At 48.0% G+C, this 144,179-nt stretch overlaps 2 protein-coding genes across 3 annotated transcripts; one reads left to right on the forward strand and one right to left on the reverse strand.

The window, feature by feature from the left end:
* Nucleotides 1-9,327: 9,327 nt before the first annotated feature.
* Nucleotides 9,328-71,755, forward strand: LOC149366850 (cell-death-related nuclease 7-like). Its single transcript, XM_089569518.1, has 5 exons — nt 9,328-9,443; nt 17,469-17,572; nt 32,890-33,084; nt 39,187-39,422; nt 71,729-71,755. Exons 1-5 carry the CDS (start codon nt 9,328-9,330, stop codon nt 71,753-71,755), a joined length of 678 nt encoding a protein of 225 aa, XP_089425644.1.
* A 33,364-nt stretch (nt 71,756-105,119) lies between these two features.
* Nucleotides 105,120-140,404, reverse strand: LOC149366851 (uncharacterized). Of its 2 annotated transcripts, XM_089552723.1 has the most exons (12): nt 140,234-140,404; nt 134,270-134,398; nt 132,573-132,899; nt 131,125-131,448; nt 125,344-125,429; nt 124,034-124,054; nt 118,418-118,601; nt 114,743-115,036; nt 113,444-113,544; nt 111,109-111,322; nt 106,978-107,166; nt 105,120-105,332 (listed from the first exon to the last, which is right to left on the reverse strand). In XM_089552723.1, exons 1-12 carry the CDS (start codon nt 140,283-140,285, stop codon nt 105,229-105,231), a joined length of 2,025 nt encoding a protein of 674 aa, XP_089408849.1. In that variant the 5' UTR covers nt 140,286-140,404; the 3' UTR covers nt 105,120-105,228. The 2 variants fall into 2 exon arrangements, with proteins under 2 accessions (XP_089408849.1, XP_089408853.1); XM_089552727.1 differs by lacking the exon at nt 131,125-131,448.
* Nucleotides 140,405-144,179: the final 3,775 nt, after the last annotated feature.

Genomic DNA, 144,179 nt, shown 5'->3' on the forward strand with positions numbered 1-144,179 from the left:
ATAGTTTGGCGCACAGACGTAGGTGTCATCGTCATCTTCATTGCCTTTGCAGTGCCTGCAATGTTTCGCCACGTGGCCAGAGATAGCGACACGGGAGACATTATACTCATGCTCTCTGAGTCTTTCGTTTAAACATCGGCCGGTTTGGCCGATGTATCGCTTACCACAAGACAGTGGCAGCGAATATATCACCCCTTCCTGGCAAGGCACGAACTGTTTTGCGTGCTTTATCGGGCACTTGCGCGATTCTTTAATCTCTGAATTGACATTCTTAATCAGGCTGGACAGTCGTTTGGGCGCCGAAAAGACGACATCAACGCCTGCATGTTTTCCGATTCTTTTAAGATTGTGCGACACTTTGTGAAGATATCACTGAAAGCGCAGGCTTAATTCACGCTGAACTCCAATCCACGTTCACATATATTAGAGGAGCCACACATTCATCTCTGGATCGGAAGCCCACCACGTCCAGTTACTAAGAAACACACAGTAATGCGATAGTATTAAAGCTTCATGATAGGAAAGGCATGGCGGGGTTAGTCCTAAGCTCACTGATTGGTCGAGCCAGTCACGACGTCGCAGGGTCACGTGACATGGCCTAGCGCTCACTGGTAGACGGGTGTGTGGCGTCATGAGACCGCGTGACATGCTCGAGTTTGCAAGTGCACTGGTTAGGTGACGTGAGTGAGCAGAATGTCCGGCCATATCTTGACTGGCAGCAGCGCCTGATTGTGTGCAGGCCTGTCTAGACAGCCCTGCATTCAGGTTGGATGAAGCCTGAATGAGCGCCGCGTGTGTCTACCGTAGTGGAAAATGCTCTCAAGCGGAGAGGGCCGCAAGAGAAGCGTGTCGCTGAAGGTGGAGTATTGGCGGATGCGCAGGCTCAGCGCAGGGCAGGAACAGTAATGACGGAGGAGGAACCGGCGACTTTTAAATATGCAAACACACCTCTTCATATTTGCAGCGTTCCATTTATTTTTTTCTCCCTCGTCTCTTCCTCCTTTTCAACCGGTGCGACATTCCACCAAGCTTGGCCTTGTATGAGGCTCGCGCATGGTTTAAAGCCTTTCTAATTCCCAATTCCCTTTCAGATGCTTATGTTTTACAGGGTGCAAAATAAACAGCAGCTTTTAAGGCTCTATCTTGCAGTCCACCTCCTCGCGCTCCTTTCAATGATATGCAACAGCACCACTTGGGCCAAACGTCCTCAAGAACCTGATTTTAAGGATTAGTTAATAAAAGGAAATAGCAGAAAATATTTACTTGTTTCGCATATAGATTGCAGTCGCTGCGGGGAACCAATTGCAACGGCAAGAGTTTTCAACGTAAGTAGAAGTACAAAGTTTTTTCTGAGCTCACTCGTTTAGGCTTCAGTTTGTCAGCTCACAAATGACATTTTCTTGGTTTGGTGGCTTTCACGCCTGCTGTTGGGTTCCGCAACACGGAACGTGGAAGCGTGTGACCCGTGACAACAAAAGTATTGCGGAAACTGAACGCCGATACCAGCCAAGCCAAACGCCTACCGATACTTTCGCGATGAGCCACTACACCGTAAGCAGGCAACGAAGGCATTAGGCTTGATGGAAGCTGAGTCCGCCATCTGATGCGACACCCTAAGCGTAACTGTGCGACACCCTAAGTGTTAGTACGCTTAGATGAGCGCGCCTTAGCCCTGCAATGCCTTGGCATAGAAACCTCTAGAAGAGAACACTGAACTACATGTGTTTATTCATTAATGGTCCCCTTTTCATCAGCAGCAGCAGCAGCCTGACTACGCCCACTGCAGGCAAAGGCCTCTACCACATCTGGCGAATTAACCGTGTCCTGTGCAATATGAGTTCTTGCCTACAGTGTAGAGAGGCAGTGTGGATCATTCTCCGAGGCCACTTTGTGATAGCCAAAGTACAGTCGCGTGTCACTCTGACGACAATTTCTGGTGAATGGGCATCTTTTTAGCACAAAGCATTCACTTCCAGCTGTGATGCCAGAGAAGAAAACTTTAAAATCGTGGTGCCCGTTGAATTTTCAGAATTCAGAGAATTTCTCAACCTGAGCTGACGCCTTCCACAAGGGTTTATGACAGTTGCTGGCTACCGGGTACCTTAAGGGAAGCGGGCGGAGTAGGTGAGAACAAACGCGCGTTAATGATATCCTAGTTGAAATCAAGAGGAAGAAGTGGGCTTGGGCAGGGCATGTAATGCGAAGGCAAGGTAACCACTGGTCCTTAAGGGTAACGGAGTGGATTCCAAGAGGAGGCAAGCGTAGCAGGGGGTGGCAGAAAGTTAGGTGGGCGGATGAGATTAAGAAATTTGCGGGGATATGGGGGCCGCGGCTGGCGCAGCACAGGGTTAATGGGAGAGACATGGGAGAGGCCTTTGCCCTGCAGTGGGCGTAGTCAGGCTGATGATGATGATGATTAAGCCCTCAGGTAAAGCATCCCAAATTAATTTTACGCTAGCATATAAAATGGTGACGTAGTCACCTGTTAAAGTTCGGGCTTCCATTCCCAAAGCCCGTGAAGTGCGAACAACTCAGTGATGGCGTCAGAGAAAGCGAGATTTCAACTTCCGGCTACCTTCGTTCGCACCCTGTTCGGCGTCGTCAGATGCCGCTAAACAACGCCCCATTGGTTTTACCTTCGGTACCTTTGGTTTCTTTGGTTCAAAGCTAGCGTGTCTGCGTTAGAAATTGACTGCCGCTGTAGATGACGTCGTCGTGCAACCCCCGCCAAGCCCTGTGCTCCGCGGAGAAACCTGAATGCAGTCGCGGCTTTATTCGTTTTTTGCTTCACCATCTGAAATAATAGCACGAAAAGGCTTCACATGCATTACCTGCAAGTTTCACTCATTTGGCCCTTTGAGCCTCGTCGTATTCTAAAAGTTTAGTTGTCTTTTATTTTTAGTTTGCTAAACTGCCCATAATTAAAAAGCAGCTAGTAACCTTGACAAGAGCTTGTAACAGCTGAAAGTGGTGATATATATCAGAGAATAGAGCATGAGAGGTGCCATAGAGAAAGGGGGGGGATGAGTTTTATTAGGGCTCGCAGTTTTGGGCTGTGTTTCGACTTTGATGCCACATGACGCTTCACTCTGTTTTGAGGGATATTTACATCGGACGCAGATGCTGCAAAACAGTGACACCGGTAATGCTCTAAATCTTGCGGCAATGCTAGTTTAAGGTAAATGGGCATCCCTGAAAACGGAGACGATACTCCTGGACTGCGTGTTCACCCTGTAGGGACAAACGAGACAAGCAGCAGCTGGAAACCCTCATTTGCCGCAGGTCTCGTGCAGTTTGGTGAAGGCGGCAGCACTAAGGCTGACGCATGCTCAGCTGGTACCAAGCCAGCGATCAGCTGTTACAACACGGGAATTTGTTTTTATGTACTAAGGGACTGTTTCCTCAGAGAAGGTGGCTTAGTTCGATCCTGACTGTAAGGAGCGCTCACAATACAAGGGCTGCTGACAGTGAGCGTCGGGTCCTTTCGGAAACTCTTCGTCTGCACATACCAACCGAGTGTCGTTGGTCATGTCTGGCTCTTGCAGGGTGGTCTACCTGTTCCGGTACAAGAACCGCCCGGAGTGCAGGGTAGTCTGCGAGCGCCTCGCGAATCCCGCGAAGTTTAACGAGCTGCCCGACTGGTACATGCAGAAATTCGATTGCATGTGACACATCTCTTCGTGTGATACATGGCGCACGGGACATTTCATGTGACACAGCTTTGCATACCTGCTTTTAAGAAGGAAGAGGATTTTTAAACGAACGCTTTTTAGTTAAGCATGTATTTTTGTGCGCCGAGTGCCAATATGCCATTTTAATTCTATGTCAATCAAGTAAATCTTCACTTGTGTGGTATTTTGTCAGCTTTTGTCGGCAGCTTATAAAAAATTTCGTCGCAAGGAACTTGCAAAAAATGCATGCAGTAAGGTTTTCCTGATATCGTCACGTGGTCATGCAAATGGGGTAGCATTATCCCTGCTATCATAAAGCTGCAGCGAAATGCAGCTTTATCAGAGTTAGAGGGAAATGAAGTTCCCACTTTATAAATGGGTGAAAAAGTTTGTATCATGTTTCCTAAATAGCAGCTTGTTTAGATATCTCTTTCATGCCATGCACGTAATCTATTTCCCCGTTGTTATGACGTAAGCAGTCTTAGGTGGTTACGGTATATATTCTGTTCCGTTTTTTTCTATAAATCTTAGTTGCGAGTCAGCGCTTGTAGTGTCTCCCCTCTTGTTCTGTGTTCTCTGTACAAGTTTGTGCTGTTGTTCCACCATGAATTCACACCAACTAGCCCAAATGTCTGCTCTGCTGCAGCTTCAAAACCGTGTAATTCAAGTTCTGTGGTGAACCATGAGAAATGCTATACAGAAATCGTGAGTGGCACTTCCAGTTACCCAGTACGAGCATTTACGCAGCTGGCACAGTTTTGCGCCAGGAGCACTTGAGGGCAGTCTTGTGCAGTGGTCATTAAGTTACCTAAGGATATATGCGATATAGACGAGCCGTAATAGAATCTGCTTGAAACACGCTTCTAGTTTCCAAAATGTTTGCATTCACATTCGGGCTCTTCTCGCTACAGAGCATTTGTATGGATGAAGTGGCTTAGTTATTCCTCTATTTGCGCATCCTTAGGACATCGGTGTTGTGACGTCATTGTTCTGACGCCATAGCTCCTGTCAAGCCATAGCTCCTGTCAACAGTTAGACTGCTTTTGCTGATGGTGAGGGCCTCACTTCGGTGTCGCAAAGATAACGAGAAGGTGCAGGATAAACTGGGGAGAGAAGTAAGGGAAGATTCCCAAAATTCTCGCACTGGTCAGCACCCAAAGGTTAATGATATTTCATAGTGGCTTGCTCTCTTCTTTTGGTGTGGTGAAACAAATCTTTATTTGTTCGCTCATTGTAGAATGCGTCGAAACAGTATGCTGACACGAGAATTTCAAGAACACATCATTCAAAGTCTCCGTGGACATATATATCATCTGTTCCCACAGACGTTGGGATAAAACGTCACTCGAAAGTTCGCGGTCACCCACGTGGTCTGCCTTTCGTTTGCATCCGCATGCACTGACATCACAGGTTGTGTCTAAAGGTGGCAGAAAAGTATGCAGAAAATGAGCAATAAAGCGAACTGGCCAAATGGTAATAATTTCCTGCACGCAAGCATGTGTAGCGAGCGACGGTTCAGATGTCAAACTGTAGTATGATCAATCGGATGCATTGAAAAGGAAAAAAAAAATTGGAGGGGGCCCTTAAGTTCCATCTCAATAGTATGACGTGATAGCATTATGGGTTAATTCCCGTATATGTAGAAAGTCATTCCCTTCTTTACATTCATAGATCCCCCTTGAAAGAGTTGTGCAGCGGTTAGGCGATTTGTCATTGCCCTGAGATGGCAGGTGCTCCCAGCAGTGCGCCTTGTGCGGGGTTGGTTGCTCTTTTCGATGAAACCAATCATTAATTTAACGGAACCTGCCAAGGTGGGCAGTTCGCTCACTATCCGGTGAACAGGTTCTGATGACGCCGCAAATTCAAGCAACCTCTGTGGCCCATCTGCCTCCTAGTTTGCTCTCTCAGGACCACACATGCCGGAGCTAGACCCGTAATTTTTCGCTCACAACGCGGACGGCGACAAAGCCGACACAGGATTTCTTGGAGAACGGGGCCTTTCACGCTATCGCGTTGAAATATGCAGATTGTGTGCTGCAACATTGTGCTTGTATTTTCATTAATGACTAAGAGGGTTTGCACCAGGTTCACTAAAGACGTCGCTGTTCAGAAGGACATTATAAGAACAATAATAAATAACTGCGCCGAGAGGACGGGATAGGTGAGCAGAAGCACACCGGACGAGCGCAAGATCTCTCTCTTGTCCCGTCCTTTTTGCGCATTCATTTATTATTGTTCTTATAATGTCGCACCAACTAGCCCCTCACCGCGCTCTTCTATATTTCATATTCACACGCTCTTGCGAAAGCTCCGTTAGGTATGGAGTGGTTTATTAGAAGAGATAATACTCTACAATTCCTAGAAAATGACTCTGCAGGTGTCCACTTGTCCATTTATCCTTTATCGCACATGCTTTACCGAGCCTTCATTTCTTAGCGGCTCCAGTAACAACAGCAGTGTGTCACATGTTTCCTTCATTTGATAGTTGTACCACAACGGTTCAACTTTTTTCCTGCACATAGCAGCAGAAGACGTGCTGATATTCGCAATTTTAGCTAAAGATTGGCCAAAAGCAGTGTATCAAGCATTTGTTTCAAAGTAACTGGGTCTTCGTTTCGGTCACGTGGATGCAACGACTGGCACGGGTGATGTCGTAGAGAGGAGGGAGATAGGCGCGGCACTGAAGAGAAATCTTTTTTCGACGAATTTGTGGGAAATAAAAAGAGAGCAACTCTGTGAGATGTTGCAGCAAGTGCACTCAGAGGTCATCGAAGGTCAAAATCTCGGTTGCTCTAGATCACGTTCAGTTTCCGGAGGACGACAAACTATCGAAATAAAGATCCTGAAACGGGGAAAGCAATGGCAAAGAGCGCAAAACTATCACTCAGTTGCAGAGCTACCTAGGCTAGGGAAGTAGCGATCAGTCACAAACAACATCTTGCCCACGCAGTTGCTTTCTCCAGACTATCGCAAACGACTGAACCCCTCAAGGACGCATGGACCGAGCGATGGCGGAATGTAGAAATCGGATGCCCATGACTACGTGCAAAAAAGACAATTAATCCACTGGAGAGAATCTAGCTGCGCGATTTTTAAAGATATAATCAACAATTAATAAAATCTAGTTGAAGTTTTTTTGTAATAACCTAAGCAAATTGACTAATGTAGGAAACAGCTTGTGTTGCCATATCTAAACAGCGGTTTCTATCCCGAAATAAAGAATTAAAACAAGCAGGTGCAGTTTACCGCAATGCAATAGCTGCCAAGACGATGTCTGGTTTCACTGGGCGGATCACTGCAAACGAATAGCACTCAGTGGAGAGAATCAAACTTTCAAGGTCCGAGCGCATCTTAAACATAGTAGCTGAAAGTTCGAAATCGTTTAACATACTGAGAAAGTACCTAGCCGTGTCCCCTCCATTCATCCGCAAACTCGCTTATGAAACATTCATTCGTACTAAACTAGAATATGCGTCACCCATTTGGAATCCGCACCAGTCACACCTAATTGAAGCATTAGAATCAGTACAGTCGCGCAGTCCGATTTATTGCTTCATGTTATGATCGCTGGAGCAGTTTTTCTGGCATAAAATCATCGCTTGACATACCGCCACTGTCTTTTCGCCGTACAATTTCCCGCTCTGCCTTTTCTGCAAGTTATCCTACAGTTTTCCTCAATTGCACTGCCCACTTCTGCTCCCTCCCAATAGAACATCTCGTCGTCTTTTTGACAGCCTGAGCCTACAGCATTTACATGGTTCCACCAATGCCTTTCAAAAATCCTTCCTGCCATCCGCCATTGAACAGTGGAATGAGCTGCCTGAGGCAGTTGTAACTGGGCGCGATCCAAATAAATTCAGAACCCTGCTTTTATCTGACCTTTTAAATCGAAAGCTTTACTACTTGCACTTTCAAGCCTTTACCGTGACGCGGCGGTGCCACCATTGACCTTTCGCATGACCTCTGTGTGACGTCACGCCGAAGAGCTGGGGACCATCTCGCGCCGTCCGTGTGCGACGGCGGTGCACATGAAGATTGGATTGGATTAGACTGGATTAGATTGGATTAGATTGGATCAGAGTGGATTGGATTAGATTACAATAGATTAGATTAGATTAGATTACATTACATTACATTGGATTGTATTAGATTGGATTACATTGGATTACATTAGATTAGACTAGATTGGACTGGATTAGATTAGATTTGATTGGATTTGATTAGATTGGATTGCAGTGCATCAGATTAGATTGGATTACATTGGATTGGATTGCATTGGATTTGATTTGATTGGATTAGATTGGATTGGATTGCATTGCATTGGATTGGATTGGATTGTATAACCGGTGCATCACCACAAGTCTAACCTCAAGCACCACCACCAGCTACACTACCAGCTGAACCATGGTGTAGGTACGGATATTGCTTTCGCAATTACCGGGCGTAACCAAGCTAAGCCACAGGGAATTTTTTCCTTAGCGCACTTACAGTGAAATGCCCGACACTTTTGAGTACCGCCTCTGCACGTGTTACATTGTTGAACCCTTGTCTGCAAATCAGTGTTCCCGTTTTCCTCCTCTTGATATAGTGTGATGGCCACAGTGTACCTGTGATTGTTTCTTCTTTCATTTTGTAATGCTCTTTTAACAGCTATTTTGCCTTCTTCACTGTTATATTCCAAATGTTCCTATTGTTTGTGATTTCGTTTTTTTTGCTCCCCCTTATATAATGCCCCACCTAGAGGTCCTTAAGGGAAAATAAATGATGATGATAATGAAAGCAAAACGGCGCTAATTTTTCATACTTCTTTGTTTATGTGTGCCTTCGAACTGTTTATGGAAGAATTCATCCATTTTTCTGCCATCACAGAGCTGCTAAAATGTTGTGCTTTTTGTGCGCATCAATTTCTCCCGGTGTTTTTAAATGTTGGTTCATTGTCTTCACTGTAATTGCTTCCGCGCATAGCTGTTGTGTAGAATCACCTTCACACATCAACCACTACAACTGTTTATTACGAGTATACTTCAACATCGCATTAGATAACATTGTATAAGTAAGAACATCTATTTATTTTTTTCTACAACCAATTTTTCCGCTGTATCGCTTCAGTGTATGTACCCTGTTACATTCTATTAACCAGCGCATCAAGAACCCATTAGATAATGTAGTGTAACTATAGAAGCCATCATTTCTGTGGCACCAATTACTTTCCTGCACTGTATATTGTTTTTTTTTAATTTATGCAAACAGTGCCCTCTATAATGCGTCTTGCCCTGAAGGTGCACGAAATAAATAAATAAATAAATAACAACGTGCACACGTCGACTCCATCTGACCTCGCCTTTTTTGTGACCATTTACGAGAAGGTAGAGGTCACAAAGTTTTTGACCCCAAGCACTGGTTTCTTTTACGCTGGCTGGGGAGAGGTTAATTAAAATTCATCTGTCAGTCTTTTTGCTCTTACCTTGTGATAAGGTCTTGACCACACATCAGCGAGTGTCAGTGGACAGCTTACGTCGGAGCTGTCTACGAGTGGTGTTGACTCAGCCATACGCCAACATGTCAAACATCAAAGCAATGAAAAGCGTATATATTGTCACGGAACCTATGAGAGAAAGGCGCATATTCCACTTGTGCCAGCTCTGCGGCTGATACAATGGCAAACACTGACTGCTTCAGAGCCTTTCTCATTGTTATGACATGCTTGAGTACCGCTACCATACCGATCCATGCGATTTCATGCAAAAATGAAGCGGGACAAGATGTGGACTGGTGAGTATATTAACCGCTCATTTGGTTCGAACATTACTTGTAATGTGTGCGTCCTCACTAGAGTTTTGGCTATCATGAGGAACAAGACATATAAGTTCTGCTTTTAGCGCTAAAGGGAGACAGCTGGGAGAGTTAGTGGTTTGTAATTCTATGACTCATATTTCCAGCGCACATAAAACACATGAGACAGAGGGAGAGTAGATATCACGGCCACTGCTTTAAGCGCCCGAAGTGCTTGCTTTTGAAACGCTTTGATAAATCGCAGAGGACGCGCCTCATGGCTCGTTTCCGGTTCTGTTCGAGTACCGTACAGTTTCAGGTTGATGCTGTTCCCAGGATTATCACTTCCCTTACAAACAGCACCCAATCCACTTTACTTGGACAATGTGTTGGAGTTCTGAAATTGCAGCTTCTACCTATTTGAATTCCGTAAATCCAGATTTCACTCCCGGAAAAGGTATTATTCTGAGTGCAGAGACCACTCAGAGAAAGAGCTACCTTCTCGCATGCAAGAGTTTCATGGCTAAAATCACGATGAGGCAGCAGATTATCACCGGATACCAAAAATCAAGGTGTTGATAGAATTCAGTACGCAGAGCTGCGGTACGGCATCATGCTGTAGCACAGAACCGATAGCGCACCCCACTCACCAGAACCGCCTTTGATCAATACTTGGCCACAACCTCTTATGTCGTCATCATCATCAGCTTAACTGTTTCCTTAGTGAGGCATGGGGCTTTACCATAGCCCTCAACTTAAGCCTGTCCTGTGCGAGCTGCGGCCATCATGTCTCCCGAAACTTCCTGATATTATTCGCCCGCCTTACTTTCTGTCGCGCGCTGCTATGGGTGACTTCCCTTGCTATGCGCTTCATTATCCTAACGGTCCATCAGTTATCTTGACATCACAACACATGCCATCCAGAGGCACATTTTTTCTTTAGTTAAACTAGGTCATCATTACATTTCGTTTGTTCCCTAACCCATACTGCTCTCTTGCTCTTCCTTAAAGTTGCACTTATCAGTCCACTTCACACATCTCACTGTCTGTGCTCAAATCACATCGCGCTTTTACGTTAACTTCCAAGATTCTGTCGCGTAAGTTAGAACGGTTGGATACTTTTGCCTTGGGGGTTACTGGTCTGGTGCTATTGATGGTAAGGTGCTTCACAATTGCAGGTCGACCGATTCTTCTTATTCGCGTTGTTATTTCATTCACGTAGTCAGGGTCCGCGATTACTACCAGTCCTAAGAAAATATGGCTCATGACAACTTTCACTGCGATGCCCTCCACTACGGCGTCTCTCATAGCCTTAGTCGCTTTGGGACGTTAAAGCCCATAACCCGAACCAAACTTTCACTGCTTCGCTGCCTACCACAAACTTTTGTGAACATCTGAGAAGGAGTGTTAGTTTAGATTTCTTCACATCAGTTTTAAGGCAACTGTTCTCCATAACCTGGCTAGATCCTCCATGGATAATCTATTTCGTTACAGGAGGCATATCGTATTCTTCCATCTAACTGCCCTCGTCATTAGCGTCGTGAAGTCTGGCAGAATTCCTCGGTAGCTTTATTAATCGTATCCATGTCAGGAAAATTTTTTTCCCTCCTTCTCTCCCATTGAGTTTCTGCTCGACCGGTTTCACGGTACTTCAGTTCTTTTTTCAAAGCATCCTGAGTTCTCGACATATTGCACTTACCACGGTTACTTTAAGGTTAATGATTAGCATGACCTTTTCGGCACTTTTAACAAGAAGCTGAGGTGCAGTCGTGATTTGGCGTATTTTAATCAGGCCATCTCCTGAGAGAACTTTCCAAGATCCTATGTAGCTACCGTAGCCCTACTCCTATTGCCGGCATGGCGGACTGGTTTCTTACGCGGTTTTATATATGTTTCTGCTCTGACTAGATATGTTAATTAGGCTAATCAGTTAATTAACTAATTAAATAAACTCAGTTCCACTGACTTGGAGCATCACTATACCATCCCTTTAATTCGTTGCATGGTTACTAGCCAAAGTACAATTGGCCCCGTTTGAAATTCGCGCACTGTGACGTCACGACCGTTTCGACCAATTGAAAAGCGTGACATTTCTGTCGACAACTCCTGCTTAGAACGACGAGGCATTAAAGGGTTCCGCCTTAATATTTTTTTCATCCAGTGGAGATTGTGTGGCACCGGGATCCGAAGTGAGGCCACGAGAGGCAAGCGCTGTACCTCTGTGTCATTGCTGCCTCAATTAATACTTCTTACATTAATACACTAGTTACTCCTCGACGCAGGATGTAAGATTCTAAGATTCCAAGAGGAGTTCTAAGATTAACTGAGGCCGGTGTGTACGCCGTTATAAACTGCAGCGCACAAAGCTAAGAAAAAAAAGGTTGACTGCCACTGCTTTTCGAGGAACTACATGAATTGTAGAGCGGTTTATTGGCACGTTGAAAGCGCCGGCGACGAAAACCCTAGCGCAAGTAGTCTAAGAACCAGCGAGGCGGGAGACCGGCACACAAGCGGCAGTTGTTGTTGTTGTCCTCTAAATAATGGCGCCTACCCACTGCGGGGGATTGCCCAAGACACAGGCGGCAACTGATAGGTGCACAAAATGTTAAACAAGAAAATAATGATGGGGAAAAAATAAAATAATAATGATAAAAATAGCAATTAGGAAATAAATGAAGGAAACTCAGATGTGTAATTGAAATAAGCTAAAGAAATACTGTGAGATCGGTGACTGAAATAGAGAACGGGGCTAAATATTCCATGTTTCGGAAAGCTTTCGATCCAGAGTAATACGAATGATAAGAAAGAGCAGAGCTTGAGACGGCAGCCGTTTAGTGTCTGTAAGGAAGTTTTGCATGGCGGAGGGCACATTCCAGTTGCTGTGCCCAAGGAAGGAAGCCCCAAGAGACGGATCAACCTCAGCTGACAGACTTAGACCTAGCTGTCGCAACAGATGCTCTAGCAGGCGGCTCCGTAAAGAGGAGAAATGGCGGCAGGTCAACAAGAAATGATCTATCGTTTCGGGTTCTCCGCAGAACGGGCACAATGGGGAGACCGCCAGACGAGATCTATAAAGGTAGAAGTTTAAGTGAGGCACGCGACAACGTAGACGCGTGAAGGAAACCTCAAGCTTGCGTGATCGCCATCCTTTACTGCACCACGGGTAAAGGAGATGCCGGAATTCCGGATCCATCTGTGCCAAAGCTTCAAGATCACTCGGGTACCTGCGCCGGAACTTGCGAAACGCCCCTAATAACGTGAGAAAAGTCGCTTACTTAACAATCGTGCGTCCTCAACTAGAATTTGCCTCACCTATGTGGTCCCCTTATCAAAATTACCTGATCAACATGCTTGAATCCGTACAAAATAGAGCCGCTCGTTTCATCACACAAAAGTACCACCCCCAGTCCAGTATCACTAAGATTAAACTTGATATCTCTCTCGAACCATTACATATTCGTCGCTCCATCGCTCTTTTATGCTTACTTCATAAATATCGTCATAGCACCAGGCCATCTCCCTTGCCCCTCGAAGAGCCTTCACGCATTTCACGCCGCCTACATAATCAGTATAGCATTAAACGCATTTACGGAAGAACCTTAGCATTCAATTCATCTGCACTTCCACGTGCCATTATTCTTTGGAATGATCTTCCCAACTGTATCGCATCTATCGGCAACCACCAATCATTTCAAGACCAACTGCACAAACATTTTCCTTAACGACATAGTGTCTTGTTTCAGGTTGTTCTGTGTCCTTGGTTCCCTTTTCTTCTCGTTGGTATTTTACAAAGTTTTGGTTTCTTGTGCAATTTCAGCCATTTGTATGTTTTTTTTTTATGGCTACTGCTTTTTCTTTTGATGTGTATTGGGCACATGCGATGCATTCTTGCTACTAATTTAATTTTTGTTGCTCGCGGTGATGTATGTCTTTTAGTACGTTTTACCCTGTATATTTATAATTGTGTTTAATTTTTGCATTGTATCACGCGTTGTTTTTAATTTATTCTTACTACTTGCTTAATCCATTGTTTTTGCCCCCCTTACTCAATGCCCTTCTGGGCCCTGTAAGGTATTTTGAATAAATAAATAAATAAATAAAGGAGTTCAGAGCTGATGCTGCGAATTCTTTCAAGAGCATATACCTGCGAAACCTGGCCGCCGTAATATATGCGCTGGGTGAAAGCACAGATACGACTGGGCCTTGAAGAGAAGCCTTCGCCAAGGTATCAGCAACCTCATTCAAATGGATTCCTCTGTGCCCAGGCACCCAGACCAACCGTAATGAACACACGTGGGGTGGAACCAAGCATTTGAGTAACCGAAGTGCCTGAGATGTTGAAGGCGCGGTGAGAGAGGAACACAACGATAATGAATCCGTCATAATTATGACAGAAGACAAAGAGCTGCTTAATTTGCGCAACGCCAAGACTACTGCTAGAAATTCGGTCAAATAAATAGGTGTGTAATTAGGAAAGCGGAGTGAGAATGACCAGTCAAGAGAGATGGAGAAAATGACAACACCGGCCTTTTCTTCACACTGTGAGGCGTGTGTCGCTATAAGCACATGAGATTTAAAGCACAGCAGGTAATCCTGCAATAAACCGCTGAGCAAATGAAAAGGCATTAACTTTGCATGATTTGGAAAGATGTCATCGAAGACAATCTGAATAGATGAAGAGCTGGCGCAAACCACAAGGGTGTCCGAAATGCGGACGTTTAAGGGGTCAAGGAGGGATTGCACAAAACATATCTGAGGGCTACGGAAACGAGACAAGGTTTCGTTGAAAAATGGCCGAGGCTGACGAAGGAAGATCAAATTGGAGGCATGAGGCGAAAAATCGCACATTTTTACAAACGTTTTCACCGTTAAGAGCCGAATTCTAGAAGCCAATGATGAAATACGCACTTCCAGGTACAAAACGGAATTCGCCACAAATTTTGGAAGGCCCAAACAAAGGCGCAACGCCTCCCGCTCCAAGAGAATCAAGGGGCGAAGTTCATACGCTGGCGCACCAGAGAATAAAACACAGCCGAACTCTAAGACTGGATGGACGTACATCTTATAAATCATAAGAAGTGAGGGCCTTCTCATGCCAGAACGAACACTGCTCAGCCTGCGCAGCATACCGACTGCTCGGACTCCTTTCGCAGTGATCTGCTCGATATGGGGCCCCCCAGGAAAGAGAAGGATCATAAATTACTCCGAGGTATTTGACACTTTGCACTTGAGGAATTACATGGTTCCGGTAAACAATAGATATATTAACTGGGCGAGAGAGCGGAAAAACCAATAAAGCACATTTATTGACATTGAGTGACAGATTAATGTCTCCTAACCATTTGTCTAGGACATTCAGGTAGGACTGTAAGGACTGGTACAGAGAGGAAATGTCGTTCTCTGAAGCAAAAAAGGTGATGTCATCAGCATACACATAGGTGGACACGTGAGGACTGCAGGGAATACTGCTGAGTAAGATGTTGAAAAGTACAGGGGAGAGGACCGCCCCTTGGGGCATTCCTCTCGCTTGCCGAAATTTGCTTGATGAAACACAGTTCTGGAAGCAGTAAAATTCCCTGTCAGCAAGAAGTTCAGCAACCCAAGCCACAAAGTATCTCGGAAGTCCTACAGCCTGTAGTCTTTACAAGAGCGTCCTGTGCTCAACGCTATCATAAGCTTTAGACACATCTAAAGTAACAAGCGCTGCGTATTGGTTTCGGCGACGAGCTAACTGTATGCGGCTCTCCAGATCGGTATGGGCACACCATATAGAGCATCCTGGCCTGAAACCTATCAGGCAAGGGTTCAACAACCCAGTCTCTGAAATAACGGACATTATTCGACCATGCAATAACATCTCAATTAACTTTACGGGATTCGAAGTTAAAGAAATGGGCCTTATATTGTCTAACACATAACCATCTCCCTGCTTTTTAAACAACGGGATAATCTTTGCTAGACGCCCCTCATTTGGAATCCATGGCCCCTTAAGAGAGTAATTTATAAGTGCCAGTAAGTCGGTGGGAGATTCCTCGAACAAAATTTGAATCATAGAAGAAGTCACACCATCAGGGCCAGGGGTCGCGGGTGGAAGGCGGGATACAGTGTTCGAGAGCTCAGTGAGGGTGACCTCCTCGAAATCGTCCAAAGTGGCAAGATATCTCTGAGGAGAAAGAAGAAGAGCCGTAAACCGGCGCTCAAGGCCTCTGCCTATCTCTTCCAGGGACTGAGCAAGTTCAGCCGGTGACTGAACTAGGGAGATAGCGTTCATGGTGGACGAGATTAGTTTCGTGTATTTTAGGTAATTGAATAAAGCGCGCCTATTACCAGATTTTGAAAAGAATTCGTAGTGTTGAGTATCGTACAACTCTTTTGCACGAGATACGGTGCGCCTAAACGTAGTTGCAATGAACTTATAATCGATCCAGTTTTTGGGACATTGATTGTGGAGGATTTTAAGCATACCTCCTGTCCTTTCTTAATAAATGTTTTCACCACCACCACCTTCCAAGCAGCCTTTCGGCGCCTATAATCTCGAGCGCACTCTGCGTTCCACCAAAGGCACGGCGATGTTCCCTTATGTGCCTGAACCAAGAACTCCGATTTTTTTACGAGCTCCATCCAAAATTGAACAAATGCGGATGGCATTATCTCCACTGTTGGAATGAGATAATTCCCGAAGGTCTGCCTTGAGGACATTTTTAAAACTGCCGTAATTTATTAATGTGCGCCGTGTGCTGTTAGGAGAGGTCAACTGGCACATAACTTGGAAACTGATCGGAAGGTGATCACTATTGGAGGCACAGTCAACTGGCGCCCAAGAGGACACAGTTATTCCGGGGGAAGAAAATGTGAAGTCTAACGCTGAGCGAGACTCCAGCCCGAGCATCCGACGGGCGGCGCTAGCGCTTCGTCGTCGTTGGTGGTGGTGCTGAATCATCTTCATTCCAGAATAATAGAGGAGATATCATAGGGTTGGTGAGGTTAGGGGGAGAAAGAACGCAATTGAGACGCCCGAAGAGCGCGAAGAATGGCTAGCCCAGTGGAGACGCCAAACTGCGGACCGCAAGAAGCGCCTAGCCGCTGTGTCCGAGCCTGTGATGTTCAATAACAGCAGCCAAACGGAGGAAAAGTGAAGGCCCATTGTGTTGTTGAGTTGAGTTGTTGAATTCTACTGGTGGGATTAGCCTGAAGGCCTATCGGCTGACCGTCTTTCGCTTCGTATATCCTGGCATAGCATTGAGCTAAGACACCGCCAGTTTTTTTATAAAACTTGTGTTACCTGCATGTAAGGATATTTAATATGCGATAGCATAGATGCCATGTGGATAAAAAAGGATATCAGCCGTCTGCCGGCGCAGGTGTACCGTATCGAAGTTTGAAATAAAACAATAGAATAAGCCACGAACAGAATTCAAATTCGCAGCGCCGCGAATAGATCCACTTTTTTCGTTGCTGCATTAGACCACTACGCAATCGCCGCATCCGTTTTTTCTCGATTTCTCGTTTCGACAGATTACAACAAAAGGGCACAAACAGATTAGGTTACTCCATCGCTTCACCCTAACATTTGGCGTGTTAAAGTTTCCAACTCTAGCGCTGTGTTCTGTATGTCGTCGTTTCTGTCAACTTCCATTTTGTTGTTATTAGCCTTTGAAAAGATGGCACATGCCCACACTGGGGGATCGCTCAATAATCGGGAGGAATAGGTTGCTATTCACCTGTACATACTAAAGGCAAAAAAACAGCACACGGGAGAGCAACAACTTCCATCCGTGCCTTTGCTCTGTGCTTGGGATATCGTCGTCCATCAACTTTCATCTGCTTCCAAACGCAATGTGCAAGAAGGGTCCAATGAAGAGCCACATGACATGCATAGAGCGCAACGGAAAGGCCCAAGATCTAAACCACCGTATCAGAGTCTCCTGAAACAAGGAACGCTCAAGCCTCAAAGTGCATGCTTTCACATGTTGTTGCATCAGCTACATTGTAATTTTTCCTCTTTCGTTCTTTCTTTCGTTTCAGGTTTGTCATCTACAAGGTTCCGTACATAAAGGACCAACAATGCTCCGGATATGAGATGCTGTACTATGACAGTGATTCAAATGACAATACCTGGACACTGTTGGGTACAAGAATCGACAAAGCACACGTGAATAACCCGGTTTTCAATACGACGGCCCCTATATATGCTCGTACTCGTGATCAGGTCAGCATCTACAATGCACCGTATTTTGTACAGACGAAGAATAACTGTTATTTAATGAACCAAAAGAAATTATTCATGCAATCTGAGGCGTGAAACACTGGAAATTATAAAGACCAGGGATGTGCTCTATGCACAATTAGAGTATTTGAATAATAGGGTCGAATACAAGGAAAACTAATACTCGACCGTACAGAACACGAAAAAAGTTTGTCTAAATACAGCAATATAAAGCACTAAACAGTACAGCACCTCAGCAATTTCAGCATTCGAGAGTGGTGAAGGAATCCTGGACCGGTAACTACCAATCTGAGTGATGTCAAACATTTCAGACAGATCCCGTGAGCACTTTTCATAGGCATCGTAAGTCACTCAATCCGCTTAGAAGTAAAACACAGGTCACATGAATGAACATCTTAGGTTTATTTAGGCTCGCATTTACCGCCTTCCGGTCTGCAGGATATTTTCGTAATTAGGACCCTTCATTTTATACGCCAAACGCAATTGTTGACGATATTTTCTCACCAAAGACCGCCCAGAAAATCAAATTAGCCAATTCAGGCGCCGCTCGCATTTTCGGAGAAAAAAAATTGGATGGGACCCTTAAGGTCCACCTTAAGGGTATGGCGCCATAGCGTAGTAAGTTAATCCCCATATATGCAGGACGACATTCTCTACATTACACCCGTAGATCCCTGGGAGTCCTCATACCCCTCCTAGCACAGTGGTGCATCGGTTAAGCGATGCGCCACTGCACTACGATGGCAGGTGCTCCCAGTGGTGTACCTGGTGCGCCCCAGGTTGCTTTTCCCGAGTGAAAAATCATTAATCTAACTGCCACCTGCCACGGTAGGAAGTTGTCAACCTCGACTTTCATACAGCGCCTGTCTCCTATCCTGTGGCGTCGTTTTTCGCTGTTCCATCAGAAACTATTTATGCAGCTTGTGTTACTTTCTAGTGTGGCAACAGTGTGTGTTTTCAGAAGACTGCTGCTACACCGTCATAATTTACACAGCCAAAAGGTAATGCCTATGTATATTTCAGCAAGCCAAATGTTTAATTTATGTGCATTGAGAGGTGCTTTGTTTTCCTGGCAAATAACGTAGGAAGAGAAGTACTTTGAAAGAATGAGTTATGGTTCGAAGCCAGCCTACTGTATCCAGTACCTTGGAACTGGGGTCTTTTTTTAAACTGTGAAATGCTTACAGCTTTCATTCTCGCGAAACTCGGGCGTATATCGTCCTAAAATACTTCAAAAGGTTCAAACGCAAATATATCATCATCATCAGGATGACTGCGCGACTGCAGGGCAAAGGCCTCTCCCATGTCTCTCCACTTAACCCGTACTCTTGCCAGCCACGGCCACCGTACCCCCCGCAAACTTCTTAAATTCATCCGCCCGCCTAACTTTCTGCCGCCCCCTGCTACGCTTGCCTTCTCTTGGAATCCACTTCGTTACCCTTAAGGACCAGCGGATATCCTGCCTTCTCATTACATGCCCAGCCCAACCTCAATTCTTCCTCTTGATGACGCTTGATTTAGCTCGCTGCTTTGTCCTTAGCCTAAGCTGAACACTAAAAACCAGGTGGCTTTTATCGTCTGTTTACACAGTATGGGACAATGTGGTGTCTTAATTCCCAAAGAGACCATCAAAAGCGTAAATTTTTTTATTTCAATATTGTTACGCGAAAGCCAGCCGAGGAATGAGGCGCGATGAGCGATGGAGGATAGATGATTTAATGACCGCTGGCCCAGCGCGAGCACTCCGTGCGGGACAACTGCCAGCTTCGTCGTCTTCGTCACAACATGCTTAGATACTCGATATGCTTTTGAATATTTTAAATGGCGTGTAAACGTAGCAGGCCACTTTCGGCAGCGTAAATTAGGTGACAACAAGATTCGACGCTCGCTTTTTGATTGTGTAGGAGTCCAATATGGTGTCTCTTAGTGTAGCAAGCTCTTCATATGCGAAAAAAAACCGAAAGAAGCAGTGAAAGCAAACAAACCGGAAGTTTTCATTTCGCTTTAAACCGTCGTGGAGCCTATCGCTTCTCTTCAAGCTGCCGACACCGAAGAATCACAACAAAAAATTCAGGGGGCACTTTGACTATCTAAAGTGGGTAGAGGCGGAAGCGTTTTCCGCACCACCTTCGCTGTTTCTGTGGCACTGGTGGCGTCACATATAATTGAGTACTAATTACTAAGTGATGACAAGTCATTAATTAATGGTTAATTACTGATTAATGTCTGAATACTAATTAACTGCTAATTAATGATGCTTAAGCATCGCCTTTAGGAGTGGAACGCGACAGCGCGTTGTAGCGCTGCCAGGGAGTCCACGGAACGCCACCACCCGTTCGGCGCGATGCCTTGCCCTTTGAACGCAACGCTTTTTGAGGAAAGGAAATGGCGCAGTAATTCTCTGTCATCTCGGTGGACACCTGAACCGCACCGTAGAGGAAGGGAGGAAGTGGGAGTGAAAGAAGATAGATAAAGAGGAGCCGTAATGAAGAAAATGAAAATTGTATTTGAGGAAAGGAAATTACGCAGTAACTGTCTCGCAAAATTCAGGGGGGCACTTTTTTGACCTCAAGTGTGGTCACTGATGTGTGGTTAAGATGTTAAGCTTCGCCCCTAAGAGTGGAACGCGACAGCGTCTTGCAACGCTGCCAAGGAGTCCATAGAACGCCATCGCCCATTCGGTTCTACGCCTCGCTCGTCGGTAAATTGCTCTTTGAGGAAAGGAAATGTATCTGTTTCTGATTTGTCGGTGGACACCTAAACCTCGCCGGAAGGGAATGGAGGAGGATGAGAGTGAGTGAAGACACCGTATTCACTAGACGCGCCTTTGTTCATTCCAAACCATCGAGCTGGCATGGCGGAGTGGATAGCATGCTCGTCTCTCACGCCGAAGACCGGGGTTCGATTCCTGAGCTCGACCAATTTCTTAATCGGTTTTATTTATTTATATGGCCTGACTAGTAAAGCTAATTAGGCTAATTGGGTAATTAAGCAATTAACTAAGCTCAGACCCACTTACTTGGAGCATCACTATACGATCCCTTCAATTGGTTGCATGGTTACTAGCCAAAGTACAATTGGCCCCGTTTGAAATTCGCGCACTGTGACGTCACGACCGTTTCCACCAATTGAAAAGCGTGACATTTTCTGTCGACGACTGCTGCTTACAACGATGAGACATTAAAGGCTTCCGCCTTAAGAAAGAAAAACCGCCGGCACACCATGCTGAAAATGTTAAAAGAAAAGCCGAGCAGAACGCGGGGCTTGGGGGAGAAGCCGGGGCTGACTTTCCAATACTGCCAGGGAAAAAGCGATTACATCAAACTTCGGGGAGCTCTTTTTATTGTGTTAGCCAACCCTGCTATGTCTGTGACGTATACACGGAACAAAGACGCCATCGAAATTCGTGGCTGGGGCTGACTCTGGCAAGATAAGAATCCCATGGAAGTTTCCGCTACGTATGTGCAAGGCGCAGACCTGATATGTACTGCTCAATCTAGGTGCCGCATGTATTAAATGTTTTCTCCTTTTTGAGTGGAGTATTTTCGGTTCGCGTGCACCGACTACAGCCTTTTACTCTTTGAGTTTTGTGCTTGTGTCCAGAATTCATGACAAATCCTGTTACCCAAATTAATGGCCATTAGAAAAGCAACGCAGCGACTTATTAGAGATACTTAAACTTTCTGTCACACTGGCAGAAGGTAAAAAATTCAGGGGGCACTTTGACTGTCTAAAGTGGGTAGAGGCGGAAGCGTTTTCCGCACCACCTTCGCTGTTTCTGTGGCACTGGTGGCGTCACATGTAATTGAGTACTAACTACTAAGTGATGACAAATCACTAATTAATGGTTATTACTGATTAATGCCTGAATACTAATTAACTGCTAATTAATGACGCTTAAGCTTCGCCTTTAGGAGTGGAACGCGACAGCGCGTTGTAGCGCTGCCAGGGAGACCACGGAACGCCACCACCCGTTCGGCGCGATGCCTTGCCCTTTGAACGCAACGCTTTTTGAGGAAAGGAAATGGCGCAGTAATTCTCTGTCATCTCGGTGGACACCTGAACCGCACCGTAGAGGAAGAGAGGAAGTGGGAGTGAAAGAAGATAGATAAAGAGGAGCCGTAATGAAGAAAATGAAAATTGTATTTGAGGAAAGGAAATTACGCAGTAACTGTGTCACAAAATTCAGGGGGGGGCACTTTTTTTACCTAAAGTGTGGTCACTGATGTGTGATTAAGATGTTAAGCTTCGTCCCCTAAGAGTGGAACGCGACAGCGTCTTGAAACGCTGCCAAGGAGTCCATAGAACGCCATCGCCCATTCGGTTCTGCGCCTCGCTCGTCGGTAAATTGGTTTTTGAGGAAGGGAAATGTATCTGTCTCTCATTTGTCGGGGCACACCTAAACCTCGCCGGAAGGGAATGGAGGAGGATGAGAGTGAGTGAAGACACCGTATTCACTAGACGCGCCTTTGTTCATTCCAAATCGTCGAGCTGGCATGGCGGAGTCGATAGCGTGCTCGTCTCTCACGCCGAAGACCGGGGTTCGATTCCTGAGCTCGACCAATTTCTTAATCGGTTTTATTTATTTATATGGCCTGACTAGTAAAGCTAATTAGGATAATTGGGTAATTAAGCAATTAACTAAGCTCAGTCCCACTTACTTGGAGCATCACTATACGATCCCTTCAATTGGTTGCATGGTTACTAGCCAAAGTACAATTGGCCCCGTTTGAAATTCGCGCACTGTGACGTCACTAACGTTTCCACCAATTGAAAAGCGTGACATTTTCTGTCGACAACTGCTGCTTACAACGATGGGACATTAAAGGCTTCCGCCTTAAAAATAACATTTACTATAGTGGGCCACCAAGCTGCAGACGAACCAAGACAGGCGGAAAATGAATGGCTTCGCTTTCCGATTCTTCACATCTCTCGGCCGCCGCCGCAGCTCTTAGCCAATAAGTTCTAGCTGGTCTCCTGCCGAGCAGCGCAAGAGTCAAGAGAGAGACTTTAACGAATAAAGGAGAGGTCTGCCTGGTCATGAGCCTAGCATGCTAGTCCAGGCCGAGCTGCGCGTTACATATTGTTGTCTTCGTCATCAACAATCTGTTCTATCTGCGCACCCAACTGCTATTTGTCATACTGAAGCCGTGGCCGTGGTATTGAAAAGGTTGAGGCATTAGGCAGAAAGGTCGCTTTCGCCAAGAACAACGAAGAGACTGGGAGTGCTACGCTCCGTCAAACAGCTAAAGCAACGACAGACGCTGAGAACTTTGCGCAGCTCGCACAGCATAAGCGCTTCAACGCGACATCAGGCAAAACAGAAGACGCGGCAGAGGAAAACAAGCCATGGAAATCTGCAGTCAGCGGTGGCCGCACAAACATCCGTTGTCGACAGAGGCGCTGTGAATCCTTCCAACACGTGCGCAAGTCACGCTGGCAGATGAAGCTCCGAGGTGGTCTACATCCCCCGATCACCGCCCACACGCTCCCCCCTCTTCGACGAGCAGCAGAGGGAACCGGGAGACACCAAGGCACATCATTACGCCACTCCCCGGTTACCTCGTCCCCGCTCCACATCCGGTCGGAGAGAAACAAACTGACAGTGACGTTTGAACTCTTTAGGTGTTTATTCTTCGATTGGAGGGGCACTTCAGCTCCGCCATAAGGGCATGACGGGATTGGTTTGGTTTGGTTTATGGGGTTTAACGTCCCAAAGCGACTGAGGCAATGAGAGACGCCGTAGTGGAGGGCTCCGGAAACTGGGAAAAATGCGAGTAAAAGGCAATAGAGTCAAAATTGGAATATAAATATAATTGCAAATATTCAAAACTTACTATATTGGCAAGTGAAAGAAGAATGTTATCGAATTTCTTTCGTACTAATCGAATTGAGCGCCCTTAGATTATTTTCTACAGCATTTTTATTTATTTTTGTTCAGTTTTGTCATATTGCAAACCAAGTTCCCCCATAGAGGAGGGGTTCCAACTACTGTACAAAGGAGTAGAGAGTTCACATATGAATTTACATGATATCAATAACACCACTTGAAAAAAAAACGCAAACGTTCGAGTTCAATCCGAATGACTATTTACACTTCAAGAAAAAGTCAGAGAAAATGCCCTTATTACTGCAGCTAGGCGTCAACCACACATTCTACTAATGCCAACTGGACCAGCAGCTTGCGAGAAACGAGTCTAGCTAGATGGAGATGAATGTGTGCCAATGAGGAGAGCTAGAGCAGAGTTTCATCAGACGGTATAGTGTGGAGGGACATAAGCCGACGGTGAAAATAAAAGGCGATGTTCGAGTATGGAGGGACATAAGTCGACGGTAAAAAGAAAAGGCAGCGTTTGAGAAAAGTGGAAAGGTTGGGGTCATGTGGATATGCAGAAATGGGCGGAGAAGGAGTGAGAAAGAATGAGTCGGTGTGAGGACCTCTTTGAGGTTGCCACATTATGACAATAGGGCTGGGAGCAGCCGCTGAGAGAATTAACCATTGCTGACTGCTTGTCTGTCGCTCGGAATATCGTTGGAAGAGCACAGTATGAAAGATTCTTTGCAGATCGCAACACGTTCAAGCCAATTCGTTTATGGAGGCGTGTACCCCGAAGATTACGGCAAGTGTTTTCACCGTCGGCGCTAGGCAAAGCGTTGACCCCAGGACACATTAGCGTCTCAAGCACTGCCTCCAAATGAGTTCTTTTTTTTTTTGGATAATTTTGGGGAATCCAAGCTGCACAGAACTATATCACCAACTTGTTCTAACTGATCCTGAAGGTTATTTATCAAGCATTCAAAGGTTAGAACTCGCACGTCTCTAAGTTAAGCAAGGAGGCGGTGTCATTTTAAAAATCAGACTATGTTACGCCTTCAAGTGATACCTAAGGTATTGCTTACATTCAGATCCTAACGTGTGCTGTGCATTAGTTTAAGGGAAACGAGGATCGCTGACAAAAGCATCTATAATTAATCTATATTGCCCTTAGTGCCTCAATCTCGCTTTCAGAAAGCTTTTATCTCTGCTGGTCAATCAAATGCATATTACGCTACAATGCCTTGCGAGAGCTCGATGGTTATTTTCCCCTATCTTAATATTCCAGAGCAGCTTTTTCAGTATGATTCACCTCAGAACAATGTGTAGTGGTCGGTCCATCGACACCCATTACTTTGGCCACGTTTCATCTTGGTTGACAGAGAAAACCAGCTTGGGAAAGCTTTCCCGCCGGGGTGCCTGCTCCCTCTGTCCTTGCTTATTGTTAAAAGTCTAAAAACAACCCCCGGTGTTGCCATGAATGCCTCAAATCCTCACATAGCGCTGTTTTTGTCATAGGGCCTATTTACCCGAGGCTTTGCACTGTTGTGCAATATGTTTCTTGTGCCCCGTCCTTTGCGCTGCTCCACCACGATGCAATATGTTAAAGCAGGTTCGATCACACTTCATAACTCTTTTCGAGCGCGGCTGTCGACAACTTTATTTTTCCTGACTAATCTCAGATTCTGCACTTCTGTTTTATTTGCCTAGGCTGTCAGTTACGCTGTTTACAACGACCAGCAGCCAGATGGAAATAAAAAAGGCGGTGGACATGCAAAAGGTAAGTAGGGTTTAAGATTCGAATTACCTGAAAAATTCTTTGCATGTTGAATCCTTCCTGCCCAAATATTTTTAATGAGCGAAATGCATTGCGATGGTGGCGCGCGTTAGTGGTTCACCGAATAAGGCACAAAGCAATATTAAATAAAACAGTACTGGAACTTTCAGGCCCCTAAAAGAACGCCGCTGCTTAAAAAAAAAAATATCTGCTTCAAAGATTGGCGACTTACGTACAGCTCAGGTATCGTAACAGTTAGCACATACATAGCCTGAGAGTATACGCCAAACTGCGCTTTATTATAACGATATAGAGGCTTTTTTTAGCAACACACCTAAAAAAGGGTTCTTGGAACGCGTGACACTTTTGAAGCGAAAACGTTTTGCGGGGAACTCAGTGAGAATGACCTCCTGTAAATAAGCCGTCAGCACTAGAGTTACTGTATACGCTACCAAAGGTAGCACATATGCTACCTTTCAGTTGAGTTGAGTTTAGTTGAGTGTTGTATGCTACAGGTGAAATTAATATGTTACCTTTGGTAGCATATACAGTAACTCTAGTCAGCACAGGCACTCTGCGCCTCCTGTGTGAGCCTCGCACTACCATCATCGTCTATACCTGCGGCGACCACGTGTCTCGCTCTAACCATTTCGTCTTCGGCTTTGGCGTACTCTCAATCGCGGTCACGTGAACGCTCCTTCGACAGCCTCGATTGCCGATGATGAACCGTCGCAGCCACCGCCTCCTGTTAAGCACAGACGGGCGCACGTCGAAGAGGTACGAATTACCACCGAAACTTCCTCACTTGCGGCTCTTGATCAGCGTGAGTGAACACCGCTGTGGTTTTCAAAACAAACATAGTTAAAAGTGAATAAGAGGTTTATTTATTTCTTTAAAAAAAAAAAAGGTCGATGAAACTGCGTTTGAACCCACTGAATTCGAATACGCTACACTTTGGAAAATTTCCTTCGTGCCACATATTCAGCCATGAATTCTGAAATTACGTGGTCTAAGTAATATTCGCTAGTTTGAAGTGACTGTTTTTTTTCATTCACATACCCTAAAGGCCCTTTTCGGGCATTACATGGGGGGAGGGAGGGGAGTGGGAGGGTGTACAGTTACAAATAAAGAATACTCCACACGTAGTTGTTCAAGCAACACAAATCGAAAACCACAGGCAAAATCGAAAAAAAGTGCAGAAAATTCAAAGTTGAGCGGACGCTGGAATGTAGCCTTCTTAATCAGAATTTATTTGTAAAAAACACTTTAGTTTTTGCACAAAGGCGTCATGATTTAAGGTGAAGACAATGTCATCTGCTAACTTGTTCCAATGATGGACGGCAAGAAGCAATGGTGAATGACTGAATAGGTGGGTACATGCACACATGATTTCGACTTTGAGAGCATCATCTAAGCGCGGAAATATACGGTGGGCGGGTCTAATAAAGTATGAAGCGAAAGAAGAGCGACTGCGTTACAATCTGTGCAAGTGTGATAATAGTGCTAGTATTCTTCTCTTTTCAAGTGATGATAGCTTTAGCGAGGCTTTGATTACCGTTAATAAGGGAGTAATTACTCATTGGCATCCACCCAAGCGCAGCCATGCGGCAGCCATACGACCAGGACGTATTTTTCTTTAACTACGAAGTTTCTGAGTAAGCTGTACAGCTTTCCTTTGTAGCCGTATGGCTGCGCTTGGGTCGAAGCAGATGAGTAATTACTCCCTTATTACAAATTTACTCCACCTTGGGGGATTCCCCTAAACATTTGACCAACACACTTCCCACTTCGAGTAATTGATCAATTCGCCCTCGCCCTACCATAAGCTTGCCTTCCCGGTTAGCTCAGTTGGTAGAGCGACTGCTCGGGGGTAGCGGTGGTCCCGGGCTCGAACCCCGGACCAGGACGAATTTTTCTTTAACTACGAAGTTTCTGAGTAAGCTGTATAGCTTTCCTTTGTAGCCGTATGGCTGCGCTTGGGTGGATGCCATTGAGTAATTACTCCCTTATTACAAATTTACTCCACCTTCGGGGATTCCCCTAACCATTTGACCAACACTGTTCCCACTTCGAGTAATTGATCAATTCGCCCTCGCCCTACCATAAGCTTGCCGTCCCGGTTAGTTCAGTTGGTAGAGCGACTGCTCCGGTGTAGCGGTGGTCCCGGGTTCGAACCCCGGACCAGCACGAATTTTTCTTTAACTACAAAGTTTCTGAGAAAGCTTTATAGCTTTCCTTTGTAGCCGTATGGCTGCGCTTGGGTGGATACCAATGAGTAATTACTCCCTTATTACAAGTTTACTCCACTTTGGGGGACTCCCCTAAACATTTGACTGACACTGTTCCCACTTCGAGTTATTGATCAATTCGCTCTCGCCCTACCATAAGCTTGCCGTCGCGGTTAGCTCAGTTGGTAGACCGACTGCTCCGGTGTAGCGGTGGTCACGGGTTCGAAACCCGGACCAGGACGAATTTTTCTTTAACTACGAGGTTTCTGAGAAAGCTGTACAGCTTTCCTTTGTTGCCGTATGGCTGCACTTGGGTGGATGCCAATGAGTAATTACTCGCTTATTACAAATCTACTCCACCTTGGGGGATTCCCCTAAACATTTGACCGACACTGTTCCCACTTCGAGTTATTGATCAATTCGCTCTCGCCCTACCATAAGCTTGCCGTCCCGGTTAGCTCAGTTGGTAGAGCGACTGCTCCGGTGTAGCGGTGGTCCCGGGTTCGAATTCCGGACCAGGACGAGTATTGCTCCAGCGCTCTGAACATGTGCTAACCACTCCACGACGTCGCACTAAGGTCGCCAGACACAGCGTTCTGGGCACGCGCAGTACAACTGCTGAGCTGCGCTAGCGCACTTCAGTTAAAACGAGAACGAGACGCGTCGCTCAGTGGATCAACGTCACCGATTCTTCGATGATCGACTGCACACCAAACAACATGAATGAAAAGCACTTTTCTTACCGTAGTGAAGAATTCGCTCTCCGTGTGGCGAGCTCTCCATGCTGGACGCACCCACCATCTCCGCTTCGTTTTTGCACGCTTGGCTTTCAGGAGAAGCAGCTTCTTTTTAAGCAGCAGCAGCTTTAGTCGGCGCGAAAGGTGTACAGACATAGCCGCGAATTTTAAGGACTGCGGGATCAAAGAAACGCTGCAGGAAGACCGAAAAGCTGCGTCTCAACTCGCCCACTCGCCTGCAGAGAGATGATGTTGCCAGTGGGTAGTCGCGTACTTGATACAACTTAGTTTAAGCAGTTTTAGCTCTACAGAATGCAAAAATAAGTATACTTAGAACAAAATACAATAAAACCAAATGTTTTAACTACGTATAATTGCTTTTTTTTTTTGTTTAATAACTCTTTGCTCATAAAACACCTCAGCACCAGTCTGGCAACTTGGAGTATGGGCGGAGCTTGAACGCACCGACCCGTCGTTGCCGGCGGCGCTCCCGTGTGTCCCCGATTCCGGTGCTGCGAGCGTTCGTCAGCGACGCGTCGCGCGACGCGTCGCGCCACAGTTCGCACATGTGTTCCCCGCTTTAGGCCGTCGGCGTTCGTTGTGTTCATTGGCGTTAGCGTTGACAACGTTTTACACTCCGTTCATTTTAAGGAACGGAAGTGCGCATACTGGCTTTCTGGTGGAGTGGGCGCCTGAATCGCGCTTATCGGTACGTGGGCTGATGTGAGAGAGATGCGGGCTATATGCGTTAGCGCTGAAAACGGTGAGCGAATTCTCGCGATCAACCATTAACTGCCACCTGCCAGGGTGGCAAGGTGGGCAGCCCGCAGCGGCCGCGAGCGGTTTTTATTGCGAAAGCAATACTACTCTAGGTTTTGAGCCTTCAGCGTGGCGCGGCGGTAGTTACGGCTGACCTTTCGCGGAGTGACGTCATAGGAGGTGCGAAAAAAAGGGCCCCCAGCTCGATCCGTCGGCGGAGGGCGGCGGTAGTCACGGCGGTGAGCCTCGCGCTTCTCTCACCAGTGGCGCTACAGTCGAGATGACGTCATACCAGCTGCGAAAAAAGGGCCCCCAGCTCGATCCGTTGGCGGAGGGCGGCGGTAGTCACGGCGGTGAGCCTCGCGCTCCTCTCACCAGTGGCGCTACAGTCGAGGGGACGTCATACCAGCTGCGAAAAAAAGGGCCCCCAGCTCGATCCGTCGGCGGAGCGCGGGGGTAGTCACGGTGGATCTTTCTCACCGCGTACAAAAATAGTTTGCCATTTGCTTTCGCAACCTACCGGGCTTGACCAAGCTAAGCCTCTGCCAATTTTTGGAGTTCACGCTACAAAAAACCAGGAGACTGCGCTTATGCGCTACCATATCCCAGCGCTCTCAACCGTGTTTTGAACGCACGAAGCGTGCGCGCTGACCGTGCCCGAGTGAGCGGCCGCCCCTCAGTTCGACGGGCTGCTAAATGATAAAAATTAAATAAAACGAGGCTACGAGAAGGCGACTTCTCTGCCTTTCCTTCCTTTCTTGTTTTGCCTGTGCGATGGCTCAATAGAAGCTCAGTCTGAATTGGCTGTCGATGGCCTGCTTATCCCTCATCGCAGATCACGCCACGCGCTTTGTGTGTTCAGGAAGAATGTGCTGGCGGACTTTCAGGACTATGCTGAGAGCGGCGTTAGCCGCTCACGTCGAGACGGTGAGCACGCACGTTCGGTCACTAAGGACACGCTTGGCAGCGCTACAAAAGGGCAGCGCAAGAGCGCAATCACGCTGTTTCATTTGTCATATTTCGCGGGCATCTTTAAATGTTGGAAAAAAAGTACCACGTAGAATATGTGTTGCTACAAAAAATTGGATCGCTTGTTTAGTAACCCCTTCAGCAACTTAACGAAACTCAAGTGACCCTAAAGTGAATATTAAAAAGAATTACATTAATAGTCTACGTTAATTGGATAATTGAGCGGAATTTTAAAAAAAATACTGTGAGGAGCGCCACACGGCGGGGAACAATATGCGTTTAGTTTCACCCAGCTCCAGTGAGCAATTTTCGTTTAATGCTTGGTTCAAGTGTGAACCACTCTTAATACATGAACTCTGTACAAGCATTGTTTCTGTAGGGCACCATAGCGGCGTTTACTTTAAATCGACAAGGCGAGGTTGAGTCGAGTTAACGCGTTGCAAACTGTTTATTGAGTTCATGTAAACGCGTGCCCAGTCGGGTCGGGAGTCGGCTGGTAAGGTCCAGTCAGCTCCGCAGCAAGGGGTAGTTGGACTCAACTCGACCCTGCCTAGTATGCTTGTAAACGCTGTCGAGTCGAAGAGTCGGGTTAGCGGGAGGGCAGATGACAAATGCGGCCCTGTTTTACGCTTCCAAACCGGGGATGACGCGCAGGACTCAATGAGGCTGCCACTGCTTGCTCGCACTGCGCTGCTTGCCGCTTGGTGTCACTTGAGTTGAAACGGTCCCGACTCGATAAAGTCGAGTTCATGTAAACATGCAGTCATCGAGTTTGGTTCACCCCAACCCGTGACTCGACCCGACACTATCGGGTTAATTTAAACAGGACTTATGCTATAATTGCAGCCGATCACGACTCATGTTTAACTGCAACACACTCCTGCTGTGCATTGCACATCCTTGTCGTCATCACCTAATACTTATATCGACCTAATATACACGCTTTCGAACTGTGCATTAGACATCGTGGTCTTCGTCAACTAATACTACTATCGATCTAATATCTTAGCCAAACGTGCCAACGACCTGTCACAGCAAAGTATTAAGCCAACCAGGCTAAACGAATGCTTTCGCACGCTATCAATCAGATGATAGAGGGATGCGGAGAATATCACCAACCCCTAAATATAGCCCTCATTGATTACGAGAAAGCATTTGACTCAGTGGAAACCTCGGCTGTCATGCAGGCATTGAGGAATCCGGGTGTAGAAGAGTGTTATGTGAAAATATTGGAAGATATTTATAACGATTGCAGAGCTACCATAGTCCTCCATAAAGTCAGCAATAAAAGTCCAATAAGGAAAGGTGTCCGGCAGGGAGACACGATCTCGCAAATTTATGCTATTCACCGCCTCTTTACAGGAAGAATTCCGGGACCCGAAGTGGGAAAGTTGGGGATAAGAGTTAATGGAGAATATCTAAGTAATTTGCGATTCGCTGATGACATTGCCTTGCTAAGTCACTCAGGACATGAACTGCAAAGCATGATCAATCAGTTAGACAGGCAGAGGAATATGTCTACTTAGGGCAGGTAGTGACCGATGATCCGAATCATAAGAGGGAAATAACTAGAAGAATAAGAATGGGGTGGAGAGCATATGGCACGTTCTCTCAGATCATGAATGGCAGTTTGCCCATATCCCTGAAGAGTAAAGTCTACAACAGCTGTATCTTACCTGTACTCATCTATGGGGCTGGAACGTGGAGGCAAACAAAGAGGGTTCAGCTTAAGTTAAGGACAACGCAGTGAGCCATGGAAAGAAAAATGATAGGTGTAACGTTAAGAGATCGGAAGTGGGCGGAGTGGTTGAGGGAACAAACGCGCGTTACTGACATCCTAGTCAAAATCAAAAGGAAGAAATGGGCGTGGGCAGGGCATGTAATGCGAAGGCAAGATAACCGGTGGTCCTTAAGGGTAATGGAGTGGATTCCCAGAGAAGGCAAGCCAATAGCAGGAGGCGGCAGAAAGTTAGGTGGGCGGATGAGATTAAGGAGTTTGCGGGGATATGGTGGCCGCAGCTGGCAAAGGAAAGGGTTAATTGGAGAGACATGAGAGAGGCCTTCGCCCTGCAGTGGGAGTAGTCAAGCTGATGATTATGATAATGACGATGACTCACTTTAACTGGGTTAACACCCTACCACTTTTTTTTGCTAGTCATGACTGGAACTGATGATTAGCGCTTGATATAACGTTGACATTTAGTTTAAGTGACTAAAAGAAACTGATTTTCTTCTAACATCATTAAAATTTTCAATTTTCAGGTGTGCTGATGGCAAACATGAACGATCGGACCGCGGTGTGGTTTCAACACACTGTTCCGAAATACCTGATGAACGTGATGGAGGCATACATGTACCCCATTTCAAAACAGGAATATTACATGAAAGGCCAGATCTTTTTGTGCCTGTCGCTTAGCACAAAAGCTGTTGACACTATCGGTACGTCGCCCCTCAGCGCTCAGTACTCCAGGAAACAGATTGTTTAATACTACCAACAGAATATATGAAGAAGCATAGTTCCAATGCTTTTGTGGTTAGTTATTGGGTTCGCAGGTGTCTTTGTCTTGATAAGATGCCTTGTTTTAAAAATGTACGGTGGTCTCATGGAAGATCTTCACTAATATTAGCATATTTTCTTAAAGCGAATGAATGTGTCATACGACGTGAGATTCTCAAACCTTGTCGTGTTTTCAGCGTCGTAAATCTTTCAAGTACACTTTTGCTTGTTAAAGCGCTGCTATTGGAACAAGGCAGCTTACGCAGAAAATTCAAGAAACAAGCTTACCTTGTGCGAAGCTCTCTATATTAAACGTGCTGCCGTCAGAACTACCAGTAAGTGTTATTTATTTTTGTAGGCGGCAATGAAAAGGCGGCCCAGCTTTTTCTTTTGTGCATCTCTCTAGTCGATAGTCTAGTGATGTTTTAACACTGCAGCGCACCACTTACGAGTTGAAGATGTCCATGTGTACCAGAGTGAAAGAGGACGAGGGGATCCACCTACAGAGCAGTTTGCTGAACTTTTGAACCAGAGTACCATCGAGAAGAGCGAACAATTGCTCATGAATCCTCTAGAAACTATAAAGGGTGAGAAGATTCTTACCATAGCCAAGGGCCCAAACAAGGACTATGGTAAGTACAACTGCCTCAACAAGCTCATGTTCAAGAACGCTTGCAGTTCAGAGGTAGCTTCCACCAGTGTATTCTAAGTGGCTCTCGTTTTGTGCGACACGGAACAACGCAGAAATTAATCACAGAACGGTTTCGAATTTGTAACGCGAATGATTCAAGGTTAATTGGCTTGTGATTGCGAAGTGCTGGAGACACTCTAGAATGGATTATTCGAGTCTGGATTCTAATATAACATCGCAGCAGTTCTTGGTGGTTAGTGGATTCGCATGGTATTCTCAAGATGCAGAGAGGATTGGGAGATGTTGGGTGGGAAGCGCTGGACTCGTATGTATGTGCTTCCTTTTTGAATATTTGTGATGGCTGCTAGAAGGAGCAGTACTACTTGTGGGTTTTGGGCTCGCATGTAGGAGATGCATATTCAGCGATGGGTGCCGAGGGGTGCATTCCCACTGATGGGACTATCGACGGCGCCCAGCCGGGCCATGATATTTCAGCGAAAATCACAGTAACTCATCTTCATTGTTTTCATACGATGAGAGGTGTTTTTCATCGTTTTCCTCGCAGCGATCTTGAAGTAATGGGTACATATGGCCGCGAAGACTTTGAAGAGACATATGTGCGTACGAAAGAGAAAGACGATCTAGACTCTTACGCTGGGTTCTAAGGCGACACGCAGCTCTTTTCAAAGGGTTACAGCAACAACAACAACGACGACTCGCAGCTAGTACACGTCCTGTGTCCGTCCCCGTCGATTGTGTAAGCTTGTACTCGTAACAACTTGATGAAGGTGTCGTTTACGACCTAACCAACGAAGGCCCTTCAGATCGAACCTCGCCTGAGTCGACGCCTTCATGCTCTGCCACCTTCCGTGCCGGATACATCCTTGGACAGAGACAACGCTCCCAGGTCTGCATCGAGCATCTTCTGGCCTCATTACCGTGTGCCTCGCCCGTGCGCGGGCGCAGCCGGTCAGGACGTGGACGAGTGGCTCACCCAGTCCCTACGGATCAGTCGATATAATAAGTGGGAAACGAACGCCAAGGTCCCCCTCATGGTGTTCTTGCATATAGATATTGCCCTTACATGGTACAAGAACCATGAAGATGTCTTCATGTCATGTGTGCGCTTTATGGAAGAACTTCCGATGTGCTTCGATGATCAAGCAGGGCTTTTTGCTCGGCTAGTCAGTGCAAACAAAAGAATGTGACACAAACAAGCTCTTACTGACAACTTATTCTTTATATTGAAGGAAACACAGCTATATTGTTACGGGAATGGGTTTATTTCCAAGTATTTGCAAGATGAGCGGAAAAAAATGGGTGAAAGCAGGGAACGGCCAGCGTCAGGCTAACCACAGCCTGAGTCCTCGCGCTTCAACTTTGTTCTCTTCTACCCTGTGCGCAGAGCCGCGCCACGCAACGTAATCGGCGTAACACTTGTCCCCGGGCGGACGAAGCTCGTCCGCGAGCGTGTCGAGAATGTCCAGGAGTGCAGCGTTTCAATCCAGCCACATGAGCGAGCTTCGTCATTCGTGAGCAGTGATTTGTCGAGATCACATTTGCGACAACTTAGGTGACGTCACACACCGACGGATGATGACAGAGGGTCCGACGCATCGGCACAAGAACTTCTGCTACAAGCTTCGGCATCGTAATGGCGTCCAAACCCATACGAGATCTCCCGGTTCGTGGGTAACCGTAACATGGGCTGCGTCGTATCCTTGACACGGCGTTGAGTTGCGATGGTGCGCAGAGGAGCAAGGCGACGGGCCTCCTCAGCAAGGCACAGTTGTTCCGAGACGGAAGGATCATCCTGTACGAAGAACCGAAGAACGACGTACAGGAAAGTTTGCGGTAAGCGTGTGTAGAGAACGAAGGGGAATATCCGGTTACTTCAAGTTTAGCGGTGTTGTAAGAGTACGTCAAATGCGGTAAAACGGCGTCCTAGTTCTTATGATCGGGCGCTACATAGATCGGCATCATGTTAACTGATGGTGAAAATAGCGCGGAAAAACGAACGGACGACGAAAGACACAACACAAGCGCTGACTCGCAACTGATTTTTAATGGAAGAAAAGGTCCTTTAAATGCTTTCCTAATCAGAAAAACATCAAAAGTGAAAGAACACAACCAAAAATCCTGATCATACATGACGGTGACAAGACGCGCACACCATCTCCGTGGCGCATGCGCGTGAAACAGATGTCTCTACCGGATAAATAGGAGAGCTCTTTATCATTGAGAGCGATTGAAGGATCGCTGATGCACCCGCCACTGTTATCGTGAATATGAAATGCCTCTATAATTTCACGTGTTAATCGATCTTTATGCCTGGCGAGGATGACGGTGTTAGAGAAAAGAGGAGTGCATGTGCCTTCCTTCCAATGACGGGCAAGATTGCATGAAAAATCACTGGACCGGGAATTGTAATGTTGAGGAGGTGAAGACTGCAGGTCAAATTTACGCATTAACATTCATGAGTTATAGGAAAGAAATAAACGAGGCGGCATTTTCACGAAAGGAAAATCTAATTGAAGTATTGAAATGAAACCGGGAAAAAAACAGACAAGAGAGAGAACAAGAGGAAAAAGGAAAGGAAAACAAAACACTCGCGAGAAGACAGTCAAAAAGGAAAGTCACACTTAAATTTCTTTGTGTCCCAGTGATGAGCCTGGTGCGTTGAGCGAGGAGGCGTGGCTGGGCGTCGGGGCAGACTTTAGGCACGTGTGTCGGGTTCCCTTCGTTGACACCCGGTTGGCGGCGTTCTCCACGGCGGCCTCAAGGCTGCCGAAGAAAATAGCGTCTGTGTGCTCCGGGCACGGCCCCCAGGTCAGGTAGCCCGGGTGCGCCACGGAGATGTTAGAGGCGGCCCGTGTCGAGAAGCTGTCGGCTGGGCGGGAAGAGAGGCGCCTGGATGTGACGGCCGAGGCTCCCGACGACGGCTGTCCGGGTCTGGTCACCCGGACGTCTGCAGCTGAGGCCCAAGCCTGGTAACTCGGGGCGCCAGCAGAACAGGTCCACCTCCGCCGCCGAGCGCCGTCTTCCTCTTCTCTCCCGCACGTTCTCTCTGCCACGTATTCCTTTCCTTTTCTTCTTCGTCCGCCTCCCGTGCGTCTTCTGTAGCCGCAGTGTGGCGCTGGCTCCTTACATATCGTCATACCCGCAGATGGCACATGCAGGGCTATCAGCCATACCGATCAAGAAAGAGTAATGGTTGGTGAAAGCTACACACCAAGCCAGAGGCGACACAGTAAAGTTTCTTCACGTCGTGGTAGGCCGGATGGAAGCCGGAGCCTCAGATCTGGGTGCAAGGATTTTGAGCATGAATTGGAAAGTTGGCCGGAATTCCACGCGGCAATCTTGATGTCCCGCGGAAGTCCTCGAAGCCTGCTGCGTATGATCTCGAAAGGGGGGGGGGGGGCAGTTCGCGCTACCTCATCCGCGTGGTGATTCCCTACTATGCCGCTGTGCCCCGGTAGCCATTCGTAGATAATGTCATGTCCTGCAGTGATGGCAGAGTGATGTAGTTGTCGAATTTCCACGACTAGTTGTTCATGGGCTCCACGGCGATGAGCAGCTTGTAAGCCTTGGAGGGCAGCTTTGGAATCGGTGAAAATAGACCACTCCTGAGGGCGTTGTTGACTGATGTGTTCACCGGTGACATGAATAGCGGTGAGTTCTGCACCCGTCGAAGAAGTCTGGAGCTATCCTAACTCTAATTTCCGTAGTCCTTGCAGGGATGACCACGGAGCCCGAAGAACTGTTAGGGTTCACTGAGCCGTCGGTGTAGACGTGCACCAGGTTTCCATGGGGCTCATGGAAATATTCCAGAATGACTTGTTTTAGCTCTATCGGTCTTCTTCCTGATGCCAGGTATTGAAAGAAGCACACGGGTATTGTGCAGGCTCCAAAGTGGCGAGGACGGTCTAGAAGCGGGTGTAAACTGGGGCGGCAGAATGGCGCGATGTTCATCAATGGTGTCGTAAGCGATGTGCGCGGCCTGGCAATAGGAATACTGGCAAGGTGGTGAGAGCCTCAGATCTGATATGTGTCCGGGATATGTGTCGGAAATGTGCCCTCAGTGCGTCAACTGTTAGGTAGGTAGGGATTGGATGCTCCTGGGCGATGAGTACAGGTGCGGCCGTAGGGGCAGATTTCGGCAATCCTAGGAAAGTCCGGAGAGCTTCAGCTTGAGCGCTTTGCGGACTTCGTATGTTTGTTTTTCGAATGTTTCCAAGTACAGGGAGGCTGTAGCGAATAAATTCCATGAATAAGGCGTTGTAGAGCTGCATCATCGACCGCACTGACGCTCCCCACGACTTTCCCCTAAGAAAGGCGAGAACTTGAGAAATCACTGTCAGTCTCTTTTTCATATATGAGATATGAGGGGTCCACGATAGATTTCAGTCGATGATTACTCCCAGAAACCAATGGATCTTTACTTAAGGAATTGCTGTGCTGTTTATGCATACGGTATAAGCCGCGGTGGCTGAGTTCCTACGGTGCTCGGCTTCTGACCCGAAAGACGGGGGTTCGATCCCACCCGCGGTGGTTGCATTGCGATGGAGCGAGGTGCTAGATGCCGGTGTACTATGCGATGTCAGTGCACGTTCAGGAACCCCAGGTAGTCAACGTTCCTCATAGCTTCAATCGCTTTTGGGACGTTATACCTTAAAAACCAAACCAAAAACAAAAATAATGGTTATCCGGGGATGTTATTCGGTTTCATTTGAGAACTTTTAATACACGGGTTAAAAATTGAAATCCAGTTTTCTTCGCAATAATGTTTCTTTTGCTGCAAAACAGGCACTGCCATAGACGGAAAGAGCCACAGAGTCTATTTTTACTGAGAACAGACGTTGGATCGAGTGGTCCTCTGAACCCCTTTAACAGAGGGCGATCCGTTCGCACCATATCGATGCCGCAATGGGCGCAATAAGACAGTAACTTTGAGCTTTAGGTCTTCGCTACCCAAAAATTACTTTCATTATGCATTGAAGTATCGCCTCTATTTTTAAGCATCATGAAATAGATCACTTGAAATTTATTATAAATTTATGAACGTAAAATTTAGAAATCGATAAAAACATAATTCTTGGTGCAGGTGAGATTGTTTCTGTTAGGTACTTTCAACTAGCTTCTGTTCTGCAGATACCAAAATATGCTTAGCTGAAAAAAATGAGACCAAGACCGGCTCTTGCAGTTCCTCCCAAAAATCGTTGACACTTCAGAAAAGGGACTAAACATTTGTATTCCCGTTTCTGCACTGCAAACTTCAGAACCCTATCACTCGTATTCTACTGTATGATAATATTACTCTTATCGCATTTCTTCCTGTCATGCAAAAGCAATGGCATGCATTTTTGCAGGCTACTTGCAGCTAAATTTCTTTAAAGCCACAGGCACGAAGTTACATAATTTATTATATTAATGCAGATGCACTATCTTTACATGAAATTAAATGGCATATTTAGCATCAGCACTCACAAGCAAGCAATATATTTTTTTAAGACCACCTTTCCATCTTAAATACTGCTCAAATACAAATCTCCTGGGTTCCGCCTCGCACCTCCTCGTTCATATCATTTCCAGTCCGCGCGGCTGGGAAAGCGGAAATATGCGCTGCCCAGGTATGCAGAAAGCTTTGTTAGACCCCGATGGCAGGTATTATGAAAGTATGGACAACTTTGGATCATATTTCACAACCCTGTAGAATATTTCAGAACACAGTGAAATTTGTAAGGGTCGCTAACTACGTCTGGAGCGCAGAAATACAGTCGAGAAATGTTAAACATTTCCTAACAATGTTTCTACCAAGAAAAGACATTATTTCAAAAGTACATACACCGTAACGGACATTAAGCGTTCAAAGTTTTCAAAAAATGCGTGAGGTATGAAATATTAGGTACATTATACGCGGGACCTAACATTGGCTTGCTCCTTTTAATGCCCTCAGGCTAACTCACAAGTATGCACGTCAGAACTGCAGCCCGAAAGCAACATTCAAATGGCCTTATCCGTATAATCTCCTAACTTCAGCAACGAAAGAACTCAAGGAAACGTGCGTAGGCATGAGCCGCTTTCAAGCCCTTTTCTTTCGCAGATATCTACTCGGAAGTGCTTGTCGACTATTTTGAGGACAACATCATTGCGCAATCTTGGCGATATGGCCGAGTCACGCGCCTACCCCCGTTACCGTTTGTCACGGATATCACTTCTATTAACCTATTTGTCAAACCAACTGGGGAGAGTTTGACGTTTAATTGCACCAAAGACCACAGCAAGTGGTGCGTTGCTGAGAAGAAGCCATATTTCTGCTTCTCGTCACTGAACCAAGTGGTAAGTAAACTTCTGTAAAAGCGCACACTCTATGTTTGCACGGTCTGAAATAAAATAGCCATTTATCGAAACAAAGCGGCTCGAGCTTGACAACGACACGACCGAGAAGGTCACCTCCCTTAAGGCGGACGAAGGAGTGAAAATAACTGTACTTTTCTAGTGAGAGAATCTAATCCAAACAGCAGCCTCATACCACTAGCATACACGCGGTACGCTCAGGAATGTTCGCTGTGCTACCCATGCCAGACATAACGCGAGTATGGTGCGCCGCTAGGCTAAAGAACAATCTGAATCAGGTTTTCTTTTCCAGTAATCAATCCCTGCATGGAGTCTTGGGCTAAGAGCCAGGTCCACGAACCGTTTACATGGCAGCTGACGGAACTGGTTGCAGCAAAAAAGAAAAGAAGAAAAGAAAGAAAATAAAATAGAGCAAACATTTCGTACGAAAAACAATACACAAACCACATATGTGCATAAAAAAACATTCGCAAAACATATTGCAAATAAAATGTACAGAAGCAAACATCCAACAATCTTTAATGCAGCAGTTTCAAATGAATATATGTAGACCATAGCAAGGTTACTGTAATTTTACAAAACAGTTTCGCCGTTGTTTTGAGTTATAACCGGCAGTGTTTTTATATTTATTCAAAGTGGCGGGGACGTTGTGGACTGAAGACTGTAACTTGTAGTTTGTGCGAAAGCATGGTACTGCCCATATATTGGTGTTCCGTGTCTGTACATTGTTTCCGCGGTGTTCCAGTGATGTAAGAGATTTTAAAAGGCTACAAATTTCAGGGGAGAAAAAATACAGTGTGTGCAATAGACGTAACTCGTACAGATGATCTGCTCTAATGAAAACATACGACACAAAGGCATCCTGTGTTGTAGACATGTGTTCAAGATTGTCGATGTAACGGACCATTTTGTTCTGTAAGACAAGAGTACTAAGTTACTCTTGGGAGTAGTGGCCCGGACAGAGTTACGGTATGTTAAATGAGAAATGAAAAGAGCGAAATGTACTAGCATTTTTGCATTAAACGGTAGGAAGGACCGGCATCGAGAGAAAACGCCGGTTACTGATGAAAATTTTTAATGCTATTATTGAACATGACTGTCCCAATTTAAGTGACAAGAGAAGTATACACAAATACCTTATGTTCATTTACAATTTGTGTCTGGTCGCATCCTAAGCCCAGAAAACCAGTCCTCTGCGCGAATTTATTTCTGACTCGGAGTAGGATCGCTTTTGTGTTGGCAGGATTTTTATGCGGTTTATTTTTAGCCAAGATGACAACATCCGCAGCAGTACTTCATTGCATTTCACTAATAACTGTCTATATTTGAGGCAGACGCCAGTAGTGTGCTGTCATCTGCATATATAACGAAGTGAATTGAAGAATCAATGTCATTAATATATGTATTCGAGAGGACCTGATATGCTACTCTGAGGTACTCCACAATTTATTGAAGTTGAATGTGATGTTTAGTTATGTACAGACACGCACTGTTGTTTATTAGCAATGTAGAATTTTAGCAATACCAATGGTATTCCACGAATACCATAGGATTGCAGCTTACTTATGAGGATGTTATGACCAAGACGATCAAATGCTTGCTAGGAAAATTCCCACAGTGTACATATTGTTTTAATGCTTTGTAAGACTTTTTTTTTAAGTTCTAATAGGAGCGCTTTCAGACGGCCTATTTTTTCGGAAACCAAATTGGCGATCTGTTATAAGATTTGACTTGTCAAAGAAGTTTGTTATGCGACGTACAATAATTTTCTGAAATCCTTTAGAAAACAACGAAAGTACCGATATAGGTCTGTAGTTTATTGCCAAGTTTCGGCCCCCGCTTTTATAGATTACAGAAATTCTTGCATATTTCATGCGGTGGGGAAAAACTCGTTTGTAAACGTAAGTTCAAAATAGGGCTAGTATTGACGAGATTATTTGCAGATTATCGATGTGTAACGATTTGATGTTTTTTTAGGAACATAAATGTCATATATTTCACATCGTCTGCTAGCTTCAAAAATATACTACGAAGAGCACTTGCTTGTGGGACTTTAGATTCTTTATCAGCCGTAGTTACGGCAGCAAAGTGATGATTAAATTGATTTGCCAGCACTTTACCTGAGTGCTCAAGACAATTTACAGGGATCAGTGTCACCGCGCTATTGCTATCTCGACCAGGATGTTATTGAGAGCTTTCAAAGCTATATCAGGAAGCTGTTTTGTAATGTTGTCGAAAAGCAGTTCATAGTAAGGAACCTTGGCTCTTCTTAACTTTGCGTTGAAGTGCTTCCTTGCATTTTTAAACTGTAGCAGTTATTCCCCGCAGCAAATGCGCAGGAAAATGTGGTAAAGGCGATTTTTAGCCTTTATCATTCTGATATGGCCATAATTCACCTAAGGCTGTCTTATTTTTTTTTTCGTACGTTTACATCCCATTTCCTGTGCTGAAAGTCTGAAGCCTACTGAAGCGATTAAAGTAGCCGAAATCTACATTCTGGCCTTGAAAGCAGGCACACTCGAGAGTTCTGAAGTGGCAGTTGGCTGCAGGGCTTTTGTATCGTAAGAAAGGTTAATTAGAAATTAAGAAGCAGTACACGAAGCATACGGTCGAGCCGATCTGTATTCTACCTCCTCCTCTTTTCTCGTGTGCGAGAGTGCGTGCAGCGCACCTATCACACTTTGTCTCCATCACATTTCCGCCACACTTTAAAAAAAATTCTAGCAAATGTCGTAATCAGTAGCCTAATAGAGAACATAGTGTTTAAACCTTGGGGGCCGCTTCTTTTGGCGTGTACTTCTGCGAGGCGGCGCAGGAAATGAAGCCGCAGTTGCCGCTGTTGATGTACACGGGGGTTGAGGAGTGGCTGCCTGTTCTGGAGTGGGCGAAGCTAGGTGCGATGAAGGGCCCGGGTGGCTAACATCAGCGGTTGACATCAGCTGGGTTGAAGGCGCATCCCAAGATGAACCCTGGACCCCGGTTCCAGAATTTGGACTGGTCGGCGGCACTCTGGTGCAGCCGCTAAGCCTGTTTCACATGCAAGCGAATATGGTAGCGAATCCTGCCGCCGCGACGGAAAAACCTGTTTTGAGTCGTCGCTGCGACGAGCGGCGAGGTTTCAACAAGTTGGAAATTTTCGCAGCGACGCGCCGCTCAATCGCTCAGTCGCTTGCATGTGAACCGGCCTATAGGCGGCAAAATATCAGCGAAAAGAGCCGCTAGAGCTGGGGAGGGCAGTTGTTGCTGAAGCACTTCTGGACAAATCGCAGAAAACTTGGACGAGTGCTACACTCGCCCACTATCCAGCAGATATGATGCAGGTCCACGCTGCTCCACAACCTTCCGAGGCTCCAAAAACCGAGCTGACAGTTTGCCTTGTACAGTGGGCTTGCGTACACGCACGTACTGCCCGATCTGGAAATCACGACGCTTGGCGCCACTCCGCTGGTCCGCATAAACTTGTACTGCGCTTGCTTCTCCTCAAGCCTCTGCTGCAAAAGTTCAAGCGCTTGCGTCGGATCCACTGGGAAGCACTGATCCGGCAGGCCTACGACGTTCAGTCTTGTGCGGGGCAACCGCCCATGTAGCAGGACGGCTGGTACAATTCCTGTCGTGACATGTGGCATGCGGCGTACAGCGGTAGACACCGAGGCAGTCCACAATAGCTGTACGTAGGTCGCATCGCTCGCACACAGCCAGCTGAATATCAGACTTCAGCTCTCGATTGAATCGTTCAACAAGCCCATTGGCTTGGGGGGGGGGGGGGGGGGGGGATAGACCGACGAGTAGCAATGGCGTATCCCCCGTTAGCGGAGGAAAATTTGCATGGCCACCGATGAGAATTGTGGTCCGTGATCAGACACAATCTCTTGAGGGTAACCCTCACGAGCAAAAAAGCCTAGCAGAAATTGCTGAATTGTTTCAGATGTGATGGTATCAGCGAAGAAAACCTTTGGCCACTTACTATAATAATCCACGAGAATGATCGCGAAACGCCAGCCACTAGGAGCTTGGTTGAAAGGCCCCACTATATCAATGTCAACCTTATCTCAAGGTTTCTCTAGGAAGGCGACAGGTTGCAGAGGAGAGGAGCTGCTACCGGACGAGCCGACTTGTCACAAGACTGGCACACGGCGCATGTCCGTGCCAGTTCTTCCACATTCTCGTCCATTCGCGGCCACCAGTAGAGATTCGCAGCCGGCTCTTCGTGCTGCTGATTCCGGGGTGTGACTCGTGCGCTATGCCCGTGAGGCGTCGTCGCAAACTTTCGAGAATGACGAGTCTGTCAGCTCGGTACAAGACGCCCTGCATGACGGACAACTCCGAGTGGAGCAGAAAGTATGGGCTGAGGTCCTCCGGGAGGGATTTCTTGTCCGGCCATGTCGCAGATGTAAAGTTAATGGCTTGAGCAACGACCGCATCGCTGATAGTTGCCTCTTGTAGCTCTTCTAAAGTCATAGCTGCGGATAGCACGCAGACGAAATGGTCATCACTTGCGTCGAACTCACTTTGCTCACTGCATGATGTGGTCGGTAATGGAAGGCGAAACAGAGCATCCGCAAAAGAGTTGTCCTTGCCTTTACGGTACTCTACAGTATAATTATAGCACAACAGGCGAGCCGACCAACGTGAAATTCGCAGCGGCCGGTGTCCCGTTCCTTTCGCCGACAGCAAAGTGACAAGTGCACTGTGGTCGGTGTGTAGAACAAAAGGCCGGCCCCACAAATACACGTGCCAGCGTGCCTGAACATGCATGCGCCGCCTTCACCTTTTTTTATTATATAAAGACATGTTTGAATTCGGAAACCGTACTCTGGGCCAAAGTTTTGTTGCGACCCATCGCATTTATCCGGGCGATATGCCAGCCCCATAAACCCAAACATTTAACGTGTCCCACTTTCTGAGTGCGACGTCATACAGAAAGTTGTGAACAATATGCTGGCGAATAGCATTGTTGAGCCTTCCACGAGAGCATGGGCGTTCCCTGGGCGTTCCCTGTGTCATGGCGGTTCTGTGTTGATTGCTTCCTGAAACAAGTAACATGAAAGGATGTCTACCAACTACCCACCTGTTTTCCTGGTCTCCTTCTGGCTTCCAGCCCGAAATGTGGGCCTGTATGCGGAACTGCTGCCTCGTTATATGGGTACTTACCCCGTGTTGAAGCAACTGAGCAACGTCAGCTGTGAAATCACGCCCCTACACCCCAAGTCTCCTTCCGCAGCAACATCCGCAGATGTCGTCCGGTCGCCCGTCTTAAGCGCTACCATTCGAGCTTTACAATTTAGTACTCACAGGGATTGTGCTTCTCCCAAACAGAAGTTGGGGGGGGGGGGATGCGTTACGGCACACAGTCACGTGACGGCGAGGATTTTCTGCTTTTCGGGGTATTTATGTAATTTAATCATGTCGGTCTCCTCCTCTTCGAGCGCATTTCAAGGGCAAATCACACGGCTCCTTGCAAGACTGAGCATGAATCTCTTACTATCTAGCACCAAACAAAAACTCATTCACATAGGAAAGAAATGGTCGGTAAAAAAATATGATTTCCATTGTCTGAGCGGAAAGAATAATTCGTGTGCAGCTAACGACGCTTGTCAGTGAACAGTTAATTGTACCAGGACATTATCTCTGGCTTGAGCAGGCGGAATGAATTGGGTATCTGGCTGGGGTCGCGGTAACCGAGTTGTTTTAACAATCAACGTGTATGAATGTACAACGTGCCAAAACGATGTAACGTATCAAGCCGGTGAACGTTTGGGTTTCAGATCTTGATTTTTTCGGACGGCGCAGTACCCTTTAACACGCAATGAACTATAACTATCCGGGACCTTGACTTGCTGCCACATACCCGCATTCCATGACAGAAAAGAAAAAGTAGGCACAACAGGAAAAAAAAGTAATTTCTATAATCAAAGTGAATTGTAAAGGTGTGTGACGAGGGAAAAGGCAAGAAACTGAAAAAGAAGAAGTAATAAGAAATTAAGTGGAATAAAAAAGCAATAAAACTCGATCGGATGTGCTCTTAAAAAAAAATCGCTGAAAATAAGGAAGCTATCAATGATAACATCTTAGCCTATTTTGTTACGCAGTCTTTTTGATCTGCTGTAACTGCCAATATCTCAGCCATTCAAAAATGCTTAACCTCAAGAAGAGTAAAATTGCATATTAAGGAAGACTCACTTTCATTCTATTTCAGACGTCTCAGTTAAAGCGAGGAGGAGGAGCGACGTGCCTCAAAAACGAACTGCTCGCCAATCTCTTCCGGAGAACGCTGGTGACAGATCCAGCACCTGGTAACAAGAGAGAGAGAGAAATTCAAGGAAAAGAATTGTGCAAGATGAGTGGAAACTCGCTTGCCCCACAAAAAAGCAACAAAAAAGAAAGGAAGGAAAGGAACGGAAACAAGGGTCTCAAACGCAACCTGCTCATGAATGAAGAAGTAGAGCCGTTCTTGGGAAGTTAGGAAATAGGACATTTTAAATAAAATGCTCCACATCATTGGTATCAGTGAAAGATTCATTTGGTCACACGTGTATCGGCGAAAAAGTTCCGACAAAAAAGGTGGCAGCAAAAAATTTTATACGCAAGCTGCCTACAATTATTTGTCTTTGCATACGCGCGTGGTTAAAAGAGTGAGCGCAAGCTGCCTTCCTGGCACAGCTGAGCTGCATTTGTTAAAACATGGTGAAACCGCGGACTCCGGTGGTGTAATGAAGCGGATGTGAGGATTCCTATGGCGTCAGTCAAATTTCAACAGCAGCACACTATCAGTAACCAGCTCTCATACAAGGGAATGCAACCATACTGTCATATAACCCAAAACTAGACGTTAACAGGAATTTGGGAGAGCTCCTAGCAAACGCCGCAGAGCCTTTAAGCCCATGGGGCTTCATTGGGAGAAAACGCGCTTTTGGTATGACTACTCGTATAGATAACTAACGTGGTTCTTCTACCGTAGTCATGTGTTAGGTGACATCCCGCACTCGTCCAATTGAAACGGCTTCTACATTCCTCGGGTAACGCTTGCACGAAAACCATTCAAAACTTGAACAATGGGTGTCAGTTGATACGACGAAACTTTATAGAGCTTTCGGGTGATAAACACACGATGCTAGGTGACAACCCGCACTCGTCCAATTTATTTATTCATAGTACCTTACAGGGCCCAGAACAGCATTGATTAAGGAGGGCGAAGAACTACAAAATGTGCTAAAGAAACTAGTTAATACAACAGGAGACACAAAATATTAAGTAAAAAGAAACTAATGTACAAAGTAAAACTTAAAGGTGAAAATATACATAGGATACAAGGTACTTCTCAGCAGCATGAATGCCGGGCATACGGCCAAAACAGAAAGCAATGGCAACGAAGGAACAAAAGTACACTGCGACAAAGAAAATCAAAGATACGAGAAAAAGCGATACCATGTGAGATATCTACGTAGCTGATCCTGGAATGGTTGATGGTTGCCGATGCATGCGATGCTGTCAGGAACATCATTCCAAAGAGCGATGGCACGTGGAAGTGCAGATGAATTAAAAGCGAAGGTTCTTCCGTGAATGCGTTTGATGCTGTTCTGGTTATGTAGGCGGCGTGAAATGTGTGTAGGCGTTTCAAGAGGTAATGGAGATGGCCTTGTGCTGTAAAGATATTTATGAAATAAGCGCACCAGGGCAATGGAACGGCGAACGTCTAAAGGCTCGAGGCCGATATCAAATTTTATCGCTGTTATGCTGCAGTGAGGGCTGTATTTGCGTGTAATGAATCGAGCGGCTCTGTTCTGGATGGATTCTAACATGATGATTAAGTATTTTTGATATGGAGACCATGTAGGTGATGCGAATTCTAGTTGCGGCCATACGATTTTGAGATATGCCAGTTTTTTTACGCTGTTAGGGGAGGTTAGCAAATTCCGACGCAGGTACCCTAGTGACCTGCTGGCTTTGGCACAGATGGCTTGAATGTGTGTGGCCCACGAAACATTATGCTTCAGATGAATGCCTAAATACTTGTACGATAATGTCCGAGACACTGTAGTGCTATCTATGATGTGCGGAAAGCTAGAGTTGAAAGAGATAATCTTGCATTTTGTCCAGTTAAGCATCATTTGCCATTTAGTACACCAGTCCGAGATGAGGTTCAGGTCGCATTGAAGAGTGAGGTGTTCATCCATGGAATTGATAGGACGGTAAATGATGCAGTAATCCGCAAAAAGTCGCAGAGAAGATATGCCAGCGGGTAAATCGTTAATGTATATTAGAAACAGTAAAGGACCAAGAACACTGCCTTGAGGCACACCAGATGTTACGTCACAGAGCGAGGAGGTGAAATTGTTAACTGTTGTGAACTCGTGACGAAAAGAAAATACGTTGCGAAGCCATGTCAGTGTTAAGAATCTAGGCAAAGAGCAGATAATTTCGAGAACAAGCGGTAATGTGCAACACGGTCAAAAGCTTTAGCAAAGTCCAGAAAGATGCAATAAGTTGGTAGGTTAGCGTCCATGTTAAAGTGCAGGTCAGTCGTGAATTCTAGTAGTTGCGTATCACAAGAAAATCCTTTTCGGAAGCCATGCTGTTTAGTAAAAAAGAAAGAATTAAGTTCCAGGTGGTCGTAAATGTGAGAGGCGATAATGTTCTCAAGTAACTTGCAGCATATGCATGTTGGTGAAATGGGGCTATAGTTTTCTGGCGAATTTCTATCTCCGTTCTTGAATTCCAGCGGCATCTATATGCCTGTCACAGAAGTGGCGGCAGCCTGTAAATTACTTTTGTTTGTATATAACTGATGCGTCCGCGTTTCTTTGTATGTGTCTCGGGAAGAGCAAGAATGCATGCACGCTTTTTTCAATTATGTAGACAACCCCTCGCGTTGCGAAAGCGGAGGCGGCTCAAACTCGTCCCCGATACTGCCGAAGTCTAGAGCTGACCATTAGCGGGAAAGAAGTGGCGGCCTACGTGACTGGCTTTTTGGTTGTGTTTTACTTTTTTGCCTTTCCAAGGTCACCGAATCGAGAGTCGAAGCCTGGGGCTTCTTTTTAGTTGTGCGTTAATTTTTTCCTCCTCCAAGATGGCGGCCATGCAGAGTCAAAGTGTAGGTGCCTACGTGCTCTCGTTGCGCTTTTTGGTGTTTTGTTTTTTCGACGCCGCCGCTGTGGCGCCGCGAGTGCTCGCTCGCTAGCGCCCGAGGGCTTTAAAAGGGGGCCGTATGGAAACTTCAGTCCGCTCGTCGGTGGAAACGCTGCCGCCGCGAACTCCCGGGTCTCCGAGCCGCCGCACCGCATCCTCGAAACCGCAAGCTGCCCTGGACGGACGTCGCCTTCGGGGGCCGCACTGACTGCGTGTTTGGGATGGACTGCAGCCGCGCTTCCCGGTTGACTGTATGTTTGTTCACCTTCTGACTTTCAATCGACTGTATCTTATTGGCCTCTCACTTGTGTTCTGACCTGTGTAGAAATATTCAATGTATAACTTAATTCAGTGTGTTTACTGTTATGTGCTTTCCGCAATTGTTTTGTAGAATGTAAATTACGTGTCTGTGAAAGCTGCCGCATTGTTCAATCGAAGCTATAAACTTTGTTTTGTTGTTGTTACCTCTTAACACGCCTCGGTCTCAGTCACTACGTTTGCTTGCCGGCTACGCCGGGCATCAAACGGCCACCCCCTCATTGTCCGGACTCGGTGATGATGTCGACTAGTCGCCGAACCCGTGACAATGCCTCGGGTAACGCTTGGACGAAAACCATTCAAAACTTGAACAATGGGTGTCAGTCGATACAACGAAACTTTATATAAGCTTTCGGGTGATATGCACGCGATTTTTGAAGAGTCTAAAGATTCAATCGCGCTGCTCCAGAGGAGTCAAAATAATACAGTGACAGTGCTTTCTGTTGCTTAATTCTCTCTTTACAAAAACAAACACAGAATTTTCGGAAAATGACATTTTCTGAAAACAATTATGACATCAAACACTGCAGGATTATAAAGCCAATGCGTCCATGTCCAATGCGTCCACTCCATGAACTTCATGGAAGTGTAGTGCAGTGGGGCCGTACGGGGACCGAGGGACCTGAGTGCCGCAAATCTCTTTGTCAAATGAAGTTTTCTCTCTCTCTGCACACACACGCTCACGCAGCGGCCTAGCCGAGTGGTCTAACGCTAAACAGCACGGATAATGAGGTTCTGTGATCGAATCTTCGCTAGCACCACGTATTTGTTTCACAAAATAAAATGCAGCCATTAGTAATTTGAAATACATCACGTATGACAAACGAACTGTAGGCAGCTATCCCGATTTCTTGGTAACGAGCATGCATCCGAAGAACTGATGGGCGAATGCGCCATAATAGAGGCCGTTCAGGATATGGCGTTGATCTTTTGTAAGAACATCAAATTCAGCCCCACTGCATCTGTAGTCGTGCACCTGCCAGGGCCACGACAGCTACCAGGCGGTTTACAGCTGCAGCTGAGGTTTCCACTGAGTCCAGTGCTTTCTAGTAATCAATGAAGGTAATATATATAGGGGTCGGTTAAGGACATCCTAGTAGACATCAGGAGGAAGAAATGGGCTTGGGCACGGCATGTAATGCGAAGGCAACATAACCGCTGGTCCTTTTAAGGGTAACGGAATGGATTCCACGAGAAGGCAAGCGTAGCAGGGGGCGGCAGAAAGTTAGGTGGGCGGATGAGATTAAGAAGTTTGCGGCAGTACGGCGGCCGCGACTGGCGAAGGACAAGGTTAATTGGAGAGTCATGGGAGAGTCCTTCGCCCTGCAGTGGGCGTAGTCAGGCTGATGATAATGATGATTACACCTACGTAATCGAGAGAGGGTGTGGTTGATGGTCCTTTGCGATCACAAAAATGAACAAGGGAGGGGAAAACCTCAGGTTGCTTGAGCCAACGTTTCGACAAGGGGACTTGTCTTCGTCTGGGCAAAGCGTTCATCATTGGCAGGGATTTATTAGGGCCTTCGCTCCGAGGAGAAAAGCCCCGGGGGTGGGGAAGTGGTGTGAGAGGGGATGCGTGTCAGGAAGGGGAGGGAGGTGAACCTTGATTCGTTAAGCTGCAATAGTGGAAAAACTTATATCCGGGGGGTGTGTAATGAAGAAAGGCTTTGAAGGGGCTGCGACGGGGGGAGGCGCTGTAGGACCTGAAAAACTCAGATAAGAGGATTAGTCAGCGTGGTACAGGGAAATGAGAAGAAGGCAAACAACATAGGCTGGCACTGGAAGGCGGGGCATTTCCAAGGAAGGACAAGGCAGGGGGGGGGGGGGGGGGGGGAATGGCTCGAGTTCAGAGAAAGTCAAAAAGGTGGGGCGGAGGGGGTAACAGGAATGTCATGGTTTCCGAGAACTGATAGTAGGGGATTAGGAGAAAAAAAGGGGGGGGGGTGAGTCACAGGGAGACGGTGAGAAGGCCGGAAATGTGGTGGAAGATATGACGTGGGAAGGGTGCAAAGAGCGATAGTATACTCGGAAGTACTTGTATTTGGCCGTGTTGGTTCATAACTTTTCAGGAGGACACAGGGGCGCAACAAAAGACCCGGACATAGAAGCAGACAGGGACAAGCCCTTGTCCCTGTCTACCTCCACGCCCGTGCCCCCCATCCCGCCCCTGTGTCCTCCTGAAAAGATAATATACTTATGCGAGGTTCTAGGAAATGGTCTGAGCACGTGCAAGACATTTGTTAATTTAAAATTATGCTAACCCTGGAATGTACCTGAGAGATTCCAGGTTTCCTCTAGACATGTTAATCCCTGTTGGTTGCAGTGTTTTAAATTTGTGGATTAGGAATGCTTCTCTGTATTTTCTGTCCCTAGTCGATTTGAAGCCTGACTGAAGAATGAACAATTTGAGTTCGTCGAATTTGTGATGGCGTTGATTAAAATGGGTCGACACTGCCTTCTGTTCATTCCGTGTTGTGTCAGCCCGGTGCCCGTTTAATCTGGCACTCACTGTTTGCCCGGTTTCCCCGATATATTGTTTCTGACAGAAGGAGCACTGGAGCATGTAGATAATATTGGACGATGTGCAGTCAAAACTAGTCTTTATATCTAAACTGGAATCGTTTGCCGTACTTTTAACCGTAGTGTCCCTTTGTAAATGTTTGCATGTCTTGCATCTAGGTCGAGAGCATGAAGTTACTGTCGGTGGTGGTTTCTTACCGAGCCTAGCATTCACCAGGATGTCCTTCAGGTTTGTGTTGCGTCTGTATGTTACCCTTTGTGCGTCGGGAAATATTTTCTTGAGACGGTCGTTACCAGTTAAAATCGGGTGGTATTTCCGCAGTATACTGTTTATGTTTGGAAGCGCGTTTGAGTATTTCGTTATAAGTGCAGGAGGTCGTTGACTGTTAGCTTTTGTTCGTTTTTTAAGAACTACATCTCGTTTCAAAGTGGTTGCTCGTTGGAACGTATTATTGAGGGTTGTCTGTGGATGGTTTCTGGTGATTAGTGTGTTTTTTAGCGAGTGTAAGTGTTTCAGGTAGTCGTCGTCGTCGCTACATATTCTTCTTAGTCTCGTTGCCTGTCCTACGAATATACCTTGTTTGCAGTGTCTTGGATGATGGCTAGTGAAATCTAAGTATTGTTGTCGGTCAGTGGGCTTCCTGTAAAGTGTGGTTTTGAGCTTGCTATTTTCTAAACGGACAGTGGTGTCAAGGAAATTGACTTGCGTTTTAAAGGAGTTGAAGGTGAATTTAATGCTAGAGTGGCATGAATTGAAATGTGTGACGAATGTCTTTAGGGTCTCATCCCCATGCTCCCATATCATGAAAATGTCGTCTATGTAACGCAGGTATATAAGTGGTTTTTTTAGAAATGAATTTAGAAGTTGAGATTCTAGTAGCCCCATAAAAATGTTCGCGTAAGTGGGTACGAAGGGAGTGCCCATGCTTGTTCCAAATACTTGAAGGTAGTAAGAAGAATCGAATTCAAAGTAGTTGAGTGTTAGTACCAATTCAAGTAGCGTGAGGTACACTTCAGTTTCGTGCGGGTGAGGACTTTTAGTTAGAATTTTGGAGAGTGCGTCGATACCTTCATTTATGGGAATATTTGTGTACAAAGCGGCGACGTCAAGTGTGACAAGTATGCTATCTCCTGGGATAATGGAAGCCTGATTCAGAGACTCTATTATGCGGAGAAAGTGCGGTGTATCCTCGACAAAGGAAGGGAGGTGGGTAGGAATATCTGCAAGATAGTTGTTCAGGAAAATTGGTAAGTTCTCTGTGGGCGTGTTATTGTTTGAAACGATAGGTCTGCCGGGGATATCTGCGGTAAACAAGTCTTCTGCGGAAACCTTATGGATTTTGGGAAGTAGGTAAAAGCGTCCTGCCTGTTTGTTTAGCGGATTTAAGAAGTGGTAGTCGGACTGCGTGATTAGTTCCCGTGATAATAAGTTTGCCAGTTTGTTCAGAATCAATTTGCAGAACTCTGAAGTGGGATCTGAATCTAATTTCCTATAATGACAAGGGTTGTTGAGTTGCCTAAAAGCTTCTTTTTTGTATTTTTCGGCCGGCAGGATAACTATGCTATTGCATCTTCGAAAAACGTAGCGCGAAAAACAAGACACAGGTAAGGTGTAGACAGGACACGAGCGCCTACACCTTACCTGTGTCTTGTTTTTCGCGCTACGTTTTTCGAAGATGCAATTGCTCCGACTAGCCCAGTTTAGCTTACTTGTGCATAACTATGCTACCTCCTTTGTCTGCAGGCTTAATGACTATATCGGTTCTAGAAGCTAAGTGGTTCAGAGTAGCCTGTTCTGTTGGGGTGACGTTTCTGCGTTTTCGAGCTTGCTTTGTTTGGTCTATAATTTCTTTCGAGACAGATTTAATGTACAAGTCTAATTCGGGACTCTGCTGCGCTTCCGGCGTCCATGTGCTTTCGGCTTTAAGAGGGATGGGATTAAGGCTGGTTACTTCAGTAGGGTGAGCACGTGTTGACCACGTGTTACAGGAAAGAGCTAGGTTAGTAATCGGGGTGCTCGTCTTTTCGGCAAAGAATTCCTTAATTCGCAATCTTCGCGCAAATTCTGTGATATCTCTGTGAAGTTCATACTCGTTAAAATTATTGTTAGTTGGACAAAATGTAAGGCCATGCTTCAGAATCCGTTTGTCGCTATCACTTAAGGATTTGGAAATATCGACAATGTTGCTGTCAGTGTCCTGCGGCGGAAAAGGCGTATCTTTTGTCTGTATCGAAATTGGCGGGCGGTTGTTAAACTGTCCAGATGTATTCGTATCTAGCGGAAATTTATCTCTAATTTGTTTACGCTGTTGTTTATCGTGCAGCTTTCGTTCCTTTCTGGCTACAAAATCTGCTAGTGCCTGGCTTTCGTCCGAATTTAGTTCTATCTTACTAAGTTGACCATCGAGGGAATTTAACTGCTCTTGACAATGTTCTTTTAAAATAGCTATGAATGAAAGGTATGCGTCCTTTGAAACCTTTTCCCATCGAGCGATGAGTTGAGGCCTGAGCGCACCGAGGGAGCACCTAACATTAACTCGAAGTCCTTTGGGTATTGTCCTGTGCTGCGAGTAGGATTTGTAAGTGTGTACGTGGAATCGGTAGTTAGTTTGTTTAGTGGCTAGTTTTCTGGCGACCAGGAAAATTCGTCTTTTGGGTTCGGGGCGATTGGTGCTGCCAGATGTAAGTCATCTGTGCTTACGCCGAGTGGACCTCCTGACGGGTGTTGTGTGTTTGGGGGTGGTATCGGTTTCGAGGTCCGCATCGGTGACAATCTGGGTGCTAGTGTGCGTCACTAAACGCGTAGGTGTCTGTGTGAAGTGGTGGCTTTGTTGTTTAGTGGCTACTTTCGGTGGGATTCCTACGTGCTGTTCCGCTGGTGTGAGATCCACGGTTACCGTCTGTGTGCCAGCGTCGCGAGTCTCTGGAGTGAACTGTGTGGAGGCGTCCTGAGTCCTAGCGGGGGTAGGCGGTGTTCGTTCCTGGGTGTTGTCTCTTTTGTGGGTGGTCTGTTGTTGAGTGTTGGCCAGAGTGGGAGAGGGAGCATGAGTGGGCTGTAGCGTCCGCTTAAATGTATTTCCCAGTCGGTACTTTATGTTGTCAGCCATTACTTGGACGCCAAAAAAATTAGGGTGAAGCCCATCTCTGGCCAGGAGTGCCTCAGGGTCATGATGGATCTGAGCGTGGTGGATGATTTCAACGTCTTTTTGGTAATGTTCCATGTCCAGCAAAAAATTGTTGAGCTTAAACGAATCCTGTGCGTGAGCTGCGAGTTGGCGGGATTGTGGCATGTGTCTGTGGTGCAAGTTGACTACCCTAGGAAGCACGGTTGTCAGGTGCAGTTTCGTGTTTGGTCTGTTGGCATGGCCCTCGTGTACTAGTGTATTCATGGCCTCAATGGTCTGTTCCGCACTGCTGTGTTTCAGGTCATTATTCCCGCAGTGAATGACGAAGTGCGTGATGTTCTGTGGTGCTGCGGCTATCAGTTTCCTTATGTCGTTGGTTTTGGCGCCGCTCTCAAACCTAATGTGTGGTGCATGTTCTCCGGGAGGAAAGTGATTGTGGATGTGCTTGTATTGACTATCACCTATCAACGCTACATGTGCCAATGAAAGAAGGGGGAGAGGCTTACCTTGTTCCGTCATCTTCCGTCGACTGGAGTCCATGGTAGAGAGAGGGTGTGGTTGATGGTCCTTTGCGATCACAAAAATGAACAAGGGAGGGGAAAACCTCAGGTTGCTTGAGCCAACGTTTCGACAAGGGGACTTGTCTTCGTCTGGGCAAAGCGTTCATCATTGGCAGGGATTAAATAGGGCCTTCGCTCCGAGGAGGAAGGCCCCGGGGGTGGGGAAGGAAAGTGGTGTGAGAGGGGATGCGTGTCAGGAAGGGGAGGGAGGTGAACCTTGATTCGTTAAGCTGCAATAGTGGAAAAGCTTATATCCGGGGGGTGTGTAATGAAGAACGGCTTTGAAGGGGCTGCGACGGGGGGAGGCGCTGTAGGACCTGAAAAACTCAGATAAGAGGATTAGTCAGCGTGGTACAGGGAAATGAGAAGAAGGCAAACAACATAGGCTGGCACTGGAAGGCGGGGCATTTCCAAGGAAGGACAAGGCAGGGGGGGGGGGGGGGAATGGCTCGAGTTCAGAGAAAGCCAAAAAGGTGGGGCGGAGGGGGTAACAGGACTGTCATGGTTTCCGAGAACTGATAGTAGGTGATTAGGAGAAAAAAAAGGGGGGGGGGGTGAGTCACAGGGAGACGGTGAGAAGGCCGGAAATGTGGTGGAAGATATGACGTGGGAAGGGTGCAAAGAGCGATAGTATACTCGGAAGTACTCGGAAACCATGACATTCCTGTTACCCCCTCCGCCCCACCTTTTTGGCTTTCTCTGAACTCGAGCCATCCCCCCCCCCCTGCCTTGTCCTTCCTTGGAAATGCCCCGCCTTCCAGTGCCAGCCTATGTTGTTTGCCTTCTTCTCATTTCCCTGTACGACGCTGACTAATCCTCTTATCTGAGTTTTTCAGGTCCTACAGCGCCTCCCCCCGTCGCAGCCCCTTCAAAGCCTTTCTTCATTACACACCCCCCGGATATAAGTTTTTCCACTATTGCAGCTTAACGAATCAAGGTTCACCTCCCTCCCCTTCCTGACACGCATCCCCTCTCACACCACCTTCCTTCCCCACCCCCGGGGCCTTCCTCCTCGGAGCGAAGGCCCTATTTTATCCCTGCCAATGACGAACGCTTTGCCCAGACGAAGGCAAGTCCCCTTGTCGAAACGTTGGCTCAAGCAACCTGAGGTTTTCCCCTCCCTTGTTCATTTTTGTGACCTACGTAATCGGTAATAGGTTGCTGCCATTGCTTGAAGGATTGTCTATCAAGCAAATTTCCTTCTTCGTTCTGAATTGGGATAGAGGACGTCACACTAATCGTCGCTACAACAAACCCACGATGCCATTTGCTTCAGCGCGTCCCGAGCCATGTCACACCAGCCGACCGGCATCAACGCTGGTGAATCACGGCGCACCACGATGTGTTTGATGCTCCTTAAATATCGGTACAAATTCTGCCTCGGCGAAACAAAAACTGGGCATCAAGGCTGCGACGAATTGATGCAGCCTGTTCCGTGTGGCTCGGCGGGACTGGATGCGGCAGGAAGAGGATGGATACCTACGGCGCCACACCAGACTGACTGTGCTTGCTTGATCTCGTCCTGTTATTTTCGTGAGGATTGGCGTGAGGACCAAAAGAAATGTAAACTGGAATGAGTCGTTTGGAAATGCGGCCCGTGGTGTTGGATATTCGTCAAATAATGAGTAACGGAACCCAGAGACATAATTTATTAGAAACACTGTCATACCCGGTGCAAACATCAGAGGAGACCTAGCGACAGCGGTCCTCAGGTGTGTTGTTTCAGCAAGACAGGCGTGATAACCAGGGTTTTTTGTAAACGAGCAATTTGAGTGAACTTATCTGGTGGTCTCTGCTTGCTTGGACTTTGTTTGCAAGGCAATGTTTCCACGATGCTTAAAAGGCCGCGTTTACGCAGATGATCTGCTGTTTTGAGCCAAAGGCTTATTTCATCAAAAAGTCTTGAAGCGGCTTTGAACCTTGATGAATCCCGGTTTTGATGGCGCGCGGTCATCACCTAGGAGAGTCAATGAACTTATTTATCTCGACAGCTGCCACTAGCATGTTGCTTCCATCGGCATCTCTACGAACACCGGTACAGTCGAGCCGGCGAAAACGAGTCTCCCATTAGGACCGGGGTTTTTTCGGCACCTGACCAATTGTAAAAAAATTATTAAAATAACAAAGCTTCCGGAGAAGAGACCAAAGGCTGTAAAAAACAAACACTGAGTTCCGATAGACGCATGCGCAGAAGTTGTGCACCGCATTCCGCTGACATGCGGGAAAAGCCGATATGGGTTTTCAGACGGGCCGATATTTTAATGATCGGCTCAGTAAGCACCACAGGAATTTAAGAAATGAAAAGGATGGCAACCTCATCATCCGTTAGCGGAGTGCAAGCGTGAACCTTGTGAAAATATCATGGTAAGTTATTGAAACTTCACTACACAGCACGGGAAAGCATCGAGGCAAAAACAATCACTGACTGTAAAGACGCACGCGCGATTGTTACTACCCTTCGGTTGATAATCATACCCAAGGGCGTCCGCAGAACTTTTTCCAGGGCGGTGCACCCGATGTCTGGGGATGGGGAGGCGGTAGGTTTCTAGTTTTTTTCTACTAGGGCATAAATAATATCCATAATTCCAAGGGGGGGCAACCGCCCCCCCCCCCCTTGCCCCCCCTTCCGGACGCCCATGATCATACCTAATATTCTAATTTCATCTACTTTCGGGACCTCGTTCCCATTGACTTTAATTTTGATATCTGGAGTTGTCCGCCCGCTACTGCTGGTCATTACCAGGAGCTCCCATTTTTCTGGCGAGCAGCATAGACCTACGTCCTCTGCGTGTTTGCTGATTATATCTGCTGCCTCTTGGAGCCTGGATGTGGTGTACAAGTCGTTCCCTTCGCAGATCCAGGCGGTCGCATCGTCCGCGTAGATGCTTAGTTTTAAGTTATCGAAATGTCCAAGCTTACGGGGGAGCTTCCTCATTACGATATTGAAAAGGAAGGGTGAGAGCAAAGCCCCCCGGGGAGTGCCTCTGTTACCCAGGGGGAACTCTTCCGATGTTAAGCCCTGAAAGCTGATGATCGCCGTCCTACCTCGCAGGAATGATCTCATGTAGTTGTAGGTTCTTTCGCCTACTCCTAGCTCAGCGAGCCCGTCGAGAATGTCGTCGTGGCTGACGTTGTCGAAAGCTTTCTTGAGATCTAAGCCTAGAATGGCTTTCGTATTTTTTTTCCTGAAGTCGCTGACTACATCATTATCTTGTCTGAGCATGGTATCTTGCGTACAGAGGCCGTGCCTGAATCCGACCGATTCAGCCGGCCACGCATCATTCGCTTCGGTGTATGTGGTTAGCCTCCTCTGAATGACTTTCTCTAGTAGTTTGCCTACGCAGGAGGTTAGTGATATTGGGCGGAGATTCTCTAAGTCCGGTGGTTTTCCCTGCTTGTGGATTAGGGTGAACTTAGCCCTCTTCCACTCTTGGGGTACTTGACCACTCTCCCACACCTGATTTAGGTATCTGCTTAGGGCTCTGATCGATTCGTCGTCCTGATTGCCGAGCATCTTGCTATTAACGAGGTCCGGCCCGGGGCCAATCGTTTTTTTAGGCCGTGCAGCTCCGCTCTGACTTCTGCCACTGTTATGGGCGCGTCAAGCTCGCTGTTCGCCGGTCCGTTGTAATCTCTGTAATGAGCTGTGGCGGCGGGAGCTACGTACGTGGACTTGAGCTTCTCGATGAGCTGTTTGTTCGTACGCTTAAAGTTATACCTCGCCTTGACCTGTTCTATGTTGGCCGCCGTTTTGGACTTACTGGGGTCTATCAGGAACCTGAGCAGTTGCCAGGTCTTGGCCCCATTCATGGTGGCCTCCATCTCGTCGCATTTGTTATCCCAACGCTGCGACTCGAGTTTCCGAGCGTATTTTTCTATTTCGACGTTGTGTCTGGCTATCTCTCTCCTGAGATTTCGGTTCCACTTTTGCTTTTTGAGTTTCTTCGTTAGCTCTTCTTTCTTTTTGAACACGCCGAATAGCCTGCTATCCATCGCCTTAGGGAGAGCTTCGCCTTTAATTTCTTCATTGGCTTCGTTTACATGGGTAATTAATTGGGTGGCCCAATCTTGAATGCACTCAATATCCCCAATTTTTTCCCGTTCTTTCATCATCTGTCTGAATTTATCCCAATCCACTTGGGTTTCCTTCCGATACACGCTCACTTTCCTGCTTAGTTCTACCTCTAGCACGTAGTGGTCGCTGCCGAGATCCTGATGCTTGTTCGTCCACTTGACTATGCCAGTTCTATGGCAGAGAGTCAAGTCCGGGTTTGTGTCCACTGACACACTGTTGCCCACCCTCGTCGGGCATGTGATGTCGTTAGCGATGTAGAGGTTTGACTCATTGATGTCTTCCAACAGCGTTAAACCCCTAGAAGGTTAGCTGATTCGAAAACCGCCTCACTATCCGTTTAACTTATGCTGAACCTTCGTAAGCTTCCAGGTTTATGACGTATAGGTGAGTACCGGTAAGATACAGTAGTTGCTCACTTTTCTCTTGAGGGATGCAGGTCACCTGGTCATTCGTGATCTGAGAGAACCTGCCATATGCGCTCCACCCCATTCTTATTCTAGTTATTTCAATCTCATGATCCGGACCAGGGGTCATTACCTGCCCCGAGTAGACATATTCTCTTAATATTATTAATGCTATTAAGGGAATATGTCTACTAGGAGCAGGTAATGACCCCTGCTCCGGATCATGAGAGGGAAATAACTATAAGAATGGGGTGGAGCGCATATGACAGGTTCTCTCAGATCATGAATGTCCAGGTGACCTACATCCCTCAAGAGAAAAGTGTGCAAAAACTGTATCTTACCTGTACTCACCTATACGTCATAAACCTGGAAGCTTACGAAGGTTCAGCATAAGTTAAAGGGATAGTAAGGCGGTTTTCGAATCAACTAACCTTCTAGGGGTTTAAAGTAATGTCGTTGCTGATCATGTCTGTGAAGTTACTTTTTCAATTTTGGCTAAAGCAGTGGGCAATCATCAATTGAAAGCGCGTTGTTTAAATCTCCAGGGTCTCGCGTGAGCGCAGGTGAGGAGAACAGCGGAGAAGGAAACCTCGTCCATGTCGGCCAACGTGACGTCACGTTGAGGGACCGGGGATACTTCGATACACCTGACCGAGTATTGCGTGCATTGGAGGTACAAAGTGTGTCAGAAGACCTTGAGCATTTTGTTCAACACGAGGTACTGCTCTGCGTTTGTTTCCACGAACAACTACGGCCGTGGCTGTGTTGTCTTCCACTGTTTTCCACAAGATCATAAGCTCGCAGCGCAGAGGGTCGCTTCTGTGGCGAGGGAGAATTCAAGCCGACCAAAGCAAGCGTACTCTGCTCGAAGTGCTTCAGTCGGAGCGGCTGCATGCAGAACTTGTCCTTAATGTGATCTCGAGAGATTTCTATCAAAAAGGCATGGCTGAACCATCACACCATTCCTTCGATTTTCTCGCGTATGAAATATGCGTGTCACCATTGCCAAGAAGCGCCTGTTCTAAATGTAGGAACATGCTCACTTAGTCCCTGCAGAACATTTATAGAGGCTCAGGCATGTGTCGATTTCCTCAGCTTAGGCGCGGCCAGACCACCTGAGGCGTGCTCAGCAAGGCTTGGTTAGTGACGTGACTTTAGGTTCGGTCCGAAGCGTCCAAGGGAAGAGGTCTGTCTAATTTTGAATCCATGAAAAATCCAGAGAAATGAACGCCAACCAAGTTCTTGCAAAAAAAAAAAAACACGATGCTTCGCAACCTTACTGGGTTTCTTCACCAAATTGCGGCAGCGGGCGAGTTGCAGTTAGCTAGGCTTTTAAACACGCATATAGTTCACTATCAGGTCACTGAACCTAAACTGCAGATCAAGGATGGGTGAACATTTCCGAGGGAGTGATTAATATTTCCCGGCATCTGCTGAACGCGCTATCACTGAAGCAGGAGCCTTGTGCGCGTATTTGGCTTGGTTTCCAGCGCACAGTGATTGCGTCACTATCCTGTGGTCACATGCCTCGCAGTGCTCGGCCACTGCGCTTCGCTCATTTTGACATCAGCTTTGTGCTGCTTCATCGTTTCCATGAAACAATTTGTTGCCCCAAGCTACAACGCCGGGTGCTGAGAACAGGACAGGGGTTATAATTCGAATGGCATGGGAGAGGCTTTTGCCCTGCGTGGGCGTAGTCAGGCTGATGATAATGATACAAAATACACCCAAGTAATGGTTAGACAGTTAGGTGAATTGGTGATAAATAATAAAAATAAAGGGCCCAAATATAGAATCCCGAGCAACGCCAGCGTAGGCAACGTTAAAGCGCGCGGGCGGAGGTAGGACCCGTATCCAGCCATGTACTGGACTACAGAGCAGGTTTAATGTAACCTCCATGTGCGGACCAGAAGCCCGAGCTTTTCTGCCACCCGGCTTGTGTATTTTCGTCTTTATCGCGCGGTCCGCTATAAAGATGTGGCGCTGTTACAGGGCTTTCCTCTCCCCTAACGAGGAGCTGGGCGCTGAGTAGCAGTAATGTGCTGGCGCAAATGAATTCTGCGATCTGCCGTGGTTGCTGAGGACAGACAAGCAGGAAGGAGAAGAATTACGGAGTCGTTGACAAAATAAGCTGTCTTCAGCCGCTCCAGGGCTATTGAATCGGCGGAGCTGTTTATATAGATGGTAGAGGATCCTGTACGGCACTCCAGGGCGCGAAAGGGCCCGATGTATAATTCGGCTGAAGAGGGCGGCTGTAAAAGGCTTGGCGGTAAAAACATGGGTAGCTCCCCTCAGGTCCTGTGAGACGTCGACTTGTCTAGGTAGCCCGTGGTGAGGAGGCTGAGGGCAATGATGTCGAAATAATACATCATGAAAGCGTTTTATGCACATGGGGCTTGGAAGTGATGCCAAACCTCGAAGATATCAGCAGGAAAGGCAAGTGGTCTGCCATAAACAAGCACAGAAGTTCCACAGTAGAGGTCTTCTTTGAAGGCGCAGCTTATTCCGAATAGAGTCACAAACAGGCGCTAAGCATACTGCGGTGGAGTGGCATGGGGGATGAGTGCGGCTTTGAGGTAGTGCTGGTAACTCTCCACTAGGCAATCAGTATATGTGTTGTGGTGGTGCGCAGGCTAGTCGTGCCAAGAACGCAAAGAAGCTCAGCGAAGAAAGACGACTCGAACTGACTGCCGCGTTCCGCGATGATTGTAGATCGGCATCAAGAGCGGGCTACCCGGATAGGAAAGAAAGCAGACGAGACGGCGGAATCAGAAACATCTGGGGACGATGGTGCTTCAGCGCGACGGGTACACCTTTCCACACAGGTAAGTAGCCATGACCTTCACGAGGTGAAAGCTGCACTTTTAGGTCATTGTGGGCCGTGTTAAAGTGGGCTTCGTGTGGAAAAGATGAAGCGTCTGGTGGAATGGGGTGGCGATGGACTTTCACTCGTTGGCAAGAAGCACACATGCGTGCACCCAGTCCCGTTCATTAGCGGCCGTACGTAGCGAGACGCCACGAGCTTAATCGTCGCACTGATTCTAAGATGGCCCAAGTTGCGCAGAGTGTAGAAGATGCGCTTGCCGAAAGGATCATGCACGGTTTGTCAGAAAATCTGGCGCAGCAATCACAGATGACACTGGCGCCATCCGTTAGGACTTCCTCGTATTGAAAAAATGTGGTAGGCGCACGCTAACGCATCAAATCGGAGTTGGTTAGCTGGGCTTCAGCAAGGTCAAGGAGGAACATCGATTGAAGAGTAGTGATGGAATTCACATGGCTAAGAGAGTGAGCGTGGTACTTCGGACGTGTCGAAGATCTGTGGTACATTCCGACAAGTACGCAAGCTGATGAACCTCTCGTGGGGTGTAGAGGCTATTGCCGCGTTCCATCGAATGCGTCAGTGGCAGTGGTCGGTAAATATAGGGAACGCACCACCTTCCAGAAGGCGCCGGAAGTGTCGTACGGCGATGTACATGGTGACCAGCTCCCTGCCGAACACACTGTAACAGGTCTGGGCAGGGCTCGGCCTGGGTAGCAAAGGGCCGAACGGAGGACAGGCAACCGCGGCATAGGAAGGAGCCGCATCATTAGTTGCCTGCTCAGCAAGACCCTAAACAGAGTGTTCTGTGGTCGATTCCAGAAGACGACGATGCATGGCGCCGACAAGAAGACCGTGTTCGGTAAGGAAGTGGGGCCAGTAATAGACGTGAAAACGTCGGCAACTACGAAATGCCATGGAAAAACTCGACAGTCCGCTGCTGGCGGACGAACGCCTGTCCACTTCTCACCATGCAGGCAGGTGAGCGGCCGTAAAGTACGGTTGTGGGGCGTAGCGGTAAAGAGACTGAAGTAGGCGCCAGTATCAGTCAGAAAGGCGGTGCCGGTGGTCTTGTCACTCTATAAGAAAAGGCGGCAAGGCTGCTGGCCTTGACAGCTTGTCGCCGCAAGCGGCCGGCCGTTCGTTTTCCCGCCATGAGCACAGTGCAAGCAGCAGACGGCGGTGGTAAAAGCATAGCGGTGGCCTGGATGGTGAGGTGAACGATGCTGCCGGGAACGGGGACGGCAAGAGGTGCACCGTCGTAGACGTAGACGAGGCCTGCTACGGCCGTGAGGCGATGGTAGAGCTGATAGATAGATGCTGACGCAACTGTCTGCTCCGGATGAGAAGGGATGGGTGCCTGAGGTGCATATTAGGCAGTCGCGGAAGAACTGCCCACAGAAAGCTGAAGACGGGCGTTTCCGGCCTTCATGACCGTGTCGGCTAAGTCGACACGTTTGGAGAGGTCTATAGTTGAGGCAGCGGCCAGGATCACCTAGATGTTCCCCGGAAGCCGCTGTAGGAACAGCTCTCGCGGAACAGGGTCGTTCACCGGTTGGACTCGTAGACCGAGAAGCCGCGTCATGCGACGTAAATCCCGGCTTAGGTGGCAGTTACCAACTTCTTCCTCCGAAAGAAAAAGTTGCATGTACGTGCGCTGCGATGTTGCAGTGCGTGCGAGGAACGCCGATTTGAGCTCGTCGTAGGAATCGGCCGGTGTGTGTGCGTGTGTGGGGGGGGGGGGGGGGGGGGGATGGAGGGTAAGGGGTGCAAAAGAAACCAAACCAGGATGTCGGCTACTTCTTCAGCCAGTGTGTGAGGCAGCGAGGACGCGACTTATAAGTACTGGGTGGCTTGCGATGTCATCCTGGCCCGGTAGAATTGTTCCTCGATCTGGAGAAATCAGAGCGCTGGGTTCCTCGCCCAGTAGAGCGGGGGGTGGACAGCAACAGTTGTGAGGGGTTCCGTGTCCTAGCCCGACGGAGTCGTCATCGAGTTGTATTCCGCAGAATGAGACGTAGTGAGAAGGTCCTGGCGATATTCCATATATTTACGTCTTCACTGCAAGGGCCACAGGGATCACGAGTGTTGTCACCAGAATGTAGAGCGCATGTGGATAAAGGACTCGTAGCGAGCCGTCTGCCGGACTGCACAGCAGGTTTGTTCTAACGTCCATGAGCCGACCCCGAGTACTAGTTATTGTTAGCCTTTCAAAGGTGGCACATACCCACTCTGGAGGATCGGCCAAGAATCAAGAGGCAGAGGTTGCTATTCACCTGTACATAAAAAACGCAAAAAAAAGTACGCGGGAGAGCAACACCAGTAGACTCTACCTCAACTAGGGCACGACCTGAAAAGAGATAAGAGGTCAGATGAAAAAGATAGAGAGAAAAAAGATTAATTGATTAATTCAAAATGTAATAATACATAGAAAAGAAAATATTGTAACATTTAGCAAGGAAGTCAATGAGATACCAGCAAGACATTTTGAACAGCGGCATAAACAGACCTGTGGCAGAACCCGGGTGGATCTTCGTGCTGCTACAGCAGGCGCTGCTACGACCTTATCGTCAGACTGGACGCCAGAGATAATAATAATTAGCTCCAAATTAGATAACCAACTGCGAATAAGAATAAAGGGTCCCCTTAGGCACCTTATAGGGTAAATTAAAAATAGAACGTCGAGGTTAATTGGGTCATATGCCTTATAAAAACCAACTCATTCTGAACCAACATAGTTACCTTTGTCAATTTATACATTCTATTTACAAGTAAAATAAATTAGAGCAAGGTTAGCTGGATATCCAGCTCTAAATCGAAAGCTTTGCGTACAAGAAACCATGCTTTATTAACCAAACTTTAGTATATAGCCAATATATGATACATTAGTTTTTCAATCACTTCACTGAAGAAGTATTGAAATTTGAATATGGTTATACATCAGATGTTTATCACTTTTCTTAAAGGCTGGAATAGTGTTATTCCTCTTCAGTTCTAGCGGGAAGACAGCACAATGCAAAATTAAATTTACAGATGTATAACATCGCTAACTAATTTCATGTGACTACCCTGTATGTTATAAAGACCTTCACTCAACACTTTTAGGCTACCAACTATGCTTCTAATTTCCTCAGGTTATGTGGGAAACTGGGAATTGCGAGCAATGACTGGACAAATAAGAAAACGCTGTAGGTAAGATGGGTGAATATGTAGCGGGAAAGGCGGCGAGAAATGAACTGAATGCGCTAGCGATATCGCTGGAAGAAGAGAAGTTGCTTCCATCGTGAGCGATATAGTATATAGTAGTACTTGAAGTTATATTGCGGAACTAATAATTTAGAGAGATTTCGTGTTTAGAGGAATTGGAAACAATTTTCCTTTCACAATAGATTACCCTGGCAGTTTTTAACAGCGCGCTCAGCGTGTTTCTGTATCTCCTACAGCGCTTTTAAAATTCAAAGTTGACGGCCTGTTTTTTCTTGTATTTTTGAAATAGTTATCTTCGGTAGGCTGTTAAGTAATCTCTGCGTAAGCCAGAGGTTCTATAATGAAAAGTAGATTTGCCACATAGTACACACGTCATGGAAAGAGAAACGCCTTCCGTAATAATACTATTAAATCAGTGTAAGCCAGCAGGGCATCGTCCTTTATTCTGTGATAGAAGTTTGTACTTGGCTAATTGCAAGAACAAGAGCCTGGATGCTACTTACTAACATCACATTTTCTTACTAACATCACATGTTATATCTTTGTTATTTTTGGGTATTTTGCTTTTGGTTTATGGTGTTCAGCGTCCCAAAGCACCTCAGGTTAATAGGAACGCAGTAGAGGAGGGTTTGGGATAATTTCGAACACCTGGGGCTCTAACGTGCACTGCAGTCGCACAGTAGACAAGCTTCTAGCACTGTGCCTCCATCAAAATGCGACCGCCACAGCCGGGAACGAAACGCTGTCTTTGAGATCAACAGCCGCGCAGCATAACTATGGAGCCACCTTGGCGGCTGTTCGTTATTTAACTTAGCCACAGTATCTAAAACATTAATGCAGAAGAAGACCAAGCCGGAAGTAGGTAGACGGAAGCGCCCGCGGACAACCCTTTGGCCATAATGTGACGAAGACGAAGCTGGCAGTGGCGCGGGACGGAGCGCTCGCGCTAGGCCAGCGGCCATTAAATCATCTCTCGTTCATGGTTCACCACGCCTCATTCTTCGGCTGGCCGCCACGTTACATTTGGCGGAGGTGCTGGGGTCCCTTCATAGCCATCCTGGTCACGGAGCTTCGGTGTCCTGCGCCTGCCATGGACGTCGGCCGTGAGTACTTGGTCCGCCCCGCATGGCCATGCCCCAGCCTGCCCGACCTGAACCGAACTCGCCGCTCACCCCAGCCCCGTCCCCCGCCCGGACCACAAGACACGACGACCCATGACCCAACCGACCAAAGACCCGAACGACCCACGACCCTGCCCACATTTGAGGACACCGCCCCCTGCCCTTGCCGTTCGGTGAGTCCAAGGACCTCGGCCGTCAGCTCCTGGCACCCTACGGCCCGGATGCTTCATGGAACGGGACTCATTCTCTCATCTTTCTCATCGTGGAGGCCAGCACTGCACCATCTTCTACATGCTGTTCAACCCCCCACTCAAGACCATCGCCATTTCGCCGTCTGTTCGTCACCGATCGGGACGATCGCTCGGAGGCCCCGGGTAGTGTGACGAAGACGAAGCTGGCAGTGGCGCCGGCGCTAGGCCAGCGGCCATTAAATCATCTCTCGTTCATGGTTCACCACGCCTCATTCTTCGGCTGGCCGCCACGTTACAATAAAACTGATTCCTTCACCCCTTCTAGTATACTCATGTGTTTCATTCTGCTGCCCGGCAGTTTACCTTGTCGGCTCTTCGTTATTTACCCTAACCACAATATCTAAAGCATTGTCGCAGAAGAAGACCAAGCCGGAAGTGGCTAGGCGGGAGCGCTCGCGGATGACCCTTTGGCCATAAAACTGATTCCTTGGCCCCTGCTAGTATACTGATGTGTTTCGTCCTGCCGCCCGGCAATATACTGAGCCATGTTCTTGGGTCAGAGTCAGAAAGATATAAGAACAAGAGTCTGGCGCACATAGTTTTATGCATTTTGCGTTTCCCCGGGTGCACCGACAATGTGCAACTTGCAATACTCTGTAAAAAGCACTGTTCTTTTCGCACCAAGAAGAGCGCTTCCAGATATCAATCTTTAATGCAGCGGGCCACCTATATCTGATATGTCACTCAGGAAGGAAATGTTCTAATTCTTGACGAGGTTCCAAAGTCCGCCGCTGACGCTACCCCGATGTAGAGAAGGCGTCTGACAAACCATAAGTCTGTGTTCTCTACACCGACTCCTAAAAATCTGTTTCATAATATAATTTTTCACGATTGCGAGACAACATGCAGAAAAAAACGCTACATAGAGTCAACTCCCTGTTCAAAAAAGAAATTTAAAAAGAGTAACCTTGCTCTTTGCCTTCCCCGTAGGTCAGATGCCTTCCAAGAAATAGAAGTACAATGCCGTCGCAGCTATGGCCTCAGAAACGTGACAGCTTTGAGTCTATGAGTTGAGTGCAACGAAACACGTCTTTGTCACTCGATGTCTCTCGTCCTCCTATGTTGAAAGATTTATGTCGTCAAGCGAAAATTGTTTAGCAGCAATGACAGTGGTATGAAAGGCAACGACCTATTCGGATGATATCTTGAATTATACGGGCAATGACGCGCTTGCATCACTGATGCCGCGTTGACAGCGTTACCTTTTCCGTCATGGTACACTATAGGAGAGCGCCTATGGGACGTGTTCGGTCCTTGCCTCCGTTGAAAGAACCGGTGCCGGCGTAGCAATGGCAGGCTTAAACCAATGGCCTGGCAGTATTGTTCAACAGCGACTACTGTTGCCAACGAAAGCTTTTTGTAGCACACAACGGCAGTGATGCCGTAGAGGTCCGTATGAGAAAAAAGAACGCATGTTGATGGAATTGCATAACCAGGCCTGGGGTGCTGCCTGACCTCGGAGACAAGAACCCACAACGCACCTCCTCACCGGAACAGGATTTGGCCGCCTGGTGTAGTACTTGGCCACAACCTCTTATGAACAAACCAATTAACCCTCGGCTCTCAGTCTCCAGCGGCTGCGTAGCAACTGGCCAAGGCGGCGGTCAGACCTTTTACGCAGCAGAGGGTGCAACGAATTTCTGGCTCCGGACAAGCCACCATTTGAAAAAGCGTTTTGCACAAATATATACAGTAGTCAATGTAAATGAAAGAGACAGTATCGCGCAGCAATGGGACATCCTGCCACTAAAAAAAAAAACGAAGAAGTCTTAGAAGCAATGCAAAGGGGAAAACCAGCTGGTGAGGGTCACGTAAAAGGATGGAGGGGAGATTGTGCTAGAAAAAGTAGCCACCCTGTAGACACAATACCTTATGCGTCGAGCGCGCCACGAACTTGGAAGAACGCTCATTATCTTAATTTTTAAGAAAAGAGGCGTCAAGGATTTGAGACATTATCGACCGATGAGCTTACTATCCGTTGCTTTCACGGTACTATAGTAATCGCGAATAGATTCAGCACAACTTTAGTCTTTAATCAACCAAATGATCAGGCAGGCTTTCGTAAAAGATACGTAATAGACCATATTCACACATTCAATCAGGGGATAGAGAAATGCTCAGGATATATCCACCCCCTATATATAGCCTTCATTCATTACGAGAAAGCATTTGACTCAGCGGAAACCTCAGAGTTAACGGAGAATACCTAAATAATCTGCGGTTCGCTGATGACCTTGCCTTGCTAAGCCACTCAGGACAAGAACTGCAAAGCATGATCAATCACTTAGACAGGCAGAGCAGAACGGTGGCTCTAAAACTTAACACGCAGAAAACCAAAGTAATGTTCAACAGCCAAGCAAGGGAACAGCAGTTCCCAGTTGGTAGCGTGGTGCTGGAAGTTGTAAGAGAATACTTCTGCTTAGGATAGATACCCAAGTAAGATAGGTGATCGGCCCAGTATTGTAAATGTATTGGCAAATTCCGGTCATGCAAAGCGACAGAGTGAAACCATCCATTTACTATATTGGGCCGATTATCTGTGTTGCTTCGGTAGTGGCCGCTGATCAGGATCATGAGAGTTAAATAACTATAAGAACAAGAACGGGCTGGAGCGCATATGGCAGGTTCTCTCAGATCATGAATGGCAGTTTACCAATATCCCTCAAGAGAAAATTATGCAAAAGCTGTATCTAACCAATACTCACCTACGAGGAAAAAACGTGGAGGCCAACAAAGAGGGTTCAGCTTAAGTTTGATTTATTGATCGATTGATTCATTTATTGATTTAAAACTCTCATTACAGAAGCATCCTGGCACTAACATCTGGATCCCTAGCTAAAAGGTAGTTGGTATCCATGCAAATAAGTTCATTTAGTAGTTAATCGCAGGGACAAATAATTATTTTATGCATATCGATGCAAAATGCTGATGCATTAAAATAGAAAATTCGCATAACTTTTTTCAATCACGCTCCTTTGTAGACAGTAAATAAGGACTTCGAAACAAGAACAACAAAAAGAAATCATTCGGAACACAACAGCCTCTGCGCAGAAAAGGAAAGGCACTCACAACACTCTGGATTCTAGTATTTTTTCAACAACAGTGGAAAAGTATTGCCCTGCTTTATCGCGCCTGGAAGGTACCTCCATACCTTTATCCCTACATGACTCATGGTCCTTGCTCCGTAGACGTTTTCTGTCTTCGGAAGAAGGAAATTGCCATGTGTTGCGTTACGAGTGGTACTCGATGTCCAGTTAAGGATAACGCAGCGAGCCATGGAAAGAAAATTGATAGGTAACCTTAAGAAACCGGAAGCGGGCGGAGTGGGTGAGGAAACAAACGCGTGTTGATCACATTCTAATCGAAATCAAGAGGAAAAAATGGGCTTGGACAGGGCGTATAATGCGAAGGCAAGATAACCGCTGGTCCTTAAAGGTGCACTGAAGAGGAATCTGAACTCGCCTTTTTGCCGCGGGAACTCGATCTACACTTTCCGAGCATTCTTAGAAACTTCGACTTATTGCCCTGTGTGGCCGATTTCTCTAATTAAATCGAATTAACGTCCGGCTCCCGCCTTTATTTTTGAATTCTCCCTCGTACGGTAGGCGGAGTCGACCAACGCGTGGAGTGCCTTTCAGCCAGCTCCGTGGAGGCTTTGCTTTCGCTTTATGTTGTTTTTTAGGTTTCCGTGCATAAATAGTTTCATTCGCAGATAATATAGCCGTAAAATAAGCCCGCAGAAATAAAAATACGCGCGGACTATTTGCTTCTGCGGATTACTACGTATTACTCCGCCAATGACAGAGCGGCAAGCCGCCACAGGACTGGGTGCAAGGCATTCCGCGCGTTGGTCGACTCCGCCCACCGTACGAGGGAGAATTAAAAAAAAAGGCAGGAGCCGGACATTAATTCGATTTAATTAGGGAAATCGGCCACACAGGTCAATAAATCGAAGTTTCTCAGAATGCTCAGAACGTGTAGACTGAGTTCCCGCGGCAAAAAGACGAGTTCAGATTCCTCTTCAGTGCACCTTTGAGGGTAAAGGAGTGGATTGAAAGAGAAGGCAAGCGTAGCAGAGGGTGGCAGAAAGTTATGTTGGCGGATGAGATTAAGAAGTCTGCGGGGATACGGTATAGCTGCAACTGTCAAAGGACAGGGCTAATTGGAGAGGCGTGGCAGACGTCATTGCCCTGTAGTGGGCGTAGTCATGCTGATGATGATGATCGGTAGCAATACTTTCTTTCTCCATAGAGGCACAGCGCATCGAATTGCTCGCAAAAAACATCGGAAGGAAAGTTGGGCCGCATCTACTAAAATTACAAAACTAGCAATGGTGCCAGTACTCGCTTAAAATATTCACGCGACCGTACGCAAAATAAAAAAACGCCTGAATTAAAGTGTTTTTAAGAATTATAAAATGGTGGATTGGTCACACTACTCGACTTTGTTACCATATGCGCGATATGGCTGTAGAAGCTTCACTGTATCGCCACTTTAAACACTGACACTCATGAAATGCTGTGGCTGTGGCTTATGCAATACGGTTAGTCTTTCACAGCATGCCAACTAAGACTGTAATCATAACTGCATTGGCATTATCTTCAAAATATGCGTTCAGTTACCTCAGTTATTACCTCGGCACATATGCCTGAGCAGAGGACTATGAGCCCCGTTCATGCCCCAAAATAGCCGAAAAACAAAGAAAAATCGAATCACGAACAATGGGCTTTTCTCTTAGTTTTTCTTTTCATTTTGCGCAGAACGACATCACTGCTAAGGGCAACTAGCATTAATTTTTTAAATATTTTTGTCCTTCGCCACACTGCATCAAGTGAGCTGCTCTGTGACAGAGGCAGAGTATTTCTTTCCCGCGTGATTGAAGCATTACTTGTCGAAAGTCACATCGTTCTTCTGGCCGCCACTGCCTACCACCCTCAAACTAACGGCCTAATCGAGCGCTTTAATCGCACTCTCGCGAACACACTCACCATGAAATGCACGACATGAAATGCACGACATGAAATGCACGACATAAAATGCACGACATGAAATGCACTGCGCAGGAGTGTGGCACTTTAACGCAAGGTGTGGTATGCTGCGGTGATACCATAGAGGTTTCGTGCTGTGGCCAGCGAAGCTCATCTGTTCATGCTACCGCGGATTCGAACCAGAGTGGTTGCAATATATATTTTATTTCCGCAAGTATCGGAAAGGCTTTGGACAAATATAACCTTTTCCAGGATTGCTAGTGAAGTAGTGCTTCTGCGCTCAAAAAGTAAAGGCTCCAACACCACGTGGAGCAGACTACTATAAACCTGCGGCTATATTTTTATTGCACGTTTGCCGCAAAAATGTTTGTAGTTTCTTGCCGACGTGAACAGGCGATTGTTTGTATGTTCTTTGCTATTACTTGTCGAATTTCTTGGCAATAGAATGATGATGATGATTACTTTTCATGGCTCACCGGTAGTTCTGGCCAACGAGTGCCATGGCACAAGGTATCAATCTTTTACTGAAGGTGGGATCAAAGAACCATTCCGAAGCATTTCATCTCCTTTAGCCTTTTGTGAGGGATCAAATTTTTTCAAGTTTCATATGCATAAAAATGGTAAAATTGAACTCAGAATGACTGTAGCAATTGAGTGACACTGATATGAAGTTATTTCAACGTACAGCTTTCAAGAAACAAATTGGTGAACCACAGTACCACTGTGTCCAGAGCGAGAACTCACAAGCGGTACGTATTTGTACCGCTGTCCTTTCGGTTCGCGAAAAAAAGGAAAGAAAACAATACCAATACAGGTTAAAAGTGCTTTAAAATTTTATGACCCGTTCACTGGTGAACGGCTTAGAGTACAACATGCACAATAAAATTTGGCATCTAGCTCTCGCTCAAGCAGTGCATACGGATCTGCTTTTGAGAGGTGGAGCACCACCTAAGAGTCTTCGTGTTGCGCATTACTTAGGATGCATATCCTTGAAACGGTCATTCGCACGGTGCTGGATGGAAGGAATATAGCGTCTTGAAAAACACTCGTTCAATTCATTTACTTCTGAACAGAACTTTGCAAGCTTGTCATTGCATTCCTAGCTTTGAGATTATACACTATCGTCTTCGTAGCAGCACTGAAGGCCAGACCACGCGTCGTTGTTTTTTTTTTTTTTGCTGCTATTAACCCTTGCGTTTCGGAATTGCTGGCTACACAGTGGTTACTGCTGTTTTCCTCACTTTCATCTGGTGCTGCTGAATCTGAAACGGATTTCTCATTACATGTGCATTCGCCGCCATGTTCGCTCTGCTCCGGGTGTCAGGCAATTTAAAAAAGAGGACTACGGGCTCTTCTATACAGTGCAGGCCTGTACAGTGCACAACACCTATATTATGATGGACAATCCGCAAACAAGACGAATGCACTAACCACAAGGCAAGCGCTGTTGTGGCAGTGGGATATGCCTGTTCTCTTTATTCAAGTGTGCCTTTCAGTACGCTTTATTCGCCAACAGCAGCAATACTACTTGCGCCTTCCTTCTTTCTCTTGCCTTTAAGGTCGCGTTCGTTTCTCTCGGCTCTCGTAGGCGTTTGCAGTCCCGTTTCTACTACTGCTTATTTGTACGGGTTTTCTTATCATGACAGTAAAATACGCAACATCTTTGGCCAACTCGTCGTAACGACTTTTTCTGCTGCGAGATGAGTGGAACCCATGTTTTTTTTTTTAATTCTTGCGAATGTAAAGAAGGCGAGAGGATCAACACATTTGATATAGTATTATTCACACAGGTGGTTGGCGAGCATTCCGCCAAGACCGATCTTCATGTTTTCGGGTGGGGTAAGGCTTCGTGCAGATCGGCCATCCATCTACGTGAATGAATTTCTGAGCACGCGGCTCTCTTCATTTCGGCCCATCTAATTAAGCCCACCAAGTCCAGTTACTAAGAAACACATGACAATGCTACATTCCAGCAGGCTTGGCCTTGTATGAGGCTTGCGCATGGTTTAAAGCCTTTCTAATTCCCAATTTCTTTTCAGCTGCTTATGTTTTACAGGGTACAAAATAAACGGAACCTTTTAAGACTCTATCTTACAGTCACCCTCCACACTCCTTTTAATGATATGCAACAGCACAACCGAGGGCAACCGTCCTCAATAACCTGGTTTTAATAATTAGTTAACAAACGGCTACATCTCGGAATATTTACTTCTTTCGCACATAGATTGCAGTTGCTGCTGTGAAACTATTGCACCGGCAAGAGTTTTCAACTTAAGTGGAGGTACAATGTTTTTTTTTTTACCTTACTTGTTTACGCTTCAGTTTGTCAGCTCACAAATGACATTTTTTAGGTTTGATGACCTTCACGCCTGCTGTTGGGTTCAATGACCACCGAATATGTTTTCTTTCTTCAGGATGTTGATTTCTTTCTTTCGCGAATTCTTTTCTCTTGAAAATGATACAGCACATATAAGGTCATATATTTTTGTCGTCATGCCGGTCTTGGGCGCACTGCGTAACATTCCAACCTTTCCTTGTCCCTTTTCACATAAGCCCCGTTGACGTCATCAACGTGTCTTGTCACGTCCTCAATCAATCAATTGGTCAATTTTGTGCGGCTAACGATCAAAGTTGTTCCTCCGAGCTTGCTTCACAACACCGACACTCTGACATGGCCGTCAGTGTACTTGCAGTGTTTATTTTTCACAACAAAAAAGAAGTGGATACCGTCGCAACTTCGCTTGGACTTAGAAATGCCTAGAAATTTGCGACCTTTTAAATTTAGCAGAGTATACTGAGGGGCAAGTTAGTCCTCTCCATGTACTGTCCACGCCTCTCTTTGTCCGGTCAAAGCGCTACATTTTTCGTTCAAGCCTTCTTTGCCTTGATTAAGGCGTCTGTCCTCTGCATTTGTGTTCTTTGTCTCGTGTGTTCACTAAGCGGCAGCAAAAATGAGTCCTTTGCCCTGCAGTGTGCGTAGCTGAGCATAGGGCTTGAAAAGCGGTGACGTTTTAGTTATCACTTAGTGCATCTCTTAACATTGTCGGTTTTTCTCAAGAATAAAGCACGTAATAGATGTCACTTTCACCCATTCCTTCCAGTCAGCCTTTTCGCAAATTTCTAGGAATTTCGAAGTCGTTCTCGTGGCGCCTTTCGACAACACCAAAGGAAGTCGCGGAGTTACAACTTCTATTTTGTTCCGAAAAAAAAAAAAACACTGCGAATACATTGACGGCCATGTCAAAGTTTTGCTGTTGTGGCAAAAGCTCGGGGGAACAACTTTGATTGTTAGCCGCACAAAATTTACAAATTGCTTGATTGAGGACGTGACAGGACATCTTGAAGATGTCAGCGGCAAAGCTAGTGAAAGCGACAAGCCAAAATTGGGATAGGCTACGCAGTGCGCCCAAGACCGGCATGACGACAAAAATATGTCCTATATGTCCTATGTCCTTATGTCCTTATATGTCCTATAGTTTAGGTTCATATTCAAGAGAAAAGAATTCGCGAAAGAAAGAAATCAACATCCTGAAGAAAGAAAACATATTCGGTGGTCATTGAACCCAACAGCAGGCGTGCAGGTCATCAAACCAAGAAAATGTTATTTGTGAGCTGACAAACTGAAGCCTAATCGAGTGAGGTCAGAAAAAACTTTGTACCTCTACTTACGTTGAAAGCTCTTGCCAGTGCCATTGTTTCACTGCAGCAACTGCAATCTATATGCCAAACAAGTAAATATTCCGAAATATATCTTTTTATTAACTAATTCTGAAAATAAGGTTATTGAGAACAGTTGTCCCAAATGGTGTTCTTCCATGTCATGAACAGGAGGGAGAAAGTGTACTGCAAGATAAAACCTTAAATGTTGCTGTTTATTTTGTACACTGTAATACATAAGCAGCTGAAAAGAAATTGGGAATTAAAAAGACATGAAAACCACGCGCAAGCCTCATACAAGGTCAAGCCTGCTGGAATGTCGCATGGTGGAAAATGGAACCCCTGCAGGAAGACCCCAGAAAGAAAAAAATAAATGGAACGCTCCAAATATGAAGAGGTGTGTTTTTACATTCAAAACTGGTCGGCTCCTCCTCCGTCATTACTGTTCCCCTCGTGCTCTGAGCCTGCGCACTGCCAATACCCCACCTTCAATGACATACTTCCGTTTTCGCCCTCTCCGTTAGAGAGGATTTTCCTCTACGGTACACACACGCGGCGTTCATTTTGGCATCATCCAACCTGATATGCCGGGCTATCTGGAATTGAACGAGCGTTTTGCAGGAAGCTATGTTCCTTCCATCCAGCACCATGCGAATGAACGTTTCAAGGATTTGCATCCTAAGTAATGCGCAACACGAAGACTCTTAGGCGATGCTACACCTCTCAAAAGCAGATCCGCATGCACTTCGTGAGCTAGAGCTAGATGCCAAATTTTATTGTGCGTGTAATTCTCTAAGCCGTTCCACCAGTGAACGGGTCATAAGACTTTTGAAGCACTTTTAACGGGTGTTGGTATTGCTTTGTTTTCTTTTTTTTCGCGAACCAAAAGGACAGCGGTACAAATCTGTAACGCTTGTGATTTCTCGCTCTGGACGCAGTCGTACTCATGTGCACCAATTTTTTTTTTAAACTGCTGGTTGAAATTACTTCAAATCAGTATCACTCAGTGGCTAGCGTCATTCTACAGTTTTATCATTTGTATGCCTATGAAACTTCATGAAACATCATCCCTTAAACAGGGTTAAAGGAGATGAAACGCTTCGGAATACTCGTTCGGAGTCGTTCGTTGGTTTCCTTGAGAAGCGCACCGGGCGGAGGAGGTGGCCATCGCCTTGGCCGTTTCCGACCCCGGATGTACTACAGTGTTGTGTGACTCTAGAACGGCAGTGAAGAACTACGCCAAGGGTAGGGTATGTAGTGAGGCCGCGCGCATACTGCGCAAGGCCGAAGACATCGGACGCAACAGTCCTGTGGTGATCAAGTGGTTTCCGGCCCACATGGGCAGTGACGTGTCGGAACGCGGAAACGTGAACCACAACGAGACGGCCAACTCGGCCGCGCGAGGACTAACCAACCGCGCGGCTGAAAGCACGGCCGACTCGGAGTCCTGGTCGCGGCGCAGTGCCAAGGACAAGATGACCACCTTCAACGAAATAGTGAAATGGTACAGACTGAACAGGCAGACTATGCCGCCACCTCACCCGGGGCTTACCCGGAAGGAGGAAGTGTTATATAGACAGTTACAGACGGGGTCCCCGCTCACCCCGGTGCTAGCTAAGCACGTGTGTCCGAGTGTGCACGCGAGCGACATATGCAGACTGTGCGCGAAGGAGAGAGCCACCGCGGCTCACATCCTTTGGGACTGTAGCGCAAATCCGCGCGAAGCCAGCGAGAAGACGACGATCCCGCCGCAGCTAGAGGCTGCAACGAGGAGCTGTGATCAAAAGACACAACTCAAGGCCGTCCAGCAGGTCTCGGCAGCTCTCGAGAGGCAGCGACCGAGCGAAACCGAGGAGAGGGGGGCGGCACCCCCAGGAAGGGGGCGGCGGCCCTCTCGAACCCGCGGAAGTAGCGAGGAAGACCTCAAGGAGCACAACGCACGAGATTGACGTAGTGGCCGCGTCGCGGTAAAAGCTTGTCCTCCCTGCTTGGAGGGAGCCTAACCGACTCTGCAGGCTTTCTAAATAAAAGTTGTTCTCTCTCTCTCTCTCTCGGAATACTTCCTTGATCCCACCTTGATTGAAAGATGGATACCTTGTGCCATGGCACTTGTCGTCCAGAATACCGTTGAGCCATGAAAAGTAATCATCATCATCATCATTCTGTTACGAAGAAATTTGACAAATAATAGCAAGGAACATGCAAACAATCGCCAGTTCACCTCGACAAAAAACCACGAACTTTTTTCGGCAAACATGCAATAACAAAAATCGGTAGTGGTTAAGTTATGTCGAACAGAGTTGCACGTAGCGGAAGCTACTTTGCCGCCCCCCTGCTTCTTTATGCCGTCCCTTGGCAAGTCGCTCTTCTCGTTCTTCTGGGTTTTCCAGCGCTTGTTTAGCCTTGCCAGTCTCGTTTTTTAGAGCGCAGCTCTTTGGCGTCCGTTCCTGGGTTTCGCGTCGTCGTCGGCCTCGTAACCAGCTCCGCCCCCAATGTCACGCTTTTCAATTGGTCGAAATGCTCGTGACGTCACAGTGCGCGAATTTCAAATGGGGCCAATTGTACTTTGGCTAGTAACCATGCAACCAATCAAAGGGATCGTATAGTGATGCTGCAACTAGGTTGGACTGAGTTTAGTTAATTGCTTAATTAATCAATTAGCCTAATTAATATAGAGGACAATGAAGAGGTCAGAAGAAAAGAAAAGAAAGACGCGCGCCGCAGCGACAACAGCGTCCGCGGAAGGAGACGCTGCTGAAAAAAAACATAAGTACGAAGCCGCGTTCCCTCCACCACCACGCACTTCCCCACTCAGTTAGTTGTTGTTGTTGTGACTGAGAGAAGGATGAAGAGGAAATTGCACAGGGCCTGCTACTGGCTCGAGCCAAGCCACCACCGCTGCCACGTGCAGATAGAGGAGAGTTAAAAGATCAGAGAAAAGAAGTAAAGAAAAGACGCGCGTCGCAGCAACAACTGCGACCGCCGGAGCGGTCGCTGCTCAAAAAGAAGCGGCCGAAGCCGCGCTCGCCGAAGCGAGAACAGTTAGACGTTGCTCGTTTCATATACGTTGTGTCGAACATCCTAGACAGTTCCAACAATTGGCAGGTTAATGACAGAACACGATGGATAGAAATACAATAATATAAATATGAAATAGCCTAATTAACCTTTCTAGTTAGACCGCATAAATCAATAAAACCGAGAACGAAATTGGTCGAGTTGGGGAATCGAACCAGGGTCTCCGGAGTGCGATACGAGCACGCTAGCCACTCCGTAATGCCAGCTTTTTTTATTTATTGCACTCCGTAATGCCAGCTGAATGGTTTGGAATGAACAAAGGCGCGTCTAGCTAATACGGCGTCTTCGTTCACTCCCATCTTCCCCCTTTCACTTACGGCGAGGTGCAGGTATCCACCCAGATATGCGAGAGAGATACATTTCCTTTCCTCAAAAAATAAATTTACCGTCCAGCAAGGCGTACAGCCGAATTGGCGATGGCGTTCTGTGGACTCCCTGGCAGCGTTGCAAGACGCTGTCGCGTTCCACTCTTACAGGCGAAGCTTAACATGTTAACCACACATCAGTAACACACGCAGACAGCCAATGGACGCGTCATTCGCTGGCAGCACTTGATTCATCATTCACAACCACATTCTTAACGTACGCTCCCTTGCCGCACATGCCAAGGACGTACACCACGATCACAGTCTGCGCCATTCCTCTGTACTTTGCTTTGCTGAAACCTGAATGGATCCCGAAGAGCCTCTCGAAATCATAGATTTCCTATACTGCTGTGGTGCTCGCAGAGACCACAACAGAGCGGCGGGAGTCGCTATCTACTTGCGCACAGGTCTCTCTGCAATACCAGTCGAAATGTTTGGCACGTCACATGAAGTTGGCGAACTGTGCGCCGCAAAGTTGCCCAACGGCTTGCTGGTAGTAGCTGCCTACTTCGCCCCTACCGCACTCACGAAAGACGTCGTGCACTTCCTGCAACTCGCATTAACCGTCCATCGATCCACACCGATGTTAGTAGTGGGGGACTTTAATGTTGACATAAAGACAAACAGCAATTTCCTAACACTTATGCGGGAGAACATCCCGTTCCTCTCGCTCGTAACGCGTCCCACGGCTGTGACAACCTCGCGAGGCACTTGTATAGATCTCGTCTTTGAGAATCAAGCATTGGTGTACCAAGTCGAACATATATCAGTCTATTTCTCCGACCACAAAGATTCCTTCATGACTGTCAAGAACTGTTAGTGGAGCCTTTGTTAAAGGAATACGTGTGAAAAATAAAAAAAAAATTCTGTGATAGCGCATACATGTGTTGCTCGATTTCTTTGCCTCAATCTATCGAAAAGGTGAAACAGCTTATTTGCTGCGCTCAAATTTCGCATTAGGAAGTAACGTAATCGTCGGTAATTTTTTTTAAAGCGAAAGCTTTACTACTTGCACTTTCAAGCCTTTGCCGTGCGACGGCGGTGCACATGAAATGACCTTTCGCATGACCTCTGTGTGACGTCACGCCGAAGAGCTGGGCGACCATCTCGCGCCGTCTGCGAGTAGTGGCGGTGCCACCACCGGCGGCCTTAGATTAGATTTCATTAGATTGGATTACATTACATTAGATTAGAGTGGATTGGATTGGATTGAATTAGATTGGATTCGATTACATTAGAATAGATTCAATTAGATTACATTAGATTGGATTAGATTACATTACATTACATTAGATTACATTATATTATATTAGATTGCATTAGATTAGATTAGATTACATTGGAATGGATTGGATTGGATTCGATTGTATAACCGATGCATCACCACAAGTCTAACCACAAGCACCACCACCAGCTACACTACCAGCTGAACCATGGCGTAGGTGCGGATATTGCTTTCGCAATTAACGGGCTTAACCAAGCTAAGCCACGGCGAATTTTTCGCTGACGATCCCGCTCAAGGCGAGCGATGTGTTCCGGATGGTCAGAAGCGGCTTGCCGCAATGCTCGAAGATGTAGTTCACTATACGTGCGCTCTTCAGCGCGCTCTCCTTCCTCCATAGCGTCTAAGTCAATAGCACACCTCTGGTTACATATATACCCTATACCTGACGTAACAACAGTGGATTGAATCAGGAGACACGTGATTACCGCGTAGGTTTCTTCGTGCGTCTCCCGACGACTTGCAGGGTCAGAAGTTAATGTCAAATTTCAAGGTCAAACGTTAACGTCAAATTGAAAGGTCAAAGTCAGAAAATCAAGGTCAGTGTCAAAGCTGAAGTTCAAAGATGGTCCGCTAAGTGGACTACACATGGTTAGGTATATGTGCATAGCAACACTAGCCATGACTAATATCAAGGACGTTTCAAGGTCATTCGGAGGCTACGGCGAAATGCGCCCCAGATAGAGTAGTGTAGCTTTCGCTACAAAATATAGCAGCGGTTTTATACTAGTCTGCTCTACGCGGTGGTGGAACCTTTATTTGTTCAGCGCAGAAGCATTGTTTCACTAGCAATCCTGGAAAAGGTTATATTTGTCGAAAGCCTTTACGATAATTGCGAAAGTAAAATATAAAATATACATTGCCACGGCTCGGATTCGAATCCGCGGTGGCACGAACAGATCAGCTTCGCTCGCCGCAGCACGAAAGTACTATGCTATCACAGAAGCCTATCACGCCTTGTGTATAACATTTTGGCAGAAACGCGGCATTGGAGCACAGTTGGCCTAACGCTCCACGAACACGGCTGCCATGGTAACGGAATCCAAAAGCTACGGCGAACCTCGCAATAAATTAGGCGACTCATTCGCCGCGTCAGTAACCGCTACTCGGGCAAGAGGTAAAGCAATACTCTCCTTTAGTACAAGCCTTTGTGATCAGCTGCATAGCTTACATATGCCCTTACATACAGCTCAAGTCAGCTGAAAAAGATAAATTGGAGCCCATATTCAGAACATGTGTCAAACAGGCAGTTGGGCTTCCCGTCCACACAGCGACTAAGACTCGGCCTTCATAACACACTAAGGGATATTATTGAAGTGGTCACGATCTCGCATTACAAACGGCTATCGGCCACACCAACTGGCAGACACATTCTGTCCACGCTAGGTATAACATAGGAAAGACAAGGCGGAACAACAGCTGACCTTCTCAAATAGATACGACCGCTTCTGGTGAACCCACCGATACCTCAGAACATGCACCCACATTTCCACGCTGAACGTCGTGCAGAGAGAGCCAAATCGTTGGGCAAATGTCTTAATGATAACTCTCTAGTACATGCGGATGCAGTAGGTAACTCGGCTGAGAAGATGGCAGCTGTGGTTACCACAGAATATGGTACACTCACGATGTGGGGCACTGTACGCACTCACCACACATATCTTGCACTAGCCATTACGGGATCCTCGGCAGAAACCTTTGTGAATGACTAGAAATTGGCGATACGTAACTACACGTTGGGAAGAATCTTCCCTAGGGTAGCACGCATTCTGCCGAATTCTCAGCCCACCGGGCGCATTCGTCTAATCTGGACGCCTGCTCATGCCTCCCTCTCTGGTAATGAAGCGGCGCGTAACCTAGCTCGAGGACTGTCCCGCCGCGCTGATCCGTGCAGCTTTCCCGCCCACCCTATACTTTGGCAAGGACAGCGTGTTTTCTTACAGAGAAATCCTGCAGTACTACCCTGCTGAAAAAAGTTGTACGATGCAATAAGCTCATACAGATTATCATACAAATATCATAGACTTATCATACAAATCATAGAAAATTATCGTACAAACGTCATATGTTTCTGTAAAATCATAGTCATCATAGAGATGTCATACAATATCTACAAATTGTATGATATATCATACAAATTGTATGATCTTCCACGATGAAGCTTCTATCAGGTGATTGCATCATCAAACTTCTTATCAGCAGGGTACAGGCTTGCAAGACCCAGAATCCCCCTGCCGATAGAACGCTTCGAAAATGACAGGCCCAGGCCTAGCGTAAACTTCAAACTAACACCTATCCAAATCCCCAATTGTGTAGCTTCTATTCGGAAGGACTCTACTGAGACAAATGCAAAAATCTCGACAATCAAGCCGATGTAAATCATATGATCTCGAACTGCCCTCAGTCCCTACCCGCCAGTCAGTTCATTACCGCGACTCTGCTCATTGGGAGGCTCTATTGCTCAGCCCCGACCCGGGGACACAGATCAAGCTCCTCCAGCTGGCTGAAGACGCCGCCGCTGCCCAAGGGATAGCGGCCGCCGTTTAAGCGGGGGGGGGGGGGGGGGGGGGACTTTGGGTCGCTCCTCTATATCCGTGGCTAATAAAATTTCACCCCCACCACCACCACTGGAGCAATAGGCACCCACCGGGGTAGCCCAGTGCTACTGAGCTGGAGTTCCCGGGTTCGAACTGAGCCGAGCTGCAGCGTTTCGATGGAGGCGAAACGCAAACGACGCCCGTGCGCTGTGCGATGTCAGCGCACGATAAACACCCCGATGTGGTCGAAATTATTCCGGAGCCCTCCACTAAGGCCCCTCTTTCTTCCTTTCTTATCTCACAGCCTCCTTTATCGCTTCCATTACGCTTCAGGTCATGTGTCCATCAGCACGTGAGACAGATGCTGCTCCATTTCTTTTCTTCAAAAATAAAAAAAAAATATGCCGCCGACATTCATTTGGTTCATTGGCGCTAGCGTTGACACCGTTGTAGAATCCGTTGATTTTGGAGGAGGGAAAGGCATAACTGGCTCCCTGCTTCAGTGGACACCGGATGCTGCCAGATGCTACCTGAAGGGCAGCAGGTGCTGCCAACGACTTCGCGTCGACATCTGCCACTGGTTCGGTTGCCTTCCGCTCCGTATAACCTGGCTTTTTTTTAACTATTTGTAAAGCGGTCACCCCTACACCAATAGTTATCATATTCGGTTTGGTTTGGTTTATGGGGTTTAACGTCCCAAAGCGACTAAGGCTATGACAGACGCCGTAGTGAAGGGCTCCGGAAATTTCGACCACCTGGGGTTCTTTAACGTGCACTGACATCGCACAGTACACGGGCCTCTAGAATTTCGCCTCCATCGAAATTCAGCCGCCGCGGCCGGGATCGAACCCGCGTCTTTCGGGCCAGCAGCCGAGAGCCGTAACCACTAAGCCACCGCGGCGGGGCTAGTTATCATAGAAAATGAATAGTTATCATATTTATTTACTTGGTTCTATCTGTCAAGCTTTCTCCGCGCGTTTTCTTGCTTGGCGTAATCCACGCTACAGTGTTAAGTTGTGATGTTTTTTAGTTTTTTCTTGGTTCCCAAAGGTCCTCATATGACTGAATATTTGGGAGGTAGTAAAGCGTAACCTAGGTTACAGTTACTATTTCACTCATGTTTCCAGTCGATTCAAGATTTAAAACAATAATCATCAGGTTGCCGAGTAATGATCGTGATAAACTCTTTCGTGTCTTTGGTAGTCGGTAGGAAAAATATCTGTTGAAATGTCGTTGCTGTAGTACGAAGGGGGTCGAATGCGTCGGAGAGGGCTACATGGGAGCTGCAGTGGGTTATATAGCGGAAGTGCCTGTCTATTGAAAGTTTCTGGTAGTGACATGCTAAGAAGCCGACGCCGGTGACTACAGGGAAGTCCCCGTATGCTATCACCGTGAAAAACCTCTGAATATATGAAGCTAGGTTGTCTTCAAGAAGAAAAAGCGACCACGTGGTGTCACTTTCTAGCACGCTGACCTATGGGTTGGGGGACCCAGATTAACAGGAAATTATTCACATATATGGCGCTCTATATTTGCTTCCTATAGAGGCAGTTCTAAACAGGGAACAGTTCGTTGTCTCGCAAGAACGACAGGAATTATTTCTGAAGTAAAACTGAAAATCGCGTTTATTTATGCCCTGGTGAAAATATTTAGAAAGAAAGGAAAACTTATGCATGTGACTTCAACATATAGACTAACACTTGGCTGCATGCTGTCGAAGTGATAACCTATATATATATATATATATATATATATATATATATATATATATATATATATTGTCACGTGCTTCCACAGAGCCTCGACGGAAGAAGCAAGAGATGTAGGACTGACCAGCAGAGAGAAAGAAAAAGAAAGAACTGAAGGACGCTGCTAGGCTTCCTGCTTCCATCCTGCTCCGACCGATCCCCTCTGTGAATAAACCCCCGTGCGTGCTAAGCACGTAACAGTTTGGTGAGAGGTGCCGGGGTATCGACCACGGAGCATTCCATCTACCGAAGGAGCCGTAGACTCGCAGGCTTCCCACCACTGCCATCGGACATGCCTGGAGACGACAATGCCGAGCAACCCGGGATATCCACAGCGAACAACTGGCCACATTATCGACAGCCCCGCACATTTTTTGGAAAACCTGAAGAGGACGTTGACGAGTGGCTGAAACACTACGAGCGGGTGAGCAAATACAATCGCTGGAACGCTGCTACTAAACTGGCTAGCGTGGTGTTTTTCCTTGCCGCCACTGCCCTTGACTGGTTCGACAATCATGAGGATACACTGAATTCATGGGCTACCTTTACGACCGAGATAAAGAAAAATTTTGGGGATGAATCGGCAAAGAAGAAGCGTGCGGAACAGACTTTGCTTCACCGCGCGCAAGTACCAGGAGAAACTTGCACGGCATACATCGAAGCCATCTTAAAGTTATGCAAGCTAGTTAACACCAGTATGCTTGAAGAAGACAAAGTCGGCCACCTTCTAAAAGGAATTGCGGAAGATGTTTACAATTTCCTGATTAGCAAAGAGAGCCTGAGCACCACCGCTGACGTTATAAAACATTGCAGAACATTTGAAGCTCTTAAGCTGCGTCGAATCACCCCTAAATTCGGAAGTTTGGCCAATGTCACCTCTATAGCCAGTGTTGAAGCCTGTCCTCCAAATTCTATGGCTGATATGATTCGAGAGATTGTGCGCGAGGAATTGTCCAGATCCCGGGACACCTTCTGCCGCACAGAATATCTGCGGCACAGTTCTGCACCGGAGGAAGATGTTGCCGCCCTGTCGACTCCGTGGGCTCAACCTAACGGCACTTTGCCCATGAACGATCGGAACGTTGCCCAACGTTATGGCCACCAGCCGACGGAAAGGAGGCCCACCTACCCAGAAGACGTGGATCGTCAGCAGCGAGATTCTGGCTCCAGCCAACGTCGCGACTTTGTTCGCCAGGACTTTTATGGCGGTCGCTGGCGCTCTCAGCCTTTGTGCTACCGGTGTGGCATTGCAGGGCATATCGCTAGATATTGCCGCCGTCGTTTCCCGACTTCTCAAGACGGCCAACCCCCGGTGTATACTTACGGACAACTGCACACCGCGCAGCAGCGACCCCCAACGTCCGCTTGGGAGCCGTACCGTCCGAGCAATTTGCGAAGTTCATCACCTGCATCTGACCGGAGTGTGACGCCGCCACCTCAGCGCCAACGGCGGTCACCTTCTCCTCGACGTCGTGCATCCCCTCCGCCTCCGGGAAACTAGGAGGCGCGGCCGATGGAGGTGAGGCCGCCGGCGAGTCGATGACGTCCAATATACCTCTGCCCGTGTTTATGTTGAAGAACAAACTGGAAGTGTTTATTGATGGTGTGAAAACAATGGCTCTTGTGGACACTGGTGCTACCGTATCCGTTATGAGTTTGAGGTTTAAGAACCGTTTAGGTAGGAAAGTGATGTTCAGTGCTGACCGTGCAGCGTTATTCCGTGGTGTCGGTGGTGAACCTTTGGTTCCACTTGGTGTGTGTGCTTCGGATGTTGTTATTGGTGGCCTAACGTTTAGAACAGAATTCGCAGTGCTACCACGGTCAACGCATGATGTGATTCTTGGGATTGATTTTCTGCAAGAGTGTGGTGCAAGACTGTCGTACGGGAGAAATTGCTTTGAATTCTTCACTACTTTCAGCTCTTGTGGATAACTCGACACCGGATTTTGGAGCATTTGCGGTGGAAGAAGACACTATTGTACCAGCTTTCTCCGCAGCATTCGTGCGGGTTTCCCCTATTCACAATCAGTGCGAATCTTTTGAAGCTGTGGTAGAGCCTACGACACTCGCCTGCTCTAAGAAGAGTATCGTCGTGCCTCGTTGCGTCGGTCCCGTGGTGAGAGGCCGTAGCGAGCTGTGGACAGTGAACCACTCTGAAGAGCCAGCTGTGTTGCCCCGGGGTCTCAAACTCGCCCGTTTCGAGGAAGGTGTGTCAGGTTCCGTCGCGACGTTAACCAACTCTGTCAGTGAGCAGCACGTGAAAAGAGATATGGAGACCCAAGTTAAGGCTATGATTAATCAGGCTCTTCCCTCAACCGAGCGTCGCACTCTAGTGGAACTCCTTCTGAAGCACGTGTTTGTGTTCGACTTTGCCAAAGACGATTCAACACCACCGCCTACCAGTCGTATTCATCACACGATCAACACCGGCTCCGCACCTCCTATACGCCAGAAGCCCTATCGAGTCTCAGCCACTGAACGTAAGTTAATAGATGACCAAGATCAAGAGATGCTAAAGCGAGGCATAATTCGAGAGTCTTCCAGTCCTTGGGCAGCTCCAGTTATCCTTGTTAAGAAAAAAGATGGCACATGGAGGTTCTGTGTTGACTACCGTCGCTTAAATACGGCAACGAAGAAGGACGTCTACCCGCTTCCACGTATAGATGACGTAATTGATTGTCTGCACTCCGCTTCATACTTTTCTTCTATTGATTTGAGATCCGGCTACTGGCAAATCCCCATGCACGCTGCAGATAGGAAAAAAACCGCATTCATAACACCAGACGGACTTTACGAGTTTAACGTTATGCCTTTCGGATTATGTTATTGTTGTGTCCCCTTATTGCTTTTGTGTGTGTGCGCCCTCGCATCCTCCTCCTAACGACCACTCGCATCCTCCTCCTAACGACCACTTGCCCCTCGTCGCACGCTGTCGCCAGATGCCCCCCCACGGTGCGCCCCCGCACCCTCCTCCTGTTCTGGGAAGCCACTCCCTCCCGTGGACGCTTCTCCGCTCCCTCCTTTCTTCGGGCGGCCAGTTCGGCTCCTGCCTCGGTCGACGCTGGTCGCACCCTCATCGGCTTTAAATAAACGAAGTCTAAAAGTACCGTGTGCGTCTTTCGCTGCATTCAACACAGCGACCGGACACGACAGTGGCGACGAGAAAGTGGATTCGACCCGCGCTACGCAACGCTATTGACAAGCCATGGCTACGCGAGGGTTTCCCAATCAGATACCAGAGTTCAACGGCTCATCGTGGTCATCGTGGGTTGGACGCCTTCAGTTCTACTTTGAAGCTAACAACATCACAGACCCAGCCTTGAAGAGGGCCAACCTGCTGACGCTGTGCGGGGAGCAGACCTACGATACTGTCTGCGCCCTTATTCAGCCAAGCACACCAGCGGCAGTGTCTTACGACGACATCGTAAAAGCGCTGCAAAAGCACTACGACCCAAGGCCATCCGAGGTCTACAGCCGGGCTCGCTTCCAACGACGAGATCAACTGGGAGGAGAAACTGTGAGCGCCTACGTAGCCGCGCTCAAGAAGCTCGCTGCCGACTGCAATTTTGGAACGCTGTCGACAACAGCTACCGGGCAGGAGGGAGACGCAGCTTCTTCTGCTAACACCACCATGCTTCCCTTGGACGTGATGTTACGCGACAGATTTGTGTGCGGACTGAGTGACGAGTCACTGCAGCAGCGCCTGTTCGCTGAGAAGGACCTCACATTCAGCAAAGCTTACGACATCGCCGTTCGAGCGGAGAGCGCCGGTCACCAGCAGAGAGGGATTCGCCGGAACACCGAGCCGGTACACCAGACAAGCAACCAGGTGCGCAAGCCTTCTGTTGTAAAATCGGTCAAAAAGGCACAACGCTGCTGGCGGTGTGACGACCAACACAACCCCCAGGGATGTCGATTCCAGTCAGCCACGTGTAATTTTTGCCACAAGCGAGGGCATATCGAAAGAGCATGCATTACGAAACGGAGACTTGCCAAGATAAAGTCACCTTCCCAGCCTAATCACAGCGTCAACGCCTCAGAGAATACGCCGCTATCTGATCTCCATGGAACAACATCAGCATCACCATCTGTGTTGTACGACCTGAACACCATGAATCTCGGCACGCGACCGAAGATTTTTACAGAAGTAAGCGTACATCACCAGCTGATTAAGTTCGAGGTGGACTCCGGCGCAGCCTGTACTCTGATCAGTGAGGACACGTTCCGAACTTCATGGCCATCTGACGCACCAGCCCTGCAACAAGACGACACGCACCTGCGAACGTGGTCAGGACAGAATCTGCCACTATTGGGCTCTGCCAACGTGCAGGTTAACTACAACGGCCAGACCCATACGCTACCTCTGCTTGTTGTGAAGGGCACAGGATCAAGCCTTCTAGGGAGAAACTGGTTTTCTCCACTAGGCGTGATGATATGCGGCATACACCAGACGCCGAGCCAGAACATGGTTGAGCAACTGCAAGAGAAATACGAAAGAGTATTCTCGGAAGAGATTCCAGGAAACGAAGGGCCCCCGGTCACACTGGAGTTGTTGGACAACGCGCAACCCAAATTTCTGAAGGCCAGGCCGGTGCCGTTTGCTCTCCGAGATTCAGTTGAAAAAGAGTTGGACAAACTGGAGCAGCAAGGTGTCATCGAGCCGACGCAGCATTCAGAATGGGCCACACCACTTGTCGTAGTTCGCAAGAAGAACGGAACCATACGCCTCTGCGGAGACTACCGGAGCACCGTCAATCTTGCGACTAAAGCGTCCTCTTACCCGCTACCGACACCGGAAGAAGTATTCAGTGTACTACGTGGCGCAAGAGTCTTCAGCACATTGGACCTCACCCAGGCGTATCAGCAGCTGAAGGTGAGCGAGTCAACTGCTGAATTATTGGCAATTAACACACTGAAAGGCTTGTACAAAGTCAAGCGACTGCCTTTTGGCGTAGCTGCAGCCCCGGCCATATTTCAAAAATTCATGGAGACAGTGCTTCAGGGCATCCCAGGAGTTTGTGTCTACCTTGACGATGTCATCATCAGTGGCACTTCCACTGAAGAGCATGCAGTGCGCCTAGAGCTCGTTCTCGAAAGGCTAGCAAACGCTAATTTGTGCATAAGCAAATCGAAGTGCTGTTTTGCGGTGCCAGAGGTGCAATTTCTGGGACACCGAATTGATGCGGAAGGCATTCACCCTACCGAGGACAAAGTGCGAGCGATCACAGAAGCACGAGCTCCAACAAACAAGCAGGAGCTACAGGCTTTTCTCGGACTCTTGACGTTCTACGACCGGTTCTTGGAACAAAGAGCTACCGTGGCCAACGACTTATACCAACTCCTTCGGAAAGATGTGACATGGACATGGTCGCCACGCCATCAGCAGTCATTCGATGCCCTGAAAGACCTGATTCGAAGATGTACAGTCCTCCGCCACTACGACGAAAGGAAGCCTCTGCTTTTGGCTTGCGACGCATCACCGTACGGAGTCGGCGCGGTTCTATCGCAAACTGACGAGCAAGGAAGGGAAGCTCCCATCGCCTTCGCCTCACGTACGTTGTCGCAAGCAGAACGCAACTACGCGCAACTTGACAAAGAAGGGCTAGCCATCGTCTACGCGGCGACACATTTTCACCAGTACATTGCCGGCCGGAAGGTGACCTTTATAACCGATCACCGACCGCTATTGGGCATTCTGGGACCACAAAGGCCTATGCCACCAACTTTGTCTCCGCGAATGACACGTTGGTGCATCAAACTCTCAGCGTACGACTACGCTCTGGTCTACCGCAATGGGAGTAAACATCAAAACGCCGATGCGCTAAGCCGTCTGCCACTAGACGCAACTGTTGACGAACCATTTCCACCAGGAGACGTTCTGATGTTCGAAGCACTGCCAGAACCTCCGCTTACAGCAGGCACAGTTGCAGCATCTACGCAGAAGTGCGCAGCTCTCCGGCTAGTTTACACAGCTGTTCAACAAGGCAACGTGCATAAACTCAAAGGGGACAACTTCGACGCTTACCGCAGGCGAGCTACAGAGTTGAGCACCCATCGCGGCTGCATCATATTTGGGTCCCGAGTTGTGATGCCGAGAGAACTACGCGCACAAGCTATGTCTCTCATCCACGCCGGACATCGGGGCATCGTTGCAATGAAAAAGTGTGCCAGAAGCTACATGTGGTGGCCTGGCATTGACAACGACATCGAAACAGTGGTGCGAGAATGCAAGCCTTGCCAGAGCAGCCGGAGCGCCCCGCCGAAAGCTCCTGTCCCAGAATGGGAAAAGCCAGACACACCATGGCACACACTGCACATTGATTTTGCAGGACCAATTGAGGGCTGCACTTTCCTTGTGGTCGTAGATGCCTACACAAAGTGGCTTGAGATAAGGCAAATGGGACAGACGACTTCGGCAGCAGTCATTGACAACCTCCGATCACTATTTGCAACGTTCGGCCTGCCGCGCAAGGTAGTGTCGGACAACGGAACACCGTTTGTGTCTGCGGAGATCCTCAAGTTTTATCGCGACAACGGGATCTCATCAGTTACATCGGCCCCCTACCACCCAGCGACAAACGGACAAGCCGAGCGCTACGTAGCCGAGCTAAAACGCGCCCTTGAAAGAGATCAGACAGGCTCGCTGCAGCGCCGCCTTGCGCGCTTTCTCTTCAAGCAGCACACGACGGTTCAGAGCACAACAGGCGAGACCCCCTCGAAAATGATGTTCGAGCGTGAAATGCGAACCCAGCTCACAGCCATCCTCCCCGAGCCAAAGGCAGAGACGTTCCGGGAAGAAAAAGCAATTCCGCGCTGCGGCACGCTTAATGAGGGGCAGCGCGTCCTCGCCCGACAGTTTCTGAAAAAGCCACGCTGGGAGGAAGCTACAATTGTCAGACGCATAGGCCTGCGCTCTTGGCTCGTCAACATACATGGCACAGTAGCACGCCGACATCTCAACCAGCTGCGTAGATTTACGACGCCGTCTGAGAGCTGTCCGCCAGCGGAGAGAACACGTGCACCGTCTTCCCACATAGCCTGGCACCTCTTCCCGGAAGAAGAGACTTCGCCCAGGACAGACCTAGGAGACACAGCGAACAACAGCCAGCCTACAAGTGTTTCTCCCCCGAGCGCACAAAGCCAGCGCGCCTCCACGCGTGAGCGCCGACCCCCTGCACGATACCAGGCAACTTTCTAAGGGGGAAGGAAGTGTTGTGTCCCCTTATTGCTTTTGTGTGTGTGCGCCCTCGCATCCTCCTCCTAACGACCACTCGCATCCTCCTCCTAACGACCACTTGCCTCTCGTCGCACGCTGTCGCCAGATGCCCCCCCACGGTGCGCCCCCGCACCCTCCTCCTGTTCTGGGAAGCCACTCCCTCCCGTGGACGCTTCTCCGCTCCCTCCTTTCTTCGGGCGGCCAGTTCGGCTCCTGCCTCGGTCGACGCTGGTCGCACCCTCATCGGCTTTAAATAAACGAAGTCTAAAAGTACCGTGTGCGTCTTTCGCTGCATTCAACACAGCGACCGGACACGACAGTTATGCGCCTGCAACATTCGAGCGGTTCATGGATACAATCCTGCGTGGCCTCAAGTGGCAAATTTGTTTATGTTATTTGGACGACGTTGTAATTTTTGGCAAAACGTTTAGTGAGCACAACAGCCGCCTGGATATTGTGCTTGATTGCATGGAACGAGCTGGCCTTATCCTCAATTCTAAGAAATGTCATTTTGGGAACCGTGAAACAATTGTTCTTGGTCATTTAGTTGATAAAGAAGGTGTTCGACCAGATCCAAAGAAAATTGAAGCTGTTCAAAGTTTTACGGTGCCTCAATCAGTGAAAGAGCTGCAGAGTTTTTTAGGGCTCTGCTCGTACTTTCGACGCTTTATAGCTAGGTTTGCGGACATCGCTTACCCACTCACGTGTTTGCTGCATAAAGATGCACCGTTCAATTGGACCAGCGAATGTGACGCAGCTTTCCGACATCTGAAATTTCTTTTGACCTCGGGACCCATCCTACGCCACTTCTGTCCATCTGCACCAATTGAAGTGCACACTGATGCAAGTGGTATCGGTATCGGCGCTGTACTTATACAACGCCATGGTCACGATCAGCACGTGGTAGCATATGCCAGCCGTTCATTGAGTAAGAGCGAAAGAAATTACACGGTTACTGAGCAAGAATGTCTCGCCGTTGTTTTCGCTGTACAGCGCTTCCGCTCCTATCTGTACGGGAATGCTTTCAGCGTCGTGACCAACCACCACTCGCTTTGCTGGCTAGTCAGTCTTCGTGACCCCTGTGGCCGGCTTGCTCGATGGGCTTTGCGCCTACAAGAATTTAATTTCACTGTGGTGCATAAAAGCGGCCGTAAACACTCAGATGCCGATTGTCTTTCCCGTTTGCCGCTTCAAACGACTGATGACGACGCAGACAACTTTGATGAATACTTGGCGTCGCTTTCAAAAGCCTTCCCCGATCTTCAAGTTTTCCGAATTGAGCAACGCAAAGACCAAACAGTAACCTCTTTGTTTGATGCCGCTCAAGATTCTGTAAAGAATACTTTTTGCATTCGCGACGGTTTGCTTTATAAGAAGAATTTCGCTTCTGGAGGAGCACGCATGCTTCTTGTCGTACCCGAAAACCTACGCATCACAGTTCTTGAAATGATGCACGACGACGCCACGCCTGGGCACTTGGGAGTGACACGCACACTCCACCGCACACAACAACGATTTTACTGGTCTAACATGCGTTCAAGCATCCAGCACTATGTAGCCAGCTGTGTGCAATGCCAGCGCTTTAAGTTGCCGATTTCAAGTCCACCGGGCAAACTGCGGCCAATCACACCTCCAACAGCCCCGTTTGAGCAAGTTGGCATTGACCTCCTTGGACCTTTCCCACGGTCCTCTAAGAAATCGATGGATTCTTGTGTGCGTAGACCACTTAACCCGTTATTGTGAGACAGCCGCGATACCAGCTGCTACTGCGTCTGAAGTATCTAACTTCTTACTTCGATTCGTCATTCTTCGGCATGGCCCTCCTGCAGTTCTCATTAGCGACCGTGGACGCCAATTTACAGCGGACGTTGTTGAAGAACTTCTCCGCCTCAGCAGCTGCAGTTTTCGCCACTCCACGCCATATCATCCCCAAACGAACGGTGTAGTAGAACGCACTAATCGGACGCTCACCACCATGCTTGCTATGTACGTCGCTGCAGATCATAAGGACTGGGATGGCGTCCTCCCGTTCATTACTCATGCATACAACACAGCGCAACATGAGACAACTGGCTACAGCCCCTTTTACCTGCTCTATGCTCGCTCACCTCGCTGCGGCCTTGACACCATTCTGCCATTTTTCATCCACGATGAACCTTCTCTTGCGACCACACTCTGCAGAGCTGAATAAGCTCGCCAGCTTGCCCGTGTTCGAATTTTATCTTCGCAAGAGCGTTCCAAGAACCGCTACGACGTCCACCACCAAGAAGTTTCTTATGTTCCTGGTGACATTGTGTGGTTGTGGACCCTTCTACGCAAGCGTGGTCTGTGTCAGAAACTGCTATCCCACTACACTGGACCGTTTGTTGTGTTGGAGTGCATAAGTGACGTTAATTAAGTTATATCGCGACTAACTGCTAGTGGTCGACGGTCACGCCAGTCTCAGGTGGTGCATGTAGCCCGCCTCAAGCGATTCCATCCCAGACGGTCTATTTAACTCGCCCGACGGGCTTCGTCTGCGAGGAGGGAAATGTCACGTGCTTCCACAGAGCCTCAACGTTTGAGTACAGTGGGGCCGTGCGGGGGCCCAAGGACCGACGTGTCCAAAACTCCCTTGTTATAAATAAAGTTTTCATCATCATCATCATCATCGACGGAAGAAGCAAGAGATGGACTGACCAGCAGAGAGAAAGAAAAAGAAAGAACTGAAGGACGCTGCTAGGCTTCCAGCTTCCATCCTGCTCCGACCGATCCCCTCTGTGAATAAACCCCCGTGGGTGCTAAGCACGTAACAATATATATATATATATATATATATATATATATATATATATATATATATATATATATATATATATATATTCATTGTGAAAAATCCAGGCGCTAACTAATCACGACACAGAGGGGAAACAGCGCTGTGTCCCCTTTGTGTCGTTATTTGTTAGCGCCTGGATTTTAAGGCGAAAACCTTTAATGGTTCATGCTCGCGGTGTTCATCCGTGCTCGCGGTGTCCGTCCTTACGGTGGAATCGTGCCAACTGTGGCCTCTCTTCCGCGCAGCGGCGCAACCTCCTCCGTAATTTCCTTTCCTCAAATTCATTTTCTTCATTACGAGCACTCTTCCTGTACCTTCTTTCGCTCCCACTTCCTCCCTTCCTGTACGGTGCTGTTCGGGTGTCCACCGCGATGGTTGCTAGGCAACGACTCTTGCGGCCGCAACAACGCAAAAGCGCGATTCAGGCGTCCACTAACCGAGGGAGCCAGTAACGCGCGCTTCACCTCATAATCAAAGCCGAGGATGGGAACGCTGTCGCTGTAGAAGGCGTGCTCTTCACTGTATTCTTCGGGTCAACCCACTACTGAGGCCGCCGCGTCGACGAGGCTCTCGGGACAGGTCCTCGCAGAGACGACACCAAAACTAGGTTCTTCGAAAGGTTCCATGACGGCGACGGCGCCATGTCGACAAAATACGGGAGTACCCTAGGGTGAAACACGCAAGGACACCACACTTTGACTGCACTGCAGAAAATTTTATTGCACCGTTCTCTGAAAAGGGACAACTGTCCCTCGGTTGTAGGCAAGAAGAATTTATTGTGTACAACTAGACGAGCACACACAGTCAGAGCACCCCCTTGGAAGAGGTTGTTTCAGCCGTGCGGTAACAAGCATCCACACGCAGAAAACACACGAAATACACAATGCCCTTCGAGACATGAAGTATCATCCAAGTGCTAACCGCCAAAGTAAACGCCGCTTACGCATAGCTCTACTGCTGCATGCTATCGTTTTTTGATGCGATAACGTGAACGGTTGAAGCGAATATTTTCCTTATTGACTAAGAAAATATAAAAAGTAATATCTTTCTAGAGTTATCATTGCACTGCACCGAGCGTGCTGCGTAAAGTTGTTAACGCGGTCATTTAATAGCGCAATGCAAAGCAAAAAAAAAAATCGCGCATTTTATAGGCGCCTTTAAAGCTTTACCGCTGGGCATTTCTCCGTGGTTACGACAGCGAGGCGTCTACGGCACTCTTTCCTTTCTTCGTTCACACCCTCTTTAACCCTTTCCCTTACGTCGATGAAAACCGAACGCAAAAATTCAGGGGGCACTTTGACTAAAGTGCGTAGAGGCGAAAGCGTTCTTCGCACCACTTTGACTGCCTCTGTGCAAAGCTCTGTGGCACTGGTGACGTCACCACTGGATGACGTCATACATAATTAAGTACTAATTACTAAGTATTTACGAATTACTAAATTATGGCTAATTACTTACTGATGACTAAATACCAATTAACTGCTAATTAATGACTCTTAAGCTTCGCCTTTAGGAGTGGAACGTGACAGCGTGTTGCAGCGCTGCTAGAGAGTCCACGGAACGCCATCACTCGTTCGGCGCGATGCCTTACCCGTTGAACGCAACGCTTTTAAGGCGAAAGCCTTTAATGCCTCATACTGTCGTTAGCAGCCGTGTCTGCAGCCGTGTCTCGACAGCCGTGTCGGCAGCAGTGTTGTTGTTGTTGTTGTTGTGACTGAGAGAAGAATGAAAAGTACACGGGCCTGCCAACTGGCTCCAGCCGAGCCACCACCGCTGCCACGTGCAGATAGAGGAAAGTTAAAAGATCACAGGAAAGAGAAGAAAGGAAAGAAAAGACGCGCGTCGCAGAAAACACCGCGTCCGCCGGAGCGGACGCTGGCTGAAGGAAGGAAGGGAAAACTTTATTTACACTAATGGTTTCCTGCGGTTTGGGGCCATCTTCAGAGACGTCTTGGTTCTACCCCCAGGAGCCTTCTCTGTCGAAGTCGTCCGCCTCTAATCAGTGGTCGGTTGCCCTCAGTCCAGGGCTCCGCTGGCCACTGCCGCCCGTTGAGCTCGCTGTACCAGACCTTGTTGGTCTTCGCAGCGGTCGCTGGACAGCAGAGTTTCCCACTGCTCCGCACTCGGGTTTTGTATTTTGGGGACCACGTCTATGTTTTGGCAGGCCCATGTGATGTGGTATAGTGTAGGTTTTTCGTCGCACCAGGGACATTTGTTCGTGTATATCGTAGGGTGCATTTTGTTTAGTATATGTAGGTTTGGGAAAGAGCCTGTTTGTAATTGTCTCCAAGTGACAGCTTCCTCTCTGCTGAGAGATTTGTGCGGTGGGGGATATCGCATTCTTCTGCCTCTATAGTTTTGCAGTATGGCCGAGTATTCCCTGGGTGCTGGCGCGAGTTCCGCGGTCTCGTCGGAAGCTCGGAAAGTAATGTATCCTCGAGCTATCCTGTCGGCCTCTCGGTTCCCTGCCACCCCCGTGTGCCCCGGTACCCACACAATTTTGTGTCGGATCTTGTCGTTTTGTTCCCTCAACACACCCACAGACAGATTACTAGGCCTGGGCCTCCACAACACGATCGGGGAACTGGTGGAGGCCCACCGACAGGCCCAATACATCAGGCTCACAAAAACTTCCACAGGTCGGTATATCCTGGACTCCCTCGGAATCAAAATACCGGCCAACGACCCAACCCTTCTCGCCATCCCACGATCCCTTCACCAAGAGCTTCTCATCAGGCCGCTCCCGAGGAATATGCACCCTTCCCACCATGAGCAGCGCCGCAGAGCCAGTGCGAGGGCACTGGCGTACGGCGTACGGCCCCCAGCCGGACGGCGTATGGGTGGACGCTGCCTGCACGGGTGATGAAGCGACAGCAGCTGCGGTGGACTCCTCTTCATCCAGCCTCCTCACACTACCTCTCCCTCCAGATACGTCCCCAGAGGCTGCAGGTGGTGGTGGTGAAAACATTTATTAAGAAAGGACAGGAGGTATGCTTGGATCAGCCCGTAAGGGACCGATCCTTACAAACACTAGGTGGAGGTCCCTAGTATGGGACCCCAGTGGCGGTGGCCGCCGCCCGGGCGCGCCCGACTAAGGCTTGTTGGGCCTGTAAGTCGTGGCAGCCGAGCAGGGTCGCCTCCCAGTCCTCCCGGGTTGGGTTGGGGATGGGGGGAATAGCCGGGTTGGAGGGGCAGGCCCACACCATGTGATAGGTGTCAGAAGACACCGCACTACAGTGCGGGCAGCTGCCGTTACAGGAGGGGTCAAAATGCTTTAGTGCTGCCGGGCACAGTAATGTATTGGTGAGAAGGCGGAGAAGGAGCCGCTCATCCGCCTTCTTGAGGCCTTTACATGGGCTTGGGTAAAGGCGATGACTGTTTTGATAGTAGGCTGTAATTTCTTTGAATGTATACACCGGATTGAAATCGGGTTCCTGATCGGGTGGGGAGGAGAAAACAGCCCGGTGAGAGAGCGCGCGGGCGGCTGCGTCTGCTGCCTCGTTTCCTGCCAACCCCTGATGAGCAGGGGCCCATATAATGCAACGGTGTGCGGGGTCCGTATCCCGTATGCAATTTTGGTATATTCGATAGAGGCTGCAGAGGAAGCCGCCATTGCACTTGCTATAACCCGCACGGAAGCCCGGTATATTTTAACTGACTCTAAAACTGCGATTCTAAATTTTGCTCGAGGCCGAGTTCATGTCCCTGCTTTTGGCATACTGGACTCGCCCGATGCACCCCCGCCCCGCCAAGTGGAGCTGATATGGGTGCCTGCGCACTCCGGGAATCCCGGAAACGAGGCCGCCAACCTTTTAGCCCGAGGTTCTTTAAACCGGGCTCAGGTGGCCTCGGATCGGGGATTCACGAAGGATCGCATGCACTCATTCAGTGAGCTGACCCAGGCATACAGAGCCTCTCGCCAGCTCTACCCCCCGCCCCACCCCTCCCTAGATAACAGACACGCAACACTCTGGCGCAGATTACAAACACATACTCTCCCCTCGCCCCTTACCCTAGCCCACTATCATCCCTCCTTCCCCACTCCTACTTGCGTCCTATGCCCAGAACCCTTCGCTTCTTCCCTCCACATCCTTTCCCTCTGCCCGGCGGACCCTCCCCCGCGGGACCTAGAGAACCTCAAGACCTGGGAGGACTGGGAGACCCTGCTGCACTCGGAGGACCCGGCCGTGCAGACCATCGCCACCGGCCGTGCTGCCAGTGTTATGGACCTCAGGAACAAACACTTGAGTGCAGTGGGGTCGTGCGGGGACCCTGGGGCGTGCCCCGAATTCCTTTGTAAATAAAGTTTTCTCTCTCTCTCTCTTCTTCCCGGTTTTTAATTCTGTCACTCGCTGCGAGGAGTATACGGAGCGCGTGACTACCTATCCTGCCATTCATGTAATTTCGGCAGGCTGTTTGAGAGTCCGTAAGTATTGTTAGTGACCGCCCGGTTCTATAGCCCTCCGCCACCGCTAGAGCAACGGCTACTTCCTCGGACTCTGCAGCTGTGCAGCCTCGGAGAGACGCGCTGGTCATTTCGCGTAAAGACGAATCGACCACCGCCGCTACAGCGATTTTGGTATCTCCTCCTCTCCAAGACGCGTCTGTATACACGGTCGTGGCTTGAGGAGCTTATGTTTTCTCGATGAATTCGGCCCTCGCTTCTCTTCTGCCTCGATGGAGGTTGGGTATTGGCGCTACCTTGAGGGTCTTGCGAAGCTCGTCGGGGATCGTTGCCGTCCTCGACATTTCTCGCATCTGCTCGCGGTATCCGAGCCTCCGCAGGAGCGCTCTTCCTGTCGTTGTTTGCAACAGCCTGAGTTTTTGCGACTCAAGCTGCGCCTCTCGTAGCTCCTCAAAGGTGTTGTGTAATCCCAGGGCCATGCGTTTTTCTGTAGACGTGTTGCGTGGTAGTCGGAGCGCTGTCTTATACGCTTTGCGTAGGAGGGCATCCGCTTGTTGTATTTCATTTTTGTTGAGGCACTGGTAGGGTAGGCTGTACGTGATTCGACTAACTACTAGGCTTCTGACTAGTTTTAAAAACAGATAAGCGGCCGTAGCCGCGCTTCGTCACCACCTCCCGGCAGCAGTGTCGGCAGATGTGTCCGCGTTTTGATAGGTGTCCACCGAGATAAGTGACAGTTACTGGGTAATTTCTTTTCCTCAAATACAATTCTCATTTTCTTCATTACGGCCCTTTTTTCTTCTTTCACTCCCACTTTCTCCCTTCCTGTACGGTGCGGTTAAGGTGTCCACCGAGATGACCGAGAATTACTGAGCCATTTCCTTTCCTCAAAAAGCGTTGCGTTCAAAGGGCAAGGTATCGCGCTGGACGGGTGGTGGCGTTCCGTGGACTCCCTCGCAGCGCTCCACAAGCTGTCGCGTGTGAAGGTCTCTCAAAGGCGGAGGAGCGGCTTCTCCTCCGCCTGTACACTAATACTTTGCTGTGCTCGGCAGCTCTGAAACACTTCGACCCTTCTGTCTAGGGCAGCTGTCCGCACTGTGCGGAGAAGTCTTCGGACATTTACCACATGGTGTGGGCCTGCCCCTGCAACCCTGATATCCCCCCTCACCCCAACCCAACCCGGGAGGACTGGGAGGCGACCCTGCTCGGCTGCTGTGACCTCAGGCCCAACGGGCCATGGTCGAGCGAGCCCGGGCGGCGGCCAACGCCACTGGAATCACGAAATAGGGACCTCCACCTAGCCCTTGTAAGGGCTGGCCCCCTCTGGGCCAGCTCGTACATAACCTCTTTAAGTGTATCTGTATATAAATGTTTTTCACCACCACCACCACTTCTAAAGGCGAAGCTTAAGCGTCATTAATCAACAGTCCATTAGTACTTAGTCATTAATCAGCAATTAGTCATTAATTAGTAATTTTTCACTACTTCGTCATCAATTATGTGTGACGTCACGTCGTCATCCAGTGGTGACGTCACCAGGGTCACATAGAGAAAGTGGTGCGGAAAACGCTTTCGCCTCTACGCACTTCAGAGAGTCAAAGTGCCCCCTGAATTTTTTTTGAGGAAAGAAAATGACGCAGTAAATCTATGTCATCTCGGTGGACACCTGAACCGCACCATACAGGAAGGGAGGAAGTGGGAGTGAAAGAAGAAAGAGGAGCCGTTATGAAGGAAATGAAAATTGTATTTCAGGCAAGGAAATTACTCACTGTCTCGCATATCCTGGTGGCCACCCATCAAAAGCGTGACACCTCTGCTGACCTTCTGCTGACAGCCTTCTCTCGACAACGACGAGGCATTAAAGGCTTGCACCGTAAAAGGCGCCCGTGTGCTGTGCGACGTCAGTGCACGTTAAAGATCCCCAGGTGGTCGAAATTATTCCGGAGACCTTCACTACGGCACCTTTTTCTCTCTTTCTTCTTTCACACCCACTTTCCTCCCTTCCCTTACGGCGCGGTTCAGGTGTCCGCCGAGATATGTGAGAGATACTGCACCATTTATTTTCCTCCATGCTCAAAATCAAAGACCAAACTACGTCGCAACTTAAGGTGGTGGTGGTGGTGAAAAACTAATCAAAGAGAGCTCGAAGGTAAAGAAACCCTGCTGCATGGTCGGTATCCTTAGTCCGGGACACCGCATGACGAGGCCCCGTCTCGCGCCCGCTTGACCAGAGCCCTTTGGAACTCCAGTGTGGAGCAGTTGAGGAGGGCAGTCTCCCATGCCTCTCGGGTGGGGGTGGGGGAGGGGGGAAGGTGAGGATTCTGAATACATGCCCACACCATGTGAAAGATATCGCAGATCTCTCCACAGTGCGGGCAGCACCCATCTGTGTTCGGATCGAAGTGTTTTGCTATTGCAGGACAGAGAAGGGTTCCTGTCTGCACGCGCCGCAGAGTTCGCTCCTCCGCCTTACTCAGCCTCTTGGCAGGTGCCGGGTAGAGACGGTGGCTGTCGCAATAATAAATTAGGATTTCGCGGAACCGCAGAAGCGGTTTATGAGCTTCTGAGCCAGGAGAGATAGGATGAGGTGCCCGGTGTGTGAGCGCTCGGGCGGCCGCATCAGCGGCCTCATTGCCTCGTAGACCCTGGTGGCCAGGAGCCCAGATCACTTTTGTGCGAGTTGGATCGGCGAGAGCGCGTCTTAGAATTTGCGAGGCAAGAGGTGATATTTCGCCTGCAAGATAATGTTCACAGGCCCGGCGAGAGTCTGTGATAACCTTTTTCGATTTTGGATCGGCGGCAGCGAGAGCTATTGCGACTTCCTCCGCTCGTGTTGAATTTGGGGCCCGAAAAGATAGCCCATCGACATTCATTCCCCGGTGGACTACGGCAGCCGTGAAGAATCCCGCGGGCGACGGCCAGACGCCCTCTTTATAGCCATATTGCCTCTCAAGCGTGCGAACCCGCGCTTGTCGTCTGCCTTCATGTGAAGCCATGTCCATGTTACGCGGGAGCGGAGCGACCAATAGCATGTGGCGCCACAGCACCGGGATGTTCTCCGTCCCCTCTGGTATGCATGTGTGTTGGATGTGTAAGCGGTTTAGCAGGCGGCGCCCAGGCACCGTCTGCGATAGCCGCGTGTATTGGTTCACGAGGTGGGCCTCCCGCAACTCCTGATAGCAGTTTACCACTCCCAACGCCTTCAGTTTGGCGTTGGAGGTAGCCACCGGGAGGTCCAGTGCTCGCTTTGCTGCCTTCCTGATGATGGCGTCAATGCGCTCATCTTGTTGTTTGGTGGTGCGTAGGTACGGCACGGCGTAGAGGATCCGGCTGGTCACGAAGGCATAGGCGAGTCGTAGCGCGTCCCTGCCCCGCAGACCACACCGCTTGTTGGAAACACGGCGGATCATGCGCCCTACCTGCTCACCTATGCTCCTGAGTTTCGCTATAGTAGAGTCCGGCCTAAGTTTGTTATTGATGAACAGACCCAGGATCCGGAGCTCCGCCACTTCTCTGATGGGACCGCCCGACAGAGATATGTGTAGAGACGTGTTGTCCTTGTGGTTTGTCCTGACGTGTAGAAGCTCTGATTTGACGGGAGCACATTGGAGACCACAGTCGGCAGCATATGCTTCGACTATGGAGGCGGCCTGCTGAAGGCGGTCCTCCATCTCCCCAAGGCTCCCCTCGGTGGTCTAGATTGTAATGTCGTCTGCGTAGAGTGCGTGTTTTATGCCATCCACTTGAGCCAGTCGGCCGGGCAGGTGCATCATGGCGATGTTGAAAAGGAGCGGTGATAACACCGCCCCCTGTGGTGTACCTCGTGTACCCATAGAGTACGGGCCGTATTCCTCGTCCTCGATTCGGAGGAGTGCCTGACGCGCAGAGAGGAAGTCTCTGACGTAGGCGAAGACCTTCGCCCCGCAGTTAGTGGTGTTCAAGTTAGAGAGTATGGTGCCATGTTTAACATTGTCAAAAGGCGGTCTCATCGGTTACAGCATGCAGTTGCAGCGCGTTGGTATGCCTCGACAACGAAAAAGTTTGGAGAACTTCAGGTTCAGGTGTGCCAGAGCTTATAGTGGGTGTTAAAAATGATTTTGATTGACGAAGGCCGTCATAAAATTCTTTTCGAGGACATTGCCACTTAGGCAGCAGTGACAGGTCAGGTATTCGTTTCGGTTAATATTTTTTAAGCCTTGGAAATTGGTCTTACATTTTTGTTTCACAAGGGTTGCAAGTGGTCGCCGCCGGATCAAAAAGCCGGAGACCGTCTGGCGTTGTCCTGAAAAAACCGTGGTTGGCTGGCAGAGGGTGACGTCATCAGTGACGTCAACCAGAGCGGGGAAATTGTATTGGCTGGAGGGACGTGACGTCAACACAACGGAAGTGCCTTCACCAGAGCGAAGAACGCCCATTGACAGGAACGAAGTGATGTAACCAAATGGGCAGTGACGCGATCAGAACAGATTCGCTTGTGTGAATCCTCCACCTACCAACCATGGCAGGTGGTGTGCGGGAAGATCTCGGGAACTTCAGTTTCACAAGCCCCGCCAGTCACTTCGGGTAAGGCACCAGCACCTTCGAATGCTATCGCTTCGCCTACACATAATAGCACAGATGCCCCTGTGTTCATAAGCAAAATTAACATTGACTTACATCTTGCCTTCATCCTCGCCGACGTGTTAAACGCACATGCGAGTACATGCGAAGCCCGCATGTCACATTCTTCTGTGTTAAGGCGAAAGCCTTTAATGGCTCTTACTCGCGGTGTTCGTCCGTGCGCTGCAATCGTGCCAACTGTGGCCTCTCCTCCGTGCAGCTGCCCAACCTCCTCCCCTCCTTAGCAACGGGCGCGCCGGTGGGAGGCGCAGCTACGCATAGCAACCGTGACGTTACGCAGTAGCGGTAGAACGAGCGCGCGCGCGTCAGCAGTGGCAGCCGCACCGCCGCTCCTTCGCCGGATGTCTCGTTGCAGCCGATTGAGTGAGACGCATGGCTCCGAAGCGGCCCAGTGATTCCGCGCCGAGCGTTTCTGGGGAGCGGCAGTGGGTTGACCACAAGGCTTTCGCCAAGAATTCTTTAGAATTTACAAAGTGTCTTCGGTACTTTTTCAGAGCGCACGAATGTATCCGCATGCACAGCAAAACACGTCATAAGCAAGGTTCCGGATTAATTCTCCGATATATTTAAAGGCATTGGGAAATCGCCTAGGCTGGGGTGCCACACAGGTGAAAGTAGTAGCAACTCCTAAGGTGTCAGCTCCTCGCCGAGTACACAACGCAACATGCAGAGCACAAGGTGAAGGCTGAGCTGCAACGTATGGAAGAAAACGGCGCTTTAACGATTATATAAATTCCGCTTCCAAAACTGCAAATCGAAAGCGATCTGTGAAAAACACCCACATTCGCGAAGAACGTCCCTGGCACGAAATTAACTAAAGCAAAGATTATTGGCGTCTGTTATGCGATGAATAACAGCTAACGGAATGGAAGCTAAGAATCCTGGAAAAGCATTTCTTTTGTTCTGAAATACACTCGACCCTGCAACGGCACCAGAACAGATCTGTCGTGCTATTCTTTCTATGACCGCCTCGGTTTAGGGTGTCAAACCGGAAAGAGCTCGCGCCTTCGGGTGCAGAAACGGAGCAGTGAGAACAGAATGTGCACACTCCATACCTTACGGTATGGCCCACAGAGCAACACCTAAAATTTACATGGTCATCTAATTCCGTTACATCATAAGAAAAAAATTAGCTGAGGGCATGTTGCGTAAGCAAGCAGCAAATGTTTTGCCCGAGGCGAACGCGCGTATTTATTCCCCGTTTCCCTCCTGCTTCCTCTCTCCTCTCTCCACATTCCGACACATGCGTCGAGAGCGCGCGGCGGCGGCGCAGCAACGGTCCTGCCGCCTGGTGGAGCGCGGCTGAAACGGTTGCTACGGCAACGGCGCTCCATCTGTTTGACCCGGGCCAACGCCGGGAGCTACGCAACGGCTCGAAACTTGGCGCAGTATTGCTTACGCAATAAAACAGCCATTGAAATCTTTGCACGGAGTCTGGAAGCTTGTGTTATGGCTCTTATTTAGACTCCACACTGAGCCAAGCCCAGAGATAACAACTTGATGCAGAAAAGGGCTTGCAACCAAACATTTAAATCAGCTCCTATGAACCTTATGGAGTGGCTTCCATTGGTAGACTGTAGTGTATGGTCCCATCCTCGTCGTCCAAGTACGCTGACACGTTGAACTTGCAATTCTCCACGCCCATGGACCAATCTGAAAAGTGAACGCAATAGCATAAATGCAGGGTAGGATGCATTCAAAAAGGGCTGCGATATTTTTCCCAGTTGGTGATTTGGACACAGGATTCGAAGAAGAGGCAATAAAGGTTTGAAGAATATCTGTTAACATGGGCATTTTGTACCACAGATCGGAAGTTACTCCCGAACGTAATATTCTCGCGACCGATAAAAAAAGTAAACGGGCTAACCGGACGAAAGCGAGAAACACTTCCGTGCTCAAGAAATTTTTTAAATTATTCTTTATCTGAAAACTATACCTACTTATTTGTGAGATATGGCATTCATGGCAATTCTTAATAACCGCAAACTGATAACAACCAGCGAGCAACTGTTGTCACATTTCTCTTTTTATGGAAGAATTTGTTGACTCGTACCTTCGAATACCTCGATGGACACAAAGGGCGAGTATGCGCACCAAGTGCGCCAGAAAAAACATCTTAGACTTATGGTTTTATGGGGGTTTAACGTCCCATAGCGACTCACGCTATGAGGGACGCCGTAGTGAAGGGCTCCGGAAATTCTGTCCACCTGGGGTTCTTTAACGTGCACTAAAATCGCACAGTACACAGGCCTCTGGAATTTCGCCTCCATCGAAATTCGACCGCCGAGATCGGAATCAAACCCGCGTCCCTCGGGTCAGCAGCGGAACTCCATAACCACTGAGCCACCGCGGCGGCTAGAAGAAACAGCGACAATTTTGACACAGCGTTATGTTGTGGCGACATGCGATAGCGTGTGGAAGTGAGGGCACCGGATACTTTCTTACGAATGCATAAGCCAACTTTTAAAACCCGAGCAAAGTACACCCACACAAGCTAAGCACGCAAGCTAAGCAAGCAGGTTTCTCGACCACGTACTTATTGGACAATGAAATGCGGCGACGGTAAACAACATCACCAAGACTTGCAAGGTGAGGTCACGCCCAGCTGATGTGACATCACAGTGACGGCCACAGCGCATTGCATCGGGTTGCGTTCACCATCATTGCAGTAGGTAACATAAAGACTTGTCTACTAGAAAGCTAGCAGCTGTTCACAGCGCGGATTCTAAATCACAAATGAGTCGAAACGGAACCCTAAACTGTTGAGAAATGGGGTTTTTGAAAAGTGGACCCCATCGCTGAGAGCACGCTAAGAGCACGCTAAGAGATACCGGGCTAGGAGTGCGTCCTAAATAGCGCAGTGGGTTTGCATTGTGCACAAACGACAAATGCAAGTCATAACGGGCTCACCCAAAGCTGACACTTTGAACAAACAAGGTATACAGTGTATCGCATGAGTGCTTTCTAGCTTCATCACTTATTCAACGTCGATAATAGTTGCAGTGGTTTTCGTAAATAAAATTGTAATAAAACGTCAGCGAGGCATTGTAATTCCACATTCTTCGTTTGAAAATTCTTGCTTACGTGCATTTTATTTCCTGTTAAAAAAAAAAAAAACAGGCTCCACAAGGCAACTTTTTCGCCCCTTATGTCAAATGCAACGTTTTGCCTGCTAAATGTCAGTTCTGTTCCTGGATATATTTGTCATGCTCACATTCTATATCCGACATCGCCTCCCCTTCATTCTCTAAGAAATCCACTCACGAACATCTAGGGATCAGTTAAAGAAGTGTCTTACCCTCGATGGTCGCCTCCGTGCCGTACCGGTACTCTTGCCTAATCCTTGTGTGGTGGACAAGCTTCGCTTCGTCGTTGCAATTCCAGGTAACCTCGATGCCATCGTGTCTGCCCATACCGGACGCATACCAGCGGATTATACCAGTGCGGTCATACGGGGTAATGGAAAGCGAATCCGATGCGGATGGACCTGAAACGCAGAAAGGAATCCTTGTGAGAAACGGCGCACCTCACGGTCTTCTCACAGACACTGCGACGCAGGAAATCGCCCCCGTGACGACCAAAAATAATTTTAAAAACATTGGCGGGGGCTTAGCTTTGGTTAAGCCTGGTAGGTTGCGAAAGCAGGTGTTTTATACTGCATATGCAGCGCCTCTAGCGGGAGGAGTGCGACGCGCCATGGCAAGCGGCCGCCGTTACCCGACGAGCCTAATTGGTAGCCCGTCTCTCGCACCTGGTATGACGTTACGCTATATCGTCACTAGCGCCTCTGGCGGGAGAAGCGTGGCGCGCCGTGGCAAGAAGCCGCCGTTACCCAACGAGCCGAATTGGTAGCCCGTCTCTCGCTCCTGGTACGACGTCACGCTGTGACGTCACTAGGCATGGTATGACGTCAGGGGTCATTTTAAAGGTCAAATGTGGCAAGTGGCCGCCACTACGCGAAGGGTTGTTCTTGGGAGTAGGAGTAGTATTGCTTTCGCAGTAAAACTGGAGGGGACAATTAAGCTCCGCCTTAAGATATCACGTGATAGCGATAATGATGTAATGCTCACATATGCGAAATTGGTAATTCTCGACTTTACATTTACAGACCGCTGAGATTCCTCATACCAATCCTGGCGCAGTAGTGCGACGGTTAAGCGAAGCGCCCACTGTCCTGCGATGGCAGGTGCTGCCCCTGGTGGGGGCTTGTGCGACCCAGGTTGCCCTTCCCGAGGAACCTCCGCGACCAATCGCTAATTTAACTACCACCTGTCACAATGGTTAGTTTGCTCACAATGCATATGGCAGGTGTGATAGCCCCACAATACCACGTGACCTAGGTCTTGCCATTTTCTGGAGCAGCCGGAGCTGGGCCTGCGAGGCTTGAAACGGCCGCAGCCGACCGCCGGGCAGTCTTCTACGTCCTATCCTTTTTAATATATATATATATATATATATATATATATATATATATGAGGTCTTGTCGTTCAATGGGCCAGGAAGACTTGTAGAAGAAGGGGTCACAACCTTGCAATTATCTTAATTTAATACCGACAGTTTCGGACGGAGGACCGTCCTTCCTCAGGGTATACATATACAGGGTATACACAGGGTATTCTTGTGTATACCCTGAGGAAGGACGGTCCTCCGTCCGAAACTGTCGGTATTAAATTAAGATAATTGCAAGGTTGTGACCCCTTTTTCTATATATATATATATATATATATATATATATATATATATATATATAGCCCTTCCTCGTCGTCGTCAGCAGCTATGCGCCACCTGGCAATGCTAGGTGGCGCATAGCTGCTGACAACGACGAGGAAGGGCTCGCGCCGTGTGGAATCTGTCGCCCTTGCTGCCCCAGCTTGCGTGGCCTTGTCTGTCTTCGCACTTGTTATTAAAGCCCCCCTTCGTCAACAAGTACGTTACAATATATAAACGACATAGTCAACATAAGCAAAAAGATAAAATATACTATTTATACTCATGACACAAGTATATAGTGCTACTCCTCAGATATGAAACAACTGACAGACACCGCGAACACAGCATTGGATAACTTGAGGGAATGGTCTTTTATTGAATTCCTTATCAGTAAACCGAGAGAAAACAAAGGCAATAATATTTCATTCCAAGGGCAAAGTAGTCGCGAATCCACCACCAATCCTTTTCAGCGGCACAGAACTCAAAACGTCGAGGCATTCACCTCCCTTGGCATAGATTTTACTCCCACAGTGTCATGGAATACCCACATTAGCAAGATATGCATCACCCTACCTAAATTCATAGGTATCATCACTCGTAATAAACATTATTTGCCCGTGAAAACGAAGCTCGACCTTTGTTACGCTTTTTTTTTCTCATATATAGGTTATTGTTACTTGGTATGGGGAAATACTACTGGGTCAAATATAGAAAAACTTCTTATTATACAGAAAAAAATGCTACCGATCATTACCATTGCTTCCTATGACGCCCGGCTCGCCCCATAAGACAAAAGTATAAAATTATTCCGGTTAATAAGCTATTTGAGTACAGGTTTGCCTGCTTTTATAAAAAAAATCACGGCACGAAAGGACCCTTTTTTGAGCCGCATTGCTCCTCTTGTACGATATGCCATACCCTATGCAACTAGGGACCATGGAATGTTTGCAATACCGAGATGTAGAACAAACTACGGTTCTGAGATGTTAAAATATATTCTGCCGAAATGTTTGAACACCCCTCTCTATTGCAATCTAACAAAAATGACTTCTTCTGCACTTAGGGAACTATTCATTGACTAGGCTGTACTTTGTTACTGTGTTGAAATGCTTTCACCTGTCACTTTTCTTTTTTTTTCTCCCCTTTCTCTAACAATGTATAATGATTCTCCTGTGTAACTGTCTCTGCTAATGCTGCCGACTTCTACGGGTGACGAAGCTTGTCAAGTGGTCATTGCGAACTGCTTTATTTTTCCGTCACCCACGGTTTTTGTATGACAAAAGCTGAAATAAACTTGACTTGACTTGAGTACAGCTTACTCTATTTTAACTCCCATATAGGCTTATTCGTGTTTACAGTGCGGAAAGAACAGACAAACGTCCGTGCTTGCTCTTACGGAGTTTCGCGGTCTATGCACCAGGGCGTGAGTACACTCAGATATTCTATAACTTCGTTCGTCGCAATTCCTGCGCATGGTGCCTCCACACTCCATTTATACTTCAGTTGACTTCAGCGGAGTGAACAACTCCTGCTGACATTTTCTTTTGCCGCAACGGCGCGTGAGTTAGGACAGAGATCACTGAGTGTATATAGCTGGCAACGACGCCACACGTACACACGTGTGGTCGTAGCATCTGAGTTATTATTTTACACAAACAGTTTTTAAGGCGGGACACTGGTCTTGAAAAAAAAAATTTTATTAATGAAGTCACAGTTACAAAATCTTCAGGGAATATGTATTTTTGTGTGCTGATTCTAAATATGTCATTTAATTTCGTGTAAAACAATTCCTTGAGCACTTGTGCACTTTTTATGCTAGTATTTTGCGGAGAGTTTTTAAGAACATTTCCTGCAGGAAACTCGCTGAAATGTACGCCATTGGGTTCTCTTGACACCAAGGAATGCAATAAGGGTGAAATTATCATCCTGGCTCTCATAGAACTCGAGCTATAGGCTACTGAAGCTACCACTTCAGAAACGGGAACACACTTTCCTTCTCATTTCTGAAGCGACAACTTCAAAACTCTATAACTTAAGTTCTATGATAGGCAGGAAGACAATTTCACCCTTATTGTATTCCTTGGTGTCAAGAGAACCCAATGGCATACATTTCAGGGAGTTTCCCGCAGCAAATTTTCTTCAGAACACTTCGCAAAATACTTGCATAAAAAGTGCATAAGTGCTCAAGGAATTGTTTTACACGAAATTAAATGACATATATAGAATCAGCACACAAAAATACATGCGCCCTGAAAATTTCATAACTATGACTTGATTAATAAAATTTTATTTTCAAGACCAGTGTTCCCCCTTAATGCAGGAGCATTATATGTCCTGGTCGCGTCAGCAAAACGTGTCCGCAAATTTTGTCCGCACGATTGCGTCGTTCTCTGAGGATTGAAAGTGCGAAAGTGAGATTGTGACGGACGATGTGTGAAAAAAAATGTTGACATGCAAAAATATGGATGATGAGGTGTAATTAGTTAATTAATCAAACGCGGAAAAATACACTTAGACGTCGAAATAGCCATGGACGGGGATACAGTACATGGACGTCAGAACAGCCACGGACGTCTACATAGTATGTGGGCATTTTGCTTTCGCATTGCTCCAATGCGGTTCTCCGTAGCGATCTCAAAGTTTTTTCATAAAAACAGTTTGCCGTGGTAAAAAAGAATAAAACGAACAACTTTTTTGACTTGAAAACAGGCGCCCATACCGCTATAGAGAAGGGGCACAGTGACGGACGATTCTCGACCGCATCCGTAGCTGTTGCAGCCGCGAACCCAAATCCTCAAGATGACTTCAGTCTCGCCGTGGGTAAGCCTGAGGAAACCGGTCGTGAGCGTGGCTGTATGTCCATGGAAGACAGTGACGTCACAAATGGCCGAGTTGTTGCAGGTTCTCCACTCCTCGGCTTCCGAGGTTTTGTACTGCGTACACGGAGTGGAAATTAGAGCCCACTGACATATGCGATGCATAGTTCAAGAGCGCCAAGGTAATGGCAAGAATGCACTAAGACTTGCTTGAGCATATGCATCACCTGATTGAAAATGCACGAGCAGGGACGGCTTATTTGCTTGCCCTTTGAAGACCGCTGCTTTTGAATTTATATCAGGATACAAGGAATTAATTAGCTTTTGGCACACGCCCCCCCCCCCCCCCCCTGATTGAAAACGCACGAGCAGGGACGGCTTATTTGCTTGCCCTTTGACGACCGCTGCTTTTGAATTTATATTAGGATACAAGGAATTAATTAGCTTTTGGCCCACGCCCCCCCCCCCCCCCCTTCCGTACAGCCTGTCCAACGCAAGGTGGAGTCCGGTACGTTCTAGTACAGGTGTTTGGTATGTCGCACGTCTTTTTATTAGGGGTGGACCTATCTCTCTACGCAGCGCCCTAATTTTTTATTTACCAGGCTTATAACTGCACAGACCACAAAACATTGGTTTGTCGTTGACTGTAGGTGTCAGCGTGAAATTCACTGCAGAAATTGTGCACCACATTTTAGCCCAGCTCATAGGTGATGCTAGCTGCTGTCTTTGAATGGATCTCGGCAAGGTCAGTTGGATGCTGGGCTGTGCGCCGCCTTCGCACGCTTCTGTGAATCTCACTAGGCTCTCCTGTTCCCAACTTGGTGTAGAGGAACCTTTAGGTACTGAAGGGCGTCGCAGTACCAGCTTATGCCACCAAACTGACTTCTCCTTGTTCTCTGGTGGGAAAAGCAAAATGCTTTGTATTTATCTAAAGGCATATTGCTGGACTAGGTTAAATGGAGATATTATGTGTCTTGTATTTTATCACGTGGTCGAGCATGCGTACTGATGTATAATAATGAGGGTGTGTAATTAGAAATAGGGACTAATTAAGAAAGAAAGTAGGAATCACCATTTACGCTCTCGCGTGATACCCGCATTGCGGAGCTTAAAGGGCAACTGCAGCACTTTTTTGAGAATTTCCCGGTATTAAAGGATTGAAATCTATGTAGGCTGTAGGCAAAGCATGAAACGTGTTTTTCCACTAGCATTTAGAATAATGACGTAATCGACGGTTGAATTTTGCGCTTCTCCTCAATGCACCGAAGGAATGCAGGGAAACTCAGCATGACGTCACGGAAGGTATGATTTCAAATTGTCGTTGTCGTCAGCCACACCATGCCCTGACGCGTTAGACGCTGCCAAGCAACTCTCGGCAGGGTTGGCCTTCGGTGGCGTTGGTTATTTTCCTTCAAAGCAGGCGTTTGTGCGTTGGAAATGTACCGATTCCTTCGATGACGTCATCATGCGCCCCCCCTCCCCCCCCCCCCCCCCCACTTGGCGTTGTGCGCTGCGAAGAAGCTCGAAGGGCATCCGGATTTTAATCGGCGATTACTTCACTATTTCAAGTGCTAGCCCAAAAAGACTTCGCATGCATTACCTGCAAGTTTCACACATTCGACCCTCTTAAGCTCGTTGATTTCTAAAACTTATGCAGTTTCCCTTCAAGTGCCCCCCTGATGTTACCGCATCGCATCATCTGAAAGCTGCGCATGTCAACATTCTTCAACCATAATTGTGAATACTGAAATATTGTGAGGTATTGTTTGGAAATATTGAAGGTAATGGCCCATTCTTGTGATGTGCAGCAAAATCTTTCTTCTACAGTGTTGCAGTCACTCGCATCAAGCAGTTAAGACTGCAGTAGAAAACTAATGGGGAACGCTTTTGACGAGACCAAAAACGGTTATAGCAAAAAAAAAAAATTCACTCTTGCCGACGGGATATCTGCAGACATATTGATTGCTATAGTGAAATCTAACAATGTATAAAAAATGGCGTTCATTAACTGGTTCCAGTTCAAAAATACTTTGTCCAGAATTGTTGGGTATGGCCAATTAATTGTACTTTTCTTTGGCTGGCTTTGGTGACTCCCTCACGATTTGGTGATTAGAATTTGCTGCGTTTAAGGAACACTTAAGCGCCTCGTAGGGGTAGCGGCGCAAAACAGTGAAGAAAGCTTTCCCACATTGTTGGGAACGCACGGCGCTCTGTCGGATGCTCTCTGCACTATCTTACCTGGAGATAATCGACGGTGCTGTTGACGCAGGTCCAGCGCAGCAGAGATGATCCATCTTTGCCCTGCATGTTAGCTTCATGCTCGACGGTAATCTTAGGCCCTGCGATGAACATATGGAGATGACGTTATAATAGAAGGATTTTAGGCAGCCACCACGTCCCGTAGAGAAACAAATTCAATTTGTAATCAGGAACGCCACTATATTTCTTCCATGAGAACGGCTGGGAGGACGCCATTGTGAACGCAGTACAGTGCACGGAGAACAACAGAAAGAAGAAGGTATCACAGAGAAAAATCTGTATTCAGATAACTTACTTCGAAGCTTTACATGCATTTGGTGTTACATTAAAGTGAGCCCCCATCATTTAGGACTCCTGCCGTAAGGGATACGAAGCGTAAGGATAGCTGAGAGGTGCCTTGCTGTTGTCGAAGTCCTGCACCATAGCAGAAACCTTTACCATGTCTTTTAGCATACCGTAACAGAGTATTGTGCTACCGTGACCGCAGTACTGGAAGCCCGCCGACCACCCGTACGCACGCGCTGATTGGTCCCGATGCAACAGGCTTGCGCGAAGCTGCCGGGTACCTGGCGCCATCTGGTGCCCTCAAGGCGATCTGCACATGCGCACTGACGGCGCGTGGTCTTCCGGTACTCCGGTAACGGTAGCACGGTATACGGTATGTAAAGGTGTCTCAGTGCCTCTCTGCATCAACGCTACCTTTCGAAGGCTTGTTCAAAGAGGCCATGCTCGCGCAAGCTATAATCTTCTTGATGCCGCTGATCCAGGGATAGGGAACTTCCATATACACCATTGTGCAGCAAATGCAGACGTCAGCGCCAGTTCCTGCCATAGCGGCCGGAGGGAAGGCAACTATAGCGTCGTATCGTCGTCATGACAAAGGTATCCAGCAGAAAGCTTCATCTCCGAGCGGGATTCGAACCAGCGCCGTCGAGAAAGGAGCAGCTTCGAATCTCCGTCACTCCGGGAATTCGGCCACGACCGCAGCCTCATCGCGCTCCATGCGTGGGCAGGAATCATTAAGTTTTAATGATAAGTTCACCTCCAGTCGTCAGGTGCGCTGATGTAGTTGAAACTGAAACTAACCGGAGTTTTCTAACCCTGGTGGATCTATGAAAGCCCAGCCTGCTCTTACTACATCGGTCACTTGGTTTCACAAGCAGCTGTGCAGCTGCATCTTTCTTCTATGCACGAACACGCATGCAAGACAGATGTTGGATACTGTTTACGCACAAGACAGACATGAATAGTAGACAGATGGCGTGAACATGCGCTTACAGTCACTCCAAGTAGTAACGGTCGCTGTTGCTGGAGGTCCTAGCAGAGGTCTTCCACTTGCATCAGTGAACTTAGCGCGAACTTCCATTGCTACCGTGGTGTCAGGAGCCACTCCCCGCATCACAATGTTGTTGCTTTTGGTCCAAAACAGGTAGCACGTGGCTGACTCGTTCATGCAACAGCGCACCCGAAAGCCTTCGTACAGACGAGGGTCATGTTGGGGGAAATCCCAGAAAAGTATGACCGAAATGTTGCTTGTAGATTCCGCTCTGTATATCACCGGCCGTGGGAAATCTGTACGAGGAGGGGGAAGAGTGGTATGAACCTATTGTTGTCGAGCGACACTTCATACCCAACAATTCTGGAGAAAAGTATCAATGCAAAAGCCTCTAATGGCTCATACTGTCGTCTGTTAACAAAGCGTGTCACACGCGTTTATCTCAGGAACTAAAAAGGATCGAAGAAAACCAAAGGTTGCTTCAGATAGAGGAGGAGGAAAAAATGAACCTAGAAGCCAAGTTTGATGAATTTGTAAATAATGGTAGCATAAATGTCGAAATTGCACCGAAATAGCGCGGACGTCGATATAGCCACGGGAAAGGTGTGACGCCACATCAACCGGAAGTGGTCACGGCATACTGAAAATTGTCACAGAATGATCGGAAAAACGTCGGATTTGTGTCAGATTAGATGGAAAAATTTTCATTTGAGCGTAATGAACACTTAAGATCCCCGAAAGATGTATGATTTGGGTATCGATATAGCCACGGGAAAGATGTGACGTCACATCCATCGGAAGTCGTCATGGCTTAGTGTCCTCGGCTTTCGCCTCTCAACACTTTAGTTGCTAAAGTATCCTCGAAATTTTTTCGAGCGGCAAACCGTTTGCGAACTCAATTTTCTCATATAATGTAAAATTTCACCATAACAATCAATATATCCACAGATCACCCCTGGGCAGTCTTGAATTTTTTTCTATTATTGTTTTGCTACTGGTTTTCTTAGGCAGTCTTAACGGTTCGATGCGAGTGATGGAAACACTTTAAAAGAAAGATTTCACTACTTATCACAAGAATGGATTATTACCTTCAATACTTCCACAACAGTATCTTACAGTTTTCCAGTTTTCGAAATTTTTTCCGAGAATGTTTGACATGAATGGTAAGCGTTGCGCGGAAGTTCTGTTAGTGAAAGTGTTGGCAAAAAGTTGGCTAATCCCGCCATCATATTGTTACAAAGAAAACGACGCTGGCAGTGGCGCGGGACGGAGCGCTCGCGCTAGGCCAGCGGCCATTAAATCATCTCATAGCCATCGTTCACCACGCCTCGTTCTTCGGCTGGCCGCCACGTTACATTTGGTGCGAGGTGCTGGGGTCCCTTCATCGCCATCCTGGTCCCGGAGCTTCGGTGTCCTGCGCCTGCCGTGGACGTCGGCCGTGAGTGCCTGGTCCGCGCCGCCCGGCCGTGCCCCAGCCCGCCGGACCTGAACCGACCTCGCCGCTCACCCCAGCCCCGTCCCCCGCCCAGCCCACAAGACACGACGACCCAAGACCCGACCGACCCGAAACCCGACCGACCCAAGACCCACACGTGAAGACACCGCCCCCCTGCCCCGCCGCCCGGTGCGTCCACGGACCTCGGTCGTCAGCTCCTGGCACCCTCCGACCCGGATGCTTCCTGGACCGGGACTCATCTGCCTATCATGTCATCCACCGTGGCGGCCAGCACTTCACCGCCCTGCCACTTTCTACCCTGGAAGCCCATCACCGTTTCGCCCATCCCTTCATCGACGTCTTCTTCTGTTTACGATCGGGACGATCGCTCGGCGGCCCCGGGTAATGTTACAAAGAAGACGACGCTGGCAGTGGCGCGGGACGGAGCGCTCGCGCTAGGCCAGCGGCCATTAAATCATCTCATAGCCATCGTTCACCACGCCTCGTTCTTCGGCTGGCCGCCACGTTACAATATCTTGAGCAGCCGGTTGGTGTGCCAGAAGCCAAGGCGCCCAATTTTGGGCAAATGAGAATGGTCTGCGGTGCGGACACGTTTTTGCTCTAGAATAGAAAAACTAGTTTCTTTTTTCTCGAATAAAGCATTCGAACAGTATTTTTTCTTCGATGGGTTAGTACAGCATACTTCCATAACTGCGAGACCCGAATCATAATGGAAGGCAGGGAATTAGAAAATGGTAGCGTGAAGCAGCATCTGTAGGCAAGTGGAATGTGATTACTGTTACAGTGCTGTAGTTAACGTGTGAGTACGACTAGACACTATACACTTGTCCAATGAAAAAAAAACATGACTTTAACGTGACGGCGTTAAAGGCCCCGCTCTCCAGAAAAATTGGCTGTGGTTTGGCTGTAGTTGAACGTGGTAGAGTAGCGACAGGTACACACCCCTGGCTACGCTTAGGTTTCGCTTGAAAGTAAGACACACGGCTTACGTAACGGCTTGAACTTTATTGTTTATGCCAATGAAGACGCTCCTGTGGTCAGTAAAGCAGTGAGACTTGCGCACAACTAACGAGGCGGGCGGCGTCTGCTCCGACGTCGGCGCAGCGGCGACGCGCGCGGCGCGCACACCAGCTGCATGCCCTGACGTCACTCCGCGCATGCGCACAACTGACGAGGCGGGCGGCGTATGCTCTGCCATCGGCGCAGCCGCGAGGCGCTGCATGCTCTGACGTCCCTCCGCGCATGCGCACAGCTGGCGGAGCGTGGTGCCACAGCTTAGCGCGCAGCCACGCTGACCTCGTGGAGCGGCTGGCGTAGTGTAGCTCTCGCTACAAAATCCGGTGTCGGCGTTGTGAGCGAAAAATCACGGGCATGGCTCTGGCAGGTGGACCCTAGAGAGGATCCTAGGAGGCAGGTGGGCTAAATAGATCATGTGACATTGCGGCGTCATCACAAGCTGCTCACCGCATAGTGAGGAAACTGCCCACCGTGGCAGGTGCAGCTAAATTAATGACTAGGTCACACGGGAAGAGGTCGCACAAGGCCCACCGGTGGTAGCACCTGCCATTGCAGGGCAGTGGCGCACCGCTTAACCGCCAAACCACTGCGACAGGACCGTTGCAAGGCGCCAAAGTTGTTTCTGACATAGGGATAGTAACGTTTCCGCTCTCAGATCATAACGCGTGCACAGCCATTGAATTTAAGCTTTGTTCATCAGATGACCATCTATTCATATGTCCGTGGCAAGCTGCTTTATTTGTGTTGTGGGATGAATTGAAACACCTTGATGTCATTTTCCACGTTGGTTGCTCGAGTACACTCTGCGTGTTTTTAGGACAGTATACGCATGCCCACCAATTTAATATCGTCGGAGGTGCGCAGTGCCAGCCATGGCTCCCACAAACAACACCGTATTTTGCTGTCGGACTCTGCTAGATTTGGCTTCACCCACTAAGCTGCCTCCGTGTCTAGGGGGTAACGAGGTCTGAAGGTCGCGGGGTCGAATTCCTCTCTCGGCGCCCATTTTGATATGCGATATCAATGCATGCTTAAGAACCGCACGCAAGAACCGTGGTCGAAACGAACCCGGAGATGTCCACTACGGCGCCTCTTACAGCCCATGTGTTGCGTCTGGGCTTCAAACCCCTCATGACTGCCTGATTGATGAATATCAAGTCTGAGAAGTAGCTAAAAAGGGGGAACCAATATCAAATGTACTTACGTATTGGTGGAGTGACGAATGTAGTGTTTACAGGGAGGCTGCAATTTTCTGCGAGGCAACCTTTAATGCTGGCCACATAGAGCGTCCAGCGTTGCAAGCTGGAAATAACTATGGAGTGCCTTGAATTCACCTTTCCCGTTCCATCGAACTCCTTGACCGTATAGTTGCGCTCGTCGCTTTCAACCTGGAAAGTTTAGAAATTTCGCAGCACTGGTGATTGTTGTGTTCCGCCGCAGCCGTACGACTGCTACACTGGATAGATTACAGTGCCGCGCGTAGCAGCTGAGAATACTTTTCATCGATGCCCGTGATAAAGGAATCAATACTCATTACAGTAAAAGTGGTGCAAAGAGTGCACCTCTTCGACGCCCGTACAAATTCTGTGATTTTAAGCTTATCCACACCTTGAGCGAGACGTCTGGGCGGCTACAGCAGGACCTCAGCAAAAAAAAAAAAAAGCTAGGCGGACGCTCATGTCTCCTTAAGAGTGGAGTGCGATAGCGTTAAATTTAACATTTGTCGCAGCTTCTGTTGCAACATCTATGTGTGTGTCTTCTTCAGTTTCTTTTATGCGAAGCATATTACTAGAGCTACACTACAGCCCGTCGAGCGCGGCGGTGGAGCTACCATTGACCTTTAGCGTGACCACGTGACACCCCGTGACAACATGACGTCACAGCAGAGGAGAGATGGGCTGCCGGCTCGCGCGGTAGGCCGCGGCGTTGGAGGCTCCACATCAGAGGCGCGGCGGCTGACCACGTGACAACATGACGTCACAGCAGAGGAGAGATGGGCTGCCGGCTCGCGCGGTCGGCGGCGGCGGCGGTGGAGGCTCCACATCAGAGGCGCGGCGGCTGACCACGTGACGCTACGGCAGCGGTATAAAGCTGAGCTTGCCTCGCTCTCCGGGCACTTACGAGGCGGCCAGGTGTTGGGATGCCGCCTAGAAGCAGGGCTGATTTGAACGAGAAGCGAAAGCTTCAGCGTGCCACAGAGACCGATGAAGAGCGGGATGAACGTCTGGCTAAGCGGCGTGCTCAATATGCGGCTCGGCGACAACGTTCTACAACAACTGAAGAACAAAGCGAGGAACTTTACCAAGCCTAGCCATCAATATGCTTCGCATCTGACTAGGCTTAACCTTAGCTAAGCCTCAGCCATTTTTTTAACTGTCGGCCCATCAACCGCCGTATTCCGACTGTCAGCTGCAGAAGCAGGCATCCGCTATGCTGTGACGGTGCTGACATTTGCGTATATTCCATTTTATTCTGAGTTCTATTGATCACTATTAATCACTTTGTATCTATTATTAATAATTGATATCTATTCGTTATAGATATTGCCTCCCTCTGGGCAGCGATCTGTAATTCGTTTCTTTGGAGTCACGTGACCGTGTGACGTTAAAGCTCTCTGGACCAATTAGCGATTTTGTGACACCGGATGGCCTCGGGTTGCTTCACACATGGAGATTAAGGCTAAGTTGCTATCTAGAAACGAGGCTGCTCACATTCGGGTAGGCTGGTTGTCACAAGGTCACGTACAATTTCTCGACCAGTCATGTCATATTTAATTGCCACTTGCTACGATGAACAAAGTTATGAGGAATGCTATGATGGAGAAAGTTAGGTAGGCGGATGAGATTAGGAAGTTTGTGGGAATACGCTGGCCACTACTGGCGAAGGACAGGGTTAATTGAAGAGACATGGGAGAGGCCTTTGCCCTGCAGTGGGCCTATTCAGGATGATGATGATGATGATGATGGGCAGGCTGCTCATTCTAGTGGCGAGGTTGCCACCTGCCGTGGTGTGCGGGTTGTGACGACGTCATAAGTGCACGTCACCTCCTCGACCAATCAGGGTGGCCAGTCATGGCAGGGTGTGATCACGAAACAAGATCACCTGACCTCTCTCGACAAATCATTAAATTTTGGAACATAGGACGGCGCATTTTGCTTCTGACGGGAACAGTAATGCTATCACGTTACTATCTATAATGTTATCAGCAACGCGCTAGTATTTAGCCAGCCATGCCTAAAATACTGTCTCGGTCACCACGCGGTGATCAAATCGTTATGTGGTTGGCACGCGACTTTGTAACGATAACAAACGCCTAGAAGCATTCAAGGACGTGCGCTCATAATCGCTGTGAATATGATCTACCTTTTAGAATGGCTACCTCATAGAGAAAACAGAAGGAGCATTAGGTTTTCTAGCCAGCTTTCAGATTTCAAGGCAAGCTCTGATGATGTTCCGTTACCTCTATCCTGGGAAGTCAAAGTCGGCCCCACGCCACTCCCTACGATAACAAACGCCTAGAAGCATTCAAGGACATGCGTTCATAATCGCTGTGAATATGATGTACCTTTTAGAATGGCTACCTCATAGAGAAAACAGAGGGAGAATTAGGTTCTCTGGCCAGCTTTCAGATTTCAAGGCAAGCTCTGATGATGTTCCGTTACCTCTATCCTGGGAAGTCAAAGTCGGCCCCACGCCACTCCCTACGATAACAAACGCCTAGAAGCATTCAAGGACGTGCGTTCATAATCGCTGTGAACATGATCTACCTTTTAGAATGGCTACCTCATAGAGAAAACAGAAGGAGCATTAGGTTTTCTAGCCAGCTTTCAGATTTCAAGGCAAGCTCTGATGATGTTCCGTTACCTCTATCCTGGGAAGTCAAAGTCGGCCCCACGCCACTCCCTACGATAACAAACGCCTAGAAGCATTCAAGGACATGCGTTCATAATCGCTGTGAATATGATGTACCTTTTAGAATGGCTACCTCATAGAGAAAACAGAGGGAGAATTAGGTTCTCTGGCCAGCTTTCAGATTTCAAGGCAAGCTCTGATGATGTTCCGTTACCTCTATCCTGGGAAGTCAAAGTCGGCCCCACGCCACTCCCTACGATAACAAACGCCTAGAAGCATTCAAGGACGTGCGTTCATAATCGCTGTGAACATGATCTACCTTTTAGAATGGCTACCTCATAGAGAAAACAGAAGGAGCATTAGGTTTTCTAGCCAGCTTTCAGATTTCAAGGCAAGCTCTGATGATGTTCCGTTACCTCTATCCTGGGAAGTCAAAGTCGGCCCCACGCCACTCCCTACGATAACAAACGCCTAGAAGCATTCAAGGACATGCGTTCATAATCGCTGTGAATATGATGTACCTTTTAGAATGGCTACCTCATAGAGAAAACAGAGGGAGAATTAGGTTCTCTGGCCAGCTTTCAGATTTCAAGGCAAGCTCTGATGATGTTCCGTTACCTCTATCCTGGGAAGTCAAAGTCGGCCCCACGCCACTCCCTACGATAACAAACGCCTAGAAGCATTCAAGGACGTGCGTTCATAATCGCTGTGAACATGATCTACCTTTTAGAATGGCTACCTCATAGAGAAAACAGAAGGAGCATTAGGTTTCCTGGCCAGCTTTCAGATTTCAAGGCAAGCTCTGATGATGTTCCGTTACCTCTATCCTGGGAAGTCAAAGTCGGCCCCATGCCACTCCCAACTTTGGCCAATAAAAACAAACGGCGAGTAGCTGCTGCGGTGGCTCAGTGGTTATGGTGCTTGGCTGCTGACCAGAAAAAAGCGGGTTCGATCCGGGCCACGGCATTTCGACGGAGGCGAAATGCCAGAGGCCAGTATACCGTGCGATATAAGTACACGACCCCAATTCTGACCCCAATGGTCGGAATTACCCGTACTCTTACCGGTACCCACCTATGCGGCAGAAACGCGGAGGATAACAAAGAGGGTACAGCTTAAGGACAACGCAGCGAGCTATGGAAAGAAAAATGATAGGTGTAACGTTAAGAGATCGGAAGCGAGCTGAGTGGGTAAGGGAACAAACGCGGGTTAATGACATCGTATTCGAAATCAAGAGGAAGAAATGGGCTAGGGCAGGGCATGTAATGCGAAGGCAAAATAACCAGTGGTCCTTAAAGGGTCAGTCTACTCACCGAGATGAGTGTATAAATAATAACATATTCTGGTAGTCGGCACCCTATAACATCAATAACGAGGGAACTGCTCCCGGTTTAGGCAGGAATTTATATTTTATTTCGGCGTTAAAAGTCGCGTAAAAATGCATGGTGGCGACCCCAAACGTTCATTTTGTTGGTGCAGGTGGTAGTCTTTTTTTTGTAGAAGCATAAGTGAATATACTACGTACCCTTTGTATGCCCCAATGTCAGAGAAACGTACGTTTTGTTCTAGTAAACTGTAGAAGGCGTACTGCTCGCTTTTTCTGTAAATCACATGAATATTTATAGTTATACGTACGCTAAACGCAGGCACATTCCCACTTCTACTTCAGCGTATCCTAGCAGAGACGCAAAAATAAACTCAGCCTATAGTGGCGCCATCTGGTTGTCAGGACGGGAACCATTGCTGTAAACAAACCGACTCTCCACTTAAGCCTAGAAGCGGCAGAATCATCACTCTAATTATTAAAATAAAGCAAATTTATCACTTATACATTTTCTTATAGGCGAGATGAGACAAAGCGAAAGACCGGCGTCCCATTTATGGGCAGTGAACGCACTGAAAAAGCAGCAACAACGAGAATTCAGTCCGAGGCGAGAGGTCCGGCTTCGATGGGCGCCGCCATGTTTGTCGCCGCGCGGCGGAAATCCAGATGGTTGCCAGATGAGACTACCATCTCATACAGATGTGTTCCCGCATCAAAAAATTCTATTTTAAAATGTTCTAATGCACCTCTTGGCACCACACCTGGCTAAACGGTAATTTGAGTAAAGAGCTATCGGTTGCCGCAAAGAAAATATGACCGATAAAATTCAGTAGACTGACCCTTTAAGGGTAACGCAGTGGATTCCAAGAGAAGGTAAACGTAGCAGGGGGCGGCAGAAAGTTAAGTGGGCGGATGAGATTAAGAAGTTTGCGGAGATACGGCGGCCGCAACTGGCGAAGGACAGGTTTAATTGGAGAGACATGGGAGATGCCTTTGCCCTGCAGTGGGAGTAGTCAGGTTGATGATGATGATAAATGGTCGAAATTATCCAGAGCCCTCCACTATGGCGTCCCATAGCCTCAGTGGCTTTGAGACGTTAAACACTATAAACGGAACCGCTGGCGTCCGTGTGGAGCCGACTTTATTCCTTTTGTTTACAACGTCTGTGCTTCCATACTGTGACGTGATACCCAACCCCCCGAATTTTCTCTTCTCCATGCTCTAACGGCGCCAATGGCTATCCGGACGCAGGCAAGCACCGTTAGCGCATGTTGGCCTTGGAAGTATTGTGAATATCCTAGTTGATTTTTATGAGGCCAACTCTGAGTAGTGTCGTGATATATGTGGTCATGTATCCTGAACAAGGGAAGAGGGGGTCAGGCTTGTCCAACGTGAACAGGGCGTGAATGAAGGGGAGAGGAGGTGAGCCTGCGGGGGAGGGAAGCGACATGAGCCTCGTTCACAGATTGTTATCGCCCGACTGAGCAAGTATATTGACTAAGGAGTGGGATGATAGAGGGTCAATAACACCTCCATGGCTTCGTGCATATACTGCTTCGTGCCCAGAGGTTATAGTAATGCCATTGACAACGAATGCCTACTGCTTATTGGCGTAAGAAATCATTGCGCTCATAATGCACTTACCACGTCTGCGTACAGCGTCAGCTGAAAAATAAGAAAAAGAACGAATTGTTTCATCACGTGGCTTAGAGAATAGGCGCTCATGTGACAAAACTGCCCGTAGGTGCTACTCATGCTCTTCTATAGGGCGAGGTCAGTTGTGAATTGAAGAAGGCAAGGCAACAGGGAGCACCAGATTTTACAGATTGCCGCAGTTCATATAATTTTGGTTTTGCAAGCGCAAAGAAAGGAATTACAAGCAAGGGCTATTTTCGGTCGAACCACTTAAACTGCTACGAGCCACTTAAAGTTGCTTCGGAAAAGGCGAATGGAGTGATAAGGAGGAATGCAATACAATCCTCAAGGAGTGTAAGGTGCAACATATATGGCCCCAAGCGGAGAGTAAATAAAACTAGCTGGATTTCAAGAAACTTCGCTTCGTGCTTAGCTGGGCCAGCTTTGTTCAGAAGGGACTTCACCACCTTGCCGTCGAAGCTGCTGTCTTCTTGTTTTTTTTTTTGCGCCTGACACTCAACTGCTAACATGCTAGACAGCGTAGGTATAGCCTCAGTTTAGCGCAAGCACCGCTCCGCACGCTGGGCAGGTTTTGTACCATTTTGTACTGTTTCCTTGTTTAATGATTTTTTTAAAGGAGAAAGTGGAGTAAATGCCTTCCCTTTGCCCACAAAGTAGTCAGAAGGCGGCATATTATTAACGAAACTTCAAGAATTGTTTAAATGTTGTAAATATTTAAAATGAGCTGAAGTTTCATAGAAAGCGCGGTTTACGATATGGGTACTTCTCCTCGACATTTAGGTTCTCTCCGTTTGAACTAAGCTCAATATTGCATGATTCGGCCCGGGCCATGCTTCAACATAGCTGACAGATAACGCCACAGCTTTTGCCTTTATTTGGTTCAGTATATCTAGCTGAACCAAAAAAAAAGGCCGCCGCGGTGGCTCAGTGGTTATGGCTCTCGGCTGCTGACCCGAAAGACGCGGGTCCGATCGCGGCCGCGGCGGTCGAATTGCGATGGAGGAGAAATTCTAGAGGCCCGTGTACTGTGCATGTCAGTGCACGTTAAAGGACCCCAGGTGGTCGAAATTTCCGGAGCCCTTCACTACGGCGTCCCTCATAGCCTGAGTCGCTTTCGGACGTTAAACCCACATAAACAGAACCAAACAAAAAAAGTTTCAGTATTTCTAGCTGGTAAGCATAATACCTAGGCAGCAAAAATTCTGTGACAAAAAAAAAACCCACACAGGTGTGAAGCACTGAATTTTGACAATAAAGTACGAGATGGCGATGAAGGCGTTTCACATTTTGTCACTCACCACGAATAAGGAGGCCGCCTCGGGGGATAGCCAAGAGATGATCGCTCGGGAAGAATCGACAGGGTACGCTGATATCTCGTACGAATCTGTAATGTGTATGGGTAAATTTGCCAGTGTCATCTTCACAGCCGCCATATATTTGTCCCCGACTCGTTGTTACAACGCTGTTGTAGTAGACGTGAAGTGAATTCCTTCACTCATCCGGCCGACTACGGAATTGAACTAGGAGCCGTTGGGACATACATGACGGTAGCCGAAAATCGCTCAAACCAAGGACCACAAGGGATTTTTTTTTTACAATTTATGGAAGCTAACAATCGCCGAAACCACGGAGCATAGGGGATGTTTTTTTTTGCAATTAATAATGTCGAATAAGTGGAGATTAATAGTGTAAACATTTTAGCGTTTGAAGATAATTGACAAGAATGCAGAAGAAAAAATAACCACATTCCGTCGGTGGAATCCTAACCCAAGACCTCCGAATTATGCGTCCCGTGATCCGGTGTGTCTTGTGGGTTGGGATCACACCGGCGGCCTGTGGTCGTTTTTTGTTCTGCTTTGTTATCAATTATTTTTAAACGATAAAATATTTAAACTATTAATCTCCAATTATTCGACACCATTAATTGTAAAAAAAGCATTCACTATGCTCCTTGGTTTCGTTGTTGGCTTCCGTCATTATTGTACTCATTAACGCCTCTAGACTCTCAAATATACCATTGCATTTCCTCTTTGGATAAGTAGAATCATCTTTTACACTGGACGCAAGATGTTACCGCTAATGCGGTAATGGACGTTCATAGATTTCCGATTTAACTACTTCGGTGTTCGCACATGCCTATAGTTAATTCCCTTGCGGCTTCCAATTGCAGTGCGGTATAGTGCGCCAGGAAAAATGGCTGGCAGCATGGCTTTAGCGCACTTCGTTCAAGTAACCAGAACACTTTAACGTTAAAGGAAACATCCCGATATGTACCATGTCTTGTTTTTTTTTTTTCCAAGGTCCAGAAAATTGTTCTTTACTTCCATCATATCCCCAGCAAAGAAGAGTAGGAAGCTCAACAATTTTATCATCATTCACGTTTTCACGTGGTGTCTTTAACCATAGAGTTTCTTACTATTACCTAGAGGGAAAGCTGGCAGCCCGTCTATGGGAGTTTGCATGGCGACCCCTCGAGACCACTTCAGCCACCATGGGCGCTCAAAGCATCATGGGGCGGTGAGCTACTTGTAGCGGAACTGCAACTTTTGGCCAAAAAATAATGCAAAAATAAGCGCTATTTGATAACTACAAACGTCCTAACATTCAATATCTTGTCTAATGATTGCAACAAACGAGCAGAAAAGCATTTAAGTGCAAAGTTTGCCCAAAATAAGAGACGACTCGCTCCCTATTGGCCAAGTAGTGAAAACTATAAAAACTAATATTTCGTAATTAACAGGCGCACTTTTAAAAGTAAATATGTTTTCAAAAAAGATGTTGTTGCTTAAACACTATAAGAGGTTTTTTAATGGCATTTAGAAAAAGTGAAACCTTTTATTGGCGTCGTGTGTCGTCGCGTTTTCACTACTATGGCTTTTGCACACTGCGTTTGCGCGAAAGTCGTCTGCGCACACACGGACAGCGTTTTTGGAATGAAACATCTTAGTAATGACACTCCGTGTTCCTGAAAAACTACTACTGTGCCGCAACAAGTAGCTCACCGCCCCATGATGCTTTGGGCGTCCATGTTGGCTGAAGTGCAGCGCCGCCAGCTTTCCCTCTAGGTAGTAGTAAGAAACTCTATGATGCAGGGAGTGACACTACAATGGAGAGAGGAGTCTATCTCCGCCCATGGAGAGAGGGAACTGTCCCGTTCCCCCATCGCTGTATCTGACTATAGCGGTCGTAGCTGCGTGGGCTCCCCTGTTCCACAGTTTCGGCTTAGGGCATGAAAAGGGCCCAAATTCCGTTGGCTGCACCACGATTCATCGTGATCGGTTAGTTTCCTGTGCTCAAGGCGTAGTCTACTCATTTCCCTTGTCTTGTGGTCATGCTTACGTAGGGCAAACCGGCAGATGCCTTAACAAAGGACTCTCAGAACACAATTACAATGTAAGCAGACGAATCTCAGCGCATCTGGGCGTTCATTGCCGCGATTGTAAATGCACTCCTCACTGGAGTGACACGAGCGTGCTGAGCAGGTGCAGTGACCAAATCACGCGAGAAATAATTGAAGCCAAAAAAAATCGCAAGCCTAAAAGACCGCTGTGTCAGCACCCCATCCGTGGCCCTTCTGGATAAGGAATTTCGTTTTCTTGCGACAGCTCAGCAGTCATGATTTCCTCCTCGTTTTCTGCTGCGATTGTCTGTTCCATTTCTTATCCTTCTTGCTGTTTTGATACCTTGAGTATATTTACCGATGTGTGAGAGCAATAAAATTTCAGTTGTTAGTCAGCGCCTGTGTCTCGTCTCCCCTTTCGGCGTCCTTCGTGAAGTTTGCGCTGTTTTTTTTTTGTTGTTGTTGTGATGGAAAACCAACTAGCTCGTGTTCTGTTCTCCAAATTCCTAGCTCTGCAGCTCCGAACAGGATCAAGTTATCGAAATTTTGAAAGCAGGTCTGAGCTGCAATCCTCTATACAAATGAGGGGCCCAGCTATAAGTTGGGAAGCTAACTGTTGGACTTTGGTTAAGCGTCTAATTAGTTAACTTGTCTCAGTTGTTCTCTGATGGCCATCAGCGGGGAGAGCACTATGTTAAAGGTGCACTAAAAAGTAATCTGAACTCGTTCATTTACAGCGGGAATTCGATCTACACAATCCGAGCATTCTTAGAAACTTCGAAATATTGTCACGTGCGGCCGATTTCCCTCACTTAAATTGGATTAAACGTCCCGGCTCCCGCCTTTTTTTTTTAAACTCACCGCTGACGGTAGGAGGAGTCAACCGATCTTTCAACCAGTCCTGTGGCGGCTTGCCGCTCTGCCATCGGCGGAGTGATACGTAGTGATCCACGAAAGCAAAGAGTCCACGCGTATTTTTATTTCCGTGGGCCTGATTTGCAGCTATGTTGTCTCTCACTGGATCTTTTTATTGACGGAAACCTAAAAAAAACCAAAAACAAAATAAAAGCGAAAGCGAAAGTGAAGCCGAAACGCGACTGGCTGAAAGGAACTCCACACGTTGGTTGACTTCTCTTACAGTCAGCGGTGAGTTCAAAAAGGGCGGGAGCCGGGACGTTTAATCCGACTTAAATTAGTGAGATCGGCCGCACAGGACAACATTTCGAAGTTTCTAAGACTGCTCGGAACATTTAGGTCCTGTTCCCGCGGTTAAAATACGAGTTCAGGCGCCTCTTTAGTGCATATCTTATTTTGAAACGAATTCAAGCGCACAACAACACGCACACAAGAGAGGAAAGACACAGGACAGGCGCTAACTTCATCTGATTTATTCGCAGGTAAGAGAGCAGATTATATACATAAATGGAGACATGCGCAGTAAAGAAACACATCGTCAGTTCACAATGCGTGCTCGAGATACCTGTACTCTGCGTGCAAAAGATTAACAGACGTGTCACTCACACAGTCATGCCCCCTCTTCCTGATGTGAAAGGCTTCTAATAGTTCACGTGCCGTCTTATCACCGCCTCTGCCATGTATCTTTATCTCTTTCAGCCGCGGCTCGCACGCTCTGCAGTTCGCACAATGCTCTGCCAAATGTGTCCCTCCGCCCCTTAACGCCCGCAAATGGCGGTGATAAGACTGCACGTGAACTATTAGAAGCCTTTCACATCAGGAAGAGGGGGCATGACTGTGTGAGTGACACGTCTGTTAATCTTTTGCACGCAGAGTACAGGTATCTCGAGCACGCATTGTGAACTGACGATGTGTTTCTTTACTGCGCATGTCTCCATTTATGTATATAATCTGCTCTCTTACCTGCGAATAAATCAGATGAAGTTAGCGCCGGTCCTGTGTCTTTCCTCTCTTGTGTGCGTGTTGTTGTGCGCTTGAATTCGTTTCAAAATAAGCTATGCACCATCTAGCCCAAACAGAAGTTTTGTTCAACTCTTTAGTGCACATTTAAAGGTTAAAAGGTTTAAAGTTCTTTGCTAAAGACCCTGTGTTCGGTAAGATTCGTAGGTGTCATTGTGATTTATTTCCTGCTGCAACAAAACCTAATCGAAAAAAAAGAACACAAAATCTTCTGTTGTCACAACAGATTTGCGTGTAATATGTTGGCATCTAACAACCGAAATTCTTGTAGTAACCACAGGATTCGTATTTTCCACTGTAGCGTTTCTCCACCAACACTGGGAAGCCGCTCGGCACACTCCAAACACGAATACGCCTATATGAGAGTAAAAAAGAGTAATCTGTCCTCTAGCGCGCTGCCTTTTGTAGAAGGGAGTTCGGTACAGGAGAGCTTGCTCTCATTTTGCTCCTTTCTGATTGCAGTGCATGCGCGACTGTTCTCTCGAGGGAAATTCTTGTAATAAAATTTCATTTAGACATGCGATTTCGAGAAGCTTGCAGACAAAGCAATCTTTCTAGTGCCCGTAACTAGTCGAACGAAATAGCCGAAATTTGTTGGGCCACAGCGCTGCTGGTAACATTGTTTCCGAAATTCTAAAAAATGATATGCATATTACTTACGGCGGGCTACTCACCTCTCAGTAATTAATGAGCCTAACAGTAATAGTTAAAAGTTAGCTATTCAAATTCAGTTAACAACGCCTGTGGTTGGCACAGTTTAGCTGTATTCTGACGTACTAAACCCCTGCGATGCTATGCCAGGGCGCTTCCACCTCAAAAAGCCTATTTTCAAAAATTGTTTAAATTCTGAGGTGAAACACCCTGTATAAGAGGAGTCCATGGTAGAGAGAGGGTGTGGTAGATGGTCCTTGGCGATCACAAAATGAACAAGGGAGGGGAAAACCTCAGGTTGCTTGAGCAACCTGAGGTTTAGTGCAACCTGAGGTTGCACCTGAGGTTAAGAGGTGGTCGTTTAGTGCCAGCAGCTAGCCCGTGCGGCAGTTGGGTTGCTTTGAAGAAGCGCTACCACACGACTCTGGAGGTTCAACAGCGCTGACGGCGAACCCCCACACAAGCCAGGCAGCGCGCGCCAGTCTTCGGTACGGCCACTTCTATGACGGTCCAGTCATAAACTTTCTTTTTCTATGCTCCAGTTGAGGGACTGTCACAGTGCCGGGTGAACAATTCATGTTTGTTCGCTTGTTCCTTTCTCGGGCATTAGAGCACCATTGTAAATTCTCTCTCTATACCGTAGCCTGTCTCAAGTATTGCTTCTTTGCATGAGTTATTGTAGTGTTATCAAGCACGCGTGCTGATGTATAGCATGAGCAGGACGGTTCACACGTGTCGCACTCTTGCGTATCATCACCAGTCATGTGACCTTTGCTGTGTCCTTATAAAGCCAGTAACACCAAGCAATAAACGTTCATTCCTTGTTCTACCCTCCGGCTACGTTCCGTTACTTCATTTATAACGCGTGAAATATAATTCCTCTGCATCGGCTCTATGTTGTGAAATGCCTGCTGTTCCGACAACCTTTGGCTCTGACCCATTCCCTGCCTTGCGGCCGATGCAAGCTAAGCACCGAATGCCCCCCCCCCCCCCCCCCCTTGTTACTTTGTAGTTTGGTTCCGGCTGAACTTGCCACGCTACTTCAAATGCATATCCTGTGAAACTGGAGCAGCTAGCCGTCACACTTTAACGATGTCTATGTACGCACACCATCATCGAATAATCTCACAGGGTGGCTGCCAGCAAGACTCACCGAAAGGCATGCTAGTCTCGATCTCGACTTCAGGGCTACGTAAGACACCCCCTGAGTCGTCTGTACCGATGGCGCTTACGGACAGCCGGTAATCCCCGCCTCTCTCAAGTTGCAGCGTAGCGTTGATCGTGTTCTCCTCGGGCGACCAGTCGGCTGGCAGCTCCACTTCCACTCTCCCTCGCTGCCCTTTTCTCTCGCCGACGGCCTCCCAGAGCACGTAGAAGCCGACCGGGTCGCTGTTCCAGGCCGTTGGACCGACGATGTTGAGCACAGCGGTGCCCTGCCGTGCCGACAGCACGGACACTTGGACGGGAGCTTCCGGCTCTGAGCAGATGCGCGGCAGCATACAACTGCTTGGCACTCGTGCGCAGATGTGGAGCTCTGCTCAGTGCGCTGATGAAATGCATGCAATCCATTTGTGGAGGTACAGTCTTGGTCAAAAGACTTAAGGCCCAGGGGTTTTCGCTTCCGCCCCATAATAGAGCCATTACGGCACTGTTAAAGACCGAAGGGCCTTGAAATGAAAGCAGAAGGTGTCTTCTGGATGTAGAGAAGCTTCTTGCTTGACAGGTGTTTTTAATGATCCGCTACACGGAGCATTGTAGGAACATTCATTTCGCCGCACGTTATCGCTGTGGCCTTAGGATTTTTGTCCAAGACTGTACTTTAACCATGGCTGAAAAATTATGTGCTAAGTAACTGAAGAACGTTTGTATTGCAGCTCGAAGGCTATAAATATCACAAAAATCAACCTACCACCCCTTTCTCATGAAGGAGCTGGTCTTTATCATGTAGGCGGCAAAGATGCCTGGAAGTAGTTGCAGAATGCTGATATATTAGTTATTTTTTCAGCTATGGTCATCTCGCCGTGGCTCAGTGGATATGGCGCTCGGCTGCTGACCCTAAAGACGCGGGTTAGATCCCAGCCGGGGCGGTCGAATTTCGATAGAGGCGAAATTCTGGAGGCCTGTGTACTGTGCGACGTCAGTGCGCGTTAAAGAACCCTAGGAGGTGGAAATTTCCGGAGCCCTCCACTACGGCGTCCCTCATAGCCTCTAGTCGCTTTGGGACGTTAACCCTCCATAAACCAGACCAGTTTACGCAATCTGAATTCAGCAAGGAATGCTTGAGAGCGAGAAATATTAAGATAGTCCCGCGACCGTAATCATCCTAATTGAGAAATATAGCTGCTAGCAGGGGTACTTCTTAGATAGGCTTACTGCGCTGACAAATTTGATTTTCATAAAATAAGATCAGCGCCCATATAAGATATTGTTTCTCTGCCAGGACCAAAACATTGGCCTGCTGCATCGATGAATAAATAAATAAAACAGCCAGCTAAATTTTTTTCCGGAAAAATTGTTCACCATAACCTTCGAGCAAGTTCTGGGAGGCAAATGCAGCAGCAAGGATCGTGTCATGTAAACAAAAACGCCTTGACAGCTCACCAGAGGAAAGTGTCCTGACCTCCGCTGACGCTGCTCTTCCAATTTTTTGGATATTGAGCGGCTTCCCGCCCTCAGTGTAGTAAGGCCTCAAGATAATCGTGTACAGTGTCCATGGCTTCAACCACTGCACCTTGTACGACAGCAGGCGCCCTGACACCGTGTTCTGGAACGAGTGGCGATTCGACTTTCCAGTCAAGAAGTAGCCGGCGAGTGTCAGCGAATTCCCGGATTCGCGCCATCTGGTGTTCGGCCAGGAAAGTTCTAGTGACGTGCTTGTGACGTTACGGACCTCCAGCGAAACCTCCTGGTCCAAGTAGACAGTCGGAGCTGTAAGAGAGTCGCAACGGTGAGATTACGCTTCGAGTGAGTGAGTGAAAAACATTTATTGTCCAACAGAATGAGACTACCTCACCCAGACCTCCCCTGTCCCATACCCTCAGTTGAAGGAGGAGGATCAGGAGAGATCCGGCCGCATGGGGTAGTCGCGTCAGATGCTGGCCGGGATCTCTTGTATCCCGGCGGCCTCTTCAGCCAGTCGGACGGCGGTGAGCTAGTTTGCAAAAATGCAAGGCGTGAGCAACAACTGCTGGTTGGGCCACCCTAAATCGTGTTCGTTAAGGGTTCAGCTTAAGTTAAGGACAAAGCAGCGAGCTATGGAAATAAAAATGGTAGGTGTAACGTTAAGAGACCGGAAGCGGGCAGAGTGGGTGAGGGAACAAACGCGGGTTAAGGACATGCTAGTCGAAATCAAGAGGAAGAAGTAGGCTTGGACAGGGCATGTAATGCGAACGTAAGATAACCGCTGGTCCTTAAGGGTAACGGAGTGGATTCCAAGAGAAGGCAAGCGTAGCAGGGGGCGGCAGAAAGTTAGGTGGGCGGATGAGATTGAGAAATCTGCGGGAATACGGCGGCCGCAACTGGCGAAGGACAGGGTTAATTGGAGAGATATGGGAGAGGCTTTTGCCCTGCAGTGAGCATAGTCAGGCTGATGATGATGATGATGATAAAATCGTGTTACACTTTATGGCGAAAAAAACTGACGCACGTTCGTCGCAATTCTGCCGAACCTTAGTGAGAGAGATGGAGAGAAATCCATTAATGAAATACAGAGAACTTAGCCGACGTTTAAAAAATCACTGTCATGCGACTTTTCGTGGGCAAGGGAATTTGGCAAACAAAGACGGAAGGAGACCGGTGCAGAAAACGTAAAATAAAATAAATAAAAAGGGGAGAAGATGAAATGCGGCCATTAAATGCGTATTAAGGTGCATCGGCGAGTAATGATGCAACGCATGAAATGAAGTGCCGAACCTTAGTGCAGAGCGAACGCTGCTTTCCTGCAGTTCTTTCTGCAATCGTTTACACATTTCTTAGTGCAATTCTTAGCTTTTATTGATGTTGTTTTTGTTGTTTTTGTTAGTATTTCTTGTCACTTTTGTTTTTGTAATTTTTATTCCATATTTGTGTTTTTTTCGATTTCATTTTATTACTGTTTTCATTTTTTCAAATTCTAACATTTTCATTTCAAGCTCCCCTGCCTCCCAAGGTCATTTTGCATACCGACATGACCTCGAAGAACGGAAGGAATATAGCTTTTTCGCTAAACAACAACAACAGTGCCACGTCTATCATGAGCCTCAAAACACCCATGCCCCGTTTTTCAGTGCACTCCGGCACAGCTATGGCGTAGCACCCACCGCAGATCTCCGGGCTTTCGTCGCTACCATGCGGTGTAAGGCAGTCCAGCATTCCGTCACAGACAGACGTAGTCGGAACAATAGCACTGTTGTCCCTGCACTTGAAGTCCTTCTCTTCGTAGGCTAAAACTGCGGAAATAGCGAAGCATAAGAGGGCTTATATTTCTGAAATAATGAACATTCAAAGGTCGAAAGGCTGTTTCGGCAGGTAAAAGACACAGGAAGGCACACTTAGGAAGGCATAGTCATCTCCTGCTGCGTCGTGGATTTTTCAGAAAAGTTTTTGCAAGGCTCTCTTCCGACTTTCTATTTTCCTTTCCTGTCCACAGAGTTGGGCCACATGCCGGCGTGCTACGTAATTTGAACCAAGGTTTAAAAATTGGCTGCGGTGTAGCTCTGGTTAACCCCAGTTGAATTGCGGTAGCAATTCAGAGCGTTGTCTCTTCCTCGCTTCGTTCTTTCGTTGTTGTCTCTCTTTCGCGCTCTCCATAACGACTAAAATCCACTGAGGCGAAGCGCATATATATATACATAACCACCGCGAGGCACCTCCTCTCCCTCTACCCCAGCGGAGCACATCTGGTGGAGCGAGAGGCGACGGCAGCGGCGTCGACGGCGGCGCCATCTGTTGGAGCGCGGCTGCGGCGTTGCTAGGTAACGGAGGCTCAAGGTCGTTCGTGGGCCGCGGCATACGGCTGAAGTGCGACCACGCGACGAGCCGAGCTGGCTGGCGTAGTGTTGCTTTCGCAACAAAATGCGCCGGTGCGTTACAGGAGCGAGAAACTCGAAGGATGTGTTTTGACCACTGTCTTTAGGCTCTAGCAGAATCTTTAGCGCGAAATAACTTCTGGCCGCACTTCCTGGGTTTCAGCGGTCTCTGTGTAAGAGCCTCTGAGTAGTGTTGTGACTCCCCCTGTGTGTTCCTGCCACAGCCGTCTTTACGTAAGCCATTCCCAAAGGCAGTGCGCGGTTCTGCTACAGTGGTGCTTCTCCGAGTACGCGCTCCCATGCGACCACCTGAAAATAAAGGTGACGCCCGACGCGACGAACGGAGACACTGAGTCTAGACGACTCCTTTCTTCCACGTGCCTCCATTGCGGAGTCACTGCCACCACATGTTTTCCCCGACTTGAGTGGTTTCTCTTAGGCAGCACCCAACGCAGCAGTAACGACCCTGCGACCATGTACTACCACCAGGGAGACATCACTCAACGCCTACCGCCACGCAAGGAGACGAGAAGCTGTCAATCATCCGCGCTTCGCTCTTTTGTTGACGGCGTGGGTGGCGCAGCTGTAGGTGTTCGCCTTCGGGCGTTTCCTGGGACGTAGGCATTGGACTCCCCTGGCCGGCTTCCAGAAGGGTCATCAGCTGACAGCTGTGTTTGGTTAACTGCGCGCTCAATTGTGGGTGAGGAATTGACCTGAGGAAAGGACACTTTCGGGAGATTTATCCCACTGATACAGCCGAGGAAGACGATTGAGGGGGGAGCGCCGTTAATGATTATGCGACTTCGGCAAGATGGTAAAGCCAGCCAATGAGCGTCGATGGCTCCATCCAAAGGTGGCCCCCAAGACGGAGTCCCCTTGATTGGACGTAAAAGGCGGGAAGACGACGAGAGCGGCTATTTAAAGCGCTCGACACGTTCATCGGGCAGCGATTCCCTGAGCCTCTTGTCAGCGTTTACTTTGTCTCTGTTTGTAACTTATGTTGTAAATATGTGAACACAGTTTTCCCTTGCTTCCCCTTTTCCCTGTCTCCGGCCTACGTTCCTTCCTCTACCGGCACAGCGGCGGTGTTCCTGGGGCCGATGCCTGGTGAAACACGGTACTTGCACGGCGAAATCTAACAGTAGCAAGTGCAACTGGATCACTTCGTCAGCGGACACATAAACCCGCTGTCAGTAGGCGGTGGCCACCGCCTACGAACTGAGGCAGTTATGCCCCTTTCCTTTCCTAAAAGGAAAGGGCGCCTAACTGGCTCTTTAGTTCAGTGGAAACCTCAGTCGTGCTTTGGGGTACATGGCGGCAGAGTTCACCTGTAAAAAACCGTGCTTTCACACAGTGTTTCATGCTTAGGGCGAGAAATATTCATGTAAGAATAAAAATGTTGCTGACCCTCCAAGTGATTCGCAGGATGAGCTACAATCACACCAGCGAGGACTGCTTCGAAGACCCGTCTTTAGATGGTGTTCCTCATGGATTCTAGTTCAGGTCATAGATGCTGAAAGCCAAACTCTTTGAATCGGTCTCATCCAGATGCTTGAGACGGGGGTAGAGAGAGAGAAAACTTTATTACAACAGAAATTCAGGGCACGGCCCAGGGTCCCCGCACGACCCCACTCCACTCAAGTGTTTATGTTCCTGAGGTCCATAACACTGGCAGCCCGGCCGGTGGCGATGGTCAGCACGGCCGGGTCCTCCGAGCGCAGCAGGGTCTCCCAGTCCTCCCAGGTCTTCAGGTTCTCTACATCCCGCGGTGGAGGGTCCGCCGGGCAGAGGGAAAGGATGTGGAGGGAAGAAGCGAAGGGTTCTGGGCATAGGGCGCATGCCGGAGTAGGGAAGGAGGGATGATAGTGGGCTAGGGTATGGGGCGCGGGGAGAGTGTGTGTCTGTAATCTGCGCCAGAGTGTGGCGTGTCTGTTATCTAGGGAGAGGTGGGGCGGAGGGTAGAGCTGGCGTGAGGCTCTGTATACCTGGGTCAGATCACTGAATGAGTGCATGCGCTCCTTCGTGAATCCGCATCCGAGGCCACCTGAGCCCGGTTTAAAGAACCTCGGGCTAAAAGGTTGGCGGCCTCGTTTCCGGGATTCCCAGAGTGCGCAGGCACCCATATCAGCTCCACTTGGCGGGGCGGGGGTGTATCGGGCGAATCCAGTATGCCAAAAGCAGGGACATGGATTCGGCCTCGAGCAAAATTTAGAATCGCAGTTTTTGAATCACTGAAAATGTACCGGACTTCCGTGCGGGTGATTGCGAGTGCAATGGCGGCTTCCTCTGCAGCCTCTGGGGAGGTGTTGGGAGGGAGAGGTAGTGTGATGAGGGCAGATAAAGAGGAGTCCACCACAGCTGCTGTCGCTTCATCACCCGTGCAGGCAGCGTCCACCCATACGGCGTCCGGCTCGGAGCCGTACGCTCGATGGAGTGCCTTCGCACGGGCTCTGCGGCGCTGCTCATGGTGGGACGGGTGCATGTTCCTCGGGAGCGGCCTGATGAGGAGCTCCTGGTGAAGGGATCGTGGGATGGCGAGGAGGGTTGGGTCGTTGGCAGGTGTTCTGATTCCGAGGGAGTCGGCGGTAGCCCTCTTTTCCTCTGCCTTAGAGACACGTCCTGCTCCTATCCCCGACCTCGTGCTGCCGAGCGCTTTAACGCTTCTCTCTCTCGGGGGAGGGGGGGGGGGGGTACCTGGGCCAAATTCCATACTCTTAGGAAGCAGGCTCCTCGCCTTTCGTTCTCTTCACTCTCTCTCTTGCTGGTTTTTGCATCATCCGGCCCCGCCCGCCGGTTGTACTACTACGGCCAAAGAATAAATGGATGTGGTTCATGTGTTCAAATGCCGGTAAGACGTTCCTTCCACAGCTTTGCGATGATGAGATTGCACCTACAGGCCTACAGACGGGCCAGGCAGACATACGCCACCCCTCACAAAACTCTAGACAAGGCAGAAGAACACACCCTTTACCGGCTACAAATAGACACTCTCGTAACTCCACTTAACTCCAACAATGGTACCCCTCACTCTGTATGATGTGCACACTTGACTGTCGAGGGATTTTTGGAACGCAGCGTGTCGGCAGTGGTGCGTCGGACAGTGGAGCGCCGTGCGTGCCAGCCCCGCGTTGCGCGTGTGCGCGTGCCAATGGTGTGCGCGAGGCAGACACGAGGAGCGGAGGGCTGACGTGTCAGCAAACCGAAGTGTAGAGGAAGACACCGCACCACAAGTCTGGTCATTCAAGCGTGGAAGTGGCAGCTGTCGGACGTTGGGTCCGAGCTGCCGCGGACTTCCCTTGAATCAACGACGCAGGCCTACTGCGTCCCTTTCGAGGTCGGAAGAGGCAGCAGAAGGATTAAGGGTCCTTGCAGCCGAGGCTTCCTTGGATAGGCTGCACAAGCCTACGGTAACGCCGTCGACTGGGCCTGGCTAGGTTTTCCTGCTGCAGCTGCCGAGTTCTTGGGGGCGGTTGGCAGGAGTTCGTCAGCGTCTCCCGTGTCCATCTCCGTTCCTCACCTCCTGGCTCTCTACCACCGCCTCCCTGGACGCAACGCCAGCGACGCATCGCAAGTCGACAACCCGCATCTGTGCTGCCTGCAAGGCATTCCCGCTCCACCTGGGACGCTTAGTATCCGGTGAACTCTCTCATTCTTTATCCGTAGTGTTGTACGCATGTCTTGTGTGTGTGTGTCTTCCTTGGTGTTTTCGTTTCCTTTATTGGCCCCTTTCCTTTAAAGTATAAACACGGCTTCGTTTTGTTTTGTTTGATTCGTTTGTTTTCTTCTTGGAACCTGCACGCGAAAGCGTTCCCCTTCAGCAGTCGGGGACGCGTCACCCCGTTTCGCGACACTGCAAACCAGAGCGCTCAAACTGTAGTTTCACATAGTGTGGGTATGCCAGTTCAATTCCGCTATTGACAGACTTCATAACCGCAACTTCGAGCAGTGGGAGGCCATTGTGTACAACGAGGACTCCCGACCAGCAACGAGGACTGGTTCGCAGGGCCCACACTGCGGCGCAGGCCAGTGGGCTGCCAGAATAGGCGGACCACCCATGGAGCCGAGAATTGCCTTCCTTTCAATAAACTTTCCAGTCAATAAACCTTGCATCCAATGAAGATTTAAAAAATTCGCTGTGGCTTAGCTTGGTTAAGCCCGGTAATTGCGAAAGCAATATCCGTACCTACACCATGGTTCAGCTGGTAGTGTAGCTGGTGGTGGTGCTTGTGGTTAGACTTGTGGCGATGCATCTGTTATACAATCCAATCAAATGTAATCTAATCTAATCTAATCCAATCCAATCCAATCCAGTCCAATGCAATCCAGTCCAGTCAGGCCGCCGTTCATGTGCACCGCCGTCGCACTCGGACGGCGCGAGATCGCGAAGCAATGTTAAGCCGCTGGTGGTTGGCACCGCTACTGCTTTCTAGCGACGTTAGTCGAGCCTAATCTCTTCAGCGTAACGCCACAATCGCGCTCCTAACCGAGAGCGCAGGAGTTAGGCGCCGGTGGTGGCACCGCCGCGGCTTGCGACGGCGCGAGTCGGTCGCCCTTCTCTAAGAGGTCACCTAAAGGTCAATGGTGGCACCGCCGCGCCACTGCAAAGGTTGAAAGTGCAAGTAGTAAAGCTATAGCTTTAAAAGTGGTACGATAGTCTAGTGGCACAGGGTGTCAACCATACGCGATACTCAGTCTGCTCTCTCGTCGGTTCCAGTCATGCTCAGAAAGCGCACGTTATTCTTGCACATGAAATGAAGTGCGGTGACAACACGTAGCCTCACCACAATAGCATGGCCGTTTGCTGTCCATTCTCGACATTCATATTGTAACTGTGCACACTGGCGCTTCAGGCCGCCATCCCGCTTTCTTTTTTTCAACATCGGAGTGGTGGCACAGAGGCTTCAGCATACGCCTCGAATGCGGGATGTGCGGTACCAAGAATCGTCTGCTTATTCTGTCTACAGCTCTGGTAGTGGCTAGATGTTTGTTACGCAGCCAAGACCTACGCGCCGCTTAAGCTGCTGAGTACTGGGCTAGAGTACTAGTGATAATACGCTTTTCGGCTGACGATCTTAGTGCGTAACTGTACGTAACAATATAACAGATGTATGGAGACTTGTGAGTATACGGCGCAAGGCACTACGACGAAAAGACAAACAGTGGAAGACACATGGTGGTATATTCACCATGCAGAACCAAAATGGCCCGTCAACTCGTTCTTGTAAGAAATGGACAGAAAATAGTGTCTTTACTCACTAGTGGCTCTGACGAGGAGAAGAGTCCAACAAACTGAGCGCATTGTCCGCATGGCGTTTTGACCGCCGCCACGCCACGTTCCTTAAGCAGCTGACCGTCCCCGAGGCTTGCGGAGGGCAGGCAAAGCGCCGGCACTGGAACGAAGCTGAAATGAAAATGCGCAAGCCAGGAGAAGAAAACAGCTCAACGATAAAAGCTATCGGCACCGGTTGCGACGTTTAGAAACACGAGCATGTAGCGACGCGCCTAGAGATGTCAAGTATATCTCATTTCGTAGAGTACGTCTAGTGATAAAAACAGCAGGAAAGAGGCGTTGGTGACAGTAAGGTTTCCAGGCATGCTGTTGATAGTGTGTCCAAACTGGGCTTTCTCCAAAGGATTGCTCTGGCTAATTTTCTCGAGATGAAAGCGCTGACATGAGATAAGAGGAAATTGAGCTGCTCTATCCTCAAAAACAACTTGGTTACTAAGTTGGGAAACTTGCCTGTCGGATAATTTACGGTGTCTGGTCGCTTCAGCAAAGTACAGTCTTTGTCAAAAGTAACCAGGCTGCATGATTTGCTTCTACCTCGTACAATGGAATCCTTACAGATTCCCTGAAGCTGAAATGGCCGTTAAAGGGAAGTACTGGGGGTCTTCTTACCTTCGGACAACTTTTGATCTTTACGAAAGCCACAAGGGCTCCACTATAGAAGCTAGAAGCAAACCATGCAGCCTGGTTACTTTTGACAAAGACAGTACGTGGAAATTGTGGGAAAGGAGAACATTTTTCTGCGAAGTTTCTACCTTTTGAAACAAATCTGCAGAAGTGTTTCAAGATCCCGGTGCAATGGACATATACTTCAAGCAGCGTTCGTCAAATGTTTTTAGAGGAATCCCCCAAGGTGGAGTAGATTTGTAATAAGGAATTAATAGCTCATTGACGTCTACCCAAGCGCAGCCATACGGCTACAAATGAAATCTGCACAGCTTTCTCAGAAACTTCGCAGTTAAAGAAAAATTGCGTCTTGGTCTGGGATTCGAACCCGGTACCCCCGCTTCACCGGAGTAGTGGCTCTACCAACTGAGCTAACCTTTACGGCAAGCTTATGGTAATGCGAGAGCGAATCGATCAATAACACGATGTGGAAACAGTGTTGGTCAAATGTTTTTAGGGGAATCCCCCACTGTGGAGTAGTAGTTGGCAGAGCGACTGCTCCGGGGAAACTGCGGTCCCGGGTTCGAACCCCGGACTAGGACGATTTTTTCTTTAACTGCGAAGTTTCTGAGAAAGCTGTACAGCTTTCCTTTGTAGCCGTATGGCTGCGCTTGGATGGATGTCAATGAGTAATTACTCCCTTATTAGACTTCAAGCAGTATCTTCATCAAATGCGATGCTCGTACAATGTCAATGGGAGTTGGCGTACACGCCTTGAGTTTTTCTTTGAAGTCTTTGCAGAGATCTACAGCAATTTTCCGCCATTTTTATAAACCAGCACGACATTTTCATCCATGTATTGGAATGCTTTGCCTGTTCGCGCCCATTTCCCGGAGGTTCGTTTACGCAGTATGCAAACTCTTTGCAGGAGTGGGTATTACTATGAATGGCGCAGAAAAACAAGACTAAGAAAATAAAGATTTTCTTGGGTGACACCAACGGAAAGAAGAAAGTCAGTCTTAAATATTTCCGCAATCAACCTCCTTCCTTACCAGTTTCGAAAGAAATAGAAAACGTAACTGAAGCCCCACATTCCAGCCTACTATGGCTAAAACGAATACAGGGTATGCCTTGTGAAAAGAAATGTAACGCATTCGACTCGGCTCACATCGCGCTACATAAAACCAAGGACAAACTCCGAATAATCTCACTGGACATCCTTATTTAAATTATGTGCTCTAAGCGAAATTCATGAGTTAAGTCCATTCCGAGCTACTTTGCGGCACAAAAACGGAGAACATAGGGGAAAGAGGTTTTTACGACATCCGACGAGTTCTTCAAATTTGACTCTTTCAAAGAAATTTAGTGTATTCTAGCGTTTCCTGTTGCGCGGAGTTCTTTTTCAGCCTCGACCGTATGACAAGGTTCCGTTTTGATGGACCCGCCACGGTGGCTCGGTGGTTATGGTGCTCGGCTGCTGACCCGAAAGACGCGGGTGCGATCGCGGCCGCGGCGGCCGAATTTCGATGAAGGCGAAATTCTGGAGGCTCGTGTACTGTGCGATGTCAGTGCATGTTCAAAGAACCCCAGGTGGTGGAAATTTCCGGAGCCCACCACTACGGCGTCTCTCATAGCCTGGGTTGCTTCGGGACGTTAAACCCCAATAAGCCAAACCAAACCGTTTTGGTGGAAGTGTGTATTAGGCTGGAGTTGGTCCTCACGCAGTTGTCTGTCTTTCTGACGTTCCTCCACGAATTAAAAGCTTAAGCTTTTTATAAGAAGGAATTAAATGCGTCTTCAACAAACGTCACATTGCGTAATGACGTGCTTACGAGCATCTTTTTGCCGTTCACTTGTATGCTGAATAGCTTAACGAGGGCCTCAAATCTGTCAACCTTGATGCCATAGGTAGCATAAGAGGGTTCTCACACAGATTCCGCCCTCTCCGTTCGATCACCTTCCTACGTGGCACTAGCGGTACGTAATACAGGACGTACTACCTCCGCCGCTATTGAAGAGGGTGGCGCTGGTGAACACTCTCAAGATTTGATTACACTACACATAAATACGCTCGAAAGCAGAAGACTGGATAGCCCTCGCCGTAGCTCACTTGGTAGAGCTCTGGACGCAAAATTCGGAGGTCGTGGGTTCAGATCCGATTGGTGCCTTGTGATTGTTTTTCTTCTTCTTTCTTATCAAGTCTATTTAAGCGATAAAATAATTACAGCATCTACCTACAATTAAAACCACAAACTGAAAGCAAGGAACATCCCTTATACTCCTTGGCTTCGGTGACTGCTGGCATCCGTCACGTTATCATAAAGAGCACCACTTTTTCCTTTTCTTGTCTGCTTAATTTCTTACTGAAGGAGTTAACTTGGCCCGGGCGGTTGGCTATTCGAATAATATGCTAGGAATGCCATTACAACAAAGACTATTACAACAAATTTGACTATTCAGCAAAATGTTTACACATTCCAGACACCGCACTTGTCAGCTTATCACGGGCTTGCTTGGGAAGGCGTGGTGGTTCCTTTGGTAATGAGTTCACGCTAGCAATCCGCGGCTATTCAAGTGCCAGGATATCCGGCAGCGTCACAAAGTAAAAACATTCCGCGCTGACACTAACCCTAAAAGCCTCGCTCTTCTCCATGTGCGAAGCGAAAACCACATCCTGCAATCAGGGTTGCGGTCAATGACATCATCTGGCGCCGTGGCGAGCAGGCTGTGTTCGAGCATGTTCGCGAGCATGCGCACAGCCAGTGAATCCTAATTTCAGTGCTTGCCAGAACATGCCCATCCGGTCTCGGCGATTCTGCTACCAATCAGCGCTAGTAATGGGCCCGATACTGTGAATTTATTAGCCAATGCCGGTCCTACAAAGGACCACAGTGAAACCATCCATTTCTATTATTGGGCCAATTACCTGTGATGCTTGGGTAGCCCTCCTCACTGACCTCGCAAGCGGACAGTGAGGATGAGCCGGCCATAGATCCGAGATTGGTAACGGCCCGTAGAGTCACATATGCATACGATGCACTCTGCAATCGTTTCTTGCGTCACTCCCCGATCTTCCGCCACCGTACACGGTCCGGCTTGACAAGATTACGTCAGCGGTGTTAGCGTGTTCTGTGAGGCACACCTTTCAAAAAAAAAAAGAATTGCCGACTTCTTCAACTAACGATATGCTGTAGCCGCCCTGATTAAACCTTGATTTCTTTTTTTTATGGGGTTTAACGTCCCAAAGCGACTAAGGCTATGAGAGACGCCGTAGTGGAGGGCTCCGGAAATTTCGACCACCTGGGGTTC

Source organism: Amblyomma mixtum, chromosome 1 (genome assembly GCF_055824585.1).
Source record: "Amblyomma mixtum isolate Tamu chromosome 1, ASM5582458v1, whole genome shotgun sequence".
In the NCBI taxonomy this organism is placed as follows: domain Eukaryota; kingdom Metazoa; phylum Arthropoda; class Arachnida; order Ixodida; family Ixodidae; genus Amblyomma; species Amblyomma mixtum.

What these genes read in the sequence shown, in the direction of transcription:
- LOC149366850 (XM_089569518.1), top strand. Translation starts at nt 9,328, where the DNA reads ATGGCAAACACTGACTGCTTCAGAGCCTTTCTCATTGTTATGACATGC. An exon ending in GGGCCCAAACAAGGACTATG is followed by an intron (nt 33,085 to 39,186) that starts GTAAGTACAACT and finishes TTTCTTTCGCAG; the next exon opens with ATATCTACTCGGAAGTGCTT. An exon ending in TCTCGTCACTGAACCAAGTG is followed by an intron (nt 39,423 to 71,728) that starts GTAAGTAAACTT and finishes CATTTTGCGCAG; the next exon opens with AACGACATCACTGCTAAGGG.
- LOC149366851 (XM_089552723.1), bottom strand. Translation starts at nt 140,285, where the DNA reads ATGCGGACAATGCGCTCAGTTTGTTGGACTCTTCTCCTCGTCAGAGCC. An exon ending in TGACGCTGTACGCAGACGTG is followed by an intron (nt 118,602 to 124,033) that starts GTAAGTGCATTA and finishes TAAACTTTCCAG; the next exon opens with GTTGAAAGCGACGAGCGCAA. An exon ending in TGTGCCCCTTCTCTATAGCG is followed by an intron (nt 107,167 to 111,108) that starts GTATGGGCGCCT and finishes TCTGCGTTTCAG; the next exon opens with GTCCATCCGCATCGGATTCG.